General features: G+C 38.9%; 1 protein-coding gene across 3 annotated transcripts; it reads left to right on the top strand.

Moving 5' to 3' along the window:
* Positions 1-44,433: 44,433 nt before the first annotated feature.
* Positions 44,434-77,815, top strand: FTCDNL1 (formiminotransferase cyclodeaminase N-terminal like). 3 transcript variants are annotated; one of them, XR_010380674.1, is made up of 7 exons: positions 44,435-44,537; positions 46,576-46,702; positions 49,357-49,452; positions 50,595-50,747; positions 67,895-68,080; positions 76,155-76,269; positions 76,894-77,029. XR_010380674.1 is itself a non-coding variant. In XM_031452053.2 (6 exons), exons 2-6 carry the CDS (start codon positions 46,588-46,590, stop codon positions 77,328-77,330), a joined length of 987 nt encoding a protein of 328 aa, XP_031307913.1. In that variant the 5' UTR covers positions 44,436-44,537; positions 46,576-46,587; the 3' UTR covers positions 77,331-77,815. The 3 variants fall into 3 exon arrangements, 2 of the variants coding, with proteins under 2 accessions (XP_031307920.1, XP_031307913.1); XM_031452053.2 differs by lacking the exon at positions 76,155-76,269 and having other exon boundaries at positions 44,436-44,537; positions 76,894-77,815; XM_031452060.2 differs by lacking the exons at positions 67,895-68,080; positions 76,155-76,269; positions 76,894-77,029 and adding an exon at positions 56,063-56,278 and having other exon boundaries at positions 44,434-44,537.
* Positions 77,816-144,179: the final 66,364 nt, after the last annotated feature.

Consider the following 144,179-nt stretch of genomic DNA (forward strand, 5'->3'; position numbering starts at 1 on the left):
TACGATCAAGAGTTTTTAGTATACCATGCTGCCGCTTCGGTAGGCCCAACTTTCTGGTGAGGTTTTTCTAGTCCTTCGAGCCTTAAAAAGGGCACAGCCCCAGTGACAGGATAATTATGTCCCATTAGAGAATTCTGTGGAAAGGCTTCTACATGCCCTGGATGAATCTCCTTCTTCTCATACCCTCGACTTTTGTAAATACAGAAAGATTTCTAGGTTCATGGCAATTAATTTGGATAGGAAGTCTCAGCATATCAGATTGGTAGCTGGGCACACGGACTAGAACAAGAAAAATGCGGGCAAGGCGTTAATTGTTACACGTTTGCTGTTGTTGGTGCTTGCAGCCAATGGGATTTGCTATTTTAGAGTTTTCAAAAACCAGTTTGAACAGTAGGAAAGTCATAGGTCTCCAACAACCGTCTGTGGCCAGTTGTGTATGAATAAGCTTAGGCTAAACGTATGCTAAAGACGGGAAAGGGAGGGGGAGTCCAGTATTTTGAACTTATGTGCTTGTGAGGCAAGGCACTGTAAAGAAACTTGTGGGAGATAATGATGATGAAAATTTAAAATATTACAACCAACACTTACTGAGGCATACTCTAGGCCAGGAGTTGAACTAGGCACTTTATATATGTTCTGAGTCTATATATGTGTGTGCTTAAAGCACACATACTGTTTTCTTTACTACACATGTCAAATATTAATAAATAGCCTTGAAGTAAGAACACAAATGAGCAAATAAAATGTAATTTTCTTATACACACTTACTTATATGCACTTAGTAACTTCATAGAGGTGTAATATGCTAGCCTACTCTGGGCTAAATTATTGAGTTCCATCTGACATTGTAATAGTGTAACCAATCAAAATTATTTATTATTATTAAGTATGTTATTACTACTGCTTTCTAAAAATAACTGGTTAAAAATACAGAGGCTAATTATATAATAATAAATATGTAACCATGTTTTGGAAAACAGTCTTCATTCTATTTTGTGAATAACATACATGTTATTACTGTCTCTTGTTAGGTAGCGGATTACTGAAATGTAATCCCAAAGCCCAAACTGGTACATGTATTCCAAATGCAGCTTTTGATTTTTGTGACCTTTTAATTGAATCTGTCACTGAAGGGAATGGGGAGGTCTTGTGTTTTAAAAAGAAAATTAATGTAGTAATCATTAAATACTCCAAACTTGTTTCAGTAGCTGTAAGACAACTGACATTTTTGAGAAATACAAATAAATGTATAAAGGACAAATTAAAGAAACACACTGAAGTAAGCACAAGGTTTTTTTCCCCACAGTCAAGGATTTACATTACCCTCGAGGAGCCACTTCCAGAGGAAGTAATTGCTCTCAATTCATCAGTTGAGGTATATCTTTAATGGTAAGTCATTAACATTGTAATTCCTTCTCATAGGTCCCATTGATATTACTGTAATATCTGTTTTCTTTCTCCAACTCCTCTTTCTTTTTCCAGGAAGACCAATTTTGTAAATCACTACTGTTCACAGAAAGCCCAGCAGTTTCTCTTTTTATCTGTCTGAGTGCTGGGCTTTTCTTCCTCACAAGAGGTTTTAAATATACAAAATTACTGCAACCTATTGTTTGAGTTTACCTCCTCCTTTATAACAGAGATCTTCATAAGGATTTTATTATGCTTACAGTGCCCAAAAGGCTACAGCTTACCTCTAGACTCTTTTTGTTTAGTTGTTTAATTTGCATTCCTTTTTTATTGAAGTTTAGTCAGTTTACAATGCTGTGTCAATTTCTGGTGTACAGCATAATGTTTCAGTCACCCATATACATACATATATTCATTTTCATATTCCTTTTCATTATAGGTTACCACAAGATATTGAATATAGCTCCATGTGCTATACAATATAAATGTGTTGTTCATCTATTTTATATATAGTAGTTAGTATTTGCAAATTTCAGGCTCCCAATTTATCCCTTCCTACTCCCTTTATTCCTTAATAACCATAAGTTTGTTCTCTATGTGAGTATGTTTCTGTTTTGTAAATAAGATCATTGGTATCTTTTTTTTTTTTTTTTTTTAGATTCCACATATAAGTGATATCATATGGTATTTTTCTTTCTCTTTCTGGCTTACTCCACTTAGAATTATGATCTCCAGTTCCATCTATATTGCTGCAAATGGTATTATTCTTTTTATGGCTGAGTAGTATTCCATTATATAAACACACATACCACTTCTTATTTATCCATTCATCTGTGTATGGATATTTAGTGCTGCTGTGAACATTGGGGGTGCATGTGTCTTTTTGAATTATAGTTTTCTCCATACATATGTCCAGGAGTGAGATTACTAGATCATATGGTAATCTATTTTTAATTTTTTGAAGAACCCTTCATACTGTCCTCTGTAGTGGCTGCACCAATTTATATACCCACTAATGGTGTAGGAGGGTTCCTTTTTCTCCACACCCTCTCCAGCATTTATTATTTGTAGACTTTTTAATGATGCCATTCTGATTGTTGTGAGGTGATACCTCATTGTAGTTTTAATTTGCATTTCTCTAATAATTAGTGATGTTGAACATCTTTTCATATGCCTGTTGGCCATCTGGATGTCTTCATTGGAGAGATGTCTGTTTAGGTCTTCTGCCCATTTTTTGATTGGGTTGCTTGCTTTTTTGATACTAAGCTGTATGAGCTGTTTGTATATTTTGGAAATTAGTCCCTTGTCAGTTGCATCATTTGCAAATATTTTCTCCCAGTCTGTAGGTTATCTTTTCATTTTGCTGATGGCATCCTTAGCTGAGAAAAAGCTTTTAAGTTTAATTAGATCCCAGTTATTTATTTTTGCTTTTATTTCCACTACTATCAGAGCTGGTTTGAAAAAAGCATTGCTGCGATTTATCTCAAAGAGTGTTCTGCCTGTTTTCCTCTAGGAGTTTTACAGTATCCAGTCTTACATTTAGGTCTTTTGTCCATTTTGAGTTTATTTTTCTATGCGGTATTATGTTAGGGAATGTTCTAATTTCATTCTTTTACATGTAGCTAGACAGTTTTTCCAGCACCACTTATTGAAGAGACGGTCTTTTCTCCATTGTATATTCTTCCCTTATTTGTCATAGATTAATTGACCATAAGTATGTGGGTTTACTTCTGGCTTTTCTATCTTATTCCATTGATCTATGTGTCTGTTTTTGTGACAGTACAATACTGTTTTGATTACTGTAGCTTTGTAGTATAGACTGAAGTCAGGGAGCATGATTCTCCCAGCTGCATTCTTCTTTATCAAGATTGTTTTGGCTATTCAGGGTCTTTTGTGTTTCCATACAAATTTTGACATTTTTGTTCCAGTTCTGTGAAAAATGTCATTGGTAATTTGATAGGGATTACACTGAATCTATGTATTGCCTTGGGTAGTATGGCCATTTTAACAATATCGATTCTTTCAATCCAACAACACGGTATATCTTTCCATCTATTTGTGTAATCTTCAAGTTCTTTCATCAGTGTCCTATAGTTTTTGGAATACAAGTCCTTTGCCTACTTAGGCAGGTTTATTTCTAGGTATTTTATTCTTTTTGATATGATGGTAAATGGGATTATATTCTTAATTTCTTTTTCTGATATTTCATTGTTAGTATATAGAAATGCAACTGATTTCTATATATTAATTTTGTATTGTGCAACATTACCAAATTCATTGATGAGCTCTAATAGTTTTCTGGACTCTTCTTTAGGGTTTTCCATGTATAGTATCATGTCACCCACAGTGACAGTTTTACTTCTTCTTTTCAAATTTGGATTATTTTTATTTATTTTTCTTCTCTGATTGCTATGGCTAGGACTTCCAAAACTATGTTGAATAAAAGTGGTGAGAGTGAGCATCCTTGTCTTGTTCCTGATCTTAGAGGAAATGCTTTCAGCTTTTCACCATTAAGTATGATGTTAGCTGTGGGTTTGTCATACATGGCCTTTGTTATGTTGAGATCTGTTCCCTCTATGCCCACTTTCTGGAGGTTTTTTTTTTTTTATCATAAATGGATGTTGAATTTTATCAAAAGCTTTTTTGTATCTGTTGAGATGATTGTATGGTTTTTATTCTTTAATTTGTTAATATGGTATATGACATTCGATGATTTGGGGATATTGAAAAATTCTTGCACCCCTGGGATAAATCCCACTTGATCATGGTGTATGATCCTTCTAATGCATTGTTAGAGTTGATTTGCGAGTATTTTATTGAGGATTTTTGTATCTATCTATATTCATAAGTGATATGGGCCTTTAATTTTGTGTGTGCGTGTGTGATATCGTTGCCCAGTATCAGGGTGATGGTGGCCTCACAGAATGTGTTCAGAAGTGTTCTTTCCTCTGTGATTTTTTGGTATAGTTTCAGAAGGATAGATGTTAACTCTTCTCTAAATGTTTGGTAGAAATCATCTGTGAAGCTATCTGGTCCTGGACTTTTGTTTTTTGGGAGTACTTAAATTATTGGTTCAATTTCAGTACTGGTAATTGGTCTATTCATATTTCCTATTTCTTCTTGGTTCAGTATTGGCAAATTGTACCTTCCTAAGGAATTGTCCATTTGTTCTAAGTTGTCCTTTTTGTTAGGGCTTAGTTGCTCATAGTAGCCTTTTATTATCCCTTGTATTTCTATGGTGTTGGTTGTAACATCCCCTTTCTCATTTCTGATTTTATTAATTTGGGTTCAGTCCTTTTGTTTCTTAATGAATCTGACTAAAAGTTTATTGATTTTGTTTATCTTTTCAAAGAATCAGCTTTTAGTTTCATTGATTTTTCCTGTTTTTTTTTTTTTTTAGTCTCTATTACTATTAGTTTCTATTATTTATTTCTGCTCTAATCTTTATGATTCATTTCCTTCTACTAACTTAGGGTTTTGTTTGCTCTTCTTTCTCTAGTTGCTTTAGGTATAAGACTAGGTTGTTCATTTCAGATTCTTCTTGTTTCCTGAAGTAAGCTTATGTCACTATAAACTTCCCTCTTACAACTGCTTTTGCTGTGTCCCAGAGGTTTTGGATCACAGCATTTTCATTTTCATTTGTCTCTAAGTATTTTTTAATATCCTCTTTGATTTCTTCAGTGATCCATTGATTGTTTAGTAGCACATTTTTTAGCCTCCACGTGTTTGCAGTTTTTGTGGTTTTTTTCTTGTAGTTGATTTCTAATCTCATAGCATTGTGGTCAGAAAAGATGCCAGATATGATTTCAGTTTTCTTAAATTTACTGAGACTTGCTTTGTGGACTAGTGTGTGATCTATTCTGGAGAATGTTCCATGTGCACTTGAGAAGAATGTATATTCTGCTGCTTTCTGATGGAATGCTCTATAAATATCAATTAAGTCCATCTGGTCTGTTGCATCATTTAAGGCCTATATTTTCTCATTGATTTTCTGTTTGGATGATCTGTCCATTGATGTAAGTGGGGTGTTAAATTCCCACACTATTATTGTGTTATTGTCAATTTTTCCTTTTATGTCTGTTAACGGTTGCCTTATATATTGAGGTGCCCCTATATTGGGTGCATATATGTATTTACAATTGTTACGTCTTCTTCTTGGATTGACCCCTTGAGCATTATGTAGTGTCCTTCTTTGTCTCTTGTAACAATCTTTATTTTAAAGTCTATTTTGTCTGATGTATGTATTGCTACTCCAGCTTTCTTTTGGTTTCCATTTGCCCTGGAATATCTTTTTCCATCCCCTCACTTTCAGCCTGTATGTGTCTCTCTTGTAAACAGTATATATACAGGTCTTGTTTTTGTATCCATTCAGCCAGTTTATATTTTTTTGGTTGGAGTGTTTAATCCATTTACATTTAAGATAATTATCGATACATAAATTCTTACTGCCATTTTGTTAATTGTTTTGGATTTGTTTCTGTAGGTCTTTTTTTCTCCTTCTTTTTGTTCTCTTCTCTTGTGGTTTGATGACTATAGCATTACATTTGTATTCCTCTTTCTTTTTTGTGTGTATATCTATTAGAGATTTTTGATTTACAGTTACCATGACTTTTTGGTATAGAAGTCTGTATATATAAATATACACATGATTGTTTTAGTTGCTGATCTCTCAATTTCAAATGCATTTTAGATACCCTGCTTTCATACCCCCCTCCCCTCACAATTACTGTTTTTGATATATTTTACATCTAATTGTTTTGTGTATCCTTTAACTGCTTAGAGTGGATACAGATGATTTTACTACTTTTGTCTTTCAACTTCCCTATTAGTTTGTATGTGGATGATTTCCTACCTTTACTGTATGTTTGCCTTTACCAGTGAGCTTTTCCATTTTGTAATTTTCTTATTTCTAGTTGTAGCCTTTTCTTTTCTACCTAGAAAAGTTCTTTTAACATTTTGTTGTAAAGTTGTTTGGTGTTGCTGAATTCTTTTAGCTTTTGCTTATCTGTGAAGCTTTTTGTTTATCCATCAAATCTGAATGAGATCCTTACTGGGTAGAGTATTCTTGGTTGTGGGTTTTTCCCTTTCATCACTTTAAATATATCATGCCACTCCTTTCTGGCCTGTAGAGTTTCTGCTGAAAAATCAGCTGATAATCTTATGGGAGTTCCCTTGTATATTATTTACTGCTTTTCTCTTGCTGATTAAATATTTCCTCCTTATCTTTAATTTTGTCAGTTTGATTATTATTGACTTGGTGTGTTCCTCTTTGGGTTAATCCTGTATGGGACTCTGCACTTCCTGGACTTGGATGACTATTTCCTTTCCCATGTTAGGGAAATTTTCAGTTATTATCTCTTCAAATATTTTCTCAGGTTCTTTCTCTCTCCCTTCTCTTTCTGGGACCCCTATAATGTGAATATTAGTGCACTTCATGTTGTCCCAGAAGTCTCTTACACTATCTTCATTTCTTTTCATTCTTTTTTTTTTTTTGTCTGTTCTGCTGTAGTGATTTCCACTACTCTGTCTTCTAGTTCACTGATCAGTTCTTCTGCCTTATTTAGTCTATTCTTGATTCCTTCTAGTGTATTATACATTTCAGCAATTGTATTCTTCAACTCTGGGTGTTCTTTATATTTTCTAACTCTTTGCTAAAAACTTCGCCCTGTGCATATATTCTCCTCCCAGTTTCTCTGATCATCTTCACAATCATTAGTCTAAACTCTTTCTTCAGTAAATTATCTGTTTCCTCATCACTTATTTCTTCTTCCAGGATTTTATCTTGTGCCTTTGCCTGGAACATATTCCCCTGCTGCCTCATTTTGTCTAAATTTCTATTTGTATTTTTATATAGGTTAGTAACATTTCTCGACCTTGGAGAAGTGACCCTCTATATAAGACTTCCTATGCATCCCAGCAGTGCACTCCCTTCTTGTTACCCAAGGGCCAGGATCCAGCTGGTCCCAGGGTAGAGTCTGGCCTGTGTTTGCAGATTCCTTCCAAAGGCTTTGGGATTGTTGTTTTCTTATTTCTGGTGTCTGCCCCCTGGTGGGTGAGGCTGTACTAGGGGCTTGTGCAGGTTTCCTGGCAGGAGAGGTTGGTGCCTGGCCACTGCTGGGTGTAGCTGAGTCCTGGCTCTCTGGTGAGCAGGGCTGGGGCCAAGTGGTGTGTCTATAGGTGGTTGTGAGCTCAGGAAGTCTGCTGATGGATGGGGCTGTGTGTTCACCCAGTATGTTGTTTGGCCTAAGACTTCACAGCACTTAAGCCTACATGCTGTTGGGTGGGGCCAGGTCTTGGCACCAATGACCCAAGCAAGATGTCAGCTTCCAGGAAAGCTCATGTAGATGAACACTCCCTGATAGTCTGCCAGCAGCTTTTATGTCCCCTGGGTGAGCCACAGCTGCCCCGTACCTCCTCAGGAGACCTTCCAAAACCAACAGGCAGCACTGGCCAAGATTCCCACAAAATCACTACCTCTGCCCTTGGTCCCAGCACATGCAAGATTCCGTATGAGTGAAAACATGTATATTTTTTTACAAAGTGTTTGAAATTAAGTGAAGATCAGTTTGAAACAAATAAATATAATTCAACATATATGAACCCTATGATAACCACAAATCAAAACCTACGGTAGATACACAAAAGCTAGAGAGAAAGAAACACAAGCATACCGCTAGAGAAAGTCATCAAATCACAAAAGAAGAAACTAAGGGAAGAAAAAAACAGAGAAGAACTGCAAAAGCAATCAGAAAACAAGTAACAAAATGGCGATAAGTACATGCCTAGTAATAAACACTTTATAATACCATATGACATGCTATTCCACATTAGGAATAATATTCCACATTATGAAATGGAAAATAAATGTACTCTTAAATTGTATGAAATGCTAGAAGTTATTCAGTTTTCTTTGTCATTCAATGCTATCTAACAGAAGTTATTGTTTTTTGACACTTCTTCTACCTTGACCATGGTAAGAAGACATCAGTTGCAGGTTACCTCTTCCATAGTTGACCTTGGGGAAGCAAAGGGAGAAAGAGGTTTCTGCAGGGTGGAACAAGCAGAAAAGGATGGGAGATAAGTCCAGACAGATTTGAGGGATAATAATGAGACAGATTAAGGGAAGATGTATTAGAAATGATTAAAGTGCTATGAAAATACAAAAAATAAAATAAGAAAATAATAACTTTAAATGTCAATGGACTAAATGCTCCAATCAGAAGACAAAGGGTGTCTGCTTGCATTAAAAAAAAAAAAAAGAAAGAAAACAAGACCCATCTAGGTGCTGCTTACAAGAGACTCACTTCAGAGCTAGAGGCACACACAGACTGAAAGTGAAAGGTTGTCAAAGATATTTCATGCAAATGGAAACAACAAGTAGTAATATTTGTATCAGATGAAGTACACTTTAAAATAAAATCTATAACAAAAGACAAAGAAAGGCATTATATAATGATAAGAAATCAATACAAGAGGAGGATATAACATTTGTTGATATATATGCACCTAATATAGGAGCATCTAAATACATAAAGCAAATATTAACAGACGTAAAGGGAGAAATTGACAACAACATAATAATAGTGGGAGACTTTAACACCCAAAATAATATAGTCAAAATAATCTTTTAAAAAATGATCAAAGTTGGAGGACTCTCAATCCCCCCATTTCAAAACTCACTACAAGCTATAGTAATAAAGACAGTGTTGTACTGGCATAAGGATAGGTATATAGGCCAATGGAATAGAATTGAGAGTACAGATATAAATCTTAAATTTATTGTCAATTGATTTTCAACAAAGGTGCCAAGATAATTCAGTGGAGAAGTCTTTTCAACAATTGGTGCCTCGGCAACTGAATAGCCACATGCAAAAGGATTAAGTTGGACCTTTTCTTTACAGCATACATAAAAATTAACTCAAAATGGATCATACACCTAAATATGTGAGCTAAAAGTATAAAACAGTTAGAAGGAAAATAGGAGTAAATCTTTATGACCTTGCATTATCCAAAGCCTTATTGGATGTAACATCAAAAGCATGAGTCAAAAGACAAAATAGACAAATTGGAATTCACCTAAAAACAAAACAAAACAAACAAAAAACTTGGCTATTCAAAGGACACCAATAGTAAGTGAAAAAACAACCAGCAGAATGGGAGAAAATATTTGGAAATCACATATCTGATAAGAGACTTGTATCCATTTTACCCAAAATATGTAAAGGGTTCTTACCATTCAACAATAAAAAGATAAACAACCCAATTTTTTGAATGGGCAAAGGATCTGAGTAGATAATTTGCAGCAGATTACTAATAGATAATAAGGAGATGAAATATACTCAACATCATTAGCCACTAGGGAAATGCAGATCAAAATGATAGGAGATACCACTTCACACCAACTAGGATGACTATAATAAAAAATACAGAAAATAACTCGTATGGGGAGTGATATAGACAAATTATAATCCTCATTCATTGCTGGTAGAAATTATGCAGCTGCTTTAGAAAATAATTTAACAGTTTTTCAAAATGTTAAACATAGATTTGGCATATGAACCAGAAATTCCACTCCTAGGTATGTACTCAAGAGATATAAAAATATATATCCACATGGTAACTTGTTTGCAAATGTCAGTAGCATTATTCATAATAGCCCAAAAGTGGAAACATCCAAGTGTCCATTAACTGATGAATCAATAAATTAATGTGGTTGTATCTATACAATGAAATATTCAGTAATGAAAAGAAATTAAGTACTGATAAATGCTGCATCATGGATTAAACTTGGAAACATTATGTTACGTGGTAAATAAATGCTGAAGTCACAAAAGACCAAATATTGTATAAGTCCATTTATACGAGATGTCTGGAAATAGCACGCCTATAGAGACAAAAGTAGATTAGGGCTGGGGAAGAGGGGGACTAATTAAAAACTAGTCACTAAGTCCAGCCCACACTCAAGGGAAGGAGATTAGGCTCTACTTCTTGAAGAGGGTACTGCCAAAACTCTTGTGGACATCTTTTAAGACAACCACACCCAGGCCCCACTCCAGATTATTAGAATCCAGAGATCACTGAACTTAAGTATAGGGGAATAAAATAAGAGATTAAGTGTTTGTGACTAAGATAGTGTTTATAAAACAGATGTAAGATGAGTCTGAATGGTGGGAAAAAAAGAAATCAGACAGCTAGGGACCTTGACAGTCAAGGAATAACAAGGTGGTGAATACCCTAGGTTTTCTTTTTGCCTTATATATTGTGGAATTGATGCTAAAGAATTCGGATACAGACAACAAAAGTCTCAAGAAAAGCCTTCTCTCTGTCTAGATGAAGCACCAGGAAAGGGGAAGGCTTGCAAGATAGAAAACTTTTAGAAGATAAATGCTCTACCCCAGCCAAATATCACAGGAAAACTGTAGCTACATCCAACAAGCAAAAGCTGAGTGAGGAGCCTCAACTTCTTATAGCAAGGTCCCCCAGCACCCTGCCAGGCTAGTGTCAGAGAAGGCCAAGGAGAGAGCCTGGACTTTTATCTCCATCACCAGTAACAAGCATTCTCCTCCCCTCTACCCTGCCCAGTGTCAGTGGATACTATATGGAGAGTCAGGACTTTCACCGACAGTGTCATTATTGACCATGTAGGGAGCCAGAATATCTCCATCCACCAGTAAGAAGCAGCTCTTCCCTCAAATCCAGTGTCAAAACAGGCCAAGTAGGGAATCTGGACTTCTACCCCAACCCGGCAGTAACAAAGTAGTAACCCTTCTCCCCTACTAGTGTGGTATCAGAGAAAGCAAGTTAAAACTAAAGGTTTAAATAAGATACAGAATCATATAACATGAAAAATTCCAGGCTTCATTTGAAAACCACTTGTTATAACAAGAATAAGGTAACTCTCAAACTGATTGAAAAAAGACAACCAATATATACCAAACATGAGAAGTCAGAGAGATTAGAATAATCTGACAGATTTTTAAAGCAGCAGTAATAAACATGCTTCAACAAAAAATTACAGACACATTTGAAACAAACAAATCCTCGAGAAAGAAATTGAAAGTCTCAATAATGAAATAGAAGATATAAAGAAAAACCTAAATAAAAAAACATAATGGTTGGGCTCAAAAAGCAGAATGTAAGGAATAGAGGAAAGAATAATTGAACCTGAAGATAGAGTAATAGAAATTAGCCAATCTGAGCAACAAAGAGAAAAGGCTAGGAACAAACAAACAAATAGAATGTTAGGGGCTCGTAAGACCATCACAAAACATCTAACATTCATGTCATTAGCGTTTGGGATAAGAGGAGAAAGAGAGTAAGATTGAAAAAGTATGAAAGAAATAATGGCTGAAAAGTACCCAAATTTAGCAAGGGACATATCCTACAGATTTAAGATTCTGAGTGAACCCCTAGCAGGATTAAATCTAAAGAAATCTATGCCAATACCCATCATAGCTAAACTAAAGACCAAGAAAAAAAATCTTGAAAACATCCAGAGAAAACTGATACTGCCTACAGGGGGAAAACAATTCAAATGACAGCAAAGTTCTCATCAGAAACCATGGAAGTAAGGAGGAAGTAACATAATGTTTTTTTCAGTGCTGCTAAAAAAGGAACTGTCAACCCAGAATCCTATACCTAGAGAAAATAGCCTTCAGAAATAAGGGGAAATGAAGAAATTTTCAGATGAAAGAAAACTAAAGATATTTATAACCAGCAGACTTATCCTAAAAGAACAGCTAAAGGAAATTCTCTAAACAGAAAGGAAACAATAAAAGAAATACCAGGAAGGAAGAAAGAACATGGTAAGCAAAACTGTGGGTAAATATGACAGGCCTTCCCTTTCCCCATGAGTTTTCTAAATTATATTTAACAATTGAAGCAAAAAATCGTAACACTAATGCTGTAAGTTTTCCTTTACATACATGTATAAATGTATAGAGGAAATATTTAAGACAATTATAAGCGGGGAAGGGCAAAGGGAGGTATGGTTTCTATACTTCACTTGAACTGATCAAATGATGACACCTTTAAACTCTGATAAGTGATGGATATATATTGTAATACCTAGATCCAACCACTTAAAAAGCTATACAAACAGGTACACTTAAAAGCACTATAGGCAAATCAAAATGGAATTCTCAAAATGTTCAAATAACCCAAGAGAAGGCAAGGAGACAGCTTGGGGAGTGCTATGCTGAGGAACAGAACAAACAAAACAAAATTTAAAATGGCAGACTAAAGCCTTAAAATACTAGCAATTATATTAATGTAAACTCATTTCAAATATACTAATGTAGATAAAAAGTAAAAGGAAGAAAAAGATATATCATGGAAACATTAAATAGAATAAAGCAGTAAAGACAATAATAATATCAGATAAAAATAGACATCAGAGCCAAGAAAATTACTATCGTTCTGCAAGATGTTACCTTTAGGGCTACCTGAGCAAATAGTACATGGGACCTCTCTGTATTATTTCTACAACTGCACACGAATGTACAATTATTTGGATGTAAGTTCAATTTTTTAAAATTTCATTGGGCTCATTTTTCATCTTCTGACTGCAGGCAACAGTTTTGCCAGTTGTTTGCTAACACATAACATCAGTCACCATTTTTCAAGGCTTCAATATAATTCCCAGTTGACTTAGTATCTCAGTATTCCCCACACTGCCACCAACTTCAGATATCAATCTAGGCCTTTTTTTTTTTTTTTTTTTTTTTCAGGGGAGAGGGGAATGTCATTATTCCTGATATGTGAAGTAACCTGCCTACTTACCAGAGAATAAAAACAAAAGAAAACAAAAAGAATCAAATCCCTAGTTTTAGTCTCTGAGGCCCTTTGTTTCTGGGAATTACCTCAGTAGCCCCCACCCCCCCTTTTAAAGCACATTTTTTTCTTTTCTTATTAAAGTGCATGAATTGTATATATGCTTTTTAGTGAATTTTTAAATTTATAGTTTATTTTTAGAGTAGTTTTAGGTTTACAGAAAAATTGAGTGGAAAGTGCAGAGAATTATCATATTCCCTCTGTCCCTCTACCCTTGTTTCCTTATTATGAATGCCTTCCATTAGTGTGGTACATTTGTTACAACTGATGAGCCAATATTGTTACAGTATTAATAACTTAATTATATAGTTCATATTAGGGTTCAATTTTTATGTTTTACATTTTCTGAATTTTGTCAAATATATAATGCCATATATCCACCATTATTATCATACTGAATAGTTTCACTCCCCTAAATATCTCCTTGCTCCACCTATTTTATTCCTCCCTTCCTTCCTCCCCCTGAACCCTTAAAAATCTCTGATCTTTGTACTGTCTCCACAATTTTGCCCTTTCAGGACTGCCATATAGTTGAAATCAAATGGTACATAGACTTTTCAGACTGACTTCTTCCACTTAGCAATACACATTTAAATTTCCTCCATATCTTTTTGTGGCATAAGAGCTCATTTATTTTTGTTGCTGAATAATTCATTGTATTGCTATATGACAATTTGTTTATCCATTCACCCACTGAAGGACATTTTGGTTGCTTCCAAGTTTTGGCAATTATGAATAAAGGTACTATAAACACTCATGTGTATGTTTTTATACAGACATAAGTTTTCAGGTCATTTAGGTAAATACCAAAGAGTGTAATTGATGGATTATATGGTAAGAGTATGTTTAGTTTTGTAAGAAACTGCCAATTGTCTTCCAAAGTGGCTGTACCATTTTGCATTCCCACTACCAGTGAATGAGAGTTCCTATTGCTCCACGTTCTCATCAACATTTGATATTGTCAGTGTTTTGGCTTTTAGCCATTCTAACAGATGTGCAGTGGTATCTCACTGATTCATTTTGTAATTCTCTGATGACATGTGATGTTGAATGTCTTTCCATATGCTTATTTGCCATCTGTATATCTTTTTTGGTGAGGTGTCTACTTAGATATTTGGCCCACTTTAAAGTTGGGTTGCTTTTTTTTTTCCTTCTTATTGCTGAGTTTTATGAGTTTTATATACATTTTGGATACCAGTCCTTTGCCAGATATGTATTTTGCAAAGATTTTCTCCCAGCCTGTGGATTGTCTCTCATTCTCTTAACAGTGTCTTTCACAAAGCAGATATTTTTAATTTTAATGAAGTCCAACTTACAAATTTTTTCTTTCATGGATTGTGCTTTGAGTATTGTTATCTAAAAAGTGATTGCCAAACCCAAGGTCACCTAGACTTTCTGGCATGTTATCTTCAAGGAATCTTATTGTTTTGCATTTTGCATTTATGACTATGATACATTTTGAGTTAATTTTTGTGTAGGGTGTAAGATCTGTGTCTAAATTTATTTTTTTGCATATGGATGTACAGTTGTTCCAGCACCACTTATTTAAAACACTATTTTGCTCCATTGTATTGCTTTTGATCCTCTGTCAAAGATTACTTGGCTTTATTTATTTGGTTCTGTTTCTGGGCTCCGTATTCTGTTCCATTGACCTTGTTAATAGCCTTTTAATAATTTCCCATATTTGCTTATGCTGATTTGAGTTGAATTTTTATCAGTTGCTGCTGAACTATCACTGATTAATTCAAGCACTTGGTACATGCCAAGCACTGTGCTAATCTCTTTACATAAATTTAATCACAACAGTCTTTTGAAATAAATGAGGAAACCTGGGGTTTGCGAGTTTAAGTAACATATGCAAGATCATACCACTTATAAGTGACCCAAGTCTGTCTGCCTGTCTATACTGTATTACCTGTCAAAGATGACGTCTTTACTCCTTTCTCAGACTATTACAGTTACTCTAATAGTCTCTCTTCTGCTAATTACTGCCTTTAATTATAGTTTAGTTCCCTTCTGAATTAAATACTGAATCCTTAGCCAGCATTTAAAGCCTAACCTACTTCTCCAGCTTTTTTCTCAGTTTTCATATGTGCTCAGTGGGACTACTCTATGATTTTATATTATACCCTCTGCTTTACTATATCAGTATGTGACCTAATCTGTTCCTATACTTGCTGCATCTCCAAGTATTAAAATTCTTTTTGTCAAAGTTTAGCTCAGATGCCATCCTCTCACTTGACCCTCCTCAGTTTTGTACCCCTACTATTCCTTAAATCTGGAACTGAGAAGTTTCTCCTTAAAATAGCCAAAGCATTTCATTTAGACCTTATTTGTGTCACATCTTATGCCTTGTGTTTTAGCTATGTGAATTTGACTACTGGACTGTCACCTCCTTGACAGCTTGCATAGCATGCAGGACCTGACGTTCACTGAAGACATTTTATTGAGTATATAATATCTATACCACAAATTGCAGTAGATGCTGGGGTGGCAAAGGTAAAAGACATAGCCACTGTCTTAAGAAAAAATTATAGAATAGTAGGAGAAGCCAGACTAGAATGCAGTTATTTTTCTGTAGTTTAAGTTCTCATATGAACGTACCTCTGGTACTGTGGGCTAGAGTACAGTGTGTGGAGTACGTAATGCAGTTTGAATTTCGCAAGGAGAGAAGACTTATCAGAGGACAGCAAATAGGAGTCAAGCTCCTGAATTAACAACACATGCAATAGCAGGAAGGCCCAAGAGAGCACAACACTTTCAGAGTTCAGGTTAGCTCTACCATAGTGTCTGAGTTAAAGAGTGGCAAAGGATGAAGTCAAAGGGAAGGGTCATATCTTAAAGAAATTTCTGAGTCTTGCAAAGGGGTTTGCATTGTTCTTCTCAAGGTCATGAAAGTCATTGTAAGGTTTTAAATAAGGGAATTTCATGATCTCACTCATGCTTAGATGGATCACGCTGACAGTTATATAGATAATAGACTGGAATTGGCTGAGACTGATGACAGGAAGGAATTCCAGAAAACAGACTGTCACAGTAGCCTAGACTGTGTAGCATTTGGATCTGAATAGGCCAAGAAGAAGAGAGGACTTATTTGAGAAGTATTTAGAAGACTTTATAAGACTTGGCGATGGGGTAAAGTGATTCTTTAAGATCTCAAGTTCTCTGCACTTGGGGATTTATCTAAACAGTATCCTTGCCACTCCAATTTAAAAAGATGCTCCTTCCTAGTCTACTGTATAGATTGCTAGGGAGCATCTCCCTCCTTATCATCAACAGCCCCCTTGCCAAGAGAGCCTCTGCTGCCAAAGGAACTCTCCAAGGAGGTTCTGCCTTATTATCAGAGCCTCTGATGCTACTAGAAGGTAAAAGAGCCCCCACTCACACTGCCAAACTTGGGAGAGATGTACATCTAAAATGAAAATTAGAACTTATGTTTTCTTAGAAATAATGTTAAAAGATGGGTGCTTAGATACATCATGTGTTAAATGGCCCTTTTATGGTCAATTCTAGGAACATAAAACTGCTTATGGCACTTCAGTGACAAGTTCTAAACATCCTTTTCTTAAAAAAAAAAAAAAACAAACTTGAAAATTACGTTAAGGACTTCTTATACATACAAGTGTACCAAGGAGTGGGGAACAGTTCACCTCAGCAGGAGGGAATATATTATTACTGACATTCTTTAGAATTGCCGTCACATGATGATAATGGTAGTAAAAAAAAAAAAATAGATCTATTTTTAGTCTGTTTTATTGTCGTCTTTAGATTTTCTTGCAGCTAGCACACCCCTTATTCCCTGCTCCTCGAGCTGCTGCTTTCAGTCTCCTCTGCCCCACTCACTACTTGGTACACCCCTGCTTGTGTATGAATTAGAAGTTGGGAAATGCAAATTAGAGATATATTGTGAGACAAGGGAAAATTCTAAAAGAAAGAAGCCTGGATGTGAATCTATGTTCTCCACTTTACCAACAAAATGATCTACGCTAGTAACGACTTCTCTTAGCTTCAGTTTTCCCATCATTAAAATAGGGTTAAAGATCTATTTTGTTGTGGATTAAATAATTTAATGTATTTGAAGTAACTGGTACTTAGCATATATTCTCAACAAATGTTAATTCTCTCTTGTAGGAAACATTTTCATATTTTCTGGCTGCCCAGGACATCTTGAATATATTTGCTGTGTTTAGGGAATTTCTGATCTGGAGTGCCATTTCCATTAGGTGAGCTCTGAAAACAAAAACAGCGAGGGCACAGACATGTGACTTAGGCTTCACCACTCAGCACACCTGCTTAAGACTTAGATTTGGAAGTCAGTAGCTTGAGGAAGGAAAGATTCTGCTTGGAATCCAATATGTTGATAAAGGCATATGACATTTGGGGATGGCAGTGCTTGCAAGGTTAAACTCCAGGGCAGAAGTGGCTGTTGGAGGGTGGGAGTGGCAGTGGGTACTTTGAGTGTGTGTTCGGGCAGAAGTAGGTAATAGTCTGACTTCCTCATTGGGCCAGTTCTATTAGGTAGTTGTAAGTGTTATTCCTAGAAGCTTAATTCCATCCCCGTTCCTCCAGCCTCCCAACAATTTTCTGAGTTCTCCCATTTCCTTTTAAACTTCTTTTCTGTTCATTCAGTCAGAATCAGCTTAGGTTGCTTGCAACTGTGAGCCCTGACTGATATATGTTTCTTCGTTGGTATTGTTATCTGTGAGTAGCAGGCTAAGAAGAATGTCAAAGTAAAGGCAGTCATAATGTAATTTATAATCACCTTAAACAAAAGTACGTAATTCTGAAAAGCAAATCCTAGAAGTTTAGCGAGTTATAATTGAGTGAAGGTGGAGGAATATAGCTTTTGAGGAAATGATATATAATATTTCCTTTTATCAAATTTTAAAATACTTTTATCAAATTTCTTTTTCTCTATAACTCTTGGAAATAGTTAAGAGAATTTGGACTTTCATGTTCCCCCAAAGAAATTATTTCAGAATCAGTTTATTAATAAAATTAATTAATTAAAATTAATCCCTGGATATTGACTCTGCAGAGCAATCCCAAGTGAGTTTATCAATTCAAGTCGAAGCCAGAATCAAAATAAATCAGGCATTATATGGCATATTAAATTTCTGGAGCTCAGCTCAATTCCCTTAATCTCTTAGCAGCAGTAACAGAGTGGCAGCTCTCACTCATTGCAGTGGGAAAATAACAAAGCAAGAGTAAAATTGCTGTTGCAAAATGAAGCACATCACCACATTTCCATCTAATGCATTATAGTTCATGAATCTCCCAGGAGCCAGAAAAACACAGTGAAGTCTTTAAAAGTGAATCCAGATGTCAGCCATCACCATAGCAGTGCTTTAATTATCAAAAAAACAAAGAAATAACTCCTTAGGTACATTCTAAGCAGGTGTTCCTTCACAGAAAACAGAATAGCTGAAGAAACAGCTGTGGTATTATATCTGCTTCAAGAGGAAAGAAAACTACAACCTAAATAACAGAGACTACCCGGAGGGAGCATAGATAAATCACGATTATTAGAATTTTGCAAGAATCAACCTATAAAACATACTAGTTAATTAATATTAATTACTCCATTTTATAGATGGAAAAACTGAGTGCCTTATATGACAGCCATTTTTAATTCAAAGTCTGTCAGTCTGACAAATTCACTCCATAATGAATTTATTTTACAGGATATTTTAAGTATCATATAACATGTGGTGGTTTTCTAGAAAATATATATTTTACACAAATAATCCATTTTAATTTTAGGAAAATTATAAAGGTGAACGAAAAGGCAACCTTTAAATCATCTCAAATAACTGCTATTTTAACTGGGATTTTAAAACTGGGCCCACGTTTGGGCTTCAGGGGATCTGTGAGCCTCTGAGCAAAAAAATGACAATGTGCATTCTTCTGGGGTAAGGGTCTATATTCCTTTCATCAGGTTCTCAAATTGTCTATCATTCAAAAATTAAGAACTCTCTCTGTCCTCCTGGACTTTATGTGTGTGAATGGAGGAGCAGAGACACAGCCAACAAGTTACAGCCTGAGAAGGAAGGTGGCCTTTGACTAGAATGTTGAGTGGGCCAGAACAAGTAGTAGTTTCTAAAATCTGGCCGGGCCTGTGTGCAGTCTCCTCGCAAAACTATGGAATATCAGGAAAATATTTTTTTTCTGCGTTAAGGGTTTTATTTTTTACTTTATTTTTAACTTTAGAGAGGGAAGAGAGAATTAACTAGAGAAATATTTAGAAAGTAAGAGTCTCAGGATTTAGTATTTCTTGGGAAAACCACTGTGAACATTCACCCCAAAGCTGCATTATCAAACTAAGATATTGATACCTTACGTGAAGTTTGAATCAAAGTCCCACACTCCTTTAAGAGACAAGAAATAGTTCTATTATGTCTCACATCTCTGTTTATTTCTGTTTAACTCTATTGGGGCCAGGTTCCCTCAAAATGTCCATCTTCCTAATGCTCCAGTTACTACCTCCAGGGCCTTCATGTTGCAAAACTCAGGGAGTACTATTCACGTTGCATTCTATGTGAATAATACACAGGGTACAGGGTGAATGATGCCCTGATTATTCCTTCCTTAACTCCCAGATCCATTCACTGTGGTCTCCAAAATGGCCCCAGAATCCCTGTGATGAGCACACTGCCCGACAGCCTCATCTGAATGGTTCCTTGCATTAACTGAAAGCTGCCTCAGCTCTGATGGCCTTGCTACTCTTGCAGCCCTCCCTGGGGAAGCTGCTTTTTCTCTCACACCCAAAGGACCTCAGGGGTGGGAGGTAGAACAGATGGCTTTGCAGCCCCTAACTTCTTTCAAACCATTTCACTCTCCTCTTCTCTTTCTTCAAAACTCATTCTCTTCTACCCTTCTCATCACCAATATTTAATATTCTTCCCATCTTATTCTTTGAAGACTTTAGCTTTTGGTTCACAGTTTTTCTCTTCTCTTTATTCTCCTATGTCGTCTTCAGAAATTTATTCATGTGGATAACTCTACACGTAATTTTACATCCCTTTCTCAGTTCCTTGATCTTCTCAACTCTAACCCCTTTTCCTCCATTCCATTACAGCCACATTCCCATGCCCATTTCCTGAGTTTATCAGAACCAAAGTTGGCACTACCTCTGAGATTTTGGCTGCAAATATCTGACTTTTTAACCACTATCCTTTTATCCTTTCAGTTCTTTTTCTATAGAACATTCACAGGCACACACTGTTTATTTAAGTAAGCCTCTGAATACTCTGTGGCCCCACCCATTTTCATCATCAAGCAACTCCCTTTTCCCTGTACTTTCCTTGTCTATCTTGAATTCTATGGGTGATTATTATGACAACTCCTTTGGTAATACGTATTTTTACCTCTTTGTTCATTCTACCTAGAGAAGTAGAAAAACTTGTCTGATTGGAAAATTTGGGAAGAACACATTGGGCACGCTCAGCCCAGCTCCTCTCTTTTCCCCCTTTCTATTATTTTTCCTAATAAGCCTGCTTACTTAATGACTTGCTTGATTACTGAAATATGGTGAAAGTGACATTCTGGAACTTCTGAAGCTAAGTCATAAAAAGCCTACATGCTTCTGTCTGGGCTTCTTATAACAATCCTTTTTGGAGCCCTGAGCAGCCATGTAAGAAGCTTGATTACTCTGCAGGACAGTGTACCTGGAAAGGGGCCCAACCTAAGCCCAGCCTTCCAGACATCCACATTAAGACACAGATGAGTGGATTACACTGTCTTTGACCATCCAGCCCAGCACAATCAGCTGAATACCACCAAATGGCTGCCTAGTCAAAGCCATATGGAGCAGAAGAATCTCCTAGCCAACCCCTGCTTAAATTTATGACTTTTGAAACTCATCAGATATAATAAAATTTTAAGTTGTTTTAAGCTAAGTTTGAGGAGAATTTTTATGCAGCAGTTGATAACCTAAACATCAACAGAGCAAGCAGAAGTCCCAATAAGGATTCCATGAATTAACTTAAAACTTTGTTAGAATGATCCTGGAAGTGATATCTCATCTTGACTGTGGTCTCAAATGTAACAAAGGATACGTATGGCAGTTTGGAATCTCTGATTTAGCCTGCCTGTGATTATAAATCTACAGTCTATAGTCAATCAAACTCATAGTAAGTTAGGAATTAACTTTGTAATTATAGCTGTATAAGTATTTGAAAAGGTAAAGAGAATTCGATATACTAGCTTGTGATTTAAATCAGTAACGTTAATTTGATGTTAGATCTAAAGTTTTAATTTGAAATGTATAAAAGAACAAGAATAGTGCTTGAATGTTTGAGAGCCCTGATTTAACGCATGGATGAGTTTAATTCATTAGACTTTTAATAATTATAAACCTTAGATTTTGCTTTTTGAATTGTTAGGCTGCCTTGTCAGTTGTGTAAATTGGCTCAGATAATCAGATACCTTACATTTGTCAATATAGTTTAAAAGACTTATTCTTTTGTAAATGGGACTCTTTACAACTCTTTAAGGAATTTTAATCAGTTGAACTTATAGATTAATTGAACATTCATTGAAGAATAAATGAAAGTGATATTTAAAGGATTTTTGTTCCCCAGAGCACTGGTAATGATGAAAAAGTCTGGCCATACCACGTGTTAGGAAGGATTAAGACAACTTTGCTTGAGGAAATGCAAGGTGATGGACTCTTCTGGAACACAATTTGCTGTGCCTAACAACCCAGTGATTCTACTCCTCAGTATTTATCCTAGAAAGATTCTTACATGTATACAGTAAGAGATGTGTTTCAAGAATGTTAATAGAAACCTTGTTCATAATAGCAAAAAAAACAAAACCTTTAAACAACCCAATGCCCATTTACAGAAGGATGCATATACAAATTGTTGATTGTTTGAATTATGGAATATTATACAGCAGTGAAAATGAGTGAACGATATAACCAGAAGGAACAACTTAGGTAAGTCTGAGAAATACAGTGTTGAATAAAAAAGCAAATTATAGACAAACATAAAGTATGCTATCATATAAGTTCAAAGATATAAAAACTGACATATGATTTAGGAATGAGTGTGTATACACTCATTTGTAGATAAAACTATTATGGGAAGTAAGGGAATTATATGTACAAAAATAAAATACATAATTATTTCTAGAAGAGGTGGTAGGGAAAGAGGATTTGATGAGGGAGAGACTCAAAGGGCTTCAAAGGGAATATTCCTTTTCCTAAGCTGGGTTGTGGCTATGTGTATGTTTATTATTCTTTGAACCACATATGTTATTTTATGTGTATCATTTTATGTGTGTGTATACATATACATACATACTTTTATAGGTATAACATTTTATAATTTTAAAAATCCACAATGAAATAAAGTGGATTTATTAGATTTCTAAGTTGTGTTTCAAGGCCTAAAAAAACCTAATTTGATATTTACAACTTCAATACATTGAATGCTATTAAAAGGACAACCGTTGTTAAATACTGCAGTCCTTTTCAATGTAAAAGTCCCATAGAAATTCAAAACTCAACTGAAAGAGTTGATAATCTCTCTCTCTGCCTGCTCTTTCTCCCATCTCCGGTGAGGTTTCTAACATATCTTTGATGAATCTTGGCTTTTACAAAAGATGGAAAGAGCTTGAGTGTATGCAATTTTAAACTAAACCAGCTACAAAACTCCCCTGACAAACGGAATCTAAGGCATAGCTGTCTGCTTGAAATGGAGGAAAAGAAAAATATAGGGAAACAGAGGACAAGCACAAACTAATAACTTGAACTACCTTGCTACAGATGTTCCACTTATATAATTTTTCTTTCCATATTCCATTTTTTCAAGATTTCTACCATTTATGTGATCCCTTCCTATCAGTTTACTATAAATGATGTTCATTTAAAAATTCCACACCATACTTTAAGAGCATTAGTAGCAAGAAATTTTTCTTCCCTCACAAATATTTTTTAAAATCTGTTTTAAATAAGTCTATCCTGAAATTCAGTCTTTCGTCCTGGCATCTGAGTAAATGAAAAAGCTGTAAATCATCCCTAGTGACTTTATAATCAAATTTCCTTCAGTGAAATCCTTGTGTGGGTAGTTGCTGAATTAAAACAAAACAAAACAAAAAAACTCCCAACTACAAATTGCCCTTTGGGTTCTGGGTTCTGTGCTCTTCCCTTCAGAAATTCTGCCCAGTTCTTTTCCTTCAGCAGAAGTTTCTCATGTATCTTAAGGGAATAATTAGGTAAGATACAAATTCCAGAACTGTTTTGCGTTCCCTTTCTTGCATTTGACCTTCAATTTTCCTCTACTGTGTATTCATTCCTAGTCTCCTCGTACCTTTTACCATTTCTCCTTTTAACTCCTTCTGTTTTCTGAGTGGGTAACTATTCATTCCCCAATTCCCCAAATAAACATACAATACAGGTTTTGGTTGCTGATCAGCTGCATATTTCTGCTGCTTGTCTCCAGGCCCTTTCAGTTCGTTTGTTCATATCCTGCCTCATTCCAAATAATTTTATGCCTTTTACCAAACACATTTTCTCTTAGTTTTATTCCTTTTTAAGCTTTAACTCTCCTGTTCTTGGTTTATTACTTACAAAAGTTTTACCTGGGACAAAAGCAAAAGATTTGATCTCTAAATTCTCATTCAGGATTTTATGATAAAGAAGAAGTAGTTATTATCCACATTTTACAGATGGCTAAAGAGAGTATAGAAAGGAAAATATCTTGCTTTCAGCCATATGGTAAATCTGTTCGAACGGCAAACTGGATCAGAGAACAACTGTCCCCACATCTACTGCCACCTGGTGCCCTTGTCACCTGAACCATATTTTTTCTTCAAGAGGATCTAAGGACCACATGCATCCTTGGTGCTTTTATGCTCTGAACCGAGGACTCACAGAATCAGGAGATGGGGCCCTGAAATCTCCATTTGAACAATTCCCAAGGTCCTTCTTAGGCAAGGTAAAGTTAAAAACAAGTTTTTTAAAAAGCCACTACTCTAGCTCTGCCTTCTAAGATGGCGAGGGAGCTAATCCTTTTTGTGCACTTGTTGTGTGCCTGGCATTGTGCTCTAAGTTTACACACACATGCTATTAGTTGATTTACTCTTATAAAACCCCCTTGAGATAGGTTTTCTTATAACCGCTTTATATCAGAGAAACTGAGATTTGAGTTAGGAAACTGCCCAAGGCCACTTAGCTGGTAACTGGAAGAGGCAGTCTATAAGAATCCACATCTGACATCTTTACCCTGGATTTTAGAAACTACAATATGGTACCTGTTTTAAACTTAGCATAAACAGCTAATAGATATAATAAATTTTACCGTATACATGGGATTATATTAATCTCTTAATATACTGCAAACTAAAAAACAGATAAATTGATTAAACTCGTTTGAATATGTCTTTTATTGAGATATAATTGACATGTAACATTGTATTAGTTTCAGGTATACAACGATTCGATGTTTGTATATATTGTGAAATGATCACTACAATAAGTTTAGTTAACATCCATCCCACATGGTTATATATTTTTTCCTATGATTAAAACTTTTAAAACCTACTCTCATAGCTGCTTTCAAATATATATTACCATATTATTGACTATAGTCACCACGCTATATATTTCATCCCTAGGACTTACTTATTTTATAACTGGAAGTTTATACTTTTTGACCATTTTCACCCATTTCACCCACCCCCAACCCCTACCTCTGGCAACCACCAATCTGTTCCCTGTATCTATGAATTTGACTTTTTTTAAGATTCCACATATAAGTGAGATTTTGTCTTTCTCTGTCTGACTTATTTCACTTAGCATAATGCCCTCAAGATTCATCCATGTTGTTGCAGATGTCAGATTTTCTTTTTTATTGTTGAATAATATTCATATATAAATAGCATATTACATATATAAATCACATTTTTATGTATTCATCCATTGATGAACACTTAGGTTGCTTCTGTATATCTTGGCTATTGTAAATGATGCTACAGTGAATATGGGGGGTGCGTGTATCTTTTCCTTGTGGAAAGTGGAATTGCTGATCATATGGTAGTTCTTTTTTAGATACGGTTTTGCATAATGGCTGCACCAGTTTACATTCCCGCCAACAGTGCACAAGGATTCTTCCTTTCTCCACATCCTTCCCTACACTTGTTATTTCTTGTCTTTTTGATAATAGCCATTCTAACAAGTGTGAGGTGATATCTTATTATGGTTTTCATTTACATTTTCATGATGATTGTTGATGTTAAGCACCTTTCCATATACCTGTGGGCCATCTGTACGTCTTCTTTGGAAAAAATGTCTATTTAGATCCACTTTGTAGATGAGTTTGTTTATGTGCTATTGAGCTGTGTGAGTTCTTTATATACTTTGGATATTAACTCCTTATCAGACATAATTTGCAAGTATTTTCTCCCACTCAGTAGTTTGCCTTTTTATTTTGTCGATGGTTTTCTTTGCTATGCAGAAGCTTTTTAATTTGATGTAGTCCCATTTATTTATTTTCGCTTTTGTTGCCTTTGCTTTTGGTGTCAAATCCAAACTATTATCATCAAGACTAAAGTCAGGGAACTTATTGCCTATGTTTTCTTCTAGGAGTTTTATGGTTCAAGTCTTATGTTCAAGCCTTTAATCCATTTTTAGTTGATTTTTGTGTATGGTGTTAAGTAGTGGTCCAGTCTTATTCTTTTGCATGTGACTATCCAGTTTTCCCAACACTGTTTATTGAAGAGACCATTATTACTCCATTGTATATTCTTGGCTTCTTCTTCATAAATTAATGGACCGTATATGCATGGGTTTATTTCTGGGCTTTTGTTAATTGAAGTATAGTTGATTTACAATGTTGTGGTAGTTTCTGGTGTACAGCATAGTGATTCAGTTATACATTTATATACATTCTTTTTCATTTTCAATAATTTATAGATTATTATAGATAATTGCAAGATATTTAATATAGTTCTCTGTGCTACACAGTAGTACCTTGTTTATCTATTTAATATATAGTAGTTGTAGCTGCAAATCCCAAACTCCTAATTTATCCCTCCCCCACCTTTTTCCTTTGGTAACCATAAGTTTGTTTTTATGACTGTGAGTCTGTTTCTGTTTTGTAAATAAATTCATTTGTGTCATTTTTTTGATTCTACATGTAAATGATATCATATGGTATTTGTCTTTCTCTGACTTATTTCACTTAGTATGATAATCTCTAGATCCATCCATGTTGCTGAAAAAGGCATTATTTCATTCTTTTTATGGCTGAGTGGTATTCCACTGTGTATTATATATCACAGTTTCCTTAGCCAATCATTCGTCAATGGACATTTAGACATTTAGGTTACTTCCATGTCTTGACTATTGTAAATAGTGCTGCTGTATGTATGACTGAAGCATTGTGCTGTATACCAGAAATTGATACAACATTGTAAATGACCATACTTCAATAAAAAAAAAGTAAAAAAAAAAAAAAATAGTGCTGGTGTGAACATTGGGATGTATGTATTTTTTTGAATTAGAGTTTCAGATATATGCCCAGAAGTCAGATTGCTGGATCATATGATAACTCTATTTTTAGTTTTTTAAGGAATCTCCATGCTGTTTTCCACAGTGGCTGCACCATATGTGTCTGTTTTTATGCTGATAACATACTGTTTTGATTACTAGAGCTTTGTAATATAGTCTGAAATCAGGAAGTGTGATGCCCCCAGCTTTGTTTTTCTTTCTAAAGATTGCTTTGGCATGAGAGTTATTATTTTATCTTTTCCTGAAAATTATCTTTTAACATAGGGAATGTATAATCAAACATAATGATGAAAGAATTGAAAATTATGAATATGCTATGTTATAGAATCATGATCACATGCTAGTCACAAAAATTACAATGAAGTGTTCTGAGTGGAGCATGCCCCCTTTTTTCTTTCTGGTACCTGGACTAAGAATGCAATAGCTGGAGGCAGAGTAATCACTTTGAATTACTTAGAAACCGAATACTGAGGATGGTAAGAAGAGCCTGAATCTGAATGTGTATCCATAGTACCAGTCCTGAACTGCTGTCTGGATTTTATATGAGGCAGAAACTTCTTTCTTATTTAAACTCTGTAATTTGCGGTTTCTGTCTCTCACAGTAGAACCTAATCCTAAACAAGAATTACTTCTGTTATACAATTCCATCATGAAGAATATTAATGAGTTTATCATGATAATAATGATTGTGAAAGTTAATAAAGTTATATTTGGTATCATTTCAAAAGCCTAGATCAATAATGAGAATGTAGTATTTTAATGGCAATTAATACATATGTTGCTATTTTTTTAGGTTCTCAGTTACAATAATCAAAAGCCTGTTTGTAATAGGCAATCTGACATAAGAATTGTTTGTAGCACACTCCAATTTAAAGTAAACTCAAGATGAAAATGACATAAATCCATTGTTCAAACAATTATTTCTGATTCCATGGTAACCTTTTAGAGACAGCTTTGCTGTGTCAAAAATAAAATTTGAGTTTTATAGGATGAGTGATACATTGAGATAGCAGAGGGACCCTCTCTTTTTCCAAAGTTTCCAACCAGGTTCCTGGCTCTATTGCACAAGCCAAATGTCCCATATCCGTATAAAGTACTCTCACAGTATTAGGATTGAAATCCAAAAATTACGTTGTAATACTGGGTAAAACGGGCTATTGGGAGAAAATCTGAACTCTCAGAGAAAGTTCAAGTATCAGCTAAACTAGTCAAGGAATTACAGTTTATCATTATAATTGATATTTAGAAAAATGTCTTCTGAAGAATGAAGGTGAAAATCCTGTATTCTCTATACCAGAAATTGAGCAATTGTATCTAATTCTGTTACAGCAGAATTTTATCTCACGACTTAAATTTTGTTTTTTCCTCCTTGTCCTTCTCAGAGGGACAGCATGATATCTGTGGGAAATGTTGTTTTAAATCTACTTCCACTGTATGTTTCGGGGGTGGGGAGGTAAAGTGCAGTTGATTTGGGAACCCAGAGAACACAAAGACTCAGAGTTTGATTTAAAGAGGGAAAATTTAGTATTTATAACCAAGGTAACACATTTCAAGGCATTCCTCTCTTTCTTGCTCTTATTTTTGAATGCAAGATGCCTTAACAACCCAAGCAGAAAATTGAGAAGTGGACTTCATGGACTTAATGTAGGACTAACTTTCTGCATTTTGTATAGATACTACTAATAGTCTCTTACATGGTGAAGCTTTTTTAAAAAAATAAAACTTTCACTTCATGAACTTAAAAAGTTGGATTTCTCCCTTTTTTTATTTAACATAAATTCATTCGGAAATCTAGAGGCACTCCCTGAAGCTATTAGAGCTACTGCAAACCCCCACACAAGGATTCCATTCTGAGATCTCCCCTAGAGGACACATTTAAGGAAAGCTCAATTCTGATTTCCACCCCCTACATAAAACCAGAAGACCAAACCGACCCTGTCAGGATTTGATCCTTTAACTCCGTGATTTCTCACCTGAGATTTGGACCGTTTACTAGTGCTTTAAGTACTTTAGCAAGGCATTACTACACTGCATTTCTAATCAGAGAAACATAAAACAAGATCTGTCCTTAAGCTGTTTTACTTTGCCTTATAATGGTCTCCATTTCCTTTCATGAGGCATTATCTTGATAAATTGCTGTTTTTAAAGATCACTCTTTGCCTGCAAAGTGTGCAATAGATCAGGCACTGAAAGGTTTTGTTGGGGTTGAAATTTTGGCCCCATGTTGTGTAACCCCCCTGCCTGCTGTATTAATACCCCACAATGTTCCTGATTTGGCTCTTCGTTTCTAATTTGAATACTGGCTATTAGTAAATTAGACTGGGTGGATTCTCTCAATGATTAAGCATAATCTTTAGCTAAACTAAGGACTAAAAAGCATGCAAGAATATTATTATACTCAGAAAAATCCTTAGAGTACTCAAAACCACCCTGTTTAAAAAAAGAAAGAAATGGAATAGTGCTATATGTCAGGTCACATTCCTTGAATTCAAATGTTAATTATTCCCAGTGAAAATTACCATAGTAATTGATTCATGAGGTGTGTTAGAATTTGAATCACTTACCTACATTTATCCCAAGAAATCTAGCAGTAGTTTAAAAGAAACTTAATTTGTCTGTACTTATTACACTTGGAGGAACACTTAAAAAACATTGCACATGAACAAAATAAAAAGCAGGCTCATCGCTGTGGAGTACAAGTTCCTTAGAGTGACAATAACAATTAATATAAAAAGAGCAGTGTTGGCTCCACTGAGGACTACTATTTCCTCAAAAGCAAAGGAGCAATTTGGGGGAAATCTATCAAAATTAGTTACCATATCAGTAAGCTGATTGTTAAATAACACCCTGAACTAACTTTGAAATAGCTCACGGGTATAGCAACGCTACTGGCAAATGGTAAAGAGAAAAATTCTGAATTCATTTGTATTTACCTGACCTTTTTTTTTTGTCAAGTAATTTTTTTTTCCACAACCAGGAAGCCAAGAAAACACCTGTCTGTTAATTTTTCTGTAGTATTGGATTTATACCTCTAATAGGGGATTAAAAGACTACTTTGTAATTATCAAGCATGAATCTCAAATTCATATTTAAAAATAAAGTTAATGTCATGCCTGAAGTTATGGAGGAATTTAGAAGTGGTGTTTAAAATAGAAATTTAGACTACTGAGTTGAAATCCCATGCTCTGACCACCAGACCACACGCCTGCCCAAGGATACTTACATTTTTTACTGAGTTATTCTTCTTTGTAATTAGATGCAGTGATTAGAGTGTCTTTTGCATTACTCTGCATTTTTCTTTTAAGTCAGGGTTGTAAGCCACACAGGGCAATGTCCCTTATAAAACTAAACAAGGGATTTTCAGTCTTGCAATACAATCTCTTGATATTTGTTTATAGGTTTCACACATCAAAAAAACAATGAAATCTGTAATTTTTCAAATTACAATCCTCTCATTCTCTAAGTTATGTGCCTATGAGAATTTGCAAATCTTTTGAAGAGAATGTAATCTTTATGCTTACAAAATGTAGGCTTTCATATTTGGGTACAATTACAAATCAAGGCTTTTTTCCCCATAATAATCAGTTTCTCAAAGTTGTGGGTTTTCCTCATTTGAAAATAAATTAATGGGAATTTAAAAATATAATTCATCCAGTTATTAAATCTTTTCAATCTTTAAAATTAAAAGCCATTTCTAGTCTCAATCTCCAAAGAAGATGGCAGAAAATACCTTATACTATAGCATATTACAATTTAATTTTTTGATTGAAGAAATAAAAATAAATGGCTAAAACTAGTTTAATTTAAATTTTAAAAGGGAGAAAACTTTCATGTGACTGCTTATTTTACTTTTTTCCTCATGACAGACATACATTGTGTGCTTAAACATTGAGTTTTTTCTCTGTCCAAGTACCTGTCAAGAAAGAAAGTCAATTTTGGAACAGCAAAACTCAAAATACTACAGATTCAAATTAGACAGTATTTAATGTTGCAAAAATCAATTATAACTTTCATAGCTCTAAACACCAGTTTTAAATTAGAGATTGATGTATAAGGGAACTAATTTTGCATAATCAGTCATTTTAAAATAATACATCATACTTACTAAATTATACAGTAATTTTAATGTAGAAACTTATACATATTTTCTGAATGCTGTCATGTAATTATTTAGAAATTTTATTCTCAAAACCATGAATTTTGGACACAGGTTACTTTTTTTCTATTAATACTTTATTTTGAGATGGAAATGTGGCCATTCACATTTTCCCCAGAACTTCTATGAGCAATCTGCAGGGCAGGGAATGCGAGTTGGGGGAGTCGGGTGGCAATAGACACAGGTAAAACTTGTTAGCCCTTATGTAAGAAGCATGTGCTTTTGTGAGGATGTAAAGAGTTTCCCAGGGGGAAAATCAAGTGGAATCAGGAGCATCAATACCCATACAAAAAGGTAGTCTTCCAAGTAGTGGTTACCTCTTTGTCCAAACTCTAGAAAATAAGTTCAGAGAGCAGGTTCTTTGATTTACTCAACACTGTCCCTTCAGTGTCTAGAACAACAAATATTTGTTGAATGAACAGATGAGTGAGTGAATGGATGAGTGAGTAGTGATTCCTTGGGACATCTTTTTAATCAAGTTGCCAAATAAACGTTAATACTCATGGGTAAACTGAAGATAATCCCACTGAGCAATGAGTGGTGTAGGAAGTAGGCACACTGAGATATTTGAGAGAACAGAACCATGACTGGGATCAGCGATTCTTGAGGGAAAATGGCCACTTGGGTAACCTGAACTTTTCCAAAGTGGATGTAAATCATGGAAAGGCCAGTGATCTACTGACATCAAAAAAAACCCTTCTAAAATTATGGATGAAATAGGATAGCTGGCTTTCCTTTCAAAATCATACTTTGAGGGAAAGGGTGGAGGGAGCAGGAAAAATAGATGTGGTATAGATGAAGTAAAATTGGCTACATGTTGATAATTGTTGAAGCCAGGTACATGGGATCTGTTACATTTTTCTCCACTACAGTGTTTGAAACCTTCTATAAAAATCAACAAATACACATCCTTCCACTTAAGAGTTTGATATAATAAACATTTATACTGCCTGATATTTAGATATAGTCTGATCTCTTAGCCCTTCTTATAATATGTAAATTAAGAATGTTGTTAAAAAGATTTGTCTTCATGGCTAAAAATCACTTTTAGCTCTGGATGCAACAACTTATGATGGAAATTGTCATCATATCACTACTATCAGTCTATTTTAATAATTTTGGGGAAAAGCTAAGGAGCTATGCAGTAAAATGTAGAAATATTTTACCCAAAGTCCACGTCATCCTCGGCACATCTTCACACTCACTTGGATGAAGGCTGAGGTACTCAAGGAAATTATTGGAAAGGTAACCAAATAGCCATGGTAACCTTGATAACCCACTTGCTGTTGGCCATCTGCAGAAAAGACTTACATGTGTCCTATTATCAGGTGCTGGACTCTATCTTAGGCCATGCAAGTGGCTATAACAAAATACCATAGAGTGGGTAACTTATAAAGAACAGGAATTTATTTCTCATGGTTCTGGAGGCTGGAAGTCTAACATTAGAGTGTCTGCGTGGTTGGGTTCTAGAAGGGTCCTCTTACAAGTTGCAGACTGCACATTTCTCTCTATATTCTTTTATAAAGGCACTAATTCTATGTGTGCAGCCTCCACCTTCATGACCTAATCACCTCTGAAAGACCCCCACCTCCTAATATCATTAGCTTGGGCATTAGGTTTTCAACATATGAATTTGGGGGAGGACACAAACATTCAGACCATAGCAAATCCTTTAGTGATTTTCCATTTCTCTTAAAATCTAATTTCTTAACAAGGGACACATGTATTTTCCTGCCTCTTCAGAGAGTTTTTTCAGGTCTTTTTCAGCTCAGTGATTTGTGACTTCATAAATAAACAGTGTAATATATATTAAGTAATTAAGGTAAAATGAGTTTGAATTTTCAATTTATCTTTAGGCATAATCATAAGTGATGTGATGCATTCAAATAAGAGTTGATGAGAAGAAATGAGGTGATTTTTCTAGCCCACTCCTTATGCTTTCCTACTCACAGAATATTTTCACTAAGATTGATTTGAAAATGTTTGGCATGAAGCTTAAAAAAACCAGCTATATATTACAGAGTCCTGGGGCAAGAATTATCTCTCCACAAGTACCTTTTTCATTTTCTTATAGCACCTAATAAGTAATTCTGTTACATGGTAGACCCCAACTTTCTTTGCAACTATTACCAACACTATCAACAGATAGCCTGACATGAAAATGAATGATTGCAATCTTTAATAGTATTAATCTGAAATTTTAAAAGCCAGTCTTGTTATTGAATTAAGAAAATATACAACGACATCAGTACTAAAACTAAAAAATCATTACTGTAACAGAACAAGGTCAAAATTAAGTGAGCTGTTCACTTCAAATAGTACCTTAACTTTAGTATTCATACAATATATTGCAGTTTCCAGCTGATCCCTCAAATCTACTTACAAAAAGAGAGGTTTATAATTCAACTATTACAGGAAAAGGAAATCTAATTTTGACCTTGAGTCAAATTGATGCCAAAAGGAGTTTATGGTTTTCTTTACTTTATAAGCTGTAATTGCAAATACAGTTTCCTTCATCTAAAAAACTATTCCACCCTGAAATTTTCAAACAAAAATAGTTTGCAGAAACGTTGGCAAAAGACATCTTCAAAGGAAACTAACTAGTCTGAATTAGAAGGAGAAAAAGTAGAGGGATGGTGGATATTTTTAAAGGGATTATGTTTTCAATATTTTGGGCACTTGGTGTCTAATTCCTGAGGCTTTTTAAAAAAGCCTTTCTCATTTAAAATTATAAGTAGATCAGTAATTTAAATGTGCTTAATTTGTAAATAAGATAAAAATACCGTGGATGTGTATAAGATAACTAAGAGAAAAAATCATATTATGAAAATCTTTTCTTTAAATATTAAATAGAAACAAAGTTGTCATCAGTAAATGCCATAAAACACTAAAATACGTGGGTCCGTATTATGGCATTAATAAAGATACAGAAATGGTATAAAATTCATTTACTGAAAATATTTTGACTGATTATTTAATTGGAATATTTGATAATATAACATCATGCACAATGCCAATAAATAAATTATGCTGGTTGCCCTAGTGCTGCTTATTATCATGTGTCTATAGGTTAAATTTGAAACCATACCTAACACTAAGATTAACTGACTCATCACCTTTGCTACAAATGTTACCTAATGTTCAACATAAGACAGGTCAGGATTCTGGTTTTATGAAGTCAGTGTATTATTTCAGTAGGTGAGGGTTTAGTGTAGCATAAGAGATTAGCATTAAGTACAAATGTTAGCCCTTCTCATTGCAGCAGGTTCCAAAACCCTGCACTGATCTTCTCAGTTCTTGCAAATATATAACTCTTTGGGGTGTGTGTATTTTTTTTTAATTCTCACACTCAAGTTCTTTTTATTCCAGTGAATATTGAACATGGACTTTCATTACCAAAACTGTGTTTTGGAACCCACAAAGGAACCCACCAAGTTTGCCTCAAATGTTCTTAGTTTACCTTTGAATTAAATGTATCAAATACTGTAATGACAGTTGCAGTAATAAAAATGGAGATACCTGAATCTTTGAGAGTACCTAAATAAGGGACCAAGGTAGTTTATGTGTCTATTAAAAGCTCATCCTCATGTTAAAGAGAAAGTTCAGAGATTCTTTTTTGTTTCTAGGAGGCAATAATTAAATACAATAAAAACAAAGGAGCTGGAAAACCTATCCAGAAGCATCCCATCTTGCCAGGAATGGCTTCTGTGTTGGATCAGAGTGAAATGATAGGTTTAGAAAAATAAAGCCATTTCCTGAAATGATAGCTACTCCTACCCCCCCAAAAAGGTCCCACCAGGTTAATCAAACCAAGATAAACTAAACCAAAACAAAAACAATCAGAAAATAAGGATAAAAATGGATTTCATAATCATTAAGATTATAATGGCCATTGTGAATATCCAAGAAGACAATATACCACGTGGTGAGACCCAAACTTATTTTGTTTGTGAAGAACTTGGCACCTCAAGGAATATATATGCTGCAGGCCCTCTTCAGGAAAAGATTGTTTAAAATATATATAATATATAGAAAGGTTCAGAAAATTATAGCCTAGATTTTTGAATAGTTAGAAGTAGGCACTATCCTCTGAAATTTGAAGGGAATATTTACAAGTAAAATGAAATCCTTCTGCAGAGGTGTGGTATATATGGAAAGTAAATGGTATTAAGTTTAAAAACTTAACAGATAGTACTTCTACCTTTGATGACTAGAACAAGTTAGAGATGGTCTCGTTTGATCCCTAAACTGTGCAGAGCAACACTATTCAGATCATCCTTTGGTACCACTCAAAAAGAGAATACGGAGGTTGGGCTATGAATAAGACAATTCATAGAATCTTAACCTATTAAGCTGGAGATGACACTACAGAATACCTCATCCAGCTCCCTCGCTTTCCAGATATGGGAACTGAGGTGCAGATTGCTTAAGTCATTTGTCCAGTGTTATACACTTGGTGACAGGCTGGAATAAAAATATGGCTTCTTAATCTCTGGTCTGCAGTTATGTTGCACTATGCAATATTGACTAATCTCTGTATCCACTCAAAGCCAAAAATGTGTTATTCATAGTATTGATTGCCTTCTTGCAGAGATAATGTGGGTTAAAGAGAGCTAAATGCCATTGCAATTACTGTCGTTGTGGTTGTTAGATTTCACTGCCCTGATCCACCTGCTGGGCTCTATTTTAAGCCACACAGGCAGGCAAAGTAGTCCACTGTCCTGTAACATGAAATAATTACTCTGGGGTCAAAACAATTATGTGAAATTTCCTACAGGAAAAGTTCTTCTCTTTTTAACATCCTTGCTTTCCCCCATTTCCCAAAGTAATGATACCTTATCTTAGGGAAGAAAGGAGCTTAGATGCCCAATTGCCCTGGACTGAACCCCACTGGCAATTCTTCCATCTGAAGAGAGGAACAAAGGAGATGATCAAGGGACAAAATCTTTTAATGTATGGCTATGTTACATATATTTCATGGAGAAGAGGAGGTTGTGTATTGGGGTGGGAAAAAACAAATAAGAATTATGACCAATTAAACATTTTGTCTATAAAATTAGATTTTAATTATATCTGTTAGGAGAAATTCTTTTTCCCTATCAATAATCCCATGTATTTCCCAATATTGCCCTTAGCATTTGATGCTCCAAGTAGTTTGTGCTTGAATATTCTCTTTCAAGTCAGGAAAAATTCACATGTTTGAAAAAGAGAAACTTCAAATCTATTGTGTATCGCATCATCATCTTTCCATTTTACTCTCCTTTTAGATTTAGAATAGAGGCATATAAATACATATTTAGACCAAAGGCCAAATGTCTAAGTATTATATCAACAAATTTCAGAGGCTGAAGCTATATATAGAATAAACTTCTTGGATATAAGAAGAAATGTGAAATGTGATTGCAATTACCCTTTTACAATAAAAAAAAAAAACTCAGTAATAAAATTTTAAAAGTCTGATATCATGGTACAGGAACAAATATTCATATTATCAATCTATTTCCCCATTTCTCAATTTAACAACTTAAAATTTATTTTTTTTTCTTTATAAGATCATCAGTTTTCACAATCTTCCCTAGTTTTGTAACACTTTGCTCTTCCAATACTTCCAGAACACAAGGAAATTTTAATTCCAAGTTATAGCTGTATGTTCAAAGTGAATATTCAGATATTGAGGACTACATTAGAACGTCCTTCCTTGTTGGCATTATGGTATCTGTGATGATGATGATGACGCACATTTGTGGCTATTTGATTTTCCGAAAGCCAAAGGGCAGGCTGTAGTTGAAGCCAAACAAAAATTTTGGCCAAACACCAAAGTCAAATTAAAACTTATACTAAGTTCCTAATTCAGTGTTTGGTAGAACATTTCAATAAGCAAAGAATATCCTAATTCTTTCCTATAGTTTCTCTATTCTTTTTTCCTCCTTTTCTGGAGAAATAATGAGACATTTTAAACTGAAATCCATGAATTCCTCTAAAATCCACAAGATGGTGCTGTGAAGTGGCATTTAGAAAAATTTTAAAAACCATATGCCTTCTAGGAGCAGTTTTTAGGCAGGGCCAAATAAGTACCATTTAGTAACATCCACTATAGATAAATGGTATTTGTAAAAAAGCGACATAAATCAAATTCGTTGGTATAAGGAAGGCATACCTTTACTCCCAATGTTATTTTAAAATAATTTATCCCATAAATTATACTTCTGTTAACTCTGTTATTGATCTCAGGTTTTAAGAATATATTGTGAGAAGACTAAGAACTGAACTTGGATCTCAGCAGGGCTAAGTCCTAATAGGAGAAGTACTGGATTAAAACAGAGACCAGAGTTCTAATCTCTGCCCTTCACCTGAATTTCCATCATTCCATCTATTCCAGCTGGTCCCAACCGAGGGCAGTTTTACCCCTAGAGGACATTTAACAATGTCTGGGGACATTTTTGATTGTCACAACTTGGTTGGGGGCTGCTACTTGGCATCTAGTGGAGAGAGGTCAGGGATGCTGCTAAACATCCTATGACTCACAGAACTACCTCCACAACAGAGAAGTATCCTCCCCTAAGTAGCAGCAGGGACAAGGATGAAAAACTTGACCTGTACGTTCACTCCTTTGTTGGTTTGTCTGTTCATTCATTAATTCACACATTTATTCACTTATACATGTACTTATTTACCTGTCAGTCCATTAATTCATCTCTTTAACACATTTTTACAAAGTGTCTACCACGATTTAAGACTGGACTAAGCTTTAGGGATTAAAAAGACAAGAACTATCTTATTCCTGTTCAACCTAACAGGGAAGAGAGACATTTATGAACTACTAGAATAACAATAATACGTGATCAGTGTTTCAGTGGGAAGTGTAAGATGTTCTGAGAACACAGAAGAGTATGATAAATTCTGGAGAAGAGGACAGAATTCAGGAAGATGTTATAGAGGTGGAGGTTGTTTATTAGGTGGACGGAGGGTGGTCGCAGAATAAAATTTCAAGCAAAGTACAAGCAAAGCCAAAGACATATAGTAGTTCAGAGTGTCTGGTGAGCAGTATACCACTGTGGTATGAGGAGGAGGGTTGGAAAAAAGAAAGGAGAAAATCTTTAAAAAGTTGATGGGGATCCACTTAGAAGGGTTTCATCCTCCAGGCAAGATTTTTTAAAATAGAAGAGTCATATTAGACATGTGGCAATCACTTAACCTTTTTAGGTCTGGGATTCATACCCTTAAAGTGTTTGATGAGATACATTTCAGGTTTCCTTTTAGCTTTAAAACTGTGTTTTATAATTATAAAGCCAATCCATTAGGTATATTACATACTGTATTTTATTTGACTTACATTACAAACATCAATAAAAATCAGTATCTATAAAGAAAATATCTTTTTTCATACACAAAAATTGTGTCACCACAGATATTTACTTTCATTATAATGAACAAAAAATAATACATTCCTATTAATATATTTGGTGTTTATTTTAAGGCTGGACATACTTGAGAAGATCAGGTTATTTTGCAGAATATTCATTCTTCCAATTGGTTTATTCCTATGTCCTACTTTACGTTGCTGGATAAATTTTTCAAATTTCTTTTCTGCAATCTTCTCTACTATTTGTAATTTATCAATTAGTTTTAGACAATTAATTAGATCTGAGTAGTTTAGGAAATGTTTTATAATTTGAATAATTACTTCAAAAACACTAGTATTTTAGGGAAGTAAAACATTGGGGTCTTTTATGTCTTAAATTATTAAATGAAGAAAACCCAAAGATTAACAATTGTTTGAATTTTACTTGAGTAAATTAGTAGCCATCAAGTGGATATTTGATTTTGATTTACAAAATGTATTTTCATTATGTATTTTTCACTTAATATTTTAATGTTTTTAATTTAAATTCAGCTTTAAAATATGAGTAGCTGAAACCACTGCCACAGAGCAGTTCTGTTATCATTCAGGATTTAAGCCTGTGGATCAAACAGCACAACGTGAAATAAAAGACAAAAAAGCTGGATGGGAGAGTACAGAAAAGAAAAGTGGGCCCCACATCTACATACGATGCAGAAATCTCCCATGAGGAACACTGCCATCCTTTTGCTCCAAATAGAGAAATGAAAATACTGGTGTCAAAATTGACAGAGGCACTGAGAAGGGCAGGGCTGTGTGACAGTCGTCTGAATTGGTTAGTGATACAGTAACTAAGCCGCTTTCATCCTCGCCTGCAATTGTCTACTCCATTTGATTGCAATTTTTTGAATTCTTTTTTTCTCCTTCCCCCAAATCTTTATTCTTCTGGATGCTGTACCACATTTCTGTAAGTATTAGTTAAGAACCTTGATGGATCATTTCAGATTTAAGTATCCATTCGTATTTATTTTTCTCCACAGAAATTACTATTAAACCCCATCCAATAATTTAAAAAGGAATGTGGATTTTTCCACAGCTCTTGTGTTCTGAGACAGCATCATGGACTCGATTCAAAATAGAAGGTTAATCTTCCAAAGATGAGAACTTTGTATGATGTTCCAAAAAGGATTTCAAGCCCCAGAAAAGTAGTTGAACACTTCGGTGGTTTTCAAAGGCACCTTAGGGTTCAGAGAGGGGCCGTGGAAGAAGCAGTGGGGACAAAGTGGGGGACTGCAGGGACACCCCAACTACCCAGCCCCGACCCCACTTCATCACAAACTCTGCTTCCACTTCTATTGCCTATTTGTTCCTGATTTGACATTGTTTGAACAAACATTACAACATGATCTCTAAGGTCCCTTCTCACCTGAGGTTCTATGAATTTTTATTTTCAAATCTTTTCCAAAAACACAGAACTCCAAGGAAAAGAGTTCAACTGAGAGGCAAAAGGTAGGATAAAGAAAACATTAAAACATTAAACATTAAAAACAACAGCACCAAAAAATTTAACTTTTCCACTTCTTCCTATGACATTAGACATTTTCTATTTAAATGAAGTGAAAAGACACGATTTAAAAGTTAAATCCCTTCAAACACTGAAATATACAGTAAAAGACACACAATTCAGCAGGAAAACCTTCATTCGAACCTTCAATTTGAATGTTCCAGAGAGACAGACCTTGGAAATCTGCCGAAGAGCAGAACTGGTTCTCTCCGAGAGGGCTCCTTTTCAAAGCAAGGGACCGCTCTGAACACACATGTGAATTAGGACATGTAAGTATCACATGAATGCTTCTGTTCAGGGTCTCTGATTTCTGTGCATACAAGAGGTTACCCTCTTGTTGTCAAGAGAAGTTGACATTCTCTTGCATATACATAGGACATTAACAGCAATACAGAAGTGCCTGCACGTGCACAGAGCATAACTGGACACCTCTGGACTGTCACAGGGTGTGTCATTTTTCTTAATAAAAGTTGGCAGTCATCACCCACTAGTTGGAATTTTTAAGTAAATGTTTATTGATAAAACCTCATAACACGACAAAAATTCATGTTACATAGGGGAAAATGTTTCTAAATATTCTCAGCATTTTCCTGGATATAATAAGGTACATTTTGTGAATTATAATAGCTTTAGCAATAATGTAGTCCCATGAATTAAGACAAATTTTCAGCAAAAATTCAAAGCCTATTTTAGAAATTGCTATTCATCTGCAATATAACTAATAGGTATTTAAAAACAGCTTTGGAGAGAGGCTCTGGGAGCCACTTCATTCCATTCAACGCCTAGGCTCTATAATAAAGGAATGCACAATGGAATGACCACATGGAAGGCATAAAAGGCAAGGAATGAATTAAGGGGTGAAAGGATCATAGACTTTTACTTTTTGGCTAGTTACATGAAATATTCTGGCTGCAGATGAATAGAATGCATGACAAGTGATTCCAATCTAAGCTAATAACTGCTTACGTTGTAGTCTACTGGTCTTTCAGGATACACAGATCAGCCACTAAAGAGGAAGAATCCAATTCATGTTGTGTAAAGGAAAAGACATTTCCCAAATATTAAGATGAAAACTTGTTAATTCTGGGAATTTTGCTGTTTTTTTCCCCTCCTTCATTAAGACAAAAATGGCTAGAGATCATTTCCCATAAGTAAGGCAGAGATGTAAGGGCAATGGATCTATTTCTGTTAGTTGCTGTAACTTCCTCCTGGATATCTAGCTCCTTTTCTTCATTTAAAATAAACGAATAGCATAGCTTCCCCCAACTCCAAACTAAAAATGGCAGCAGTGAAACCCATTTGCTATTTTAGAAAAATGACTAATAGAACACATACTTCATAATATCATGATTCACATAATTTAATACTCACCAGCGATTAAAACCACTTCTGCACTCAACTTGTCCTAGAATGATAACTAAAGTCACTCTTTTTTAATCCTTCATTTATCAGACCACATTTATATGGAAGAATAAAATCTTCTCATGTTCCATGAGGAAGGAAGAAGGCAGAATGAAATCTGACATAGTGCAAAAATATAGTGAAAGTATAATCTTAAAAGAAAAACAACTGCACTAGGAATTAGATTTCTGTCTTTTTAAGGGAAGTTCTCTACTCATATTTCCCTGCTCACAGATAAATGCTAGAATATGAAGAGAAAACAGATTCATTATATTAATTAAAATGTCCTTTAAAACATTATTTCAAAATTCTACAGCATAATAGGAAGATTTTCTAATTACCAGATTCTGAAATGCATCAGGTAAGTAGGTAATGAAATGCATTAAGTTACTAGAGTTGATTCTTTTGCTTATTCTAATAAGAGTTTGCCTTCTTTAGAGATATGTTGGCCAAGTCTCCTGTCTATGGAAGTCTAGGAAACTCTTGAACAAACTATGAGTTAAATGTATTCACTGGCCTGGAACTTTCTACCCTTGATATTTCTGGTTTTGTTGCCCATTTTAGGGGCCAGGATAGAGGATGCAGGCAAGGCAGAGTGGCGCAGTTTCCTCTCAACCCTACAATCAGAAACGGGCTGGCACCAAGGGGAACACGGCAACAGGGCAGGGATCAGGGTGAGGTGAGTGTGACTGAGTTGGGCAAGTGCAGGTTAGGATCCTGTCTTTACTTAAAATTTTGATATTTTCTTCAGCACTGATTTCTTATTTTGTATTAATTTTGACTTTTAAAAGTACTGCATTATCGAATTTTTGGTACCACTTATATTTTGTGCCAGAGATGCATGCTTCCCTTACTTACCCTAGTCCTGGGCTTCCTCAAGCCAAACTAGGCTCTGGATTCAAGAAGATCTGTGGGGCCACGCTAGAGTGCAACCCCTTCCTTTCACCCGCCTCAGCTCTGAGGGGTCAGGGAAGGCTTCTACAAGAACTGCGTTCTCTCTGCTTGCAAAAGTGAAAATGAGGTGTCCAGAAATGTGTCCTCTTTGTCTCACAGGGAAGCAATGACAGTGTTAGGGAGCAGCTGTCATTGATGGAACTGACACTGGGACTTTTAGCTCTCCTCTCTAGCAGTGCATATTTGTTTCTGGGCAGGATCCATAATGAGCAAAAGAACTAATGCCCTGAACGTGGACTTATTAGCAGGAGAAACGAGGAGTCAGAATAACACATTCCCCCCAAAAGTATGAAAAAATCCCTCCGAAGCATGCTAAACTAAATAAAACTGAAAGGCTTGATGTACATACATTGTAAATATGACTTAAACTCTTTTAAAGCATGACACGGGCAGGATTACTAGTGATAGAGCTAAACTAATGCCAACGGCACTTTTTCATTCTTGAAGAGAACAAAATAATACTTTCAGTCTCACCGCTAATCTTCTCATCACACTTATCTGTCTCCTTGTCTTTCTCAAAGAGATATGCTTACAGTTCAGAGGCCGGGACAAATGCTGCGCCCCTTGAAAAAGAACCCCGGGCCCCACTTTCTCTCCATTTGTGTTGGGCAGGAGTGGAGTGGAGACAGGGACTAATTTTTACCGAGTAAATCCCTGGGGTTGACGCTTTTGGGAGCGTTATCTTACTCGATGCCCCAGCAGCCCTGGAAGAGAGAGAGAGCCTCGTGGAGAGGATTAGGAGGTGTGGAAGGAGATTTAGTCCCTGCAGGTGCTACAGTTTGAACCATGAAGCCCCTGGGTGTCAGTCTGTTTTCTGGAGGGATATGATAAGACTAGGTGTAATGTTACTACTCGTTTACTTTAGGAAGTTGTCCCATCGTAGGATTGTTTGGAAAGGTGAAATACAGGGGCTTCCGTTCCATTGTCCTCCAGGGAAGGAAACTGGATCCTGCAGTTGCTTTTTGGAAATTGGAAACTAACACTATAGGCAATAAAATTTCTTAAAAGGAAAGAAGAGAAAGGTGAGGATGTTGATCTGATTGAAAACTCTCAAAATTATCTGTTGACATTAGATGGGTATTGGTTTTTAGGCTTTAGCATGAGTATATATCTATTTTATGCATTTCTATGCAGATTCAATAAGAAAAAAAAAACCCTAAATATGTATTTAATTCCTTAGGGTCCCAAAGCACTTTGAGGATTTAAACTGATAAGCAAACCTCAAAGGGACTGATTCTCGCAACTAAAACACAGACACCTCTGGGGTGAAATGTGGCAACAGTTTGACAGGCATAGCAGTAGCTTAGGCCAGAAAGGATTTATCCAATTAAAATTATGGGATGAATTTTGGCTGGCAGAATGTAATTACCAGCCTTGGAATGGATCCAGGATCCTGAGGTTAACACCCCTCCTCTTGCCAACAACCCTCCTACCTGCCAACACTCCGAGATGGAGAAGGCTGGATCTGACACAATCGCACATAATACTGTTGTGACATCTAAGTACAATGATGATGATGTGAGAAGCATCATGAACCTGATTTTTTTTAACACTCATTATGTTACTTATTTTTATGCCACATTAGGCTAGAAACCAAATGTCCACATAAATGTTAATTTCCTCAAATCTGTGTTTAAAAAGTATAATTAGAAAATAAAAAATAGATTTAAAAATTAATTTATTCCGCCAAAGTAGTTATTTAGTGATTGTTTCACTTAAGGAATAAAACTGGATCAAAATGGTGACATTTAATCCTTACTACATTAAAAAAAAAAAAAAAAGCAGGTCCTGATTTTTTGGGAAGCGAAATGTATTCTCAAGGTTCACTGGCCTAGAAAAAAGGGAAATGCTTAATGCCTGGTTCCTACTCGTTGTAACTTTTACTAAATGGGTATATGCAAGTACTGCTCCTTCCGGGGTGGGTCCAGTTCATATTTACAAGCATCGCGGGCAGGTATTTCTCAGGAGGGAATGTATCAAAGGGATGCGTGTGCGTGTGTGTGTAAACCAGAGAAAAGAGCCCCCTGCTGGTGTATGAGCAATGAGCAATGAGCAATGACCTCATTATTAGACTCCAATGCCCTTTTAAAAAGGCATTCCTTCGTGATAGAATTCAGGAGAGTTCCAAGATAAAGCAGACGGGGCGGGAAGGCAGTTCTAGAAGGGACTTTAAGCTCTCCGGGACGGCGGCCCGCGGTCGGGTCGGGTGGGGCCAGGGAGGAAGATGCGGAACCGGCTCCGGCTGAAGCGCGCCCGGAGCGCGCCCGGAGCGCCCGGGGGGCGGGGCCGGCGGCGGAAGCTGCGCGCCAGGCTCGCGCGGCGACTCCGACTTGGCGCGGTTCTGGCCTGCTGCCCTCCGCGCGCGCAGGTGGGTCCTCCTCAAACCGCGGGGCGGCTGGCGTGGCCTCAGGCTCCAGGCGGGCCCCGCCGCCCGCAACGCAGGCTCTCCCTGCTGGTGCCCCTCCGGGCCCCTCAGCGAGTCCCTCGGGCTACCCTTCGGCCTACGAGGCTGGGCCACTCCACTCCGGAACCCGGGCGGGCGGGCGCAGGGGGCCCCGCGGCCGTCCCCGCCCCTGACCTCGCGCTGCCGCCGCCTCGGGGAGCCTCTGCGGCCCTAAAAGCGCGGACAGGGGTGCGTGCGCGGGAGGCAGGTAGTCTGGTGGGAATGTCGCGACCTGCGCCGCTCCGCACTGGCCCAGCCATTTCCTCTCGAGGGAGGCAGGTTTTATGTCTTGTCGCCGGAAGAAATCCCAAAGGTGATCAAAGTGAGGACTGACTGGGGTCACACTCTCTGAAACCACAAAGTGTTTGGGGTCTCACTCTGGGTCACATTCTTAGAGGAGGAGGGAGAGATATACTTCCCCTTTTTACTAACAAGCCTGACTGCTTGCCAAAAGCCTGATATTGCCGCTAATTTCAGCTTTTGCAGTGAAGGTAGATTTTTCTAACACCATCTTTGTGTGATTTAGCTGTCCACAGGGAATCAAAATGTGGAATGAGAGGATGAAACTAATCCTTTCTTTTGCACTGTTAGGGGTTGCCATAAACACCATTTGTTAAAAAGCATAATTATGTTGGGAAAGTGCCTGATGAGACAATTAAGCTACATAAACACACTGAAAACAAATGAAAGCCAGAAGACGCCCACACCCCTTGTGTAAAGCAATTTTTTGTTTACGTAAAAACGAGAGAGGTCTGAGCTGCTTTATTACAACAATGTTATTAATGTCTACAAAAACGTAATGACCGTATCTTTTATGAAGTTTCAGTCTGCGACGATGGTCACAATATGGAAACCTGAACTAAACAGAAAGCTTTGAGCCCCCTCTAGATTAAAGTGATTAGGCCAAGGAACAATCCTGGTGAACAGAAGCCGGTAGATTTATGCCTGGAGAACACTATTAATTGCACTACAGCATGTTAGCTTAAACTCAGGAGCTTAACGTTTGTCTTGGAGTTGGACACCCTTCCCTGCAGTATCTCCAACGTGGAGAACATCACCTGACACAAAATGACCCTCATCAAATATTTGCTGAATGAATTCATGAGGGCCGCATTCACTTTGAGCTGTATTTGAGTCCAAAATAGAATGGCCTGATCTTGAAAAGGGGGATTATTTTCGTTTTGTTTTAAGCTTCTTTTTAAATTTCTTTAGTTCATAATATCATTTTAGAAAAATACCATTCTAGAGTACTGAAGAGAATCAAAGCAACGTCCAAAGCTTGTGTAATCTATCTGTTTTCAACATTTTCCACTGATTATTGGGTAACACATCAGAGGACATATCAGTTTTCAGTTCAAGGTACAGAGTTCTGTGAAAAGATTTTAAACTGATTTAGGAACTTTGGAGATCAAAGTACAAGAGGAACTTAGTCAAATATTTGTCATTTAGAGCCTGTAAAGAGTGTCTTTTATTTATTGATATACTGCCTATGGCAGGGCTCATAGAGGTTACCTTGTTTTTTCTGCCGGAAGAATCGTTTTTGTTAAGAATCAGCATATTAAATAATCTCCCTCATTTCTCTTTTCTGCATTTCCCCATTAAATCCCATTTAACAAAAGGACCATGCTTCTTCAAAAACAGGATTAAACTTAAGACAATGCTTATGAAGAAGTTTCACTGACATGACGCAATTCAGACTGAGTAACTTGATGGTTGTTTTCTAGAGTTGTTGTTACCATCTTCATATGTTCCTATGTGCATGACCACATACACGTGGTTTCCTGGTTGAGTCAATCTGAGGATTTTATCTTTTAGGTGTGCCCTGGGAATGAAATAGTGAACTATACATATTATGACTGCCTGGTTTCCAGAAAGCTATGATTTTTTAAAAATGTTTAATGAACACTAAAATATGAATGAACCATAGAAACCAAAATGAAAACTTATTTTTCTCCTATTCTAGAAAAAAATCGCCATGTCTTCTTCCAGACCAGGCCTCCGTTTGGCTGCCTGTTTATTAAACATTTCAGAAGCCAGAAGAAAATACATTGTTGAGAACGTAGCGAAAGCAGCTCTTCTTGAAAAAAATGGTAGGAACAACAAGATAATTGAAGTGAATATGTAGTGTTTTGCTAATACAGTCATTTTTGTACTCTGCTGACAGTACTTATAGAACTCTCTTCTTTCTTCCTGGATGTCCCCCCTTGTTCTTGGGCTGTTACAGCTTGTGCAGGACTCTGGGATGCTGAGATAGATCAGTTCCTCAGATGTGCACATATGCTCTTTTCCAAACGCCTGCATACGCTCAGCAGCACTTCTCTCCACATTGGAGAGAGTGTCTGAAGTGCACATTGTTCAGGATATTGACAGGCTCCCAAGAAGGATATATTTACGTGAAGGTTTAATGTTTCCCTCGTGGGCCATTTATATGATCATTAATAGAATGAGCATAATTGTACATTATACTTTTATTCAGCAGGTTAAATAAAAAATAAACTTGCCAAATACCGAGTACTTTTCAAAACCCATGCCATCATTACAGCGTTAATATTTCTACTGCATTTTCTGCATATAAAGACTTAGGCAGCTGCATTTAAGTGATGTGTGTAAGACCACTTGGCGATTCAGAAGACCAGAACTCAAGCCTCCTTACTCCCTGCGCCAGTATTTACTATAAGAGATACTACTCTTTTTTTTTTTAAACCCCATTGAAGTATTCATGACATATAATTCTAGATAGCACTTGTTTTTACTTTCACACACACACAAAATGCAATGTATTTACAGACTTACAATCATTGAAATACAAAAGCTGTGTTATTAAAGCAACAACTTTTTGGCAACAGGTGAGCATTAGGGTCACAGCCCTAAAGCATTTGCGACAGTCTGTTTTAATTTCTGATTGTCATTTTTGATTTGGTTACTGCTTTTCAGGAGAAAGAAGTGTTTTTCCCCAGCCCATTTCTAACGATGAACACATTTAAGCTAACTGTCTCACAACTTTGCGGGAGCTGGAAATGTCTATGAAAATTCCTGATAATTGCTGTTAAGGAAACTCTGGAGTCAGTCTGCAGCTGTGCTTTTGCATTCTCTTTGCTGGAAGAGCCAGCTTGGGCCCCTCATTGTCAGATGGTACATCTAATGGGACTGGGTGAATATGCAGGGACACATTGTGTGATTAAGTGACTGGGCAGAGACATTTGTGGAAGCCACACACTGATGGATGCCTGGGTCTCAACTCACAGTTTTTATCAGCTTATTAGTGGCAGCAGCTCAAATGGAATTATAGCTATTATACTCCATTACAAATACCAAACAATTTACTTCTGCTGAGATTCATACTGACAGCTCCTGCCAGCGGTAATTTTTTTTTCTATATGCATGCTTAAGAAATTGCAGGAGAGAATGTTTCATTCTTTCAGCATTTGATTCAATTGAATCATTTGAAACTGAGAATAAAAGCTTTTCAGAAGAAGATTTAGGATGAAAAAATAAAATTATCTCTGTTCTTCTAGAAGCTTAAGTATGTTGGAAAAAAATACATTAAAAAAGAGGTTGGATGATCTTGTTCCTTCCCCATCTTTCGTGGTTTTAAAAATGCAGGGAGGATAGCACTAGTTAAGAAGATGACCTGTTGTTTTACAAATATTTTAAAGACATTTATTTTTAAGTGAGGAGAATCAAACTGTATCACCTATGTTTTTCCCCATTAAGCAATGTGAAAACATTTAAATGGCCTAAAAGTTATTATGTAAGGCAACCTGAGTTATAAATTTTAGACCTACACCGGGGCAAGGCTGAGTAGATGCTCATTTGGCTGTGAGTAAGTGACATAAGTTTATCTTTTCACATTGTTAAAATTAGTAGTGTAGTCGCTGCTGTAAGCTCTGTAGTGCCTGCATGTAACTTATTTTTCCTCTCCTCTGAAAAGATTAATTGTTAAGCTGCCAGGGGACAGGGCGACAAAGGTATAATGGCATAATGAAAGGTTTAATTACCGCCTGAAAACTTTTGTCCTTCACTTTGAATTTGCTTTTGTAGGCATACGAGGGATTTCTAAGGAGCCTGAACCAGGCTTGTAAACTTCAAAAATAACTGTGGGATTATATGTGGCTGCCGTACAAGGGTGTGGCAGCTTTCTCCTCCAGGTTACACATTCAAGTGAGTCACAGGCCGCTGAGGGCTGGAAGTCGTTAACATCTGAAGGCTGTTGGTGGCCTCTGAAAAGGAGATGGTGGAGTCAAAACAGTTTCTAATAGGCAGGTGCATGTAACCCAGAAATCTCTACTCCAGGCACTAATTGGCCTAACCTGGTTTTTCCAGATGTTAGATTTTGATCCAGACAGTTTGATTTCTGGGTTTTGGGAGGAAAAATTGACAAGGCCTAAAAGATGAGATTGATAAGGAGCAGAATTTAAAGTGATATGATATGGCGATTGAAAGAAAAGGCTACCATCTTAGACTGAGTTAAAGGAACTTTGGCAAATTCAGTAGCAAGTGCAAGGGAAGGTCTCTCATAGACACCGAAGCCTCGTGTCTGATCTGAGCCATCTGGTTGTATAGAGGACGCTATCAGAAGTGGACATTACTCCCTGCGAATTTCATGATCAGTCAATGTCACTTCAAAGTTCACCCCCCTGACTTTTTCTATTAAACTAAATGAAGTTGTTATCAGAAGAAATAAAGTATTAAGTTTTTATCACAGAAAAAAAAATCTTGCGTTTGTGTTTTGTTTTCTTTATAGGACAGAAACATCATGAAGTATCAGTGCTCAATATATTTTCTGATCAGGACTACAACAGATCAGTCATTACAATAGCAGCTTCTGTTGAAGAGTTAGGTAAGATTTCAGGTTCTTTTTTGACATATGTCTTCTGTTAATCTGAATACTCCTCTCCATTACGTAGGGAGTCTACCTCAAGTCTGCATTTCATCATTTTTTCTGAACATGAACATCTCAAATACTTTCCATTTCCTCTTCATTAAAATGAACCTTGGGGTCCCATATTTAATAGCATTATTTCCCTGAAGATGATCCCATATCCTTTGTGGTTAAGAAAAATATCTTCAAGTTTTAACCTGTAAAGTATTAGTGTTGAAGTCAGCCTTGATTTCACTGATAAGTTAACATGAAGTGAAACATGCTAAGCAGTTGTGTTTTGGGTCAGGAGCCTGAAATCTTGAGTTGGTCCATTGGGTGAAATGAAATAAGCTTCAGGCCTCCTGCTGTAAGATTTAGTGGGACAGCTTGAATTTGAAGGATCATAATTGTTAAACAAAAACCTGTATTATCTTGGTAAAGTATTGCTTGATAAAGTGTTTAAAATATTTTCAAATAAACTTGATTTCAACTTAGCAGATTGTCTTTTTTCAAAAGGTATGTTTGGAAAGCAAAGAGCTGATAGATAATTCCCAGCAAACACGGGACCGATTATCTTCTTTGTTGAGTATCTCTCTTGCTGAAACGGTCATACTGCACTGCTAATGAAAACTCACAGTAATAACATAACACTCTGAGATGTTCACAATACGTATTTAGATAAAATAATTTAATGCAAAAATCTAATTACTTAGACAAGAGCAAAACTAAAATACTTACACTTAAAATTTATGTTTGTGTATATATTTTAATGTAAATTCATAAAACATTCTGAAAATAACAGGGAATTTTATCAGATTAATTTGATAAAATTGAAATATGTAAATTACCCGATCATAAAAAAAATACAAAGTTTTTCAAGGCTGAAAACGTTGCATACTTCCTCCACTTTGGGAAGTAAAGAGCTAGAAGAAATGTGAAACTTTATGACATTTGGTGGGGAGGGGGGAAACATTTATTTTGGATGAAAAAACAATCTTCTATATGTATTACAAAAGAAAAACAACTGATGGGACAATAATAATTATAGCTGCTTCTTTGGATGCGATTGAAAGTTTAATTGATTTTATTGTTTGTTTGTTTTACAATTTTACATTGTGAAGGCAATTCCATTCTGGCTGCCTGCGTGGAGGCCTTCCGGTCTATCGATATGGAGGTTCAGGAGGGGATTCACCCTTGCCTGGGAGCAGTGGACCTGATTCCCATTTACCCTCTCTCTGGTGTCAGAGTGGAAGAGTGTGGAGCTGTGGCCAGAAGTAAGAGAAAGTTTGGGGTAGTGTGTTACTCCTTAATAGAAACCATTTTCACAAGTCATAACAGCTTGTGGCAATATAATCAGTCACTCCTCGGTTTCCTGGGAAAAGTTGATCTTGAAGAACTGCTTCAACAATGAGCGCAGTGGCGCTCTGTGTCTTTGTGACTCATCCTTCCACTTTCCACCCCAGGACACTGGGACACTGAATGCTGTGGGATGCGGCAAATCAGTCATTTTGCCCGTTAACAAATTCACGATAGATCATGGGGAAACAACAGTAGTTTCTAATGAGTTCCTTAGACTCTTTAGGGCAGAATGATGGTGTGTTTTGCCCATCTGTGTCCTATTTTCTTGAGCAAGGGTAATGATGAGGTTGAAAACCCACTTAAATGCTAACTCCTACCCCCTTTTCCCTTTTTCCTCTGATTTTTTTTTCCCCATGTGCACAACTCTCTTTAAGATTTTCTTTAGAACTGAACTGTCAGAGGCTTGATTTCAGCCCCAGGGGTAAATTTAATTTGGAAAATTTGAGCTATGTTACTTGAGGTGTTTTTGAATTAGGCAAATTGAGAGAAAAGAAAGACCTTTTGCCTGGACTGTCTAGCTGCACCACGGTTAATTAGGAGATGCAGAGGCTCATAACCTTTGGGGAAAAGTCCGCCTTAGGATGACTGAATACTTCTCTGTATGACCTCAGAAATCCCTCTATGGTGTTGCCTCATTTTTAGATAATAGTGAATTGTTTGGCTCTTGGAATGTAGATTTGGACTCCAGCTAAGCTACATCAAGCCCTAGAAATAGGAAATGAGACTTGTCTCCAAAGGTGTACCTCACTGCGTGTGCTGCATTTTAATATGACTTGACAATCTATGGATTCTTTCCGGGGAAATCGTGGCCCAAAATTTGCTTTACTTTTCATGTAAGAAGGAGTTAAAACTCAGCATGGAAGAGAATGCATTTTACACAAAAATGAGTTCAGAATTGTCCAGACCAGAATAATGATTTTAATTGTCTTCAAAACAATTATGTCCAATTACATTAAATCTCAAATTAGCTAGTACATGAAGTTCTTCATTACATCAGGACTAGTCCACCCCAGATGTTCGTCCTGCGTTAGGAGACAGTTGACAACAGGAGGGTCTGGACACAGTGTTTCTCCCTTCCCTTGCCCTTTTGCTTCATTGGCAGCTACTGTACCTCATGATTTAAACATGGACATTTCTAATTAAATGAGAGCTCAGCTGCATTCTTGAACTAATTTATAACATTCGATTTGAAATATAATAGCTTCAATCTTCATCTGATTAAAAACAGTCATATACTGTACATGGTTACTATTTTGATGCTCCAACATGCAGTTCTTATTTTTACATTCTCCTTTCTACACAGCTGTTCATCTAATATCATCCAAATTTTTTTAAGGTTTTTTTTTTTTTTTGGTAACAGCACACTCAGGCATTCTTTTTTTTTTTTTTTTTTAATTAGGCATTCTTATGAGGCAGAAGTACTCAAATCCGAGGATCTTGCTGTTCTCAGAACAGTGGCGGGATGCTTTTCACTAGAATGACCCCTCCTCAGGGAAACCACTTTAAAATAATAATTTAACAAGCCTGTTTTGGGAGGAAGGGCAATGGAGAACATTCCAGTGGCATAGAAGATAGTTAATATTGATATGTGTAATTCATGTATGTTCCATATGCAAAGATTCTGAATAACATATTTCAGAACTTTTTGATATCACCTGGAAGCTTGCTTACACCTTAAGGAAGAGGTTATTTTTTTTTAAGGTAGGAAAGCAAAGGCATTTTTATTCCATCTTTCCATTTTTCTGCCTCTAATCCTCCAAACGAACAAAAAGAATGTTAGAAGAGCCACTGTGTACAGCTGGGCAGGTTGTGAACTGAACAACTCTAGGGAAAAGAAGGGGTTCTTAAAATGGGGTCCAAAGTTAGTGTTCAGGGGACTTACAATGTCAAAATCCACTGCAAGTTTTTATGCATGCGCATTTGTGTATATACACACACACATACACATACACACACATAATTCTGCATATAATTTTAATTTAAGAACTTCTAGAATAAAGGGCAAGGCAATGCAAAGACCCAGAGGAGAGAGCAGCCTGGGCTTGAGGACATATAAAAGGATTGCAGTGTGACTGACCAGAACTTAAGAGATGGGGTGAGGTGGGAAAGGCAGTCCTGGGAATGTTAAGAAATGAAGCTCCAGAAGTAATCAGGGGTGAAATCTGGAAGTCTTATATGCCAGGTTAAGGAGCTCAAACCTTATCCTAAAGGCAGTGGGAACTATTAAAGAGTTTTAAGGAAGAAAGTCTATGATTGGCTTTGAATTTTATCAGGATTACTCTGCCTACATGACAGAGAATGGACAGGGAGCTGGCAGGCCAGTTTGCAAAGGTGGTGGCAGCCTAAGAGGGAATGGAGAGAGTGGAGAGGCTCCGTAAGATGCTGGGGTCGGGGGAGCAAAGCAGTGGTATGAAAGCGTCATCACTTACAGATGATGTGGAAAGAGCACGAGTGCATTTTTACGTGCTTCTATTTGGCAGCTGGGTATAAAACTGAGAGCTAGGAGACACAGAGATCTAGTCTATATTTATTTAAAAGCTTATAATTTAAAAAATGTTTTAGACTTTGGTTTTCATTTTCTATAAAAACCACAGTTGATCTGTTAGGCTCCATTTCATTTTTATCTCTATTATGTCTCCAAAATTTTTCTCCTCCTCCATTTTTCCCCTTCCCTGGCCCCCCTGCCTTCCCTCTTTCCCTTCTTTCTTCCATTCCTTCCTCTCTTTACTTCTTTTTGTTGTTATCAAAATGATACATGCACATGGCCAAAAGTCAAACCTTAGAGTTTGTTCCGCAAACTCTAAGACTTCCATAGCTTCCCTTTCCCTCTCACTGTGCACACACTTCAGCTTCCTCCCCTGGGCCAAGTACTTTCAGCTCTTTTATCTTATTGTTTAGGATTCAACTCCAGATATCTAAGTATCACACCTACATTGGTACTTCTTGGTTTTTCAGTTTTAGGCACTGTCTATTGTCTTCTCACTGCAGAACGTGAGAATTTAGCTTCCTTGCACCCCACCCCTTATCCCCAACACACACACACACACAAAATGAAGTATGAGGATGTTATTACTGTTTTACCCTTTCTGTACAACTTTTTCTTTTTGCTGGAATTGATCATTATCTTTTTGATTGTTTACTTAATTTTTTATATACTTACCACTGTTTAACCCCAAACTCTGTCAATAATGACATCTCTCCATACATTCAGATAGAACATGCTGTGCATTGAATGTTCTCTGAATTTCATCTTCCTAGAACTGCCTTCTAGAACGCTGACCTCGTCCCATTAGGACCAGTTACCCTCAATCTGCTGTCATCATGGCATCTCCCGTTACTCTTACCCTGCGTGTTCCCTTCATTCTCCATTTGGGATACCCTGGTTCCTGAACCCCACGTGTCCTTTTTTCCCCTTAGTGCATGTCCTTGTTGTGGTGGGGCAAAGCCTCTACTAGCTTTCTTTTTTTAAAAAAAAAGGTGGGGAAGTACATTTTTGAGAACTTGTGTGTCTGAAAATGCCATTTTCCTTCCTTCACACTTAAATTTTAGTTTGGCTAGGTGTAGAATTCTAGGTTAGACATAGTTTTCCTTTGTTTTGAGGATGTATCATTGAATTCTTATTTTCATGTTACTATTGACACTTCTGAAGCTATTATGATTCCTGATCTTTGTATGTGATCAGTCATTTCTTTCTGGAAGCTTGTAAGATCTTCACTTTGTTTCTAGTGTTCTGAAATTTCTGTCATGTGCCTTTGTATGGGTCTGTTTTCATTCATTATGCTGGGTCTGTGGTAGGCCCTTTGAGTCCCTGAAACTTGTCCCTCAGAGCTGCACAGTTATCTTGAGTTATTCCGTTGGTGATTTCTTCCATTTTCTCAGTTCTTTCTGGAAGCCTCATTATTTGGATATTGCAGCTCTTGTACTGGTTCTCTATATTTACTTTATCTCTCTCTCTTTTTAAAATCACTTTATATTTCTATATTACTTTCTTACAGATTTCTTCTACTTTATATCTCAAGTCTTCAGTAAGTTTTTCACTTCTTCTAATTAGTTTCCAAGTGCTTTTATTTACTCTCTGAACGTTCCTTTTATTTTACTATTTTAAATAACATCCTGGTCATGTCTCCTGAATGCAGCATCAGTGGATAATTTTTGATAATTTCTTCTTTCCTCATGGTATCTATTCTCCACCCCTCTCCCTTCCACACCCCCAGGTCACTTTCTCCTGTTTGTTTGAAAGGCTTTCCTCGGATTTCTGATGATCCTTGGTTGGCTGCTTACTCCAAGAGTGGACACTAAAAGACTGAATGGAGTCTTTTGGGTTTGGTTTGGGTTTGTCAGCTGCAGGTCTACCTGGCTGAGTTGTTTCTTTGGGGAACCCCTATTTCAGGATCTTTGGGATCTTTCCTCTTGGGCTGTTCAAGTTTCCTGGAGAAGGATCCTCCAGTCTTCAGTCTGGAAGGTACACACAGCTGTCCATGTTTTAGGGGTCTAGTTGCAGACAAGGGCTAGAGGAGTCTCAGCATTTAGTGCATAAATATTCCCTTAATTCATCTCTTTTCATTAATCCCCACTGCCCTCAACTGTGCCCAGTATCCCCCAGCCCAGACACCATGTGTTTTACCTCTTGCGTCTTCTGCCAGGGTTGGGGCAGGGCATCTACCTATCTGTGTGGAGGTGGTGGGATCTAACTGCTGCTTAAGGAGACATCCCACCAGTCTCCCTGTTTGGAACTATGCCTTTACCTTCTCTCCCAAAGTGAGGTTGCCAGTTCTGACTATTTTCTGGTGCCTATGCTGTAAGTTAGGCTGCTTCTCTGCTGTCCAGAGTCGGCTCGATCTTCCGCTCCTCTTGTATCTGCTCTCCAAGTTCCAGTGCTATCTCCTCCTCTTCCATTTCTGTTTGTTTGAGTCATTGCTTTAAAAATAGATCCCTTTACCATCTTTTTCCTGGGGTTTTAGAAGAAGTAAAAGCAAACATAGGGATCTGCGCTCCCATCTGTACTTGGATGTCCCTACTTCTCCAGTTCCTCTTGGTGATTTTGATTATCTTGGGTCCTTCAGGAACAATAAATTCACCTAATTTAGAATCAAAGGTAAATTGACTTCTAACTCAATATTCAAGGTGTTTAGTCTCACTTTTTGGACTTCTATCAATGTTTTATAGTTTCTCTGAAGGATTACTGTGGGCCATCATGCTGCCTGTATGTTTCCATTTCTTCCTTACTCAGGATTTCACGTGTGGGAGCCAGTGTCTCTGAAACATGGCCTTGTTTCTCATGCACACAGAAACCTTCCTGAGAAGGACTGAGTGAGGATGGAGGGGACGGGTCGAGGCAGAAGGTTCTCAGGCAGATGCCCCCAGTGACGTGCCAGTGAAAATGGGCTTGCCTGACATGTACGTTCATAATGCTCAGCTTTAAAAGTGAGGACTGTAGCTATAAATTTTGTAAATCATATGGAAACTTGCTTTTTGTTTTATGTCATTAATCAAATGAAATAATGTTTATATCGTGCTTTATAAATTGACATTATTTAGAAGATTGGAAAGATAGAATGCTAGCTAGGTAGGTTATATAAATATAGCTATAGCTATAGCTATAGCTCTTAACATGATTTTTTTTGATTTATCTTAAAATATATACATTAATGAATTTGATTAGAATTATCAGCCTTGTTAGATGTTTGTTCGAGTATTTTTATGACTCAGAGGACATGTGCCATGACAGATTCACACAACATCAACACTTGTGTGATAGTCTTAAGACCCTTTGATTACCTTATTATAGATTGTCAAAACATGGTCTGATCTGGCAAATCGGGAACAACTTTTCACTTTAAGAATTTTCTACTCTGATTCTCCAGTTGCTATGGAGATTGTCTCATAAAAAAAGCAGCCTTGGATTTTGTTGAGATTAGTCAGTTTAGATGTTGAGGTACTGATACAGGTCTGTCTACCATTAGCCCTGCCCCCATTGCCATGCTGTAAAAACAGTGGTTGATTTTACAAGCATATGTTAACATAGTTTTAGGACATAGCATTTACTTTAAGAATTATAGGATACTGCCCCCATATAAAAAGCTGGGGAAAAAAGGAATTGTGCATTGAGAAAGTACTTAAAATATCAAAATTAATTTCCAGTGACTTGAGTACATTTTAACTATGAAGGAGAGTTACCAGGTTGTTCATAAATGTATGTTGCTACAGACTTAATAAACGCAATAGAATTATATCTACCACTGTAAAACAGAGCTACTAATGAGGAAGGAAAAGGTCCAATGGGAGAACTGGGATGAACTAAGCTGTTCTTCCGAGACCAGCAATTACTGATGAACAAACCATACTTGAAAAAGCTGCTCTCTTCCTCTCACTTTGGCTCTGCAGCAACGTAAAGTCCAAGCAAGTGATACCCCATGGGGCACCCGTTGACCAGTGGGGGGACCTGAGCTGGTAGATGGACAATTCTAAGGCTCATTCCAGCAGGATCAAGGCCCAGTTGCTTACAGCCATGACTGGCTTGATAGCACACCCTCGTATCAGCTTTCCCTCCTCCCTGTTTCACTCTTGGTGTGTATTGCATACGCTTTATTGAAAAGCTGGACAAAAATAAATGTACCATAAGAATCTTCTAATTGGGGTGAATAGGTGCATGAAATCTTTGCTGCCAACAGTACACTTCTTGTAATTCCTCCCTAGTCTAACAGTCACTTGTAAGATTTATAGTTTAAAACTGGGAGACCCCCACTCCCCACCACCACTGCACCTAGGGGAAGGGTCTCCTAGAATACCCGGGATTAAGCCATGGGTCATTGTGGGAGATGTTAACCTTCACCCTTTACTAGCAGATGCAGCCCTGGGGGCCTCAAAGTTTAGGGGCTCTAAGTTTTCTGATGTTCAGTATATATATATATGGATATATATATATATCCATATATATATATACACACCCAGAGATTAAATTTATGTGATTGTTGATGGTGTTTTAGGGAATTTGCACCTAACGGGATTTATAGCAGATGGTTGATATCATGCTAACTTTTTGAGCCCAGACTCCTAACCTGGCAGCATTTTCCCTGAATTCCTTTTCCTTTTCATCTCTCCTTCATAGCATTTACATGACTTCCAGTGTCAAGGCCACTACGATCAGAAAATTCTTAAGAAATAATATAGTGATGCTAGCGGCATTGATGGGCCTGTAAGATTAAGTTCATCAGCCCATCTGTGCAGCCCCTCGTGCACCCCCCCTGTCCATCTACCTGGTCTCCACAGGGGAAGTAAGGGTGTGCCTCTCAGGAGACTCAGAGCATGTGATCATAGTAATGACAACAACATATGGTTATAATGATATGCATAATAATTACAACATTATTGTTAATTAAATTGTCATTTATTGTGTGCCCCAATTGTATATATTAAATAACTCATTCTCCAATTTTAATTAACCAAAAATATATGGTAAGATAATATCTCAAGATAATAATTGTACATTTCTTTTCTTTTTTCCCCCTATAGCTTATGTGTGACTATTTCCTGGACAGGGAGTTATCTGCTACCTTGACAGGTATAGAATTGTTATAGTGAGAAGTAACAGCCAGTGTTCATGTTTGAATTTTTGACAACCAAAAGGAGAGGGCCTGGGAAAGCAGGGTGCAAAGTTTACTCCACAGCAGTAGAGTACAGAAAGGAAGAAGGCCACCTCACCAAGAGGGCTGGGGGTGGGGTTTGAGAGAAGGGCACTATACAGGGCACACTTCTTCCTTTCACAAATTTTAAACCAATTCAATGGTTCAAAAAGAGAAAGGCAGATGAGAAGTGGAAATACTACCTCTTACTGATAAAACTAATATGACAGCTGGGCTTACCCACCCAGAGAAGTAGAATCATCCAGCCAGTCACAGGCCGCCCTAGGCAGCACCGCCTGCCCCTGGCAAGCTAATGGCAAGGAGGGAAATGTTTTCTGCCAACGGCCAGCTCCTGAGAAGGAGAAGGTGGAAGGGGGAAGGGGTAGGCCTCTCTCCCAAAATCCCCATCAGGGAATGGATGTTGGCAGGAAGCAAGGCCAGTGTTTTAATTTCCTAGGGCTTCAGTAACGGAAGTGCCACAACCTGGGTGGTTTAAACAACAGAAATTTATTATCTCACAGTTCTGGAGTCTAGAAGTCCGAGATCAGGGTGTCGGCGGGGCTGGTTCCTTCTGAGTGTCCTGTGAGGGAAGGAACTGTTCCATTTTGGCTGTAGGTGGCCTGCTTCACATTCACATAGCATTCTCCCTGTATATTGTCTGTGTCCAAATTTCCCCTTTTTATGAGGACACCAGTCATATTGGACTAGGGCCCCACTCTATTCCAGTATATGACCTCATGTTAACTAATTATATCCACAGTGACCCTATTCCCAAGTAAGGTCATGTCCTGGGGAGTATGACTTCAACAGATGAACTTTGCAGGGGACACGGTTTAACTCATAGGCAGTAAGACCAGCTGAACTCTCTCCATGCAGACAGAAACATCTGTAGTGGGCAAGAAGCATTTTCCTCCAAAAGGGGATTTAAAGTGGTAGGCATGGGTGTGTGGAAACAGGCATCCCCTGAGAGGTGGTAAAAAGGAGAGGGACTATGGGAAGGAAAGGAAAGGACTTGACCTGTTTTGGGAGCAAGTGGCAAGAGTTAGAGATGGGCTCAAGACTGCTGAGAGATTGAGTGTTGTCAGTGTCCAGTGGCTGGGAACCAGGAAGACAGAAGATGTCTGGGAGCCAGACACACACAAGGAGACCAGACTACCTCACGCAAACTATTTGTTTGGCATTGGGGGAGCTCTAGTTGGGTGGGAGAGCCACCTTAACTCTTCCTTGCTGTGGCAAGTGGGCTTTATACTGAAGACTGTTTATGATTGCTGCTACACTGACCAGCAGAGAGATTCCAGGCCATCCCCAAAGCTTTGTCATATCCCATCTGACCACTCTTTGGGGGATCCTCAGCTTCTTAAAATTCCCCCTGAAAGAGAGTGAGAAGTCCTTACAAAGGGAGTGCACTATATGGAAGCAACAAGCCAATTCCAATCCCACCCATGCAGTACGTATGTGTAGATAATGTGCCTGTGAGTTTTTGATCAGTGTAACCTAAATAGTTGCATCGCGTTGGACAGCTAGGCAGGGAAACCAAATGCTTAGTGGACAGAGTAAGAATTTTGGAGCTGAATAAACCTGAGTTCAAATCGCAGATCTTCTACATATTTGCCAGCTGACTTTAGGAGAACTGTTTAGTCACTTTTGTAGTTCTTTTTGGTTTTGTATCTGTACAAGGGAGAATAATACCATAATAATAATAATAATACCAGAAATAATGCCCATATGTAAAGCCCCTTGCCCCCTGCCTCCCACCAGTAAACAGCTGTCACTGTTTTTATTGATTCTCTGGGGCCTTACTGAGGGGGTTGCTGAGCCCAGGCTATCCCCCTCCACCATAAAGAGAGTGGCTCCCTCTTCTCTGCTTTATGTTATCAAGATTCCAAATAAGGTGCCTTTTGAGAAAAGGGATTGCACGACAAGATGTTTGAAAACCACTTGAGCAGGAGATCTCTGAAGTGCTTTCAGCTCTAAAATTCCAAGTTCTGTAGCAGACAGCTTCTCCCATCTCAGTTCTTCATTTGCAAAATGATATTGAGAATGTATTTCAGAGACCTATTGTGAAGGTAAATGAAGAGGTATTTGTGAACATCCAAACAGCGCTGGAGGGCCTGTCTTGTTGCCATTTACGTAGAGTTCCTCCCCCCAGGAAAGCTGGGGCCATGAACTCGGCACCTGAAACAATCAGAGCACCACAGGATAGAACAAAACAAATGCCTGAACATAGTGTAAGTTACCTATGTTAGGTCACTCAGGAAAGTGTAATTCTTTAAACAAGCAATATCATGTCTGCACAAAGTGGTAGCTGTATCCGCATATGCCCTACAAAGGAATAACAAGCTCTTTGTTCATAGTCTCCGTGAAAGTATATGTTATAAGCAGGGAAATAGTAAGCTTCTTAGATTCTTGGATGTAAAGACATAAGTGTAAAATGTATCCCAAACTGCTAATATACCATACCTATGTCTCCGTGAAGTTATATGGCTTATTAAGAGTTTGGGGGCACATAAGTCTCATGTTTATAATAAAGGTAGAGGACGGGTCCAAATCTTTCATTCTGTAGCTGGAAAAGAGACTCAGAAACATTAAGAAACTTACTCATAATTTTCCATCAAGACAGCAGCAGAACAAAGGGTTCTCACAACTGTTTTATTTACTAGACCTCATATGGAACTTTCCATTAATTCTCTTTTTCAAAATTTCAAATAGTACAGATAAGGTTAAAGTTCACCTCTGTCCACCACCTACAATCCTGGGTCCCTGAACCACCCCCTGCTGAGTTACGGTATGGTATGCTCACACTCAATCCAGAATTTTCCCCATGCTTTTATTTATATCTGTGTATATACTCATAAATCCAATATAGTAGTTCATGTATGTTTTTGTAATGTAAATATTGTTATACCATAACTTTTTTATTCAGCAAGGTAGCTTCGAAATATATCTATGGTGTTACATATAGCTCGTTCCTTTTAACTGTTGTATAGTTATCATAGTATGAATATATCACATTTTTTCTATTCTCCTATTTGAAGACATTCAGATTATTTCCCATTTTTTCTAATACAAATAATGTAGCAGTGACTATTCTTGAATAGTCTTTCCTATATACAAATATAAGGATTTCCCCAGAGCAAAAAGAAAGGAATGGAATCATTAGGTACAGATGTTTCAAAAATATGATTATAGGTTAATTTTTACATGAAAATCAGTCAAGTACTTATCCTGACCCCATTTCTGTTAGTATGTGATGAGCTCTTTCTTTGCATCTTGTTTTTTACTGCCATGCCAGTGGTAAATTGACAACTCGAGACACCAGTGAAATTGCTTTCTCTTAGCAAGTCCTGTTCGCTTTGAATCATAGACGCTGTTATCAGCATAGCACTATTAGTAAGCTTTTTTGTCCTTTAGAAATGAAACATGATAGAGTAAACAGTAGCATCCAGTGATACGCAGTAGAGTTTTGTTTTCCCCCCTAAATTGTTTTCTGCTCCCTCAAGAAAGAACAGGCAACAGAATGTGTCAGTAGAAATGCAATTTAGGAATTGCACTTGATCTTGTTTTTCAGCCTAATGTTTCTGTTCTTTCATCATAAAGATCAGCTGCATTTTATTTTTTTCCAGTCCCTTAGAATAACATCCAGTTCTAGTCAGCGTGTTTAATGTACTTTTCAATGATGTTCTAGCACAATAAATTTTCGTATCTCGTGCGTGTGTACATATGGTAAAAATTTCTTCAAGTTCTAGCCATGTGGGGGAGGAATATTGCGGTTGCTTTGTTAATGCAGTGTTTGTGTTGGAGCGGTTACGGCCCCGTGCTTTAACTCTCAGCGCTGGGCGTAATGAGATGGCTTTGATGGTGGCGTAAGAGTCTGGTGGGATGGTCACAGCTTCACACTTCAAAGCCGAGCATATGGGGCGAATACTGGGTAGCTTTGTGCTCTTTGGGGATGGTTGGGAGACAATTCTTAACAGCTCTGTTTAATGAAGACATTGGAAAAGAAACGCTCCATCTTTAAAATAATTTTGAATTGCAAAGAGAGAAATTTCCACCACCCCCTCTTCCATAGACTAAGAATAATTTTTCCTAGTCTGCACTTAATTAGAGGCAGTGCAGTATCACAACTACACTGTATTTTCAAATGTCTTCTTTTTCAAAGTACTGTAGCAAGATTAATCGGGCAGTTTTATTTTAGGTATGTGTATGAATTTAGGCGAAAACTTTTAGGGCTATCTGTTTTACCGTCTGAGAGATTTTTATGGCTTCTGGTAGAGGATCTTTTTTTTTTTCTTCCTTCTCATTAAAAAATACATAAATAAAAAAATCAACTAAACAAAAAAGTTGGCTATATTAAGAGAGCTATACTAAAACTAGAGGATGCTTGTAAGATTTCACGTCTAGCACCCAGTTTAATTTTTAGATTCTGTGCTTTTTTCCCCCTCTGCTGTTTATCGAGTGTGAGGTGATGGGGCTGAAAAATACTCTTTTTTGATTGGTATGCACTTGTGAGAATGTGTCAGTAGCCTTCTTTAGTATCATTAGAGTTCTGGTTTAAAAATAATAATAACAAGCCACACGTTCATACCGCAGGCTGGGGAAATAGAACTTCTCTATTCCTAGAGGAAAGAGAGTGACAGGCTTGAGGGTTTTCCTAGCTGTGCATTTCAACTGCTATCGAAAATGTAAGAAAACCAAGCATATCAGTTACGTTCCTCGAGCTGCTGAAAGGCAATTCTGTCTAACAGTTCAACCTCAACTCCATTTGTACCAGTAGTCCTAAAATGCTTCCGAAAGAAACAAAAACAGAAGGGGAAAGGATACTAAAGACCACTGTAGACATGAAGTGCGTGTTAGTGTTAAGGCAGGTGAATACATTTAATGAAGCAGATTGTTAAATACTGTCTTAAAAAGTGCATATTCTCGATAAAATATTACATTTAAGCCACAGTTACGTCTGTTACAGGCTTAGAAATAAACATTTGTGTTAAGAATATGAAGCTTAAACTTCTCGTCTCATTGAATTGATCCTCCTTTTGCAAAGAGGAATAAAATGTACCAAACTCATAGAAGTCTCTAAAGTTAGGGCTGAAAGTGATAACTAATGTGGGTATAGAAATTACTAAAAATCATTTTCAAGTACATAAGATCAACCATGAGGATTAAATTATATTTTTAAAAATATTGTCATTAAATCAGCTATTTTAGAATATGACTAGTGAAATTGGAAAGATCAGAAGTACTAATAATAGTGGTGGGAAAAACTTGTCAAGAACGGAGGAAAAACTAGAAAATATTGGTCTTTTAATAAAGAGCAATTTAGGAAGCTGCAGTTCTGCTTTGCCTGTTTCAGGACAGCATGATGGCATCGCACTCTGTCAGCACAAGGTGGTTCGGGTGTTTTCCCTGTCTGACACTACTGACTGGCTCAGGTAGCCCACAGCTGCAGGTGGCTCTGACAGCTGGGGGCGGGAGGACCACTCATGAAACATGATGCCGATGATGGAAAATTGATCGTGTGGTTTCTCACCAGGGATGCGTTGTACCCCTGCTGGTCTTAAACCCTGTCCTCATTTTGTTAGCACAGCCTTTACTCTCACATGTAGGTTTGGAGTGGATGTTGCTATTCCAGGTTTTCAGTGTCCAGCATCTGCGAAGTGCTTAGGAACCAAATTCAATGCATTCAAAGTAACAAAGTTGATCGTTCAGGGAATTTGAAACCTAGATGGAGAAAGAAAATCCATGAATAACTATATAGTACAAGTAGATTGGATTTGATGTTCCATCAGTAAAAGCTGTAAAATACTACATGAACACGAAAGGGAGAAATGAATTTCTCAGTGGAGGGTGAGCAGAAGGACAAAGCAGGGATAATCTCAGAACTTCTGGTTTCTTGGGACTTATTGAAAATGGGAAAATTTTCTCCTCTGGAAATGTTTGATTCCACTGTCTGGGGAACAATGGCTTTATAGGAAATGAGCACAGAACTGTTTGCTTTAATTGATAATGCCACTTACCTGAAAACTGTGAGACTTGAGCCTGAAGTCTTCAGAACTTTTATCTTCTTTAAGTGGCCCGTTTGCATGAGATGAGCATTTGAAATTACAGTACAGGGGATGATTTTTCCATAGATTAGTTGTGAAAATAAAATGATACAATTAAAACTACCTGTTTTGAATATGCAATTTATATCACAAATAAAATAGCTTGCAAGTATTCTAACAGAATTTGGGACACTTCTTTGAAATATTTTATTTTCTTCATTGGAGAACAAAAATTCAGTTTGATTCTTTCCACCATGAATTTGTGTCGAAGAGATAATGCAAGAGGAGTGTTGTTAAAATCTATGGGGATTTCTAGTAAGTAGGGACACACCAGTCCAGGAAGGTATTCAGAACTTTCAGAATTCAGAACAGCAGAGTGGGCTTGCAAAAAGGAAAGAATGTGCATAACCTGGGTACTGTGCACCAGGCATTGTGCTAGATGCATTTCTTAGTTTATCTAATCTTAATCTCTCTATCCATCCTTTACTTTCTTTCTTTGTTCTTTACTTCCTTTATTTTTTTCTCCTTTCCTTGCTTTTTATCTCCTGCTTTTTTCCTTTTGTTTCATTAAAAGTTTTTTAAAGCAAATTCTAAAGATCATATTATTTCACCCCTGCATATTTAATCTATATCTCTAAGCAATATGGACATTTTTCTTTTTTCTTCTATCACCACCATACCATTATCACACCCAACAAAATGATGATTTTTTTTTTTTGGTACCATCTAACACCCAGTGTATAATCTGAGCAAATGTCTTTCTGTGATGGGCTCATTTGAATCCAGATCTACACATGGTTCACACATCGAGGTGATTGTTATATCTCTTGTCTCTTTTGAATAAGACCAGTTCCCCACCCCCATTTTCCCCCCTCCTATTCACTGGCTGCAGAGACTACTGGGTTGCCCTATAGAATTCCCACATTCTGGCTGTTTGCTCCCTTGTGGTGTCATTTAATTTGTATCTTTATCCCTCTCATTTCCTACAAACTTTAGGTTAGCTCCAGGGGCTTGATAGGCTTGCAGTTCAATTGTCTTTGACAAAAATTCTTTAAAGGTGGCCTGTGAGCTTTTTCTTTGTCCTATCAGGAAACCACAACATCTGATTATCTCACATCTGGTGATGCAAAAGAGAACTGCCTCTGTTCCTAACTGACTTTTCATGAGGGTTTCATCCACTGATGATATCTGCCTGAAACAATTATTTTCTTAGGGCCTGCCTGCAAAGTGGTGATTTTCTAATTATGTCATCTTTCCCACATTTATTAGTTGTGTTTGTTTCTGGTAAAACAATCTTTGCCTCATCAGTTCAGGCTATCTGGCTACCCTGAAATACAGTTTATCTAGGAAAGGTAGGATAAATTCTTATTTTTATTCCCTCTAATTGCTAGATTTTTAGTTACAGGGTTGGTGCTTTAGAGAAAGCTTTTTTTCTTTTTCTTTTTCATTTTACAGATAGAGAACTTGAGGCTCAGAGATGTCAAATAAATTGTTCAAGATCTCCAAAAGCTATTAAGGAGCAGAAATGGTATTCAAACCAGTATCTTCTGGTCTCAAAAGCATGTGCTATTTCTACTAAACCAAAACTTACCCCTGCCCTTAACCCTTCAATTACTGACAGTGGGGAGTGGCTGCTGCAAGTATCTCCCCCTGCTTTGCCCTTTAGGAACCGGCCTCCAAGAATCCTCCTTTGCAGCATTCTAGGCTTTATAAACTTATGCAATACTCCAGAACGATGGCTCCGAGTAGAGGTGCCGGCCTGGCTGGGCCAAGAACTGGGCAGAGCCAGGAAACCGGTCACACTGTTTCTATTTAGAAGGAGAGGCTTTAGCATCACAGTTTGTGCTTTAGGCTCCTGCGACAGCCAAAGCGTGAGTCACTGCAAGTTATGGTTGGAGCATATATCAGTGATCCGAACAATTTGGGGAGTTGGCAGATGTTAAGACATTTTAACATTTAACTCTCCTAAACCTTTTTCCGTCTCTTCTGTCACCCCCATCCTCTCCTATTCCAGATTTGAGGGGAGTACTCAGGTAACTGCCTAAACATTGTTTTACAGTTCCTAAACTTCTGTTGGCTGTATGTGTTCCTGGCATCTGCCCCCTCCCCCGAAAGCCCATAGACCTTTAGTATCTTAAAATAGTTAAAGAAGCAGAGACCACTTAGTGAGTTAGGGAGATCTTCTCAGCTGTGTGGTGTCTACGACATCACGGGCTTCTAACGCTGGAGTCTGTGACTCAGAGAAAGCATATTTCCCCAGATTTCATACAACCCAGAGGTACAGAATCTTTTTTAGTGTCCTCCACATTGCACCCTCCCACCATCGTGGCAGTCTGCATTAGAAACATACAAATTGTGGTTGGAGAAGTTCCCTGTGCTTATTGTGGCTGCAGGCCCCGTCTCAGCCTCTGCTGTTCCATGACATGCCTCCAAATAAAGGAGGGCCACACTCCTGCTGTCCCAGGCCAGCACCAGAATTCTCTAAATACCTACATTTTACACATCAGGAAAAAAAATAAAGCAACTATCTGTATCCTTACAGGGGACTGTAATTAGTGCCACGAAAACGTGCTATCAGTTTCAAACAGCAGTCCCCTGAAGCAGTTCTCTAGAAAAACCAGGAAAGTAATTCTATAATCTGCCTTGCAAAGATAAATCAGAGACAGAATCTAGAAATAAAAATGGAAGAGGATGAAGAAATGTTGTCATTCAGAGCAGCCACCATAAAGTTATATTTAAATGCTGGGCTTCCTTACAGAATATCTGGCCCAGTGCTGTACAGTAGAACTTTCTGTGATGATGGAAATGCTCTGTATCAATAGGGAGACCACTAGCTGTGCGTGGTTGTTGAGCACTTGAAATGTAGCTATTGCAACTGAAAAAAATTTTATTGCATTTTATTTTAATTAATTAAAATTAAAATTTAATAGCACACGTAGCTGGGGTTACTGTATTGGACAGTGCAGGTCTGTCCCTTGTAGTCCTAACTTTTTCTTTCTCGTAACAGTATACACAATTTGAAGCTGTTATAAAATTGTTCGAAAGTTGAAAGTTACCAATTTCACCCATCTTATTGATTGATTTTCCTTATGGAATTAGATTTGTAATGACTTTGAAATTCTAGCCTCCCTGTACAAAGACAAACTTTTATTTTGAGTCTCACTTCAAGGGAAAATTAATTATGCTCAAACTTTTATTTTTAAAATTTGTATAAATTATATGCTTTAGTGGTGATGGTTCCAATAGTGATGAGAAGGCACTTAATGCCACTCAACATGTAGAAATGGTTAAAATTTTGTGTTAAATATATTTTACCACAGTAAAAACATTATATGCTTTATTTTCTTTCATTGGGCCTGATTTTAACTTAATTTTGTTAAAACTTCCCACTGCCCACAGGCCTTGCCGAGAATCTGGTCGAACGCGTTCCTGGCTGCAGCGTGTTTCTCTTTGGTGAGGCTGACCTGCCTGAGAAGCGCTCTCTTGTCCAGAGAAGGAAACAGCTGGGCTGGTTCACAAGGAGGGATTTCAGTGCTCTTGAACCTGACCTGGGAGTTGCACCTGCTCGGAGATGTGGTTTAACAGGTTTGCAGTGTGGCTTTATTCTATTTTTGTTTCTAAACTTGAGAAGGGAATCCTGAGGTCCCCTTCATTTAGTCCCTCCCACATAATGCAGGAGGGTTACTGCTGGGGCTCCTTGAACCGGTTGAGGGTCTCCTCTTGGCTCTTACTCTTACCCACGCCTTCAATAAGCTGACCAGAGAGGCTGGAAGCCCTTATCAGATATTCAGTGAGAGACCCCAAGAGTGATGTTCAAGATAAATAACCAGCCCTGCAGCGTGGCCAGTGATGATGAGAATGGTTGACACTGGGGCAGGTCCTGGAGGCCTGCCTTTGTACCAGGGGTGAGGTTGGATCCTGGGCTGTGATGGGGACGGTACTTTGGTAGAGCTTACTTTTAGCTGGTAAGAAAGCCTTTCAGTACTTGAACACCCAGTGTGGCCATGCTGATGCTTGGAATTAGCTTGAACTCAGTTCTAGAGGTACCCTGGAGAGAAGCTTTTCTAGACAACCGACTTCTAGAACAGAGAGAATAAACACCGGGAATAATATTCTCCCTTCCCCTGGATCTCCCCAACTCCAGCCTCTCTCTGCTACTCCAGCCCTCCCCCTTGCTTAGGGCTTCCCTTGGGAAAAAGCAGTAGTGCCCCACCCAAAACTCCATCCCCATTCTCTTCCCTTCACCATCCTAGTGCCTTTTGTTTGAGTCTTTTTAGTATCAGATATCTTCTGTGGAGATCATAGATTAAACCATGTTAGGTACCATTTTTGAAGTCAGTAAATATTTTAGCAATTGCTAGAATGCTAGGTCCCCAAGGAGCAAGAGGTGGGCAACCATAAGAAAGACATTTCCTCACGGCACAGCTTTGCCGCAGTTCCACTTAGGCTTTTGGTTGCTAATCCCTGGTGCAGAGTTCTGCTCTCAAGCCAAAGATACCTGGAATCAAGTAGAGCTGTGTAGTAAAAACAACACAGGCTTTGAGGCTGTGCTCAAATCCTGGCCTTGCTGTTCATTGGCCTTGTGACCTCTGAGTGTTCCTTAGTCTCACTAAGCTTCAGTTCCCGTATCTATAAAATGAACATAATTTTATCTCCTTCATGAGACTGTGAAGTTGAAATAATGTCTATTAAGTGCCAAACACAGTACTAACAGGCCATTTTTTCTTCCTTGTAGAGAAAAGACTTATAAAAAAGCAATTACAAATGTGTTTTAGTATTTAGTTATGGAAAAAAGGAAGAAACTGATTGCTCCGTGCCAATTTGAACCTCTCATATTTTCCCACGATTTGTCTCACAAACGTAGAAGGGTATGTTTGTAACTAAATTTTCAGAAAGCTATTTCCTGGTTTCCAATTTGAGCCCTGCCAAAGACCAAACCTGGTCAGTGCAGTGCCTGGTGACTGGGATTCCAGTCAGTGGGCAGGAATTGGAAGCAGGAATACTGGTATTAGAAGACAGAAGAACTGGCTGTAGTCTAGGTGAGGCAATCCTTTGAAAGCCTTAATTCACATTTCTGCAGTTCTGTGAGAATAAATGGGTTGGTATTTGGGAAAAACTTTAACCTGATATAAAAAGTATATCTGAGTTTAAAGACTAAATGTTCACTTTGTCACTAATCATCTTTAGTCTTCTAAGGACAAACTCGGTTTGCAACTGTTTAAACCAAAGTGAACAGTGCTCCCCCGTCTCACCTCATGATTGTCTAGGGTTGGGATGATCTCATCTATTTTACCTTATTTGATTGAAACGGACAACTCATCGGGATTTCTGATTTCTTCTCTGTTTTCACTCCACACGGAGATCTGTGATTAACATGGAGAATTTTATTAACATCTGAAAATCCTAAGTTTACTTTAATATGCCAAGATTGGCACAAAAATGTCTACAGATAACATTTGAAAGGTCATGTTTGATACTGGTAAGGATGCAGAGACACTCGTGCTACTAATGGTAGCATCAGGTGGGGTAAACTTCTGAGAAGTGAGGCAGTGATGTCTAACAAGAGCTCCAAAAATATATGTAACTGCTTTGCAGAGATTCTAGTTTTAGTGATAGATTTATTCTAAGGAAGTAGATTTATTCCTAAGGAAACAATAAAAGGTCTATGTACTTATGCACAAGTGTGTTTAATCACACATTATTTATAATAGTAAATACTGAAAACAACATAAATGTTCAATATTTGAAAGTGATTAAACTATGGCATACCTAGGTGAAGGGCTATTATGCAAGCAATTAAGTATGAAATTTTGGAAGAATTTTTAAACATAGAAAATACAATACAAGGTAGAGAGAATTTGTAGTTTATTAATTAATGCAACAAGTATTTATTAAGTAGCTATTATGTGCCAGGCACTATCATCAGTGGGAAATACAGAATTTATGTGCCTCAAAAAACTTATATTTCCAGTGGGGAAGGGGTGAAGAGAGATACAATAAATAACAAACTTAATAAATAATGAGTTATATAGTATGCTAGAAACAAGTACTACCGTCAAAAAAAAAAAGTTGAGCGAGACAGTGGACATCTAGTGAATTGTGATTTCTAAACGGGACAAACCAAAATAGGCCTCATTGTGAAGGCAGCGTTGGAGCAGAGACTGGGAGTGAGGCAGTCAGCCATGCATAGTGGTGGACAAAAGTCCTCAGGTGGAGGGAACAGCCAGGGTCAAGGCCAAAGAGTATAAAGTAGTATAAACAGTATGATCTCAATATTAAAAAATATATATGCATCTATTTGTTTTACTTATCTTATATATTTGCAAGAAAAATGTTTTAAAATTCTTAAATCTTCCAACTTATTTTCATGTTTCTCTAACCTGATCTTGTGATTATTTTCTATCATCTTTCATAAAGGGTGATTTGTAAGGTTTCTCAGTGGTCAATTTTATAAAAGCTGAGTTTCAATGCATTAATTCAGATTGCTGATGAAAGATTCAAGATAAGGAAAAAATAGCACAACTTTTTCCCCTTATGTCTTTTTTTTTGCTAATATCTCCTGCCAAGTGGTAGGAACCTTAGTTTGTGCAAAACACATGAAAATTAGAAGATGCCAAGGTTAGGTAGACCATTATTCATCGAGAGACCCTCTCACTTAATAGGCTCAAAGCAGATTCTAATAGAAAGATAAAATGTTTCAAGGAGGAACAATGAATAAGGGATATGGATAAACAATTAGCTTCTAATATTGCACAAACAAGAGTGTAATTCGAGTTTAAGACATACAATCAGCCAAAATCTTAGGTTACCTTACTTGCACAAACTCTCCCTTAAGAAACACTTAAGTAAAGGAGGAGTAAAAGGCTTTGATTTTTTAAAGAAATATCTACTGAAGTAGGATTGTAATAACCCTGTCGTTAGGGTAGAAATGTTATTCGTCTTATTTTTCAATGAATTTAGACTCCAACCATGGTGATTTCTCTTCTTATTTTTAAATTTAATGGCTTTGTATATTTTTCTAACATTTTTAATTTACATCAGTGTTTCTCAACATAGTTTTCCACTCCTCCCATCAAAACAGAAAAGCCTCAGCATATTGTTGCTGTATTTATTTCTCTCCCAAAAAAATTAAATAGAAATGATTGGCGCTATCAACTGAACACTTACAGTTAACTTTCCAGTGACAAATTAATCTACACAGTACCCAAGAGGAAGCAGAATCTATAAGGAAACAGGTTTCTGTTTTGAAGTTCCCTGAGAATATTATAAACAGAAGAGAAAAAAAGTGAACTCAGAAATGATTAACACCCATAGTCAGTGCCAAACACACAAAATCTTTTAAACCAAATTCCTTTTAAAAGTTTGTAGTTGGCCAGCTCATGGGGAACATAAATAAGGACAAAGCAGCAATAATTGATACTTTTAGATCTATAAATAAATACTTTATACATATATATTTTAAAACCCTAAACATTTATGGAGTAAGTTAAACACTGTTGGCTGATATATTGTGTGACTGGCCTGCGTATATGCATCATTGTTTAAAAATACAGGGACAACTCTTTGAACTATAGCCTCATGATGCCTTAGGAATCGTAGATGGAGGTAATTGGTACATCTTGGGATGAGGGACTTCTGTTTAGGTATTTAAATGGGTTACTGAGAGTTGCCTCTGCTTACTTCTCTCTCTGTAAATGAGAAGTAGAGTGTCAGGCACTTTTCCTGACTTTAAATAACTCAGTGTACTTCACACACAAAATTTTACCTCACCTTTGAAAAATAACTTCTAGTTTTAGAATGAGTCCTGTGTTGAGGAACCTGTTTTCATAATTTTTTACATTTGCTTGTGAATCTAGTTGGGATGATGGAAGATGAAAGTCTCAATCTGTAATAAAGTGTGTAACCTGTAATTGAAACATAGAGGACTTCGGCTTTGTCTCTGTGTGAGCTGCTGAAAGGCGCTGTTCTCCTGCAGAAAACTGGGAGCAAACAAGTCCCCTGAGATTCCTCTCACCTGGGCTGCTTCATTCCATGATGATGTTAACTTGGATCTTCTTTAATTTTCTCTCTGAATTACTGTTACTCTGTTTAATTCGGAGTTCAGAAATTGAGGCTCAGAATTCCTTGCAGAGCAGGAAGATGTCATAGTCATTTTACAGAAGGACAGCTGAGCAGAGGCAGTGCCCCTGAAGAGGTGGAACTTGAATTCAGACCCACGGAGAGCCATTCCCGGCCCTATGCTACACGGTATCACTTAGCTTTCTTTCCTGTGGATTTGGCCACATGCATAAGGGTTCTGCATTCTTCACGCCATGGGAACATCGGACTTAGCAATTATGTTTGAGTTTTATGGCTTTAGTCATCAAATGTCCTGTTTCAGCTGCGGTTTCTCTTTAGTACACACTCTAAAAAATTTAAATGTAATGATGACTAATTGCTTTTGGTGTAATAACAACTGTTTATATTTTTGAATCTGAGTTCCGAGTCTTTTTCTTGCTCTATTTGTTACTCTGAAGCTAGGTTTTTTCTTATTTTAACCTTCTTCATATTTTTGCACACAGAAACCTGCATGGTTCCTGGTACTCAGCAGGTTTTCAGTAAAAACATGTTTACTGAGGGAGTTGAACATTAGTTCATGAGAATCTCTTTATTCCTTCAAACTGTAATGTAATCCACAAATTTGAAGTTCTCTCTTCATCTATAAAAATGCCAAATATCCCAGAATACCACCTCAGCTCTCTCCTCATGCATCTTTTTAAGCTAGCCATCAAAAAGAGTTTAATATAATAAATAGAACTTATAAATACATCCTTTAGCAACTTCTGACCCCCTAAAATGAAACCCTTTCTGTGGACGAAAATATATAGAATCTTTTCACCTTTTATTGATTGAAGATGATGGTGCCTGGGACTATTTTTGAGATTAATTTTCATCTAAAGGAAAAAAAAATCCATGCATTTCGTCAGTGCTGCTTTTTCATTTTTCTAATGGGCTCTCCGCTATTGTTTTGTCTGAATGCAGTTTTTTATTTGTGTTATTCCAGACGTGGTCCTACCACAAGCATCTTTAAACCAGACATTAATAGCATAGTTCACAGTCATTACTGCCAGTGCTCAAACACAAATATTGCATTTGTGTTTGCAAAAGCTGCACATCAGATGTTAATTAAGTGCATTTTTTTTATGCTCAAACAATCTGGCATAAAGAGTTTACATCTATATCAGTTCACCATAAGGTCTCTACAATATCTGAATCACCAGCCGTACAGTATATGATAAATACAGTGTTTCCACACAAGAAAATAACAGAATTGTCAGGAAAACATCAGGCCTGTTATATTTCCCTGTGAAATAATAGCAACTGAATCTCAGTTTCTTTTTCTTTTTGATAAAAAAAAAGTATTTAACTGGGAGTAAACACCAATATTTAGAATGATAAATTTTTCATTAAAGAACACATGGAAAGCAAAATCATACCAAAGATTCTTTTGCCTTGTTTTTAGCTTGCTTCAGGGCGTTGTGACAGTTGCATTGGAATAAAATTGGAATTTCAGCTTTGCAGTGAGGAGATTCATGCTGCCGCCAGAGCAGCCGAGTGCCAATCTGCAGGAGGCAGAAGCCGAGCGAAACCGCAAACTGAGAAACAAACTTTCACATCAGGTTTCTAATTTTAGAGCAAAAAATGGAATTACTTTAATTATATGACATTTAACTAGAAATACGATATGCTGGGATTAATTAGCTCCCTTATTTAAAAAATTCTTACTAAGTTTAAATTAACATTAAAAAAATCAAATTCAGCATTTTAAATAAGGTCAGTGGGACTGCTGGATTTAAACGCAGAATTTGGTTCATTAGAATTGGATCACCATATTGGTGTTGGACTTGGGAAGGATTAAATGGAGGAATTAAAAAAGCATGCATTTGAGCAGAAAGCGGTTTTCCTTCCTTCCTTCATTCCTTCCTCCCTCCCTTCCTTCCTTCCTTCCTTCCCTCCTTCCCTTCTTCCTTTCCTCCTTCTTTTGCAGAAATGAGTCATGGCCTCCTAACCCCTCAGGGAGGAAACTCCTACCTGATTAGGTCAGAAACGTCTCAAATTCATTGACTGCCTCTGTTTTTTCACTGCTTGAATAAGATATGGTGATAAAAAATAAATAATTGTGTAACTAAGGTTTAATAGAAGAATTAAAATATAATAACAAGGGCATATAGAAAAAATGATCATTCTGTGTTGTTTAAATGATTACCTCTTGTTTACAAGAGAATATAAAAGTTACTTCTAATGTTTTATTTTTCTAAGAAATAATTAACTTTAAAGTATGCTTTTAAAGGAATCTTTTAAGTAGAGTTTTATTTTAATTAAGTACATCAGTGTTGGGATAAGTGTATTTTATGGAATTCGTGCTCTGGGCTTAACATCTCAACTTATTGTATCTTTAATAATTTATCTTAGTGATGAGTTTATTAGCAAGAATGATCAACTTTGGAAATTCTATGAAAAAGGGACAGTTATTGGGCACATGGTGGTAAAAGGTGCCTTAGAATTTGCTGGATGGAGAACTCAGAAAAAGTCCCATGTCTTTAGGGATGGAATGGCCTATGCCATACTGTGGGGAAGAAGAGCCCTGGGTCCATATGAACAAACTTGCCTTGAAAGAGACTTGCTCCCCCATGCTGATAAATTGCATGTGGTTATCTGAATGTTAACTGACATATCTAAGTTCTGGGACAGCAAAGCACGATAGGCTTGATAGGTATTTTGAACAGTACTTAGTGTAACCCCATATATGTATACTCTTCAGCAAAGTCTGAGTGTGGTCCAGATGTTTGTTTGAATAACGATAAAGATGAGGCCACATCTTGGGTCAGAATAGGGTGTGTATATCAGATACGAGGAAATGGGACTGTTTGTAACATTACCTGTTGAGGGGTGGAGGAGAGAGAAGCCATGCCTGGATGCTCTCCATTAATGAATGACATTAACATTGACAAAAAAAAAAAATTTCCAGTTGTACTCTGTGAAATGTTAAAACTGATATAATTCTCAAAGATATTTAGAGCAAGTGATTGGTATATGAGGTTGAGAGAGATATGTATTGACTGTTAGGAAATTTAATTTTTATGAAATCAGCATTAAGGAGAAATCCTGTAATCTGATTCATTCCTGCAGAATTCCCAGTAGGAAGAGGCCCAGCCTCGGGAGTTGAAATGTTTCATTATGTACATGTATGGGAAAAAGATGAAATGTGGTTTCCGTGTGCTGATTTTCTGTAAAACATCTATTAGTATGAGAGTACCCAGGCTGGGCAGCAAAGCCCCCAAACCACAGCTGTCTAGGGGGAAGTGAATTCAGCAGGATCTCTCGATGGATACTGACACCATGAGCAATAAGTTTGAAAGTAGCAAGAAAAAGTAATAACAGTAAAATAATGTTGAAATAGTAGCTATGGAATTGTCATGCTGAAGATGAGGTCAGCTTTTTATCCCCCAACAATCCCTAGTCAACTTTGCTTTTAGAAATGTAAAGTTCCCCCAAAATGAAGAAACTGCAAACCCAAGCTTTTTATATTGATGCTAATTTAACCGAGTTGTCCATCTTATAATGTAAACTATAATTAGAGCAGGGCTATGTATGTAACACGAGCTGCATCGTCCCCCAGGCAGGGGAAAGCTGGGCATTTGCCCCTGGGCTCTAGGGTAACAGCGCTCTGGAGCAGCAGTGGCAGTCCCTGGGGATGGAAGAAAGAGGTGCCTCCAACGGGTCATACTAAAAAGGTACGTGTAGTGGCTTGAACCCTGCCAAACCCACATCATCATGAGACACAAGAGTCCCTTTGTCCTTCCCAATTCCAAGGCTATTTGTCACTTTTTAGTGACCTCCTTTCCTAACCAAGACTGTTGCTGAGGTTCATTTGGATCAGATCTTAACCTAGCTCAGTGATGACAGGTCTGTGTTTGGGGAGGAAGGGATGGATACAGAGTGTGATTTACTCCTGTCTCCCAGACCCTGAGGTCTGGCACTGAATTCCAGCCCCTGTGGAGATGGCCTTGGAAATGAATGGAAAGCCAAGGCATTTTGCTGCTATTGATATTTAATTCTCAAGTGTGCCTTTTTCTGTTGAATATTTTGGAAAGTCTTGGTTCTTCTTAACCATCCTAGAAGAAACATACGGTACATTTAAAGTAGATAAAACTATCTGCTCGTAGCTCACATAGCTCTGTTATTTAAAAATATATGTGACCTTTAGAAAATTCTGGAGTTGATAATGAGGAATATTTGTATAATTTTAAAATGAAACCAAGTAAAGGAAACTCCTTGGGTTAAAATTGGCTACAGAATAGAATCTTCAAAATGAGGCTTTTGCTTTGCTTGGTTACAATGCTTTTCTAATGATTTAGGTATCGGCACCAGCCCATATGTGATGAACTGCAACGTTACCATCGACTCTCAAGACTTGGCTCTGGGACAAGAGATTGCTAGTGCCATTCGGGGCTCAAATGTGAATGGACTGAAGGGTGTCCAAACGATGGCTTTTCCTCATGAAGGGAAAATTGAGATAGCTTGCAACGTAGAGAGTTTTGAAGAACAAGAAGTTAAAGAAAGCTCAGAAGACTCTCGATACATGGCTTACAGTGTCCTTGGGGATCATTTTTATTATACATCTCCTCATTACATAGAAGCTCGGGTTAAAAAGTTGGCAAGTGACCAGGGAATTGGCACTATAGGGAGAGCACTGATTGGATTTACACCCCAAGAGTGCAAGGACTGTGCCGAACATGCTATAAAGGAACATATTGGGGAGTTCTGGAAGATACGGGGAGGTGTTTTCATGTGATCTGGTCTCAGGCTTCATTGAAATTTTAAGGAAAAATATCAACCCTGACAGAGTTTTCTTCTGGCCAGCAAAAATGAGGGGAAGATACAAGAGCCTTGGTTTGACCTGTGTATTGGAAAACTGAAGCACTCTCTGTTCAAAGACAATGGCAGGTGTTTATAGATTGTCTGTAATCACCTTGTGATATTTCTAGTCGTCATTAAAACCTCATGAGAGCTCCTCTCTATCAAGTTTATGCACTTGCAAGCACTGGAGCCCCCCTGGATCAGCTGGGTAAAATGGCCATGGTTGCTGAATCATCTTTAATTATCATGGACAAAACTAAAAACAGACCCTGGTTTTCCTGAACTTTTTATTCCCATGTCCTGTATTCAATTTTCATTTTTTGAGTAATCATTTTTAATATGTACTTTAAGAAAGGTCAAATACCGAGTGATTAAAAAGTGGGGAGAATTATAAAATAAAATTACTCTTTCAGAGCATGATTGTTCTTTCTTGCCTTCCTGTGTTTAGGATGATCTACTGTTCATCCTGGAGGTAACTCCAAAAGCCAGATTTGTCTAATTTTTTTATGTTTATGTGGGGAGGTAGAATGGTGGCGTGGGGCATGACTTCAAGGAATTATATTTATTCTTTTTGGAATTTAAATGGGAAGTCTGAAGATTTAGGGAATATATTGATCTTGAGCAAAGAGAAGGGTATTGGTGGAAGAATTTTATTTGAAAGAAATCAAAATATGTTGCCTCTTTGTGAACTAAAAGAGGCCCTTGTTGATTCTGGCAATTTTGTATAAATCCTTAATGCTTATATTGCTTTAGTACAAAGCACTTTATAGCCATAACGTACAAAGAAATGAGTTTTTACGTAGATTTTCTTTAGCAAGAAAGATTATGGTCTTGTCTAGTAACAGCACATGACATGAATTTATTTTAACTAAGAATAAAAAAGAAATTAAAGTCGGTCTTTTTATAGGATCCAGTGATCTACCCTAATTTTTTTTTACGTACATTTGACTCTTGAATGTGATCACATAAATTTTAATTCAGAATTATGCTTCTTTCGGTGTTTTATTTATGCTGTCAATATAAATACAACAAAGATGGAAAAATGATGGGCCAGGTATGGTTTTCAGGTGTAAGGAAGTTCAGTTGGCTGTGGTGAAGAGAACAGATGCTCTCTAGTTAGACCCAGTGGGTCTGGAAGAGCTGAGAAGCGGTCATGCCTTGTTTTTCTCTTCCTTTGGCAGAGGCCATGTGACCTCGTAGGACGAGTGCTGGACAGTGGATTCTGGCTTAGGTTCTGGTCTTTGCTGTTACCTTTCATGTAGCCATAGTTCCATTGCCTATAAAATAGGGAAAAGAGTTCCCACCCAGACTGTGTCCTGGGGTATTAAATGGAAGTACTTTGTGAGCTGTAATGTAAAAATGAAACGTATTATTGATGCTCTGTTCAGATCTCTTCTAGAGCTTTGCTTCAATTTGGTCATCAGTATTAAACAGATGAGAGAGAGTAAAAAGCACAGGATGTCACTGACTTATTTGGGGTTGTAGCAGGATGTTGTTACCTGGGTTAACTTCTCCAGATTCGTATCACTGCCTTCTAGACTGCCGGTTTTGAGCAAGGCCTGTTTAAAACCAAACATCTGTTTAATGAGTAGAGAGTTTCAGTTTTTGAAGATGAAAAAATAAATTCTGAAGATGGATGGTGGTGATGGTTGTACAATAATGTGAATAGTTAATGCCACTGAACTACACACTTAAAAATGGTTAAAATGGTAAATTTTACGATATGTATATTTTACTACAATTAATTATTAAAAATTATATATTAACTGTATAAAAGTTAAAAGAAAACAAAAAACTAAACATCTGATTAAGACAGTTTCACTAAGCCCACACTTTCTAAATATAACAGTCAAACTTCTAATATCCATTAAAGGGTACAATCATATAAAACCTGTTTTTCCCTTTTCAATCTATTATGATGGACTCTGCACTACATAAGAGATTTAGTTAATGGTTTCTAGAGTGGATGAAATTTGGCCTTTGAGTCAGCTGTCTTTTGAAAACAATAACTTACTATTTTTGTTATAAATAATTTTCAAAACCAGCACAATCATACTTCTTACCTCTTGTTTATATTGATTCCCCTGGTCTTTCTATTGCCTTTTCTCTCTTCCCCTTTTCTCTTGCTCAGCCATGGCTCTTTAGAAAACTGGAAACAGCTGTAAGTTGCTGAAGGTTTGTCCTGTGGACGGATATGGTATATCAGCCCTTTTTATGCACGAGCTGACACGTGTAGCACGGATGGATCTATAACAATAAGAAGGGTTATCAAATTGGGTTGAGAAAATCTGACCCAACGAACTGACAAATACCCTGACTGATATTAACCTTTTCTCATATTGCTCTCTTAGAAACAGACCAACACTTTGTGTAAATGTTTCAGCAGCGTTTTTTTCCATCGGACCTCAAAGTGGACATTGTATGGAGTGTGGGTTCGTGGCTCGTTTAACCTCCATCTCCTGCCAGATGACTTCGCCCATGACTTGTGCCAGTTATAAATGGGACAAAATCTATGCGGACAAATAGAGTTGACATTTTATTAACTCTTTAGTGATTTTTTTGCTCTATCTGCTTTAAACTTCAACCTTTAGTTTCTTAGAAGAGGGACAAGGAAAGCAAAGAGCTAGACTATGAGGGTGATAGGGTTTTTGTTGTTGCTAATATTGGGCAGGAGGAGGGGGGCTGTCATTTGTTTCCAACCTGACTGTGGGCTTCACTCGACAATAAATTAAAACGTCTTTAACATAAGGGGGAGGAGTGGGCTAAGTAAAATATAACTGTAAAATAAAACAAAATGGGGGATGATAGTTTCATTCCTCAACATAATGAAAAGCCTTGCTCTGTAATTGGTTTGTACTGTCTTGGAAGTGGCGTCCGTGGTCCACAAAGGACCACTCTATGAGAGATCTGCAAGGAATTTATCATTCCCTCTGGCTGAGCCAAAGCAGGCTTGATATACAGTTTTGTTTAGTATAAATATTCTCATGTTACTGTTTACTCTGTGGGGATACAAGGATCTCACTGACAGGGTACGTGCTCCACTGCCTTGCTTTTAAAAGGCGTTTATTTGACTCTGTTGTTTGTACTTGCCCAGAAACTTTAGAGAATGGCCCGGGAACTTGTTTGATAAGCATCCAGACCATGCTCCCGGAGTATGTCACGCTCGGGGGTTAGAAAAGCTTATTATTTTAAGCAGGCTGGCACATGGCTTCGAGGGAGCCCATTTTTCATAGGTAAGAACAATTAGGACACTGAGAGCAATCTCTTAGAATGCTCCTTCAAGGTGCAAGGAAGGGTCCTAGTGAACGCACCTCTGGTTGAACTCAGCCTGACGTTGGATTACTCTGCCACTTCTTTTGAGCTTTTTGCAGCATTTGAAGGTAAATTGGTTTGTTGTGAATTAAGGTGAGAGCCAGAGACCTTAAACATTGGATGAATTTCTCTTTCTAAATGTGTAGCATGCACACAGTCCAGCTATTGTCTGTCAGCTCCACACTGACCCTTCCCTATGCTTCTTTATGCCACTGGGACTCTGCAAACCACATTTCTTCCTTGCCAGCTGGTTCCCCACTAGGCCCTGCATATCTGGGGAGAGGGGTGGGGAAACTTCAGGGCCGAAGGAGAAGAGGGGCTTCCTCTTTCCTGTTCCTTCCTGTTTCTGGCAGCCCCATGATGGCAGTGGCTCTTGACCTGACAGTGGCTCTTGGTTTCAGGCTCCAGCTTTTTGTTGCTGATGCTTTCAGAACTAGCCTCACTGTGCCCCTCAGAAGCGCCAGCAGCGGCTGAGCCCGCGCTCTGCAAGGCCTCTCCACTGAGCTTGGAGGCTCCGAGAACCCCGCCTCCCCGCTTTGTTCCCCCAGCCCCGGGCAGGCGGTGTGCTCCTAGCAGTTATTTATAACCCTGCGTACCACGTTCTCTCCGTGCTCTTTTGGTTCTCCAGCAACTGTTGACCAAATTTTCGCATTATTTCTTTTGAAATGCTTAGTGTGGTTTCTGTCTTCCTGACTGGGTCCTGTCAGAAATAAACCTATCAACAGACCAAATGGAAGGGAGGGAGAATAAGGCAGAAAATAGCCAGTGTGATATGTAGTTCCTAATGAAAACAGCTTGTTGGCGATTACTCGCCTTTTCTGCTCGTTCACGTTGTGTTCTCTTGATCTCATCGTTTTCTCATTGTCACGTTCTGTGTTCCCTTTGACAGCCGTGCTTTTTTGGCTAATAGGGAGTCTGAGTGTTGAACTGGGGTAAGGATGGGAAACGTCACAGTGAAGTGTAAGACGGAGTTTTCCAGCTGAAGGTCTTTCATGTAGTAGTTTATTCCACCATTAAAAATGTAGACTAATGTAATTTCAAAGTTAAAGTCTTTTCAGTCTTTTAATAGTTGCATTTCTTTCCTTTTGTAGCCGTCTTCCCCTGCCAGGTAGATGATGCTTTTGCACTGGGGGGTAGGCTCCCAGCCAGATGTCTTTTCTAAACTTTCTATGTATCATGCTATTAACTTGTTCTTAGGAAACCCCATCTGCAGCCAGTCACTGTTTCCTAACTTCTAAGGTACCTTCATGAAGACCAGCTGCTTTGGGAAAAGCAATATTATTACTGATGTAGTCTAGCAATGACCAATTGTTATAAAACTAGGCTGTATCTAGCAAGTGTAAAGAATTTTTGGTATTTGGTAAGTATTATTTTCTGTTTACCCTAAAATTGTGTTTCATAGTTCATCTTCCATCATGATATCCACTCCACTACTTCACAAGGATAAGGGAAGATGAAATAGGAAGATACAGGAAAGAAGTCTTCAGCAAAGCCTTTTAGCATCATTAATTGTGATTATCTGTCATTGAATTCCAACTTAGTGTCAAGCACTATTATGTGATTTTCACAACAAACCTTTAGAGTAGGTGACTGTAAAGAAATAAAATTCCCCAAGTTCTTATTAGCCCACTAGGTCAACCAAGAGCCTCCTCCCACCATATCCCATATTCTGCAGGGTTATACCACTGCTCTAACCCTAAACAGTGTCCTAGGACCCACATCCTCAGGACTTCAGGACTCTTCTAGGCCTGGTTAGTTTTTGCCTCTAGTTTCTTGCAGTCTGGTTAGAAATTATATATCCAGTTGGTTGCACCTCTCCTTCCATGGCAGTTCCCTAGGATGGCCCACCTCAGAATCCTGAAACTTCTAGACCTTAGACCGCTCTCCACTCTCCGATACTTCTGTACTCTTTCCTCATTTAAAACTTCTTCCAGATCTGTCTTTTACACAAGTATAGTATACTGAATTCCTGCCCACTTCTTCCTTCCTGTGCCTGGAAGATCCATCGGCATCTAGTTTCATAGCTTCCTCCCCATGTCTGTCAGGGCCTCCTCTGCAGGACTGATTCTATGCTGCTAAGCACAACCCTGCCTCCCCAAGTGAGGAAGTGGAGGATGAATCCCCACGTTCCCAGGTTTCTCCCAGGTGAATTTCCCCAGATTGAGCCACAAAACTTGCTTCAATTAATTGGGAGATTTTTAGAATCACTTCCACTGTCCTGAAAGAGCCAAAATGGCCATACAGCTCAGAATGGTCCCCATCAGCGTTCAAGTCAGGGAGGAAAATTGCCACCAGGTGGTGCCAGAACTGCAGCTAGGACTGGGGTGAATTTGGATCGTGTAAGCAATACCTCAGAACTCCTCCTGGCTGTCTGACCGTAGAGAGGCACTTGGGTTATTTGTTCTGCTGTGAATTCACATCCCCACATGTCATGCAGTTATGTTGCTTGGGCTGGATACATTGAGGTGCGACAGGGTTTTATTGATCTCTTGTTTGTCTTGCTGGCTAGACTGTGAAGTCTCAGAGGACAAGGCTTCGTTCACAAGCATTTACTGAGCACCTAGTATATTTTAGCAGGGCAGATTCACTGTGATGCTCATGAAACTCAAGCTGCAGGTGCTGTCACTTGCATCAAGCCCTCGGGAGGCCTGGAATGGGCCCTGGTAACCCATTCATAGGGCTGTATGATTTTGTAAAACTTGCAAACATAAGATATTTTAGCCACAATTTGTTGAAACTGCTGTCTTTTCCCAATTATGCTTCTTCATTAAACTGCCCCTCATGACAGGTGGTATTGGCGTGGCCAGGGTCGGCCTTGTGGGCTGGCGGCCTGCGCATAGCACAAGGTCCTGTGCTCGTTCCGTTCTCTGCTGTGACTGCACTTCTGAATAATATTTTATTTGCACTGGGCCCCACAAATTATGTAGCTGGTCCTGGGAGTGGCCAAGGGCATTTCTGGACCCAGTTAAAGGGGAAGTTGAGTTGGGGATAATTAGGATTTAGTGCAATATATTTATGTGGTTCATAGTCACTTCCATGCTTAGTGAAGTTACTGCCAACTCTGCCAGTGGGGGAATGGTTTCCAGGAAGAGTCCTCTCCCCCTGTAATGGCTCACTCAGTGTTGTGACACACAGAGCAGGGCCAGAGGGTTGTCACAAATGAATGTGTCCTCTGGTGCCCAGCACCAGAAATGCGTAAGTTGTGGAGGAAAAAAACAAGAAGCTGAGGCTCAGAGAGGTTGGACAGCTGGTAAGTTGCAAGACCAGGTTTCCATTTAGGTCTGTCCTTTCTAAAGCTCATGCTTTTTACCTGTTGCTCTCTAGTTTCTGGAGCGATGAGTCATTTCCCAGGAAAGGTCTTCTAAGACCTCCAGGTTAGGTTATGGGCTCCATAATGCCTGTCCTTTCTTTCAAAGCTCACTTCACAGTGGTTTAATTGCTAAAGTAAATGTCATCATTATGCTCCACCCTCCATGGAGGAAGCTGTTTTATTCACAGCATAGGGGCTCGGCATGTAGAGTCAGTGAATTAGATCCTTTAGGTCTCATTTTCAGAGGTACCTTCAGAGGCTTCTTGCTTCAAACTCTCTCTCAATTTTCCTTCTGTCCCCACCCCGGGTGGAGGAGGGGTCTGGGAACCACAAAACGTTAGGCTCAGAGTTAACACTGGGGAGTATTAGGGTGGTGGAGCTGGTAATGGAGAGATGTTATCACTTATTCATTCTCACCTTCATATGGCTGCCTGGGACCCATTCTAGGTACCAGGCACCCATTTCCAAGGGGGTGGGGGTACTGGCCACATGCCATAAATGTATCTGTTTCATGGTTTTATATTTTCGTAAACTGAGGCATCTTAAAATGGGGGAACACCTGTATCCAATTTTCCCTGGAATGTACAACTGAGTTCTCTTGTACTCCTCATTTCAGATGAGGTTTTCTGGATGACACCATCTGGGAAATGTCACTTTGATTAAAGTAAATATGCGGCACAGTTAACACTGGGAGCCTATGTGAATTTCCCTAAGTAGCCACATCTTACAGAAGCAGAAGGCAGCCGGCCCTTTGGGTTGGGAGAACTTAAGAGTGTTGCATTCCACGCTTTGGTGTCAGCCGAATGGCAGTGTGTGGCCGACTGAGCTCTGAAGGGTTTTGTGTATTTTTCTTTTCTTACCATTGGGCTTTTTTTTTCCTTTTTCAGTTTATTTTGACACTAAGAAAAAAATATATAAAAATAAAAAACTGAGCTTTGTGATTGCCAAGTTTTTCTTCCAAACTAAGAAAAGAAACCAGTTGTTGAAAAATATGATGAATGGCATCCTTTGTTTTATTTTCAGTGCAGCACATGAGGGCACTGCTGTTGGAATGAGGCCAAATTCCCCAGGCAGAGGGGAACATTAGGCTCAAAGGAGACCTAGTGATTTTGTGCGGAGGGGGTCAGGTTGCTGTGATAGGATTTCCTCTCAGCTCTCGCTGAAAGCAAAGCAGTATCTTTGCTTTCTCACATGCTCAGCCCTCCTATCTTTCAGTCATTCTTTGTGTTTTCAGCACTTGCTACTGACGAGCATGTTGTCTGTTTTTAAGGAAACGCCATTGGTACAATGTGAGTCTTTCAGCCTTTAAGTTGTGGTTTTCACAACTTCCACAGCTACTGACTTATTTGACTGTGGGATCCTGTATGGTTGAGGGCAATAGTCAGTTGTTAATGTGTAAGCAAACCCTGTGATCATTAGCATTACTCCTCCTTCATTGTTGTCTTGTCACCAAGTGGTTTGGGAGAGCCAGGGGACAGAGTCTGAGTTCTTTGCAAGTCAGCCTCAGAGCAGTCCCCTTTGGTTCTCTCTCTGCCACCCTCCCACATGCTGGAATTAAGGGGGAGGGCTGGGTAGAGAGGATCACGCTTTATCCTCAAGGAAGCAAGGGATATGTCTCAGATGCCTTCAGAGCATCCACATGTTTCCTAAGAAATCAAATCTAAAATTACTCTGTGGGTTTGGGTAAACCCTAACTCAGCAGAACCTGTAGCATTTCCCCACTTGAGACGCCCCCTCTGAGAACTGCACGCCCCCAGGCTGGCATAAATTAACTCGTCTGTTACAAATTTCGTTTGCAAGGGTGTCTTCCTCGCTAGAATGTGAGCTCTTTGGGGACACAGACTGTTTTATCCACCTTGATAATACCAGTGCCTGGCGTGAGAAAATCTTTGTTGAATAAATTAATGTACAAATAACTGATTTCAGAGCACTGGTGGAGGATCAGAACCAGTCAACTCTTTAGGCATACGTGGTTTAATCACTCATCAGTAGACTTGAGGTTTTATTGCATGAAGTTGAGTTACATTAAGGAGGTACTTTTAAGGGAAGAGACCAGTTGGAAATTCTGGGGAATAGAAAGCTTGGCTCAGCTTATGTGTTCTGGGGAAACAGGGCAGAGACACCAAAATTCTTCATGAAGACAGGCAATAAAGTGACTCCAGCATGCAGACACCTGACTCTTAACTTCCCGCGGAAGCGTCAGCAGAGGGCAGAGCAGTAGTTTGAGTGCCTCACACCTCTTCCTGTTGCCATTGCTCTTAAATTCAGACTGTCTACCAAATGCCCCATGATCTACTTGTACACTCTTTAAGCAAAAATGATGCCAGGTTCTGTTCTGTGGCTACCAGATTGGAGCTTTTCCCCTCCCGGCTTCATTCAGTTAATTGAGCTGTGCTGGAAGGTTCAGTAATTTATTCTATGGAGTCTTTCTGTGCAAACACTGCAGGCTGAGGGAAAGAGACTCAGCTGAATCTCTCAAACACTTGAAATGCAGAATTCATGTTTTGGAAAACACCAGTGAGTCAGTGTCCTTAAATGTCATCAATAAAAGACAGTCTCCATCATCAGCTTTTCATTAACTGAGCTCAGAGTTGCCTCTTTTTATTGCTTTTTACATGTTTACAGTGTCTCATTCTTTCCTTGATTCTGGATTTTCACACCATATGGCCACATCTTTAAGTCATTTTTCAGCTGCTCTATTAAATAGTAAAATGAGATTCAGAACAGATTTCTTTGATTTTAAAATAGCATTTTGGGTGTGTGACTTTTTTTGTGTAAATAAAAAAAGAATTAAAGCGCTCAAAAGCATGAAATTTCAGGTATTCCTACCCAGACAGTGGAAGATGGAGCTTTTTACTGACTAAGAGTAAATATATGTTTATCTCGTGGAATTTCACCTGCAGTATAAATTGATTCATTCATCCCACATATTGAAATCATTTCTACTTCAATAAGACTTAGCTTCTACTATTGCTAATGAACATAGATTGAAAATGAAATTGAAAGTATTTCTTTTATAACTATTCAATACCACATTTCTCATTAGAAATGATTGCTATAGCTTATGAGCAAACATACTACTTATCAATAATGCTCTATTGCTACAATTGTGGTTGTGATTTTAATATTTAATAAAATAAAATGTAAGATTTGTTAATGTTTTACTTTTTTTCTGGAAAATATAATGTCAGTTTCTTGAGAAGATGCAAAGGAGAGAGTGTTACTGTTCACTTTTAGATCCCCAGTGTAGAGTTGATCCAAGAGAACTTAAGGCATTGAGCCCTACAATTTAATACAGTTTACTTTTGAAAGAATTAGACATGTAAAGGCTATTAAATATTTACAGCTTGTTTTCTGAGCCAGAAGGGGCATTTTGGAGTAGGCTGATTCGTTTTGTTTTGTTTTTTAAAGAATAGCACTTAAAAAAAAGAAAATTGCTGCATAAACAAATTTTATAATACGAGTAAATTTGCCATTGATCCGGACTTTAGCAGCAGGGACTGTGTCAATCACAATTAATCAGCTTGTGAGTATGTGAGCTGAAATCTTCAACCATCCATTAAAATCTGGATATTGACTTAAAAAATGACTGATCTAGAGTTGATTGTTTAAAGTTAAAACCAGGCACACTCAACATCCAGAAGGTCAATAGTGTCTTAATTGTAATCCAATGGAGTCAATTTTAAGTCATATACAATTTAAGTGGTATACAGAATACACATTTAAGTAGTATACAGTTCACATATTTGATGATGATACTGTTTGCTAGAGAATGATGCTTCAGTTGAGGATAAGTCTATTGATTACTTTTGATATTTTAAAATTTCATTATTTAATATGATACATAGGAAGGTAGCAATTTGGAGTAGCCATTCTAAATAATTCCCATAAAATTCTGCTTTTTTGAGTTACTTAGTATATTCATTGTTTTTATCGCCACCATGAGCAACTTAAACAAAATTTTTAAATGACGGTAATGAAAAAGTAAAAAATTGTTTTTAGACCTGTTTAAAATGTTACTGTCACTTCCATGAGTTCTGCTGTATCTTTTTCATAACATAAATCTCTGGAAGATATAGAAGATACCTCCCAACGTGTCATGTACCATTTGTAGAACATAAAGATTGTCTTTAATAACTAAAATTCAGAGGGCTGCATATTTTCCACAAAGCAAAAATCACCACGTCTCAGCATTTACTAAGCATCTAAAAGTTATTAGTGGTAGAAAATTATATAGACACAGTGCTAAAAGCTTGAAATGAAGAGATGGCACTTACTCAAACAAGTAAAAGAAGGATGAATGATGATGTGCTGTAGAGAGATCAGAGGGACAAGCATTCCCCACACTCCACATTGTCATTTTCAGCCTGAAGGTGAACACAAAGATCCCCTCCTTGAAGGGGATTTGGAAGAGGTGCCAGTGTTCTGGTATCTCCAGGTCATTTCCTGGCAGGAGACAGCTTATTTTTCTTAGAAAAGTGTTTATTCGATAACTATTTATAAAGGACCTACTGTATATCAGGCAGTGTTCTAGGAGATAGAGTTGTGAATGAGACAAGGTCCCTGCCCTCAGGGCAAATAATGCTTTCTAATGAGAGTCTGCAAATAAACACATAAATAGAAAAACTGTCAGCTGATGCTAAGTACCGCACAGAAATAAAAAGCAGAATAAGGAGGATGTGGGGATCTAGGGCATGTTTGCATTTTTGTAAGGGGGTCAGAGAAGGTCTCATTGATAAGATGCCCTCTGAGCAGAGACAGGCAGAAAGAACAGAGTGGACTGGTAAGGAAGAAAGGCAAGGCAGTAGGACAGCTGTACTAAACCAGGCAAAACCCTCCTCTCTAGTTACCTTGTATTCAGCCATCATGTGTGACATGGTATCACAGGTGGGGAGGAGATAACTTACAAGAGTAAAGAGGTCAAAGAGTCCCTAATTGTCTAGTAAATACCATCCTAGAAAAATAATTTTGTCATCTACTATTTATTGAATGCCTTGTACGGCAGGCATTGGGTTGGACATTTTGCAACGGTACAAGTCAAAATTTTTATGATATCCTTTTCTCTGGTAAGAAAACTGATGCTTAACTGAGGTTAAGTGGCTCGCTCAGTCTCACGTAGCTTTGAATGGTGGAACCAGCACGTGACCTTGGGTCAGTCAGACTCCCAAGTTGCTGCCTGTATGTAGTGCCGTTGCCTCCCCAAGAAGGTAAAATGCCTGGGAACATGGCCACATGAATGGATTATTGAAATAGCTCCAAAATGTGACAAATATTAAAGTTCTTAACTGAGCAAAAAAGGCTGAATTGTCTCCTGAGAAAAGTCAATAGCAAATGGCGACCAACTTCCGTTCAGCTTCATTAAAGGCCCGAGATTGTCCACCACAGAGAAATGGAAGTGTGGCTATTATCTTGTAAATTGGGACTCTTTGGGACTCTGATCCACATAATGCATGATTTCTTTCTCCTCTCAAGTGGGAAATACTTGCTTTGGCCATAAAGCTTTTTAATTTTTAAATTAGGTATTAGGTATGCTGGTCCTTCCATGCAGATATACCCAGCTCACTCTTACGAGTAAAAACCACCCGGTTCCTTTAAGCAGACTTGGAAATACATTAAAAATTTGCCAGCTCCCACCTTTTCTACCAGTCTGTCCTCAAATAGATGATATTATTAATAAGATCAATATCCACTACTATTCATCTGGATATATATATATATTTTTAGGGCATCTGTATTTTCAATGATGAAATTTAGGGATTCCTATCCATCTAAGACACATCAGCCAGGGTACTAATTCATCTGAACATCAGTGTATGGAAAGGTGATCTTAACGGTAATTAGAGATACACATACTGCTCTTTATGTCGCTCCTTTCTGTAAGGTTTTGGTCCTACACTTTAAAATAACCTTGCAGAGAAAAAAAAAATGATAGCAAAGTGTACATATAATGAGTATCTGTTAAAATAATAGCTCTGGAAAAAACTGAAGTTTAATGCAACACAGGAATTTTCTCTACTTCTTTTGCAGATTTACATTACAGCTGGTTTTAGGTCTTGGCCCAAGTGGCTGTGAGTTCTTGATGTCAATGCCATATGTTTGGGGGAAATATCACTCCAATAGCCATGTAGACCCTCTCTTCATTCATGTGTGCTATGCATTTATTCATTTTAATACTGGATTCTGTGTTTTTCAAGTGAAAAGGTATAGATCAAAAATTGTCTTAGAGTTTTAACTATCTTTGTAATCAAATCGTGGTTAGCTTTGTAGAATGGATAAGATTTTGTAGTAAAGATTCACCAGGGCAAAATGTCCCCATTTTGTATACATGTATAAATGCATTCCACCAAACTTCAAAATACTTTTATCCCCTCTGTGTTGTCTAGTTTGTTTTTGGTAATTTTATTATTTTTAAAATTAATGATTAAAATTCATATATGTTTTATGTTTCTGTCAATAGCTTCTCAAGTAAATATCCCCCTCTCCAATCTATTCCCAGGCAATTTGAAGAAACCCTCAGAGGGTTTCTATGCAAGACCAGTCAAGAATTATGCCTTGGGTTATTTGTCCTTTATTCCTGTCTCACCTAATTTATTATTATTTTTCAACCTCGTTATGTTTCTAAGGGAATTTTGGGCAGAGAGATACTTGCAGGCAGTTGGAGATGCTGATTTCATATGTACAAGTATGGCAGTTAGGAATAAGGGCTGTCTCTAGTAGGAGGAAGGAGCTCTAGTTGTCTTATAGGGAGATGAAGGAAAGCTCATTTCATCGCTTTCCCAGGGTCTACTCTGGCCATTGTGTGGCCAGAAGCATTTTGAAGTCATTGTGTTTGTGTGTGTGCTTCTGAATCCATCCATTAAATACAAATCAAAAATTTATAAATTTATAACATATTTGAGAATACAATGAGAATCTGGAGAGAGAAAAAAAGATGTGTTCCTTAATCTAATCAGAATTGATTAAATTTCATGTGCTTGGTACCAGGATATTTGAAAATTTAAAGAATAGTCCTCGTAGTTTCTGTCTAGGGTCTAGCTCTGGATACGAAGTATGCCCATATGGAGTGATTAGAGAGCAATTTGAAGCAGCGTAAGGACACAAGAGGGAGATAAATGTCTACACGGGGTCTGTAGAGATAAGAAATCATCAGACAGAGACACGGTCAGTTTTTCAGAAAACACAAATTACTGAAAAGGGTGAGACTATTAAAGAATGAGATAACATGATCAAGACCAAAATGGGAAATAAGCCATACCTAAATGACCAAATGTGTGCAGTCAACACTGAAGGTCTAGGAAGTCCCTGGCCTCAGTTTTTGCCCTCAAGGAGCTCATAGCCAAGTAGGGAGAAGAATATGTAAGCCACCTGTTAAAGCACCAGTAAGTGAATGTAGACAATAAGAGTAAAAAATCTTGAGCTGCTAGAGGGAGTCTGGGCAGGCTTCTCGAAGGAGGAGGTAAATAAAATTTGAAGAATAAGGCAGGGACTTTCAACAAAAGGAATACCAGATTTAGTTGGATAGAAGTCTGATCTCTGGTGAGAAACAATATTCCATGTACTTTAAAATCTAGTATCAATTACCTCAAAATTTAACAAAAGACCAACTACTTTGTGAGACCTTGTTGCACAGTTGCTTTGGGACTTCATATTTCTGAAAAATTCTTCAAGTATAATAGAGAAATTATAATTTTCCCCAAATTCCATCTTCCATTGTGTTTAGGTTTTTTCTTTATAACAAAATTTACAGTAAACTATTTTTTTTACACACAAAATTGTAAGGAGAAAAAAGACAAAATTTAGTAGAAAACACTCCACATTATTTATATATATTATTATCTTCTAAAGGGAATAATGTAGTTCATTCTTTTAGTACCACCAGGCAAATTAACTCACATAAGTGATGTGATTTTTAAAACCTGGTAGCTTATACAAATAATAGCATATTGTATATACAAATAAGTACCTATGCATACCTGTATGTATATATATGTTTGAAAAGGACACCTTATGTTTGCATGTAGCCACTCTCATCACCTTGTACTGCAGCATCAAAATTTTTTCTTTATACTATTAGTCCTTTGGAAAATACAGTCATCAAAGTAAACAAAAATAGATGGCCCTGACTGTATAATATTATATGGATTTAACATAAATTTCACATTATGTACAATGACACTATTAAATGTGTTAATACAACACATAAAATGACCAATTCTCTTTAAATTTTAATGTTTAGCATATTTGTTTTGATTGTACATGTGGGAGCTGTGAGAACAGCTCTGCAAAAATACTTTGCAAGTTACCATAGTGACTAAATTGTAGTGCTTTATGGTGTTGTCCTTCCCCTGGGTCTTAATTCGGTTGCATGTTTTTTCAATCACAATCTAATAGGTGACGTTTAGATTTTCCTATTCAAAAAAAATTTGTATACACACATATAGATTTATAACTTTACATAAATGTATAATTTGATCATGTTACACACTCTTAAAACCCCCCTTTTTCTCTTTCTCTTCTTGCTGGTCCCATATCCCACTTCTCTTCTTCCTTCCCCATCCCAGTAAGCTACATTAACAAATGGTAAGTATCCTTTCATTTTTCCCTCTGTCTTCATACAATTATACACAGACCTACATATGCACTTAGAAAAATAAAGCAGGTTTTCATGGAAATCCTTCCAAATTAATTGATATACAGTAATTCCTATTTATTCCTTTTAATGACTACTTACTTTATTACTTTAATGGCTACCTATTGTGAATGGGCCATAATTTATTTTTTATCCTATAAATACTCTTTTTTTAAAATTGAAGTATAGTTGATTTACAATGTTGTGTTAGTTTCTGGTGTACAGCATAGTGATTCAATTATACATACATATGTATGTTCTTTTTCATATCCTTTTTCATTATAGGTTATTACAAGTTATCAAATGTAGTTCCCTGAGCTATACAGTAGGACCTTTTTGTTTATCTACTCTCTTTATAGTAGTTTGTATCTGCTAATCCCAAACTCCTAATTTAGCTGTACCCTCCTTTCTCCTTTGGTAACAGTAAGTTTGTTTTCTATGTCTGTGAGAGTCTTTCTGTTTTAGAAATAAATTCATTTAGATCACTTTTTTAGATTCCCCATATAAGTGATATCATATGATATTAGTGCACTTAGTATGATAATTTCTAGGTCCATTCATGTTGCTGCAAATGACATTATTTTACTCTTTGTTATGGCCAAATAGTATTCCACTGTATGAATATACCACATCTTCTTTATCCAGTCATCTGTTGATGGACATTTAGGTTGCTTCCATGTCTTGGCTATTGTAAATAGTGCTGCTGTGAACATTGAGGTGCATGTATCTTGTTGAATTCAAGTTTTCTCCTGATACATGTCCAAGAGTGGGATTGCTGGATCATATGGTAAGTCTATTTTTAGTTTTTTAAGGACTCTCCATGCTGTTTTCCATAGTGGCTACACCAATTTACATGCCCACCAGCAGCGTAGGAGGGTACCCTTTTCACCACACCCTCTCCAACATTTATTGTGGACTTTTTGATGGTGGCCACTCTGACTGATGTGAGGTGATAACTCATTGTAGTTTTGATTTGCAGTTCTCTGATAATTAGTGATACTGAGCATCTTTTCATGTACATATTGGGCCATAATTTATCTAACCATTTCATTTCTACTTTTTCTACTATGAATAACAACAATAAACATCATTATACATTTGTCCTCACTTACTGGTGGTGTTTTTATTTATATGGGATAGATTCCAAGAAATTGGGGTTACAGGGTCAAGGAATATATTAAGGATTTTAAATTTTCTAAATTTATAGAAGTTACCATGTTACTTTCCAAAAGGACTGTAATACATTACATTTATACCTTGCACTATTTGTGAGTATCTTTTTCCTGTGTCCCTATCAGCAGCGTGCTATAATTCTCTTTAGTTTTTGCTGCTCTGATATGTGTAAAGTAAAATTTTATTGTTACTTTAATTTGCATTTTCCTATTAGTGAATTTATTGGTTGACAATTTGACAATAAGTGAAAAGAATATATTTATTGAAACATTGTATCTCTTTAAGAACTGCCTATTCATATCTGCACCCATTTATTAGATTCTACTTTTTTAAAAAAATCAGATTGTGAGATATCTTTGTATATTAGAAATATACCCCTTTGTATACCATCTCAATGCAAATATGTTTTTTCTATAGCTATTGTTTCTCTCTTGCCTTTCAGGTTTTTTATGTTATACATAAGTTTTAATTTTTTTTTTACATAGCCCCTCAAAAATATTTTAAGATAAGATTATCAAATTCCTTTCTCACCTCCCCAAAACAAAATCCTGTTGAAATTCTGATTGAAGTAACATTACATTTATATAATGGACATTTTTATTAAATTAAGTCTTCTCAACCAAGAATCTGGTATGTCCTTCCACCAGCCAGATTTTATTTGACATCTGCCAATAGTGTTATGGTCCTCTTCATACAGGTCCTGTATCTTTCTTAGAAAATTTATCCTACGTATTTTATTGCTGTTAGTGTAAATATATTTATCATTTCTAGAAAAGATGTTGATATTTAGATATCTTGCCAATTTTTTTCATTCTAAAGTTTTTTTTTTTAACTTTGCAATCTTCATAGGCTTCTTGGTCATGATTCATATTACTAACAAAAAATACATAATTTTATATATTCTTTTCTAACTTTTATGTCAGATGTTTTATTTTCTTCAAAAACCCCAAGACAGTATTAAATAATAATTAAAGTATTAAATAATAATGTATTAAATAATAATGAAGATGCTAAGTTCCTAAGTTTAATTAAGGTGCTTATAATGTTTGCCCGTTTAGGATTAATATATACTCGTGAGTTTTAATAGTTACTCTGTTGCAGGTTGTTTTCTTCTGTTGCTGTTATTCTTGGTGTTTCTATAATTGGAGATGACTGCTGAATCATATCAAATAACATTTTGGCATTTATTAATATTTTTAATTTTTCTTTTTAAATATGTGGATATAAGGAATTATGTGATAGATTTCTTGCCACTAAACCACTTTGCATTCCTTGAATAAACTGCCCTTAGTAGTATGAACTACTCCATTGGCACATTGATTCTATTTTTGCTAATACTATGTTTAGAATTTTACCTATATTCATAGTGAAATAGATCTATAGTTTCTTTTCTGTGTTATCATCTTTAATAATTTTTGATAATAAAGTTATGCTCTTTTGTGAAGTAAATTTGAGAGCTTTTTATCCTTTGCTTTAGCCTGGAGTAATTTAAATATTTTTGCAACTTTAATTGTTTAAAGATTGGATAAAAGTATATTGCCCTGTTGACTTTTTTCAAAATGATAGCTCTCTCTGTGGTAATTACCATATTTCAGTTTTTAGTTCTTTGGTCGATTTTGGTGATTTATATTCAGTTAGGAAATCATTTCCTCTAGATTTTCAAATTTATTTTTTATGAAGCTACATATAGTATTCTCATAATTTTTAATCTCTTTTCTATCTGTAGTTAAAGTGCATCCTGTTTCACTTTTCTTGTATCTCTCCTTTATGTGTAATCAGGCTTTTGAGTCTTTTTCTTTTAATAACTTTATAGGTCTTTTCAAAGAATGAATATTTTATGATATATTTATTCTCTCCATTTTTTTGTTCTGTTGTACTATTTTTATTTCTTGTCATTATTGATTCTTGCTTCCTAGTGTCCTTAGGTTTATTTTGTGGTTATTTTCCAGTTTTTTGAAAGGGAGCACTTAATTCTTTAATTTTTAACCTTTTTTTCTGTAAAAACAAATAACTTAAGGCTATAAATTTTCCTCTGCAAAGATCTTGCTGTAGCTCATAAGTTTTACTATCTAAACAGTTCTCAGTTTCTTTTTACTTCATCTTTGGGGTTTATTTAAATTTTATTTAAAAGAGTATGTTTAGATTTCCAAGTTGCTAAGAAGATTCTAGTCATCTTTTTATTATTTACTTTTAATTTTATTATATTGTGATCATAGAATATGCCGTTAAAATTTCTGCTTAAAACAATCCTTTTCTCTAGAATCCCTTCCTTTCCCTTCCTTTCAGCTCTCCTGTTCTCTTTACCTTTTTATAATGTTTTAGCTATTATTTTTTAATTCAGAAATCATATTCCTTGCATGGAATAAAAATATCTAATGCTTACAATTCCATTTTTGCATTTAGTGGTGATAACACTATCACCACGGGGATATAAAACTAAGTTATGTCCTTGGAAAACTTATGTATTCGTATATATTTGTATAATTTACATTTTATTTTTTTAAATGTGAAAATATTAAAATTGGCTATCTGTGACTATGTACTGTGTTTTATTCAATCTATGATCCATTGGCTCTAGGTTGTATCATTATTATTATTATTATTTTGCCATTAAGAAAGGAAAATTTCTGCCAGTTGGATAGCTGAAAGACTCAATGCTTCTCAGCATTTAGAATTTTAATCTTATACTTAAAGATTGCTTTTTGACTTCTTTAGACATAGATTTTTAATCACATATTACTCTTGCAGATAAAATTAAATGTATAAGTGAAATAAATTAGATGAAGTATTCCCTAAACTTCTTCACATTCACAGTCTGACTTTCCTGAGTCACTTTCAAATTATAGTCATTGATAGTTATACTTTTTTCCCACAAAATACCCTCTGTAATATTAAGATGCAAAATATTTTAAAAGAATGCTTCACTATTGTCTCTGAGATTTTCTCCCAAGCCTCTTGACCCCAGTTCTAGAAGTTTTGATAAACGTGTGCGGTAAATATTGAATCATGTTGTACACCTGAGGCTAATATGTTATGTCAACTGTATCTCAATTTAAAAAAAAAATAAGGTTGCAGATGGAATTGGGTTGCCAGTCCGCCAACCTTAGAAATACTGAGATTATCCTTGATTATTCATGCGTGTCCTGCCTAAGCACAAAGATCCTTAAATGCAGAAGAGGGAGGCAGAATAGAAAGTGCGAGTCGCGCCGTCAGAAGAACTTGACCAGCCGTTGCTGGCTTGGAAGGTGGAGGAAGAAGCCCCTGAGCCAAGGAAAGAAAGCAGCCTCTCAAGGCTGGGAAAAGAAAGGAAATCCCGCAGAGCATCCCTAAAGGAACTCAGCCCTCCCAGTACCTTGATTTTAGCCCAGGGAGACCCATTTCAGACTTCTGAACCCCCAGATTGTAAGATAAAACATTTGTATTTTAAGGCACTATGTTTATGGATTTGTTCAGCAGCAGTAGAAGACTAATACAATGTGCGAGTGATAATACTATTTCATGAATGACACCTGACAGCAATTTGAAGACATACCTTTATTTCAGAGACATTAAAGTGTGATGTACCTTGAAATTGATGAAATATGGTAAATTTATATTAAATAGGTGTCACAGGAAGGGTCCTCTTAGAAATTGTGACTGTGGACTTGGTCTTGTAATAGTCAGAATCCAGTTAGACACCATTTTAATGTCTAAAGTAATTGTGTCACTGCCATATAAGAAAAATATGGAAGGAAGTGGGAGTCCAGCAAGTTCAAAGGCCTTTGGGACTAGGTGGGGAAGATATGTAAATAACTTAAGAGGCAAAAAAAAGAAGGTAAGTGAATCAAGTGATATAGCAACTGGGACATGGGCTAAGGGTAACCCTCTTTTAAAGTTCTGGAGCCCCCATTATATACTATAGAGAAGTCTGGAGGCAGCCTATTGTCCCAGACAAGAGTTGGGACAATGTTCACACCTGTGGTCATTGTAATTTTGTAACACAAAATTGTTTCAGACACTATGATTCCGTTGGTTACTAAGAAGCATTAAATCCAGTCATGTGAATTGCTGCCAAAAATAACTAAAATTTTATAAAGATGTAATTTGAAATAATATCTACAGGTTATCAGTAAAAAGTACTACAACTTAATCTGTAAGATTTCTAATGATATATAGTAATTCAGATCACTCACATTTCAGATCTGTGAAAATACTCAAGAATATGACCTAACCAAACAGTGAATGAAGCAGGATGGATAACTCGTTAGGAAAGAGGAAAGAGCAAACAGTGGCGAGCAACAAATCTTGCCACTTCGTTTTATAGTTGGGAGATCCTAATTTTTAGCTTCAGATGAATAGTGTTAAGTACTCTTTATTATTATTATTTTCGTTCAAATGAATATCAAACTTCTCCAGCATTTCTAGTTAACCAGGCATGTGTTTTAACTATTTTCTGGCTACAATCCCCTCTTCAATGGTGGTGTGGACGCTGTTTTGAACAACTCAGATCCCCCTTTCCAGATACCCTCAGTTCCCAGTTTCTGGGATGGCTGGTTGCTGAGGGCTCGAGGATGAGTTTCGCCCAGGAATTGCCCCTAGACAAAGGGAGATGCCTAGTCCAAGGCACGCTTCCCCCCTGGAAAGAGCCTCCATCACAACTGTCTGATGTGACATACAGAGCCCCAGTCTCCTTGCCTCCATCTCAGCAACTCTGAGGAAGGTTCCCAGCTCCCACAGCCCCAGTTGGTTGGCTGAGGCCTCTGTTGCAATTACATTGCCTTTAAACCCCCTCTGCCTCGTCCTCTTCCTTTACCCCTGACAGGTATCCCCAGTAAACCTCTAGCATGCGAATCCCAGAGTCTCAGAGTTTGTTTTCCAAGCAACACAATCCACAGGGAGGCCTTTGGAGCTGAATCCCAGGCCACTGGTTGGCAGGGAGGACCTCCATCACTGGTGTTACATGGAGTACTGGTAGCCCCTGGCATACAGTTTTGGTGTAATTCATAAACTTTACCTGGTGGTGAGCAAGGAAATTATACGTGCTGACTAGAATGTACTGGTGGAGGAATATCTCAGGCATTTGAGAGTAGTAATTATAAGGATTTTGAAATCAGATTGCTGTTGCTGAGAACCATTGATACATCGGAGCAAAGCAAGTTTGAGGGTAGTTACTCACCAAGTGGGCCTACTTGGAAGCCTATGATGACACGCCCATCTCCTGTAATTGGAAGACAGAAAAGGCTAAGGGTCAGATCCTGAACTTAATTATAAGAGCAATGGAGCATCAACCCAGATTTAATTCTCAACCCTGAGTTTAGGGCCCCAACTGAGAAAGAGTGGGACCCTGAGACTTGGAATGGGGACTTTGTGGGATGATGCACTTGGAAATCATGAATCCCTAAATTCATCTGAACTCTTCAAGCCTGCAGAGGTGGCCCAGTCCTCCCTATCAGAGGCTGGCATTCCCTTCCTTTTTGGCAAAGTCTTCTTTTTTGCAGCACAATATGCACCTCACTCAGAATATACTCTGCCTAGTTACAGGCTAGCAGACCCATAACTCAGTGACTCACAGTGTAACTTGGCTAGAGAAGTGCTCGCCCTGCTAAGGGAAGAGAGGAATTGTACCAAGGAGGTGCCACAGGACCCAGTTAACATGTTTGGGCAGTTGTTCCGCTAACATGTAGCAGAGCCCGAGGGTTCCAGCATCTGTTTGGTCCAAGAGAGACACACAGATTGGAATTATGAGCACGGATGTGGGCAATGGATGGATTTTCTCTATGAAATGATTACACCAGGCCTAGATAATTGGCAAGAACACTTATATTTTCCAGTAAATTTGGGAAGTTTAGCTTCCTTGGCATACCAAATAACTCTTCTAGAATATGTTTCACTTCAACTTTATAGATCTAGTCTTGAAATTTTATTTGAGCAAGCATTAATAAAGTCTTTGGCTCAGATGATTTAGCTAACTTACAAAAAATATTTCACTCTCTGTAATTCACTATGATTTGAATATAGCAGAAGAGATTTCAATTGGCTCTCTCTTTACTCAAATTAAGGTGAGCAGTGCCTTGTTAAATCTTTGTTCTGCTGTCAATCTTTGTACTTACGCATTTGGAGAGGTGCCTTTTAAGACTGAGCAAAGGTTTCAATTGTTATCTGATGGAAAAGTGCATGAGCAAGTGCTCTTTCTTGGCAAAAAGGTCCTTGTGCTGATTACTTGATACTCATGTCCAGTGATAGAGGCTTCCCTGAGCCATTATAAATGCGCTTCATAGATCATTGCAGTCAGTAGAAATTGTTTGCCTGTCATAGGAATTTGCAATTACACTAGGATGTCATCATTTCAGGAAACTATAAAGCAATGAACATGTTTATTATCAGCCACAAAGGAAAAAAATATCCTGAGAACCAGATTTTCTTGGCAGTTTGAAGCATTTATTAGAAAATCTGTAATTTCTTTTTGTAATCCCACACTCAGTGGGCATCCCCTTTAATGGAGATATGTCAAGCTTGGAAAATTATATGGTACATTCTGAACTTGCCTTGCTGGGAAAATAAGACTCATGACTTAATTTATAGGCTTGTTGAGTTCACCATCCTCCTGGTTCCCTGGAAGGGGAATTAAAGTCTCACGATGGCTTAAAGGGATCTGTAGTGCTCTCAGGTGCCCTTAGACACTCAGAATGGAGGGCGCTGAATTTTGACACTGGTATTTCACTCTTAGTAACGTGCAGTGCAGAAAGGTGCTCTGCAAAGTTAGAGACTCTGTGGGAACTTTCTGGGTAACCCCAGTGGGTGGAGAGTGTCTCTGTTTTTCTATATTTCTACTGTGTTCTCAATTTTTTCTTCCTTTTCACCTAGAAACATACTGGCTCCTAGGTGGTCCTTTCTTCAAATGTGCTCCCAATATAGAGGGAGCAAGAATCATTCATGTGTTAGGGAGATAAGGACCATCGCCTCTCTAGACCTGGAAATGCACCCGCTGGCCACATTCCAGTTGCTGGCTGTGATGTCCTGGGTCACTCTCCACTGTGCGTGCTGGTGACTTCAAATAAACTTCCTGCTTAAGTGGCAGGTATCTGCAGTTTTCATCCAGTAGACTTTGTACCTACTTTGGCTAATATTTCTTCTTCTAGGTTCACTAGTTCCATCATTATATTTTCTTATCCATTAAACTGAGTAAAATCTGCATACCCTTTTATAACAGAGTCTGACTCCCGTTTTTTGACCTCTGGTTGCTGACATCTTTTAAGCCTCAACTCTCCTTCTCCATCTTGCACCCCACATCTAGACATCCATGATAAGGAAGTCTGGATGCTTTAGTGCTGGAGGGCAGTTCGAAACATGAAAACCTCCTTTGGTACTAGAAGGAAGTTTAAAACATACAGCGCCCCCCACCTGTGTGTGGGAACCTCACTTGGCCTCACCCACTCACCACCATAAAAACCCCAACCAGTCCCTTTTCCAAACTCTCTTGAGCCATTTTTGGGTCTGCTGTGGAGCTGCCCTGCTCTTCCCAGAAAGCCTTACATGTGACTATGATGGTCGATTTTTATTTTTTGCATCAACATGGCTAGGCTATAGTATCCATCTAGTTTGTCCAGCATTATTATTGATGTTTCTGTGAAGGTATTTTTAAAAATGAGATTAACAGTTGAATCAGTAGACTTTAGGTAAAGCAGATCACCTTCCATAATGTGGATGGGCATCATCCAATCAGATGACGGTCTTAATAGAAAAAAACTGACTTTTTTTGAAGAAGAAAAATTAGTGTCAGCTCTTCGCTGGGTTTTCAGCCTGTCAGTCCACCTTGCAGACTTTGGACTTGCCAGCCTCCACAATTGTATGATCCTTAAAATAAATAAATCTCTTTTAATATGTATAGATACACATGTATATATGTATATATACACACAAACACACATATATACGCACATACATCCTATTGGTTCTATTTCTTTGGAGAATCCTAACTAATACAGTGAATAATAATCTTTTTCATATACTTTTGGTGTGTGTGTGGTATTGTAAGTCTTAATACCTGAACCAAACAGTGGGTGGGGTTCACCCTGTACCTATAAGAGTATCCAAAATGTCTTCAGTGGTAGAATATTCTGTTTTTATTTCCCAACCTTCCCTTGTTCAGTTGACTCTTGGCTTGTGTGCAGTTTTGGTAATGGAACAAAGAGAGGCCTAAGTTGGCACTCATGAGGCCAAAATGTTTAGTTAAATTCCATACTTGCATAGGAAACTTTCAGTTCTCTGGACTGTATGTCACTGGATAACAGGTTGTGTCCCTGCCATTTGTCATGGGACATAGGTTGTTAGGATGATGGGGCTGGCAAAGTGAGTGCAGTAGAGGAGCCTGGTGAAAACTGAGAAGGATGTTGCGAGATGTTGCTTTGTGACGTATATAAGCTTTGGGTAATGGGGGCTCATTAGAGCTAAGTGACAGACATCTGCATCCTTGCTAGAGATAGCCTTAAAATCTAAGGTTCTTTGGGCAAGATCAGTTTCTGGCTTTCCTACATTATATCATGATTCCAAAGAGTTACGATCACTTAAAAAGGGACCCTGCTACTGTAATAATCTACTCTGAGCCTTGCTTTCTTTATAAACTGGAAGCTATCCTTATTTCATTGGATTGTCGTGAGGGGCAAAGCAGGAAACAAACTAAAGAGATTAATACTGAACCTGGGACATACTAGGTTCTCAAGGTGCATAAATTTCATTTGCTTCCTCTTCCTTCTTTCCTGCCCACCTTTCCTGTTTTCAGTTCCTTTCTTTATTTTCTAAAGTGGATTGTGGAAAGAGGGGGAGAAGCGGAGGATGGGGAGATTTTACCCACTGCTCTCACTATTGGCAGCAACCAGAAACGCAGCTATCTGGAACAGATGAGGAAGGCTGGTGTCCACCGTGGTAGATAGCTCCGGTTGTGTGGAGGCCACCTCTACCCTTCCCCGCAACCAGGAACTTTGATAATCTTTGGGAAGAAAGTAAGAAAAGCTGAAATTCCCTCCGAATTGGTAGGAGAATAACCAGAGACGTACTGTACTGTTTTGGAAGTTATGGTTTAGTGGAAGGACTGTAGGATTTAGACCTATGTACACCTGCATTCAAATATTTGGACTTAAAATGCCCAAGGGCTGTGTGTCCACGGAACATTAATTTTACTCCTTTTGTCTCAGTTTTCTGATCGTCAAAATGAAGGTATAAAGGAGGCTGTGGTTGGTTCAGAACCAAGGCACTCATTTCCCATGCTGCCAAGTGTTGGTTACTGAGAGCTTGCAACTAAGTCCTTGGCAGAATTGCTCTGGGCCTTAATGGAATTGCCTCATTCAAGGATTACATCCATTACCAAGGAACTGACTGGCCAGTGCAAGAAAACAGAGACCAATTCTGGATCATCTCTGAAGGGGCAGTCCGTCTCAAGAACTCCCTGGGGGATCGGCTCAGGTCTCTGTTACAGCACCATTGCATTTAACTCTTCCTTCTGCTTAACTTTACTTTCTTCATCCCCACCTGAGTGTCATTCCTGAGAATGTGCTCCAAAACCTTTCTCTTTCAACAGAAAACACAACCTCAGAATCTATTTCTTGGGGAACTGGACCTAAGACAGTGGTGCTGAGAGTGGTTTAAGAAAGCAGACAATGAAATGTGATTTGGGAGCTACATTACTCTCCGGCCAGCTGGAGGTCAGAAAGCTATTGTGAGAGCAAGGTGGAGCATTGCAGTTGTTCCAACTTTATCCAATCATGAACAGGGACAGCCTAATGGTAGGAGGGAAGGCACTCTTAAATATCTCAGGGTATGTGAGATTCTGAGAAAGACAGTGAGGACGATGAAATTGAATGGCTGTTGTTGAATGCTAACCCATGCACTGGATAAAGACAACGAAAGGGTTTGAATGATGTATCACCAGTTTAAGAGGTATTGTGAATGTCTGTGGAGTTTTTTGGGAACTTATAAAGAGACTCTTATCTCTTATGATCAAGGACAGAAGAACCAAGGGTCAAGACTAAGCCATAATTCTAAGGATAGCAGAACCCCAAAGAAAGTTGAATTTTCGACTTCAGAAAGTCTGTTATGTCAAGGTTAAGCCAGTTCATGATGGTTCTGCTGGGTCCATGGACTCACCACCTAGTAGTCAGTTGCTAGTTCTCAAATACATAATTGGAATATTCATATTTGGTGGTTAGCGAAACCCCTACAGTGGTTACTTAGATTGAGTGTTAAGAGCTATCAGCCTGAGAAAGTCAGATGGAAGTGTTTGAAGCTACCCCCCCACCATCACAATGAAGATGAAAAGCAACATTTTGTCTAAAGGAAATGGCACGAATTAGTGCCATCCTTAAGACCTAAAGGACTCGGGTAGTAATCCTCATCATATCTCCGTTAAATGAATCCGTTTCTGGCCCCTTCTAAAAACCAAGCAGATCTTAGAAGATGACAGTGGACTTCTCCCAACTCAGCCAAGTGGTAGCCCCAGTTGCAATTACTGTGCCAGATTAGTATTTTACCTAGCAGATTGACACACTGATTATTACCGCGTGGTGTGCAGCCGCAGATCTGGCACGAGGCTTCTGCCCAATATTTGTCAGGAAGGACAAGCAGAAGCAGTTTACTATCATGTAGAACAGACAACAGTATACATTGAAGGTCTTAACTCAGGGCTGCGTTAGTTCTCCCATCCTCTGCCACAGTATAATCTGAAGGGGCCTCGGGCATCTGGATGTCCTGAAGAAATTGGCCTAACATTTTGATGAAGACATGCTGATCAGTTTGGATGACCAGAAGTGGCAGCTTTGGAGGTCTTGGGAAGACGTGTGTGCTCCAGAGAATGGAAGATAAACCCGACTACGATTCAGTCCACGGGGCTGTGGGGCAGCCTGGGTCCCCTTATATAAATGCAGAGCACACTGCCTAGCATAGTCAGTCCAGTTGATATGTACTAAGCTTCTACTACAGGCGTTGCCTTGAGAATGTGACCCCTACTCTTCAGTGCTCTGCAGGGAAAACAAGAGTTAAGTGCTCTGAAAGAGGACATCCAAGGCATTACACCGTGATTTCATTATCCCAATCCTGCTGTTTTAATTGTTGGTGGTATTCTTTTAAGATCTAAATGACATAAAATACTAATTCTTTATAAAAAATCTGAAACATGGCTTCTGTCATTGGGTAATACAGAAATGTTCTGTAGCCCAGGGTTTACAAAGAATCTTTTCATTTAATGAGCTAAATGACCATGCATAACATATTTAAATTACGACGTATACTTTTCTCATTTACTGTTTGTTTTTGTTCTTTTATACCATAAGAAATTAATGAGGCTGAGAGACTTAAATCGTGTTTTATGTATTTAAAATAATTATGATTAAAGGCCTTTTACACATGTGTATTTATCATGAATTCTTGTTCAAAGAACTATTTTTCATGGTTCAAGAAGCAAAATTAATTTAAATCTTAAATCGGCAGCTAGTGCGCAGTTCTCGATTCCATGAGTCAACTGGAAGCTGCTGACATTTTTATGTGGAGCCTCCTTTAATGTAATAAAAGTGTGACACTAAATGATGTCCTAAATGATGGGAAGGGTTGGCACACCCACTGTCCGAGACCCATGCCGCGCTGTTCCGGGTCATGCCATGGGCCATAGTGCGTTGTCTTCATGTTCTCTGTCGTGCTGAAGTTGACTTCACAGAATGGTGTAATAAAGCACTAATCCGGACATTCGGGTCCAGTTAAACTTCAGGGGACGAATGCACTTGCCTCCCGCTCTCCATCAGAGCAGGGAATAAGTTCACCACCGCGCGTCCAGGATCCCCAACACAAGGCAGTCAGAGGATGCCACGTGCACGTGCCCTATGAGATTGCATTGGGTCTGAATATTCAAAACTCCAGTGTCCCGCCTTTGAATGGGCTGCATTCCACGGCAGAGTAAGAGCCCACGGCCCTGTGCGTTGCTCCCCGTGTGTGCGTCCGCCTGCAGCCAGATGCTCTTTGGAGGACAGAGTGGGTAATTATGAATATTTTAAATGTGGGTGGTTGATCTATTCAGCATGTAACTGTGAGTGAAGCTACAGACCCTGGCCAGAATCTTCTTTGTGTTAGCCTGAATTTATCTGAGAATATTGAAGTCAAGAGCCACGGGGCTCTGTTTTCCCCTTCCCAGATATGCAAGGAAGAGTAGAATCCAGCCCTTTGCGGGGGTGGTGGGTTTTTAAGGCGGTAGGTGCAGGGATAATGCATAGATAGGAAACAGCTCTGGGGGACTCGAAAGGGGTCTTTCACTGGGAGGAACAAATGAGTGCTGTATTGACAGGGCAGGACTGTACTGGGGATTCAGGTATGCAGAGGTGAATTTTTTAGTAATAAGACACAGAGACACTAAAACCAAATTGGCAAAGAAGATTTTTTAAATTCTTACTTTGCCCCCCTCCCCCGCCCCAGCTTGGCCACCTCCTGACTGAGATGTTGGACTGTTAGGCCATCTCTGCAAGTCTCAGTTGTCTCATCACCATAATAGGGAGACTGGGCTAAACTCTCTCCCTAGTTCCTTCTTACTCTATCTATGATCCTGTGACATGTTCTTAAGATTTTGGATGAGCGTGCACTCATATCTGCCTTCAAGGGAGGAAGTGACCTCTACAGCCCAAGAAAGGCTGTTATGGAGTGCCTAATAACCCAGCCAACACAGTCCTTAGTTGTAAGGCTATAAGCCAAGTATGTTATTATCTGTACTGGTGACACTGAGGGGATAAAAAAAAGAGACAGAAGCAGGGGACACATGTGGTGCAGATTCTAAGTCTGAAGAACATCAGATGGGAGATATCGACATAGAGTGCACAAGTAAGAGGTGAAATCTGAACTAAAATGGCAGCTGAGCTTCAGAGGACGGGTAGGATTTGGATAAAGGAGAACGGATTAATAGGTCATTCCTGGTCTGAGAGTGAATCAGGCTCCTGGCAGGAAATAGATGACTCAATCAAATTGGGTCACTGAGGCGAGTTTAATAAAGAAGACATTTACACTGGGGTGGCCGAAGCTTAGGTCAATGAGCAGAGATGACACACTGCCCTGGGCTAGCAAAAGTGGGGAGCCATGACCACCCTAGATCTGACGAAGCAAGAGGTTGGAGTGGTTATCATAACAGAACATGTGTGTCTGAGAGGGGCTGATGGAAGCCAACCCATTGCAACTCTGCAAGCAGGAGGTGGGGGCATAAATAGCCAAATTCCATTCTCCTTCTGCCTTCAGTTTCCTTCTGGAGCCTCTGCCTGGCTAAGTTCCACTTGAAGATAAATGAAGGTCAGCCTCCTGGGGCACAGGTGGGAAAGGGATCTAAAGATACAAATGGAAGTTATCCAGCAGAGCAGATACACAAGTGGAAAGCAAAAGGAATGGTGGAGAACTCTCCATTGAAAGTCTTGAAGGCGGGAAGGGGACTGCACACACATGGTCACTGAGCAGCGTCCCTTGACTGCAGGAGCACCTTGGACTGCTCAGAGAGTCTGGGGATGTGTGAAGGAGACAGGAGAACACTTCTGAGCATTTCCTGGTGGCGGTGAGAGTGCCCACCACACCCAAACACTCCCACCTTCTCTTTCTGGAGGGACAAACTCTAAACACCGCTCATCCCCTCTATTTCACATTGGGGTTTCTGATGATTAAAATTTTTCAGTATTTATGTCACAACTATTTTGATCTGGAATGTTAGTAGCAACCTGGAGTATTGCTTTGCCTTTTCTTCCCTCCCCCACTCCAATAACTACAAATATTAAATATTTTAAGGCCTTTTCTCATGTTGCTCCCCATACATTTCAGTGAATCATTATTGTCTAGACACCAAAAGAAAGTCAGAAACCATTGCTGGAAGTGAAAATTCTTTAGGGATTTTTATTCAATAATAGAGCAATTAAATAAGACATATTATTGAACAATAGAAAGTAGTTTCCTTACAGTCTGCACACTTAGCAGACACGTCATTTTCCATCAAGTCAATGCTTAAGTTCAGGGTCATGTATGCTGAAAAAGCACTGTTTTATACATGAATACGTTACCTTTCTTCGAAAATGCTTAACACTTTAAGTAGAACATGAAATATTGAATTCCATATTAAAGCTACGATTTAGTATGTTATGATTATCTGCATATTTACCTAAATTGGGTAACAGGAACAAAATTATTAAAGTATAATTACAATTCTTCTCATTTAACCAAAAGATACAACCTGAAGCCCTTCTGGGGTTCCCATCTGCCCAAGTTCAAAGCATGGTGGGTGTTTTTGTTCACAGGCTAATGTGGTGAGGTCATAGCAATGGCTAAATTCAGTTTACAATTTCTTCATCCTGTCAGCTTTAAGTTATGTAATCTGTACAAATGTTTATTTGTCAGGGATACACATTGTTTCAAACTTGGTGCATAAGGCTCTTAATATCATTAAAATTGTGCTGTTTCAAAAATCACACAATTTTGTACTGCACACAATCTTGAATTTTAAATTTGCACTTATAATGCTACCTTATTGCATAAGCAGCATTTCCAGCTGCTGAACAACATAAGGAGGGTTCTGTGGAGGCCCCGGCAGGCCGTCAGGACCTTGCGGAGCAATGGGAATAGGGTGAGAGGAGAAGGCAAAGAAGGAGCCTAAGTTGACGCACGGGAGAAAAGGTCTGCTGTGTGTGTGTGTGTGTGCGTGTGTGTGGTGTGCATGTGCTTATCTGTGTGGATCTGTAAGTAGAAAAAGAAACAAACGGAAGGGATAGAGAATGAGAAAGAGACCCATGGGCCAGGCAGGATAACCGCAGAGGCTAAAGTCTGGGAAGATGGAAGAGAGATGCCGTGTGGGTGTAGTTCCCGGGTGGGATTTGCTTTTTGTCTCCTTTTCAAGAGACTGAAGTAAAGACTCATGTTATTATAGATTGTACTTTTTAAAGAGAGGTTTTAGGTTCACAGCAAAATTGAGTGGAAAGCACAGGGTTCCCATACCCTGCCTACCCACAGCCTCCCCGACTCTCAACATCCTCCACCAGAGTGCTTGTTTGTGAGTCAGTTAATCCACTTGGACATGACCTTATCTCCCAGAGTCTGTACTTTACCTTGGTGCTGTATTGTCCACAGCACCAAGTAAATAGTGTTACATATTCACCCTTACAGTATTACACATAATCCTATTCAGAATCGTTACACTGCCCTAAACATCCTCGGTGCTCTACCTGTTCCTCACTTCTCATGTTATTATTTACTGCGTTTTGCTCTTGAATGTTGTGGGACTGGATCTTGCTGATCTGAGTGTTGAGATGCGAGAAAGAAGACCTATATGTATTCAGGTTCTAGGTGTGGGTGGTGTAACCACGACAGACACTGAGAGCTACTGTGGGGCCTCGGACCCCAACAGAGCATCACCAGGACTATGCATCCAGGTCAGAGAAACCTCAGAGCTGGACCTGGGCAGGTCTGCGTGCCAACAAGAGGGATGGGGAAGGCAGGTGCCGGAGAAGAGCAGGTGGGCACGACACAGGGTCCTTGAAGGCCCCACCTGCACACAGAGCTGTCACAACAGAAGGCACTCCTGGATTCCAGGTTTCACAATGCAAGGTCCGCTGAGGACATTTTCTTTAAGGCATCCATCAACTGTAAGTTCTCCTCCAGTAAAATAAATGGCAGGCCAACTTCTCTGGGCCTTAGAAAGAATAGTTTCTACTACCCCCAAATGCAACAGAATCCCTCTTCTGCTGACTACACTTCAATAAAAAAATAAATAAAAACAAAAACAAAAAACCATACCAAACCAAACCAAACCAAACAAACAAAAAAGAATCTCTCTTCTGTATCCCACACTTACCCAGAAAGTTGGCTTATAATATAGAAATTATGGCCAAATAATCAGTCTATCATGTGACTATTAGACGTGTTAGAACGTATTGGAACAAAGGCCCTGAGGGAACAGAATCACGAGTGTTAGCACAGTACGAGACTTCGGTGATAATTCAAGTGGCATCGTGGCATTGTGGCTGAGAGATGGCCCCTAAAGCCAGGCCGCCTGGGATCAGAACCCAGGTTTGCTGCTTTGTCCTGTGTGTGCCTTTGGGCAGTTTTCTTAACTTCTCTGTGCTTCAACTTTCTCATCAGTAGAAGAGGATAATAATAGTGCTTGCCTCAAAGGGTTTTTGTGAGGCTTAAACAAAGTAATGCTTTAGTAATTTACTGGTATTTTAGTACAGCCTGTCCTACTGGACAGTGCCTGGCACATGGTGTGTGCTCTGGCAGTAGATTTTTAAAAAATACTCCAACCTTGTCATTTCACAGGTGAGGAAATTCTCCTAAATTTACTTCAAATTTTCATAGGGATTTCTTCAGTCCAGCCATAAAACCTTGCATTCATGAAGTCACTGGTATTGGAAATTCTGAGATTTTTGTAATTACCACTCAGTATCGCATGACGTTGTTACCTACAGAATGGTCTCTATGTTTAAATCTTCAGGTTGCTCCGTCGCTTAGTAAGATCACCGAAAATAGGCAGCGAACAGAAGTGAGCTAGTGGAAGGTTGGGGAAAAGCCAGGAGGAAGCTGGAAGGAGGCTCAGGAAGGCACCATCATTTCTTCTATAAAGATCTCCAGTGAATCTTCAGTTGGTGGGCACTGTTTAAAGCAGGGAGCCTCCCATCCCCTCCCACCTCGTATTAGACTTATTTTCTGAAATAAGGATGCAACTCACCCACATTGCAAGAGGCTCCACAAAACTCAGTCCAAACTGCAAGTCATGCTGAGGGGAGAGGAAAGTGTGAACATTCCCAGCCCCAGCTGGAGCACTCAGCAATGCGCCTGGTTTTCCTGTAGGGTTGGTGGAATCCACCTAATTAGTGAGGGTGAAGCCCTGGAAATCACTGGAGTGTTGTCATCTCTGCATGAGGTCTCCATAATTGTGCTGACATAGAACTGGATAGGCCCTTCGCAGTGCCTTTTGGTTAGAAGATGCTCATGTGTTATTACCTAGGACTAGATGTGTTGAGGAATGCCTCTCACTCCTGAATTTTTCTAACACCCACTTTTTAAGTGGAATGAATTAAAGATGCATCAAACAGGCGTCTAGTGACTATAATGTGACCTCTGTAAATGATACTGTTATGAAGCAGAAAATATTAAGATTGACCCCAAATATGTACATTTATATTAAAACTGAACCTTGCATTTTGCAGGAATGATACTGTACTTTACAGTTTTCAGAATATTGTTATGTTATTCATTTTATTTTTATATATAACGTGTAAGATGAAATTTATAATTACACGCAAATACACAATTATACAATACATATAATATTGTGTAACATAATATATATCTGGCACAAGGCAGATTATTTTCTTACTCTTATTGTACAAGTGAGACGCCTGAAAGTCAGAGTATGTAATATCACACAATAAAGGGTAGCATTGTAAAAACTCATTCATTCATTTGGTGATTTCATTTATTCATCACATATCCATTTGTGCTACTTCACTGGACCAGGAACAATTCTACGTTCTGGGGAGATAGAGAGAAAATCCCCAAAGACCCCACTTCTCCTGGAGCTTACATCTTAGTGGGGCAAAGAAGCACTAACCAAACAACGGAGAGATAACCTGAGGTGGTGAAAAATGTTAAGAGGAAAATACAATGCGTGATGGGAGAGAATGAATGACTCTTGCTTGGGGTGGTGACAGAAGGGCTCTCTGAGGAGACGGCACAGAGAGATCCAAGGCTTGAAGACAGTCAGAATCGGCCAAGTGAAGACCCTGGGATGGAGCATTCCACATGAAGGGAAGAGAAAGTGCAGGATCCTGAAGACAGGTTCCAACTGTGTGCCTGAGGAAGGAAGAGCCAGGGTGGCTGGAGTCAGAGGATGAAGATGTCAGAGTCCGAGATTTTACCCTACTTACAAGCTCACAAATGAGCCTGTTCCTGTGGCAGGGATGAAGGAGACATGAGAGTCCTGGGTCAGACTCAGCACAGGCAGAAGCAGGAGCGTTGTGTTTGTGTCAGGTCCCTTTGTTCCCCGAGACCCATGGAGGCAAAACATTGATGGGCCGGGAGGTGCTTCATGCCAGGTGGGTTTGTGTCCAGCCAAGGAACACTGAGCTTGGGAACACAATGCTTTTTTTATAGCAGGTGATAAGCAAGGCTGCTCTTTGTCTTAGAGAGACACAGTGTCTCATCCGACTGACCTGAGTGGAGAGCAGCCAGGGCCTTGCATTCTCAGCACACCAGCAAGAACCCACACGTCGCTCAGGTCTACAGCAGGTGGCCTCTCCCAACGAGGCAGGCGGAGCGTGCAGACTTGAATTGTGCAGGACCTGATCTGGCCCTGGCTGGGATTTATTCAGAGATGGCTTGGGACTTCATTTACCAGTTGCTAGCTTTATACCAGTATTCACAGATACCTACAGGCTTTTTATTACTCTGCGTAGTAAGCAGTTTAGGTCCTGGCAGGAAACTGATGGTACATTTATGGGGTTAACCGAAAAGGGTTTTGTAAAGGGACTAGTTAGAGGTGTGGGGCAGGATCAGGGACACCAATAAGAGATGATGAGGGACTCAGGGACCACTGGGACCAGAGAGAGCTTGGAGCGTTGGAGAGGGATTGCCAGGTAGCCACTGCCAGCAAGACAGTGAGGAGGCAGTGCAGGAGAAGGGGCTGGGGTGCAGACGAATAATGCCCCAACCTCATTTCTCCTTCAAGTAGTAATCTCTCCTGCTTTATTTCCCACTGGACAAGCTCAACAGAAGGCTACAGGCAAGGAGCCCAATGTGGAGGTCAGCTCCAAGGGCCAGAGCAGGGCAGGGAAAGATAGAGAGTGGACTGAGACAGCACGTGGGGAAGGATCAGTGCACTGTTATCATTTTATTTTTTTTTAAAGATTAGTAGAAATGACTCCATTTCCAGAATGACTAAATTCTAATAAAAAACATACTGTATTTACATTTATAAAAATCCCCCCCCGCGAATCTTATTTAAATTCACTTTAAAGATATATTATGAAAACCATTTAACTCTATTTTCAAAAATAATTTGTTTATAACATTAGGCTGACTCATCCAAGTTACTGACAGTGTTTGTGTCTGTTCTGTTAGCACTCAGAAAGAAGCCCTGGCCTAAGAGACAGGAAAGCTGGATTCTAGTCTCAAATTTGTAATTAACTGGTTATAAAATAATGGGGTTGTTAATGGTCTCTAAAGCCCTTTCTGGTTCACTGCCGTGTTTGAATACTGCATTTGATCAGGAAAGCGGGACTTTCTCTTACGGGGCAGAGTTGATTGAACTTTGTAATTAGCTTTGCCTTATTCTTTGCTTTTTAGTATAAATTCTGTTTTCTTTTAAATTCTCACTTAATCAAGATTCTTATATCTGTCCCCACGGAAATTCTGGTTTATTCAGATTTCTCTTAGTCAAAAGCAGTCCAGATTCATACATGATATGAGCTACTTCTCTTTCTTAATTTTTTTAGATGATATATAAAACTGAAGAAATGGAAAACAAATCTCTAGTTTTCTGTTAGAATGGAAACATGATACTGATGCTCACTGCAGCTCTTTGATCTAACACCATCTATGTGTCCAATGTAATTAAATGCTCACCACATGCGTGATTATTGCCTGAGCCGATACATTCTGCTAGGACGGGGCAGTCATTATTTTCACACACTGATGCTGCTGGAACCAGGGTCCTGAAGATTCACTTAAATCCAGGCCTTTGGAAACATTCTGAGGAGCAATTTATTTTATCAGATCTCTAAACTTTTACTTTAAAAATGAGAAGCTTCTTGTAGCCACAATGCTATTTAAACACGGGAAATCTCATGTAAGTCATCTGTCTTAAGATGACATGTGGAAGCAATTATTAACCCCTCAAGGGACACAGATATGCATGCTTCTCTTTATTTCTTTAGTGAGATTTATTATACAACTGAACTTTCATACTCAGACAGTTCTGGCAAAAAACATAGCAAGAAAACGTGGGTAAAATGACTCTGGGCTTGACTGGTCCAGTTCCTGGTTTGGCAGGTTAGGAAGCTGATGTCTAGGGAAGCTGGCATGTGCTCAAGAGGACACAGCTGGATGGTGTGTCATCCAGCTTGGGTCTAGAACCCAGACCTACAGCTAAAAATATAGTTTTACAGATAATGCATGTATAACCTCTTGCAAAATATCAAATAACCAACAAAAAGCCATAGTCTTTCTTGACTGCTGTTCCAATTCCAAGTCCCAAAATAACACTGTTATCAATTGATGTGTATCCTCCAGACATTTCGCTGAATGTTTACACATGTGCGTACAATGTACACATATTGTAGAAATATGTGTGTGTAGAAATCTATAATATTGTTCCATAGCTTCACATTTGGTTCTATAATATTGTCTATATTGAATATTTTTCTAGATCAGCACATGTTCACCTCATTCTTTTAAACTGCTGGCTAATTTTCTAAAATATAAATAAGCCATGGCATATGATGGACACTTAGATTGTTTCCATTTTTCCTCCATTACAAACAATGTTATGACACAGAACTGCTCAAAGGCTGGTGAGCGTCAGAATCACCAGAGGGGGCTTGTTAAAATAGATTCCTGGCCCTACCCCCGCATACTCTGATTCAGTAGTTCTGGGATAGAACAACCATCCCATTTCTAACAAGCGTTAGAAATGCTAATGTAAACATTCTCAGGGAATGCTGATGCTGTGGTCCGAGGACATACTTTGAGCCGCACTGCTGTGATGAATATCAATGCATAGACTTCCTGTGTGCAGTAGTGAGAGTTCCTGCAAGAGGGTGGGAGGAAGAGGTGGGTGTGAAGGATTTGCTGGGTCATAGGGGTTTTGCATTTACAATTTATAGATACTGAGAAATTATCCTCCAAGGTGATCATACTGTTTTGTCTGTTTGGATGTCCCCCTCAGCAGTCTATGAAGTATAAGGGCACTTGTTTCCCCACAAGCTCACCACCTTCGATGTAAACAAACTCTAGTTTGTCCTCAATACATTGGGAGAGAATGGTGTCTTGCTTTTCCCTGACCACGAAACTAGTGGGGCCAATCAGCATTTCATAACGTATAAGCCATCGTGATCTCCTCTTCTGTGAGTTGCGTACGATACCCTAAGCACATTTTAAAAATAGGCTGTTGTTGGTTTGTTCTTCTCATTGATTTATAATGATCTTAAAATATCTATTTCAGGTATTAATTCCTTGCCTGTTTTATGGATCTGAAAATGTTTTGCCCAGTGCTCTTTCTTCTATACAACACGGTTATTACGTTACTCCTAATTTTATAATGTTACCTGAATGGTACTGGTCCCTCTGAGGAACATAACAATTCCAGAATCAAACATTATTTTCCTTTTGGACCCTCAGTTCAAATCCTGTGACCATACTGCTGAGTTCTGGCTAGTGATCAACAAACTGTGGAGAACCCGAGAAAGGGAATAGGCTGGAGACACCCCAGCTCCCTTTTAGCCAAAGGAGATTCCATTGTGGAGGAGCACCCTGACCCAGTTTAAGGGAGTAAGACTCACATATGTAGTTGAAATAAAGCAACCTCCATCTTGTCGAAAAGAAATTACTGTAAGCTCCTGAGTAAAAGTTCTTCAAAGCCACTTTGACATAGGATTATTCTCTTTTGACATATTATAAACATTAAAGAAAAGTTAATGCCCATCTGGACAGTGAGTTTTTGCCAATTGCTACCACCACCAGCTGCAAAACTACACTGACTACAAGCCATCCAGCTGCCACGCATACCCGGTGCCAAGAGGGAACGAGTTGCCAGCGCTGCTTCAAGTGGCTGGGCTGGTTTGCAGCCAGGATTTGAGGGAGGATGTGCTGTGAAACACAGTAGTCACGACTCGGATTTTCAATGAGTGTTATTTGTGTTTGCTTTTTTTTCTGGTCATCCACGGTGGGAGGCTGCTGGGGACACCATCCCTTTCCTGGAAATGGCAGCAAAACATGTTGATCCTTCTTCCTCTGCCTTTTATGTACTTGCTGGCACCCTCAGCATTCATATTCTGCTTGTGTGCAGTCATTAGCTGGAACCGCCTGGAGCTGTGGAAAATGGTGTCGTCTCTCCAAGACTGAGTTTCCCCAGTTCCTAATCTCTCTCCCCATCCCTGACAGCACCCCTTTCCTTTTTTTTCCCCCCTTATTTGTTTGGCATTTACTGTCTCACAAAATAGTGAAAAGAAACTGCTTCCTCTGCTAGTAGTCTTCCTAGAACTATTCTTATATTGTCCTTTTATTTATGCACGTGGGTCCCAAATACTCCTGTATGAGGGTTTCCCCTCAGCAAAGAGAGAGTTCTTCCTTTTAGGAGCAAATCATTTTCCAGTTCAGGAGATAAACTCTCCATTGACATCTGTACTGGTGTTCACCAAATACTCTCTTTTCTTTCCCCATTGTGTTTTTTTCCGTGGGTGGATTGATTATTCATCTCCTCTTTGCTGAAGTCAGGAGAGACCATGTGATTTGGGTCGGCCGATAAAATATGAGCAGAAGTGATACGTGTAATTTCCATGCAGTAGTTTTGAGAGCCAGCTTGATGTTCGAAATGTCTCTTTTTCCCTTTGCCGGAAGAACAGCAATGCCTAGATGAGTCTGCTCCGACAGCCTAGGTCCTGGGATGAAAATGTGAGCAGTGCGACAGCTGACCCTTGATGGACATATAGTGTTAGTAAAAGCAAAACTGAGCCATTGAAAGCCACCAAGATATTTGGGATTACTTGTTACTGCAACATAGCTTAACCTAATGTGACTGCTACAATACCCTTTCATTTATATGTCTCTACGAAAAAAAGTATTCTAACATGTTGAGATTACTTAGAAGAACATGGAATAAGAAATCTAAGAAAGTTATCCCTAAAAGTAGGCAGTGCTGCTTGCCTGCCAATGTCTATCTGACCAGGTTCACGTGGGATCTTAGACTGTGAGACATTGCAAGCATCTTAGAGCTCTTCTAAGTAAGTCTCTCATTTTGCATATAAGGAAACTGAGGCTCAGAGATGTTAAGTGAAACACTTTAGGTCTGATAGCTGGTTACCGGAAGGACGTGGCCCAGGCCAGCCTCCCACTCCTGTGCTCTGTCAACAGTGCCTTTTCCTGAGGCTTTCAGATCAGCTAGCACTGGGAAAAAGATAAGAGAAGATTCTTAAATACAAATTTTCTATCATTTTATTTAAAATATTTCTGTAAAACTTAAACATATTTCATATTAAACTTCCATCTGCCCGCTTTAAACCCCAGATTGTCTCCCATTCCCTGTACTACTTATATTAGGTGTTCATGTTGAGAACACTTAATGTTACCAAAATGAAAAGCAAGGTGAGAGAAGCGAATTTACTATAAAGGACAATTATAAGAGGTTTTTCTTTTAGGCACTCTTGCAAGATACCCACATTCATGATCTTCTTTCTACCGTACAGTCAAGAGGTTTACTCCTTAATAATTACAGAAGCTGATACTCATGTAACGCTTACCATGATTAAAGCTCCGTTCAAAGGGCTTTCGATCCTTTTACACACTTAGTCCACACAGCAAACTTGTGAGGTGTTACTATCATTCCTCATTTACAGATGGGGAAACAGAGGCACAGAAAAATTCAGAACCTTACCCGAGGTCACACAGTCGGTGAGTGGCAAAGCCGGGACAGTTCCCAGAATGACCACAAGACTGATGATGGTAAAAGTGACAACAGCAGCAACAACCACCATGTAAGCATCGGGTAATTGCTCCAGAAGGGAGTTGTGTATCACTTTACGTTCTTCATTTGTGGTCCCTAAAACAGGTATTACAATAACTTAGAAAGTTGAAGCTTAAAGACATTAAGCAGCATGCCCCAGGTCACAGAAATGGTGAACCTAAGTTCAAGGCCAGACTCGTCTTACTTCAAAGTCCGTCCTCCCTTCACTGCCATGGTGCTTTTCCCTTCTCATGTCATCTCTAGAAAAAAGTAGTGAGACAGAGAAAAGGTGGTGTTTTTAGCAAATGCTTACTGCTTAGTGTATCAAATAGACTAAGATGAATAACAGTGAGGTCTTTATTACCTGGAAACATAGACTCTGAGCAGAATAGTTGGAAGTGAGGAAGGGAAAACAGTCATGGGCGAGTGTTTGGACCAGGTGTCCAGTGATGTCTTCTTTCACCCTGAGTCTCTGTGATGCTAATCCTCATGATATTTCTTAGGAAAGTTGCTCTTTCCAAATTGTGAAATAGAGGTACAGAGCATTAAAGTGCTCGGGCGGTGTAACTGTGATGTCACTTGTGGGGCTGGTAGTAAAACTAGAGTCTTTTTACCCAGGTATCATGTTCTATATGATGGCTTTCACAGTTTCGACTACGTGGGAATGTCTTTTGCAGAGATTTCCAAAGCCTGACTGGAACTTTCTGCCACTCTAAGTGTTGAAACCATTTTTTTTTTTAAAGAAATACTGGGAAAAAAAATTAAGTTGTGTGTATGTTTAAATTTTTAGTTAACGGCAGCTCAGGAAGTAGTTACAGAAGGACACGGATTCAGTTTGTGAGTCACTGCTTATTAAAGTTCAGGGCACAGTCATGAGCTTCCTGAGTCCCTCAATTTGTGAACAGGGTGGTGGGAAGATTCTACCCTTGTTTTTTTGTTTGTTTGTTTTTTACCCCCACATCTCTAGGATGGGAGAGAGAGGAAAAGTTTAGAGAGCACTGGAGGCTCTAGAGGAAACAGGTTGCATTAGTCAGTACGGTTTAAAATAATGACTTAGATAAGATAGAAGTTATGTCTTCCTGCCTCCGAGTCTAGGCGTTAGCCGTCCTGGCCTGGGGGGTGTGGGGACTCTGTGGTGTCAGAGACCCAGGCCTTCCCTCTTTAGCTCCACCACGCCTGGGATGCTGCCTTACCCTGTCACCCAAGACGGCTTAGCACATACCCACAGCTCAGCCCATGGAAATGGGGGAAGGGGGCTGGGAGACGGGATGCCACTTTCTTTTTGGGGGAACGTTCTGGAAATTGCATTCACTCCTTCTATTCATGCCATTTGCTATAATTTGGCTACAAAGTCACTCACGTTCAACTCCAAACGGGAGGGGAATTAGAGTCTGTATTCTGCGTGCCCGGATGCTGAGATAAGATGTTTTCACTCTGGAAGAAGGGGAGAAGGAGAGATGTTTGGGGACAATATCAGCTGTGTTCCCTCTTCTAAGCCATGTCTCCACCACCTCAAGGAGTCCCCGAGGCCCTGCTCCATCATAGCTAAGTTCATTACTCTCGTCTTTTGGGTGCTTAAGCATCCCTTTTGTAAAGTGACACCTTTTTAGAAAGGCTTACAGAGTCTAGTCGTGGAGGAGTGGGAGGTCCAAGGAAGCACAGTCCAACAACCAATCGTGATTAATAAATGTCTCCTATCCTTAACTGACCTTTCTTGATAGACGTAGAAAGATCCTATCATAATCCAGAGGGATAGTTTAAATTTCCCTTTCCCTTCCTACTGGCTTTCTATCCTTGAAAGTTTCTCCCAAAAAAAGAAAGAAGCCTCAAATTAGCTTCTTACTTCCTACAACTCCTTCCCTCCACCCCCATCCCTCACCCCCATCAAACAAGACAAAACGAACAAAAAAACTCTGGCTATTTAACCTCTCTCTCTCTCTAGTGTCTCCATTTTTAAATTATGTATTTCAACTATATTTCAATAAATCTGTTCTCCCTGTACGCAAGAATTTCTCCACTTGAAAGGCAGCAAGTCAAGGCGGGGATGGGAAATACAGGTTTTCCTGTATCCAGTTGGAGATGAAAGTAAAAAGAGAGTGCCCACCATGCTGATCTTGCCATGTGTACTCCCCAGTCCATTTTCCACCCAGAGGTAGCCAAAATAACTTTTAACAAATATAAATTAGGAGCATGTCCCTCCTCTGCTTAAAATACCTCACTAGCTTCACACTGTACTTGGAGAAAACCGCTTTCTTTGCTGCGTGTGCGGCTCTGCTCGCCCCGCCCCACTCCAGGGCCCCCACACCCCAGCCCACCTCCCCTTGGCTTTTCACCGAGATCTTTCCTGCCTGAAAGTTCCACATCTGCTGCCACCTCGCCTGAAATGTTCTCCCTCAACTTGGGCCGTTCTTTGTTTTTCAATTCTCTAAACGGTTGTCTCTCCAGAGATGACTTTCCTAGCCTTTCAGTCTGTAACAAAGCAGCTTTACTTCCTGTCATGGGATGACACACATTTACAAGTGATGTTATCTGTTTAGAGCCTGAATTCCTCACTAGATCATAAGCTCCAGGGAAGCGAGGCGCTACTTCACCACCGCCGCCCTTGCCGTGCGGCCGGGTTCCTGCGGTGCTGGAGGATGAAGTTCTCCCTGCAGCTTCTTGTGAAGCTGTGCCACCCGTCCATCAGTGAGATAGTTTCATTACTTTTTCCGCGGAGGATGCAGAGCCTGCACTCAAATCTTGACTGGTTAGAAAACACGTCCCCTCTCCCTGCTGCTTTTCCAGCAGCTTTCTGCTCCATTCTGAAGCCTAGGACATGTTACCCAACAGCCTAGCTACTGGTCGAGAGACGTCATGTGTGAAATAGGAATGCCAAAGCTTACTCTTCCCTTCTCAGGGCTGGTGAGGCCCCAGTCACTAGCATGTACCCTAACCCTCTGGGGTGGTGTGGTGTGTATTGTCTGCACTTTCACTGTCATACATATTGGTCAGGGTTCTCCAGAGGAACAGAGCCAGTAGGATATATCTATATATAAACATCTATATCCACTATCTCTTGTATCTATGTCCATATCTATGTCTTTATCTATAGAGAGATTTTAAGGAGTTGACTTATGTGATTATATAGGCTGCAGTCCTGAATCTGTAGGTTGGGTCAGCAGGCTGGAGACCCAGGGAAGAGCAATTCATGTTGCAGTTCAAGTCCAGAGTCATCTGCTGCAGAATTCCATCTTGCTCAGGGAAGGCTGGTCTTTTGTCCTATTCAGACCTTCTACTGATTGGATATGGCCCACCGACATTACAGACAATCTGCTTGACTCAAAATCCACCAATTTGAATTTTAATCTCATCCCAAAACATCCTCACAGAAACATCCAGAATAATGTTTGCAGTGGGGCCCAGTCAAGATGATACATAAAATGTAACTGTCATAGTGTATATACTTTTTCCTTGGGGGGAAGAAAAACTTCCAGTGTTCTTTTGAGAGCAAGGAGGTCCCCAAACCAAGAGCCAGAGGAGTATGGCTGTGGAGGAAGGAGCAGGGAGGGAGTGTGCCCAGAGCCCGAGGGTGTCTTTGACCAAGGCAGAGATGAGACAGGTGAGACGAGTCTCAGGGGAAGAAGATGGGGAGAAGAGGGAATACGGGGGAGAGACAGAGGCCCTGAGCGTGGGGAGCAGTGGGCTCCACCACCTTTCAGGCTCAGAGGTTGCTCCCTCTGCTCTCTGCCTGTCTGTAGGCAGACTCCCCCCACCCCCACTCCATATTTAGTGATCAGCCCATGGCTCCCTGCCACTAGGCTTATTTGGAAGCAATAGATAAATGTCAGCACTTAGAAGCTATGAAACGTCCTAACTGGCCCCCCTAGACTAATAAACATAAAAAAAAATCCTGATTCAGGCAGCCTGATGGGCTCATTGGTGAGAGGGAGATAAAGTTTCCCTTCAGGACATTTATAATTTACATAATAAAAAGCTTTTCACCTTCCAGTCAAGGAGCAAAATTAATTACCATGGCCCTGTTACCTCTTGGAACATGTTTTGCTTAAACTGGCAGGAACAGTTTGTGAACTCTTACATGAGGGGTGGGGGCCCGGGTGGGGTGCTAGTGCAGACTGGGCAGAGAGGAGGGGAGAAAGGCACCCCACAGCTCACTTTACGGGGGGCCTGGAGTGGGCGTGCGGAGGGTGGGGGTGGCTCTGCATTTAACAAAGACATTTGTGGCCTGACCTGTCCTTTCAACGCATTCAGCACCAAATAATGTGCTAATGATAATGGACTCAGCAATCTGAGGCTGTAATCACCTCCCCTCGGACAGATGTTGAATGGACAGTCACCAGAAGGGTTGTCTCGGTCATATCCTTCAGTCATGTCTTGTCCTCTTCTCTTTTGGGCACCATTTCAAATAACAAATAGAAAAGCTGGTGTTCCAGTGCCCCTGGTTCCGAAGATATATGGACAGCCTGAAGTCCTTTGATTAGGGAACCATATCTGATATCCATACAGGGTCTCTCATTCCAAATTCCCCAAGCCCTTCTGAAAGCTGACAGCGTTAACCTAATATCATTAATTCTCACCACTCTCCTGTGAGGGAAGCAGGTGGCCTGCATTATTTTAGATCTTTTGCAGATGGAGAGATAGAAGTGATGGGAGGTTAAATGGTCCGCTTTCCACTGAGGAGCTGGGCACAGAATTCAGTGTCAGGTCCACAAGGTTATAGGGTCTCCTGGTAGACCAGAAACCTCAACCGAGGGTCTCTGGGAAGCGGGGAGGGGCTGTGGTGGTGAGGATGGGAAGTCAGAGCCTCCTGCTTACCTTTTATGAAGGAGGAACCATTACGGACTTAATTTTTACTGTTATTTTATAGTAATTATAACATAACACAGGATTACGAAGGGAAATAGCAGAAGTCACAGCTACAGGTATGTTTTCCACCTGCTTTAGTTAAGCCTGGTTTCCTGTCTTGGGTAAACAGAGTATCCACAGGCAAGTAAAGTGGCTGCTTTTATTCAAAAGTTGAGAATCTTGAGGGGAGAGCAGGACGTGTGAGCAGTCAGCCATGTGGACCAGCATCCACTACAGAGACCCTCGGCCCCTCCCTGCCTCTCACAGTCACTTCGGCTTCTGTGTCCCCTCCTTGGGTTTACATGTCTTTAGCCCTTTCTGGAATCTAGAAGCTGCAAGATAACCTGTATTTTTTGCTCTCCAGGGAATGGTTAAGTTAAAGTCGCCTCAGAACCAGTTTTATGGGGAAGGGGGCAAAAATCAGTTCAGTCAAGTTGGGAGCAGCTTTTCCCCCCTCCGACTTTCAGCGTGTTAGGTATTATGAATGAACTGACCAACGGAAGTGACAGGGTCTGACTGCTGGGACTGGGCTGCCTTTTTGATCGGAATATAAAATGGAGGCTGCAGAGAGTTTAATTATGGTTTTACTTTGGAAAATATTGCTTGCTGTTTCTAGTAGAAAACACACAAGGTCCAGCTATGTCCTGAGAGACAGGACAGCCTACTGGGTGAGACCACGGGCTCTGCGTGTTCTGCTGGCACCTGCTGTGTGCCTGTGGGGGTCTTTCTCATCTGTGCAGTGGGCACCATAAAGGCATGGGCCTTCTAGAGCTTCTGTGAGGACTAAGTGAGTCAATGCACATAAAACACGCAAGACGCTGCTGGGTGCCTAGTAAGCACTCAATAAATAAATGTTAGCATTTTAAAATTCACAATAGTTGCAACATACTCTTTTTTTAGGGGGAGATTTTTCTTCATATCTGATTCGATCCACAAATGGTTAAGTCTCATTTGCAGGTTAAGATGACCAAAATAACTAGTTCAGTTGTACTAGGATCTGTTATTGCTGGTAGTTTAGTGGCCAGGTTGGATTAATTGTGCAATAATAAGATATTACTACAAACTGTTTGCAAAACATGTATGAGTCAACTCATATAGATCTGACTACTGTGATTTCTTTCACCCATTTATTTATTTACACATGAGTGCATCTAGTCATTCAAAAACCATTAGGCATCTAAAAGGGGGAACAAAGACTCATAAAATCTGATTTCACCCCTCAGGAAGCCCTGGGATGGGAAAGATACAGACAGGTAACACCTGCCAGGTCTTTGTGAGAAGGGCCCAGCGTGCCCCAGGTAATGAAGGAGCCCCTTCCGGTAGGAGGAAATGCTGAAGCTGAGGCTTGGTGGAGAAGTGGAGTTAGGAAGGAAAGAAGGAGCATTTCAGATGGAGGAAAAAGCAGGCACTACCAATATGGAAAGGGGGAGAGTCTGAGTGGGCAGGCAGCTGGGGGATGACTGCAGTGGGACATACGCAGGGCAGAGGGGCAGAGGGGCAGGGAAGGGCTATGGGTCCCCGCTCCTGCAAGGCCTCTGTGCCCTGGGGAGTGTAGACTTCATCTCCAAGGCCAGAAGGCTCTGGGGGGAGGGAGAAGGAGAGGTGTGCAGGAAGGGGAAGAAAGATGACCTCATTATGAACCAGATTGCTTTCCAGCTCCCCTTCAAGCCCTCGCACCAGGCCCCGATCAAGAGGGAAGAAGGGCAATCACTGTAGAGATGGTGAAGAGTACGAAAGTTCCCTGGGGAGATTCGAGCCTGTTCTCTTCCCTCCACCCCTTGACCCTTGAGAACCACCTTCCCCAGCGATGGGAGACAGGGAAGGATTTCAGCACGGCAGGGTCACACTTGGTGGGGCATATGAGAACATCACTGGGATTGCAGTGTGGTTGATGGACTAACACACGGATCAGGGGCAGATGAGCATGCGGTCATACAAATTCAGGCAGAGGGGCTCGGGGGGAACGAAATAAGAAGCATTTAGAAAATAATCGCTCTTTATGGCCTCTTGGACATGGGGTGTGGGAAGAGATCGCGTCATCCATTATCCTTAACAAAGGTAAGGCTACAGGACAGGAAGCAGTTTACTTTTTATTTTGAGATGCTGGCAAGACTTCCCAAGGATACAGTTCAGTATCAGTTCCAAAAAATGGATATGTAGTTTAGGAGAGAGTTCTCTCTTAAAATTAGTAGTTTTGTTTTGTAGTCCTAGCTGACCTATCTGAATATAGGAGATGACTTCATTAAAACATACTTTCCTGTAACTCTTTCATTAGTGTTTACTAGAATGATAGTGTACAGGACAGGGTGAATGGCTAGTCCTTTCCTCTGTAGAGTGTGCGTATTTTAATACGTTTTAAATTGAATTTTCCCCTCCAAATATTAGACTCTTTTCATGAGCCTACTCCTTCCTCTTTCAAGTTCATATTGTTTGTATTCCAAAAGCTGACTTGGTTCAGTTTTGCAAGTTAAAGATTCATGGATCAAAAGAGCTTAAGAAAATAAAATAAAGACCTTGTGAAAGTGAATGACAAGCTTAAATAAGCGTTGGGGGTAAGAGAAAAAGAGAATAATTAGCAATCCAAAATTAAATTAAACATAAAATAGAGGTTCCCAGGCCAAGAAGGTTCTTGGGAAAGGGGAAGAGAAGAGAGACTGAGTGTACTGGTGTTGATGTTCTTTGCTTGTATAAATTTTAGATCAAATTTGGCTTTGGGTTTCTGGCAGTGCAGACTCTGCAGAACGAGCTGGAGAATGGAGGCTCCTTGCTTGCTACTTTTAGCCCTCACCATTCTGCTGGTTCAGATAACTTCTTGCTGGGTTCAGTGTATGGCAATGAAATGCAAATCATAAACGAGGAGAGCTGGCCTCCAGGGATAGGGGGCCCTGGATGCGGTCCAAGGTCTGTAACACAGAGAAGAGACATATTTCTTTGTCACACACAGTAGATTCTCCCTGAGGGTTTCAGCGATGGGAATAAAATGATGGGGAGGAGGGATGGGTGAGTGGTAGTGGAAATCATTACAATGTTCTGCTCTCATCTGAAAAACCCAACAAAAACAAACCCTGGGCAAGTGGGAACGCAGACGGCCGAGGCCTCGCAGCCTCTCTTCACAGCACACTCCATATACCACGGTTATTACTGGGGGGACAGAGCCCGGAGCGCCCTGTGAGCCTGAACCTGCACACACGCATCCATCACTCGGGTTGACTTGGGGTGGGGAAACTGTCAAGTAAGTTTAAGCTTATTTTTCAAACATTTTGAGTTCAGAATACGTTTTCCCAAGCACTCTGAACATTTAAACCCCTGCGTATTCTGAGGGAAACTTGATCCACATGTTTCTGATTCATTTACACTTAATTTATCAAACTGTTGTTTTGTAAGAGTCATTTGATGTCCAAGGAGCTTTATGAGGTTTTTTTTTTTTAATAAACCTTCTTATTTGAAACAGAATGTTGCTCATGCCAATACTGATGGAACAACATGCAAGAGAATGTCGATCTGACTTTGACCTTGTGGCCCAACAGGTTCCAGGATAGTGCTGAGGGATGGAAGAGGAATTAAGAAGGACTCGGTTTGGCAGAACACAAGGAACACTCTCTCTTGACCTTCTGCTTGTGATTCTTGGTGGAGGTGGTTTTCCGTTGTCACGAGGGCTCAGGGCTTCTCCTGGTCCTGAGAGGACCTGAGCCCCAAGCAGAAGGATTATAACTGATTTTTGTAAACCAGCTTGGTGTATGGTGGCCAAATACCAGCGGTTTTAAACAAGGCTTATTGTTTTTAATGCCTCTCAGGCTGGGTTCACCTGTACATTAGATGTTGACCTCCTCATAGTGGGCAAAGGGCGAGGAGTTGGATATCTTCAGTGCTCTGGCGTCTGTGGTGTGGTTATTAAACTTTGCCTTGATGATCAGATTGCCTTGACTCTGTACAACCATTTCAAGAGCTGATTCTCCCTTGTCCCCCTGTGGCAGAAGGTGAAGTCTGGGCAACCTCTTCTAAGACAAGTTTCTTGGAATTAAACCCCTTTCTTTTGACCCAAACACATACTCCCCAACACCCCACTTGCCACTAGCACTGTTGCCACTGTCTTAATTTTGGAGAGAGTGAGCTTCCAGTGTGACGAAATTGTCAGAGGAATTAAGGAAAAACACAAGATACAAAGGATGGTTAACCACAGCCTAAAGAAATTTTCCTGCTTTAAAATAAAACCTTGGGACATTGATAGTTGTTTATGGATTTTGGTAAAGGGAAAAAAAAGATTGAATCTTCAAACACATTTATAAATATGATCAAGGTAGTTTCTGGGTTAGCTGGCTTTAAAGAAGAGATTTTTACACTATGTGAAATTTGATCCATGTTGCTGAATCGTTTATATTTAATATGTACATTTTACACATAAATATAAGTTGGCTTTTAGATGTTTTCAGAAAACAGTGCTTTGAACCCAGGATAGCCACTTGATTGAGACTTGCTATAGTCGAAAATAAAATAATTACAGTGTAAATTCTGTGTTCTGGCTTTGAGTTCATGCTCGTAACTCCCATCCAAATTCTCAGATCAGCGTGCAATATGCATGCACTGTCATGACCTTGGCTGATTTTGTCTGAACCAGTGCAACGGAGTTACAAGAAATCAGCCAAGAAGGGTCCCCACGGAGAAGTTATGGGGAATTTTGTTTGTGTTTTTACTGCCAGTACGGGGCCTTAATGGAAACTAAGACTATGAAGCACTTGTGCTTTGCTTTCTGACGGTTGATCTGTACCCCAGACTTCAGAAATCCCTGTTTCCAACCTTTGCACTGATATGAGGTTTGTGGATGCTTTGGGGAAAAGGAGATTCAATTACCATTTGCCCTTCAATGTTCGTATTGGTAGAATGGACTTAAGGTGATGTTATTCACTTTCTTTTGGATATGGGAAAGCAGATCAAGAAAATAGTTAAAGATGGAAACCTACAGTGTAAGAAAAGGTAACTTGTGAAGAACAAAGAACAGTGTTAAAATAGTCCAGAGATAAATAAATGAGAATTCTTGCTCCATTAGAAGCTGTTTCATTAGAACATGAGCTCCATGAAAATGGGGATTTTTACTTACCTTTTTCAGTGCAGTATCTCAAGTCCCTGAAACCATGCCTGGCATATAGTAGTCATTCAACAAATATTTGTTGAATGACAGAATGGCTGGAAGAATATTAGTAAAACTAGACACAGCAGAAGAGTGCTGGCCTGCCTTCTTTTTTTGCTCTCAAGCACAGCAGTAGACTGACAGGTGAGGAGCATGGCAGGTGGCAGACACCCACAGTGGCACACAGCTCTGGTGCCTGCTGCTCTGGGTGGCCCTGCTTCCATGCTGCTAGCCGAGAGGCAGGCATGAAGTCACCAGTTCTCTGAGGACAAAATGGAGAGGCCCTTGTGTGGCATTTTCCTGTCTCTTGGCCTACGGCCTTTGGCCAAGTCTCAGAGGCTGTGATTTAGTCACTAAATAAAAATGTAAGTTATTTTAGGGGCTATCACAATGCTGGCTTTAGGGGCTGTATTACTTTGCTAGGGCTGCCATTATAAAATCATAAAGTGCCACAGACTGGGTGGCTTAAATAGCAGAAATTCAGTTCCTTACAGTTCGGGAGGCTGGAGGGCCAAGACCAAGGCGCTGTAATGTGAGGTTTCTCTTGAGGCCTCTCTTCCTGGCTGCCAGGTGGTCGTCTTCGCACTGTGTCCTCAAGTAGCCTCTTCTCAGGGTTGGTGGGGAGACAGCCAGAGAGAGAGCTCTCTGGGGTCTCTTCCTCTTCTCATAAGGACATCAGTTCTATTGAATTAGGGCCTCACCCTTATGACTTCTCTTAACCTTAATTACCTCCCTAAAGGCCCTGTCTCGGGAAGTTAGGATTTCAATGTATGAATTTGGGGGAGGGGGGGACACAAAGTCAGCCCACAACAGAGAGTTTAATGGTCCATTCTCGGGTTAAAGTGGAGATGCCAGCAACCAGGGGCATCTCTGAAGTCCTCCCAACAATTTTCCTAAAACAGTCATAGTCATAGCTCCTATTTAAAGCACCGTTACTACTACTGAATTGTGGCATCGGTCATACCATAAAAAATATATAAAGCCTACGGCCTGCTTTATGGTTGGAAAGCCTAGGCAACAGGCATGTTAATTAGGAAGAGAGCCCATCTATTTCCTTGTTCATTTAGTTTTAAAGGCAAAGCTATATACTGGAAACATACTACTTTGGCTTTCAAATTCGTAAGCAAACCACTGCAAATGCAAATTATTTACCAGTAATGTCAGCATTCTTGGGGGAATTTCTATCCCCTTCAATGCTGAAAATCTCACTCTGGAAATTTAGAGCTAGAAGGACCCTCAGAGAAATCTACATCCTCATTTTTATTAATGAGGCCACTGCAGACCCAGAGAAGTTGAGAGACTTAATGAATGTCTTGCAGCCAATCAGAAGCAGAGCACCTGGGTTCCACACGTGGTGCTGTGAAAACATCTGGAGCCTTCTGATGGGCTGACTTTGCAGCAGCATGAAAGTCATGGAAGACTTCCACCCACTTGACCCACACATTTGGTCTTGAGCCTCATTTCATTAATCAGCGAACAAGTGTTCAGTGAATGTAATCTACACTCCACAACAAAAGACAAAAGCATAACAGTCTGTCTCAAGAGATAGGCAGTCTGGTTTTGAATGACCAGGCTAAAACTCAAGAAAAAAATAAAAAGAGCAAATACAATTTCACAGAAGCAGCTAAAATGCTAATGGGATTTTAAAGACAGCTTCGTTTCCTGGGAGTCTTTTGAGCGCCTCTGGGCTGAGATCTGGCATTTAGCTCAACTTTGATACTGTGTGGGTAAGTTGGAGCAGTCACTGGTCTTACAGAGCCTCAGTTTCCCCGTCTGTAAAGGGGGAACTGCAGGGCGAGGGATAGATCTATTTTAGCTGTGGGGTGGTTGTTGTGGTTGTTGTTGTCACATGACCACAGTCCCTCCACAGCCACCACTGGTGTCCCATTGCCCCCAGTGACAGGAAGGTTTCCTCAGAGACTAGCCTCCAGCCAGCCCTCGAGGTAACCTCTGAAGGCTGCTTCATCACTGCGGAATAAGTAACATTCCCGGCCTTCTTTATAATGCTCTTATTTTCCCCAAGAACCGACAGGTAGATTTTTGCAAGACCTGTTTGTAGTTCTTCTGTGGTCCTCCTACACTGCATCATAAGTATCTAATTCTTCCCCTGCTTTGTGGACTTGGAAGAAAGCTTATACCTTGTTTTTCTATTTCTATTTCTTTTGTAATCTACTTTTTTCATGTTTGAATATTATAATATAGCTCCCATATTATAATGTTATAGAAGACGATATAGAGAATCTTTGGGTGTGATCCTAGCTCTGCAACCCCAGTTGTGTGAACTTGAGCAAACTGCTTAGTCTCCATGTGCCTTTATTTCCTTATGTGTAAAATGGAAACAATCATGTGTTCATGTCATTTGGTTGTGATAACTGAACAAGCTAGTCCATGAAAAATACTTAGTGTGAAGCCTGGAACATAATTAGCACTCAAATGTTAGCTATGAATCATCATTCATTATTTTATCAAGACTTTTAAAAGGAGATGAATTTACTTTGTATAGGACTACTTTGAATAAATAAGGAAGTTAAGTAAAGAAGGAAATCTCAGAACAAATTCCCCAGTCATTGATCTAGAAATGTGCCTGGGGCACTGACAAGTCCTGGGAGATAGGGATACTTTGGGTTTCTGGAAGAACTAATGGGGAAAGAGAAGGGAAAAAATACACAATGATGCTGTAAGTGGAAAGAGGTACCCAGAAGGGCCCAGATATGCAGGGAGCAGTGTCTAAACCTTTCTGGGAGAAGTTAGAGGGGGAGGCATCTTCACAGAGAAAGAGCTGACTTTAGTCTTGAAAGAATGGTTAGGTGGCCAGGTGGCTAAGAAGGTCCAAGGATGCTACTGGCAGAAAGACTAGTATATCTAAAGACATGCAGGCATGAGACAACAGATAAATTCAGGAAATATCAAGTACTTGGCTGCACAGAGGAGAATGGTAAGAAATGAAACTGGATAGTAGACAAGAATTGGTTCATGAAAGGTTTATGTACCAAGCTAAAGAGTATAGATTTTTATCCTGTAAGCAAATATCTCCTAAACTGTGTTCCCAGATTCCTTCATATGTTAATAGATGTTCCATTTAATAAAATTCTGTGGCCCAATAACTTTGAGAAATGTTTGGTACAACAAAATTAAATAGTTTTTCTTACTGTAGGATTTTTCAGAGCTATTAGTACATCCAGAGAGGGATATAAAATGAAATTGTCTCTAAATTGATTTAACACAGAATACTTTTTAAATTGAAGTATAGTCAGTTTACAATGTTGTGTCAATTTCTGGTGTATGGCATGATAGTTCAGTCATATACATACATATATTCATTTTCATATTCTTTTTCATTACAGGCTACTACAAGATACTGAACAGAGTTCCCTGTGCTATATAGTATAGACTTGTTGTTTATCTGGTTTATATACAGCAGTTAGTATCTGCAAATCTCAAACTCCTAATTCCTCCCTTCCCACCCCCCTTCCCCACTGGTAACCATAAGTTTGTTTTCTATGTCTGTGAGTCTGTTTCTGTTTAGTAAATAAGTTCATTTGTGTCTTTTTTTTTTTTTTTGATTCCATATGTGAGGGATATCATATGGTACTTCTCATTCTCTTTCTGGCTTACTTCACTTAAAATGACAGTCTCCAGGTCTGTCCATATTGCTGCAAATGACATTATTTTATTCTTTTTTATGGCTGAGTAGTATTCCATTGTATAAATATACACAACTTCTTTATCCATTCATTTGTTGATGGACATTTAGGTTGTTTCCATGTCTCAGCTATTGTAAATAGTGCTGCTATAAACATTGAGGTGCATGTATCTTTTTGAATTAAAGTTCCCCCTGGATATATGCCCGGGAGTGGGATTGCTGGATCATATGATAAGTCTGTTTTTAGTTTTTTGAGACATCTCCATGCTATTTTCCATAGTGGCTGCACCAAACTGCATTCCCACCAACAGTGCAGGTTTCCCTTTTCTCCACACCCTCTCTGTCATTTGCTGACTTTTTAATGATGACCATTCTCACTGTAGTTTTGGTTTGCATTTCTCTGATAATTAGCGACAAGATACTTTTCATATTGAGCATCTATTAACATCCAGTTCCACAATGAAGAATTTTGAGGAGGGAAGTGATACATGATCATATTTTATTTAGAGTTAGTGTTTATGAGGGAGAAGGTGTTTTTGAGGGAATATATCATTTGTTCTACAATATAATTATTCTGAAATTAGGCAAAAAGTGTCACCTAATCCAGAGATTGCTAATTAAAAAACAAAATAATGAATTAATTATTTACAAAGCATGGTGGTGCTTTGAAGGCCTGAACTACTTCCTACAGGGAATTTATCAATGTACTGGGTGAAAATTTAATAGATTTCTTTGATTACCCCATGTAGCACATTGCTGTATATATTTACACAAGTTGATAGAGCAATGTTGGAAAGAAGAGCTGTAGGTCAGCTCTAAAGTTGTATACGGTGGGATGAGCACAGGGTCTGTTCCACCTACTAACTGCATGGCTATGAGCAAGCTGTTTCATCTTTTTAATTCTAATTTTCTAACTAGTTAGGAGTGAAGGGGTAATTCCTTCCTCAGGGAGTTATTGTGTTGCTAGGACAGCGTTAAAAGGATTATTTACATGATTGTTAAACACTGCAGGAAGCTGGTGCACAGTGGGAACTCAGGAACCGAATCTGACCTGTGCTTCCAGGGTTCCCCCAGCAACCTACTCATAATTTTTTCTCACCAAAAGAGCCCTTGCTCTTAGAGGTCACCTTAATTGCAGTTCACCCCAGGAAGCAGGAAGGGAATTGGGGTGAGGGCACACCTTGGAGTGTCCTTGGAGTGTTCTAACCCCTTCTTAGGGCCGGGTCCCCAGCCCTGGGCTCCACACCCTCTTCCAGGCAGCTCTGCTGTGGTGCTCAGTTCAGGGGTAAAAAGGGTGTGGACCAAAAATAAGGCGATTTAGATGCCTTTGCGAGCTCTCTGAGCATTGTAATTCGGCTTGTGTTCTCTGTCTAGCTTTTGATGTTGTAACTGGCTACAGTCGAATTATAAACTATCAAAACCCTTTGCAGAGTTTTCTCTTTTCCATGTCCTGTTCCATCTCAAAAGCCCCCCCCAGTCACCACATGGCTGCCTTTGTTTCTCTTGTCTTTTTGTTTAGATGGATTTCTGCCAGGGATGGTAGTTCATAAAAATGGGCTGAGAATAATAAAGTAAACCAAGTTGTCTTGAAATGCCATAGTGATGGTTGGCAGTTATAATTCTTCTGAACTGAGCTGTCAAGCTAAAAACTGAAAAAAGGTGAGAGAATCAAAATGAATTTCCCCCAATGTAGCGGTGGTTTTTCCACCCTCACACGTAGTTCTTCCGGAGGTAACCTGGCCTATCCCCAGCAGGGGGCAGTGTTCATCTTTAAATGATATGTGTCTGGACGGCTTGGCTCTCAGAGCCGGCAAACACCCATGTCCAAGAATCCCAGGCCCTCCAGAGCAAACATTCGAGGTTCTTCCTAAACACAAATTTCCTGAATACAAATCTCCTGGTTTGGTAAGTCTAGATTTGCTGAGTTCTGACAATAAAACAAAAGCACTTCCATAAAATGGAATGTTAGAGCCTTTATGGCAGCATGCAGCCTTCTCTCATTGTGAATAATGTTTTCAGCATTTGGGGTTGTTGAGATGGTCCCAGGGTAACTGAAAATACTATTATCATAGTAGCTAAGCTGAGTTTTTTGTTTTGGCTTGATTTTGTTTATTGTAGTCACCCGGAGACTGTTCAGATAGGCAAAAGACAAATGAAACAACTTGCTGCCATTCAGCCAGTCCAACCCCTCAGTTGAGACCTCTTTATTCTTGCAAAGAAGCATATTCTAGTTTCCCAGAACAGAGGCCAATTGTTCACCTGTGGTGACTTGGATTTTGAATGAAAGGACTAGAATCAGGATATGTTGCAAGTCAACTTTTAACCAATTATATGATATACGGTGAACCCGAACCCAGTACACTCTGAGAGTTGCCCATAAAACCTTTTCTGAAAGTGAAAAATGGTAGCGTGCATTTGATGCCTCTGCCGCAGGTTTAGCCCCGGATAACACCCTGAATCCAAAGTGGCAGCAGGTAGGTAAAGAGGGAAGTGGCCTCGAAGGATTGAAGTTGCCACAGTGCTTCAAACCCTGAAAACTTACTTAAAACACACAGTCTTTAATTTTATTAAAATGAGAAACACACATTTTAAGGAAACATTTAGGATTATTTTTCCCAAGTTCTTGAAGAATTTTGCATTTTTCTTCCTTCTAAGACATGGTTTCTAGCAATTTTCCCATACAATTTGTGCTTCCTGTGACTGATAGTTTATTGCAATGCCTGACACATTTTATGGTGCTATTACAAAATTTAACTGAAATATATGAAGAATGGTGTGTTTACAAAGATTGTGCAATCCTCTAAGTTAATAGAAACAAAGTTCCTTTGGAAGAATTAAGTGGGTTTTAAGCTACAGTACGCAGAGAGAGAGAGACAGACAGACAGACAGACAGAGAATTTAGCCCTTAAATTATTCACTTTTGCTTTTCTCAGTGACCTTCATTTAGAGTTGAATTCAGTGTTCACACTAAGGTTAAGGCAGCCATGTATTGAAACCGACTTCCATAAGAGTTAAGGGATTTCAAGCTCTGAGATTTTGGACTTTGAGAAATACAAAATGAATCATTTGACCTTGAATTATGTATCACAATCCCCTGTTTCAGCATAAAGGCTGCATATGTACATGCTTAATGAATAAGACCCTTAAGGTTTGTAAAAAAAAGCAACACCCTAGATTTATATATTCCATTAAACATGATCTTCACAGGCTAATTAGTTAGTAATTTCACCCTTGCTTGTAATATAAACCATTTTATGCTCAATAATAATAAAATCTATGTAAACCAGGCTCTTTATTAATAAACATTATGTGCTTCTGGCTTTCAAACAAAATAATGCTTTAACGTGCTTTTCTCTCTATCATGCCTAGACTAATCACACAGTAAAAATCAAACAACTAAAACAGTGGTTTTTATCTCCTGCTGTAGAAAAACAATAAAGACCATGTCGAGGGCTTAAGAATGAGATGTGAACTAAAGAAGACAGGGATGGGGAACAGAAGACTCCAAATCCTTATTTCAGTGTTTGGTATCAGGATGCTTTTAGGTACTTAAGATTATTTAAAATATGTTTCTGTGGAATGAGCTGACATCTGTGGAATCACAGAAGAGGGAGATGTTCTAAATGGCTCCCACTTGTTCATCAAATCTCCCTGACCCGTGAGACCCAGTGAGGTGCCCAAAGGAGCTGGTCTGTGGCTTCATCTAGTGAATCTGAATTGTGAAGCAGTTACTGCTTTCTGAGGCAGCTCCTTCATGGACAATAACCACCAGAAAACTTCTATTTCAGTTCAAGTATCATACTAGCTGAGCTAATCAGTATTTTATAATCATCTTCTAACAGAAAGGCTCTGGCCTGTGGAACGTGCATCACCCCAGGATCTGGTAATAGATCACACCCAGACTTGACTTTACAGGGCCCATGGACAAATGAAAATTTGAGACCCTTTGTTCAAAAGTTATTAGGAATTTCAAGATAACAACAGAGCATGAAACCGCTTGCTGGGACTTGTAAGTGTGGGGCCTGTGCAACCGTCCAGGTTGTACCTTCATGAAGCTGCCTCAGTACCTGGCAGCCCCAGCAGCCCCATGTCCTCTGCAGATAATTTATTTCTCCTGCATTGTTCCTCTCCCTAAGAGGTAATATGCTTTAGTCAGCACAAGAAGAGGTCTGGTCATTTTGCAGCCAATATGGAAGTTTTCAATAGGATAATTCCAGATAACCTTCCTGCTGATGTTATGTCTAGTATGAACTATGAGTATTTGGAGGGCTGTGGAAAAATAAAATATCTATTGGCAAATGAAAACACCTTTGCTGGGAGATACATTATTTCACATTTAAAAGCATCCGAGGCACTGGGAAATTATGGTCATACCATGAAATCTCCCATCTGAAGTATATTTCTGTTAAATCATAATAACAAAAAAAAGATGGCAAACATTTTTTGAATGTTTACTAAGTGCTTTATATGTTTTCACCCATTGTTTCACCAAACAACCCAACCCTTTAAGATAGCTAATATTATGTCCAAATCCTAGATGGGAGGCAGAGAGCAGTTAAGTATCTCACTCCAGGTCACAAAGACGTAAGTGACAGAGCTGAGATTTCACCCCAGGTTTCCAAAGTTCATACCCTTAACCACTACATCACAGCTCTCAGAACACGGAGTGAAGTTGCTGTTCTGGAAGCTTATCCCACGACCGTCCGGGCACCGTGCTTCAGCAATCCTGCAGCCAGATACCTTCTGCCAGACAGTCCTGTTTCTCTTGTCCACTGTGGTCAGCATTGCTTCCACTGTGGGACTATGCAGGCAACACGGGGCCCCCCGGATGACTACTTTGAACTGATTAATCAATCAAATCAAACAATTATTCAGTGCAGTCAAATAACTGGTTTCACTGACTGTTTATTTGACTTGGTTGATGGGTTGTCTGAACTGAATGAATGGGTGGCTGAGTCTTTTGGGGCAGGAAGGACACAGCCTTTGATGGACGTGACGCCACTGCTGTGATGCTGAGTGACACCAGTCAAGTTCTTCCTGCAAAAATTGACATCACCATTTCACTGTGGAAAGAGCATTTGCTTCCTTTCTAATCAAATCTAAGTGAGTAAAAATGTTGTTATCCCTCTGTGAAGGCAGCTAAATGAATTAAATAAATGCATCGAATCTGCAATACAGAGGTAAAGGCAAAACAAGGAACAAAAGGCACAGTGCTATTTATTACCTTTAAAGGAGAATGCCGCTGATAATACTGGAGATTTTCTTCTGTTTAGAAAGTCAAGGTTAGTATCCTCCAAATTTGCAAATTCTAAAGCCAGTGAGCAAGTCAGTTATCCCCCCCAGTTCTGGAAGAACAAGTTGGAGGCCAGAGGGCAAACTGGTATTTGTCTAAGGTTGACTGAGGCAGGTCAATGATCCCAGGAGGCCCAAGGAAGCCTGGCAGAACACTGAAAGCCTGAGGAATGTGTTTAAGAGTCAGGTGGAGAGTCTCTTTGCTCTGTAAAGATCTGCAGGATGATTCCACTTACCTGCAAGTATCTCTTTATCACTGTTAAATATTTACGGATCAGTGTTTAAGTGCCTGCAGGCTTGGGGAGCTTTACTTATCAGTAAGCACTCTTTTAAAAGGCAGTTAACGCTGGAGCTGGTGGATGGATGAAAATGCCATCTGTCCCACTTGCTTCCCAGTCGCCTCGAGGCTCTTCCGGGGTTGGGGCTGGCTATTCCAATGACTTTGCTGGGCAAGAAATCTTGGACCATTCTGAATGAATTCAGAATTGTGAAAGGAAAGACTCTGAAAAGGTTGTCTGCATAGTCCAATGATAAGATTTGTCCACTGTCATAGGTGAGACTCTGTGTGAGAGAAAAATAGTCGCCAGTCCTTCTGGGGCTGCCTTGTTCATTCATAAATACTTAGCGGCTATTTAGCCAGTGCCCTTTTCTGTCTAGAGCTAGGGACTGCAGGGGAGCTGTACATGGGACAGACAAGAACAGTGCCTTCACAAGGCTGCAATTTTAGTGAGAGAGGAACACACAAATATAGTATCTGAGCATGTACACTTGCACTAACAAACAGGAAAAGACAAACAAGAACTCTTCCACTTGTGAATTTTCAGTGTTCTTTGTCCATTTCTATAAACGAAACTTTTACCTGAGGGGCAGATGCCAATACCTCTTGCCCATCACTAAGGAAATGTCTAGGGAAAAACCAAGGAAGCATGGAATAGGATCCTGTAATAATTTAAGCTGTAAACTTTAATTTGTTGTACACACGTTAAAAAAAAAATAAAAGCAGAGTAACACTCACTATTGGATAAATCAAACGTTTACTCTGTAAAATACTGTTATCGGCAACGGATCTCATAAACCTGAACACTTAATCTGTTCTGTGAATGTTGGTAGCCTTGCACCGAAGCAAAGTGTCAGTGATGCAGCATGCGGTTTTCCGTCATACCTTTCCCGGTGTTTGATCAATGGAAAGGTCAAAACTGAGATTATGTTATTCATCCCTAGAGTCAATTGCCCTTTAAAAATCAAGCTTTTCTTAGAGTTTCTGTCTTGCTAACCACTAGGATAATCTCGTATTTAGGACTGATTTCCCTGAGAAACAGTCAGTTTTTCAAAAGTTAGCAATTCTGTGTACTTGACTTTTTTTTTAACTTATTATTTTTTATTACTGAAGTACAGTCAGTTTACAATGTCATGTCAGTTTCTGGTGTACAGCATAATGTTTCAGTCATATATATACATACATTGTTTTCTTTTCATTATGGGTTACTATAAGAAGGGTACTTGACTATTAAAATAAGTTTAAGAACATTCCAGTTGCCTGTTAGCCTTGATGGAAGTCTCACCTTTGTGGTTACCTGGAGGGAAGGAATGTCCAGGCAGATTTTCTGTATTGGCCTCATTTCTCCAACTGTCTATCAAACATTTGGGTTTGGCAAGTCCTTTTAGCACATTTTGCCAAGCACTTTCCCCCGTAATTTTTTAAAACCCATGTGTGTTTCAAAAGAAATTTAATCTACATGTCTCTGGTTCGTTTACACTTCACTCATCAGATTGTTATTTTACTGGAATTCTTTCATTATCTAGGAAGTTGGTGAATCCTCCAGAAAACTGTTTTTCTTTTTTCTGTCACAATTTCTGAGAATAAGTAAAATTTGAACTTTACGATTCTGTTATCTCAGGAACCAATCATTCTGGGTGCTGTTTGAAATATCAATCTGTTCAGAGCCTTTGATGATGGTGTGTCATCCAAATTTGTTGGTCCTAGAGTAAAATAAGAAAAATATGTTGATTTTAAGATAAGGTAATTTTAAAGATAAGTATCAACTCTGAAAGGAGAATTTCTGAAAATGGGATATTTGGGGAAGTTCGATCATCTCCAACTTTCCTACCTACTATAAAATCATTAGTAATTGATTAAAAATATTGGTTGATGTCAGTCTAGCTGGAATCATTTGAGATTCATTTGAATCCTAGAGCTAAATACATTAAAAAGTTCGAAGATTTTGCCTCAAAGGGTACCTTGCATTTGCTTCTAAGAACCACTGCAGTAAGTGTTGCATGTTTTATAAAGCAAAATTGCTGATCTGTCTCCTCCAAAACAATTTCAACATGCACCAGTATGAGTTGCTGGAGATTCTTTGGCTTTGAGTCAGAAGCCTGGCTTTCCAGACCTGAGTCTCCACCTGCCACTCCCTAAATTTTTGTGTGATTTGAGGGTGATTTATCAAACCCTCTCTAGAAGGGTAACTATGTAGGATGATGACTGTTAACTAGACTAATTCTGGTGATTATTTCACAATAAATACAAATATCAAATCCCTAAATTTTACATCTGAAACTAATATAATGTTATATATCAGATATGCCTCAATTAAAAAAATTTGAATATATAAAACTCCTCTAGAATTGGGTCTTCTTGTGTAAAACTGCGCTTGTACACAAGCCTGGAAACCAAGCTTGTACTATTTAATTGAAGATATCTTTCAGTATAAAATAAAATAATAAACAAAAATTACTTTCAAATCATTAAGTACAAAGCATGGTCTCCAATGGTTCTTCTCAAACTACACTTGGTGAAAGACAGTTTTTTCCCTTCAAAACATTGTGAGTTGAAACTTTTATAAAATACAATAAAAATAAATTGCTGGAAAAGTGAAATAAAAAAGACATACAAAAATGTAAGTGCAATTGTAAGAACTACTAGATCCAATAAACATGATTACTCTACTAAATTGATACAAAAGTAAATGAAATAAAAAAGACATATAGAAATATAAGCACAGTTGTAAGAATTATTAGAACCAATAAACACAAAATTACTCTGTTAAATTGGTATAAAACTAAAAAAACAAACAAACAAAAAACCAAAAAAAATTGGTATAAAACTTTCTAAATGCTTTCTCTTAATCTCAATTCCTACTCGGTCACATGGGGTACAAATAGCTTATAGCCTGACACAGGTCCACGGACCACACTTTGAGTAGCTGTGCTTTGGCCAGCAGAGCAAGGAGAACCTGCCTGTTGTTATTGTCCTAGGGATGTTCTTTTAGCGCCTGACAGTGGTTCCTAACTACATGTCATACTGTGGTTTTGAATCACAACCTCTCTCTCTGCTTTCCTAGGATCAGTTGCTCCATTTACCAGACATATTTCTGAGTAGTACTTCACTTTTAAATTTTCAGTGATGATCTTTCGGGCCTTGTGCTTTGGCAGCTTTTTGATTTTGCCATTTCGCTTGCATAGTTCCCACAACTTTTACTTCTCAGGCATCTCTCCTCTCTTTTCTCTTCCTGTGGCTACCCTTCTGGGCAGGTCTCCTTGTCAGACATGACCAGCCTCTGTCCAGTCTAAGGTACCCTTCACACTCGTCCCTCAGCTGCATCCGTAATAAGATCAATCCGTTACTCACAAGCCTTCTAGAGCTCCTTTCTGTCTGTCAGACGAAGCACTGCCTGCCTTACTCTTTCCGGCCTTTTAGCCTCTTTTCATGTTGCCCTCTTGGCTTCAAATGTCCCCAGTTTTCAAAATCCTGACATTTCCATCCTCCTCGTCTTTCCAAGCTTACCCCAAACACCATTATCCCTTGGAAGCCACTGCTGGTGGATGTGCCCTGTCCTTCCCGGGGGGAAACCTGTACCCCTCACCTGACACAGATTCTGTTCTGCCCAGCACAGCTCTGTGGATCAGATTGAATAACTTCTCTCTGCTCTTCCCCACCCTAGCCCTAACTTAATAATGGACAATTTGAAGTGAGGGGCCAAGCCTTCTTAATCTTTAATTAAAAAGTTATTAATTACTGAGTAACACATAAATTCTTTTTGCCATAAAACAAAGAAAACACTAACCATCACGGAGAGGGTTAATTTTCCTGTAACCCCCACTTTTCCTCAGTTTCTTGGGTAACCATGATCATTGTTTGTTGGTTTGGGGTACATTTTTGGAGATCTTTCCCTTTTTTTAGGTATTTAGATATGATATGACTGTTGAAGTAGCCTTATTTAGTGTGTACATGCCAAGACCTATGTAAGTGTTCGCTGTTGTTACTCTTGCTCTGTGGCTTTTCCCTTTTAATCAGCAATCTGCCTTGGAGACACGGTCATGTCAGTGCCAGAAGATCTCCCTCACTTGGTAACTGCCCAACCGCATTGCAGGAATAAACGTGTACATTTTTGTTGTTACACATATCTGAGTCTCTCTTTTCTAGAACCTAGCACAGTGCCTTGCGCCTGTATTTGATAAATATTTGTGGAATTGACCAAACCAAGGAGTTCCCAAATTCCTTTGATCTGTTAACATTTTGTTTAAGAGATTAGGAACGATAACCACTCAAGGCAGCATAAAGGAATTTCCTTGAGGACAACTCCTATTTGCACTTCACAATTAGGGTGAACTGTGAAAAACATAAAGGAGGGTTTCAAGGAGGCTAATGAAGATCAGAGAAGCAGGAGATAATGGCAAGGAAGAAGGGCTAAAATGAGGCTAAGAGTGAACTTGATAATAGCGAAGATCTCTGTCCTCTCTTGGAGACAGAAGCAGAGGGAGGGGACTGTGAACGTGTTAAGACGATTTAGCACGAGAATTCTTAGATCAGGATTACTATGGATCCTCGCCTGGAGACTAATGAGAGCAATTTGTTTCTCCTCTGTAGGAAGAGTGTAACAGTGGTCTTATCTAATAGCAAGGAGCTGGAATAGATGGCTTCTCAGGATCTTCCCCGATGAACTCTTTTAGCTTGTAATTCTCTCTAAGCCCTTAGCCTGTGCTGTTATAGTTGGTTTAGCATATTTAAAGTTCCTAGAAGGCACTATTAATGAATGGGTGAAATGTGAGTGTAAAAGTCATCTTTCTGCATTGTTCCTAACTTTCTTCCCTTCACCTTTTAACTATCTTTCTCTGGAAATAAATTCTTTCATTTAGGTTGCTGGTTGAAGTCTGCCATTTAAGTCCTTCATCTTCATTTGCACTACAGTGGATCATGGTCTGAGTCATGGATGGACTTTGAACGAAGACCCAGTTCTAGAAATACATACTCACGTGTCAGACCTGTGTCCTTTAACAGGACCATTTATGTTTCCTATATATTCAAATTTTTATTTTCCAAACACCATTTGTTTCATCATTTCATCCCAGAGTACTTGACTCTGCAGGAGCGAAGCTCGCTTCCTTGGTGGTCTTGACCGTTTGCCTGAGGCCTCAGTATTGTATAATCTCCCCACGTTTTTGACAACGGCTGCTTCTTGACATCTTTCTCTTCTTAGTCCTTCCCTGATCATCTAAAGGAACAAAGTGAATGCTGGGGTTTGCACTTCTAGGACTGTTGGAAACCTGGAAATCAGCACATATTAGTCAGCTGTGTCCTTCTGTTCATTTATGGGCACCCTGAGTATTAAAGCTGAAAAGCTTTGACTGAGGCTTAAATTTTCTTTTAAGGTAGAAAGTGACCGTGGCTCCATATTGTTAAATGGAGGAATTAGTACACCCTCAACGTGACCCAGTTACAGATCAGATTCAACTGTGATGGTGGCAACAACTCCCCATGTCGCTAATACCTACTCTGCCTTTTGGGCTTCCCCCTCCCCTTTTTTATTGTCTAAATAGCAGCCCTAGAACACAGTTTATAAATAAATATAGTCAAGTTCTTTATGACTTTTCCTTAGACGCAATGTTACCAACAAAGGTTTTGATTCTTGGCTGTTATACAACTTAAAAAACAAATGATCTTGAAGATCTGTTCTAACAGGTGGTAAGTGGTTTGCAGTAGGCAGGGAAGAGAGGGTTAGAGTCTTGACAGCTGACACCAGAATTCTTCCCAGGTTGAGACTATCCCCTGGAAGGAAACTAGTTTAATAAGATTCCAGAGTAAAAAGTGAGCCCCCAAGGGCAGGACTTGCTGAGGGAGGAAAGAAGGTAGATAACAAAACAACCATCCTACTAAGAAAAAATAGGAATGAGAAGGTATGAACGGGAAAGGAGAGATATGATGGCCGAGCCACAAGGGACTGCAGCTGAAGAATTTAAGAAAAGGAATTTCTTATATTCAGCTTAAAGGAATTTGCCTTCAGATGTTCAACCCCCCACTATCCAATAAAATCTGTTGCTCATATTAGAGGCCTTGTAAGAGTGAGTTGGTTTTGACTAAAGAACTAGACCAAACTTTGTTCCTGGATCAACAAGGTGTAAGGGAAAGAACAGGCGGGGAGAGTCCATGAACCGAATTCATCCAGTGGAGCTTACTGGCCATATCTCTCACCTCATTCTGAGGACTTGCAGAAGCCCTGGGGAGAGATTAGATTTCCCCAAGGCATGGAATAGGGATTCTAGGAAATTATATCATTATCTTAAAGAACGGGAAGACTTCAACTAACACCCAGGTTACAGTTGTTTCTACTGTTAGTACAACGCTTGCTTTCTGAAATGGCTAAGATCCAATTAAAGGGATAACATAGTGTAGTAGGTTGAGTGGTGACCCCACCACCACCAAAAGATACATCTACTTGAAACTGTAAATATAGCCTTGGTTGGAAAAAGGATCTTTGCAGATGTAATTAAGTTAGGGATCTCAAGAAGAGATCAACCTGGATTAGGTTGGATCCTGAATCTAACAGCAAGGAGAGAAGGGGAAAGGATACAGAGGAGAAGCCATGAGAGGACAGAAGCAGAGATTGGAGTGATGCTGTCACAAGCCTGGGGCCGCCTGGGGCCACCTGGGGCCACCAGAAAGTAGAAGAGGCAATAAAGGATTCTCCCCTAGAGTCTTTGGAGGGATTGCGGCTCTGCCAACACCTTGATTTTGGACTTCTGGCCTCCAGAACAATGAGAGAATGAATTTCTGCTGTTTTAAGCCACATGGTTTGCAATGACTTGTTTTGGCAGCTCCAGGAAACTAATAAACATAGTCACCCCCTAGCTAAATTCAATTTCCTATTGTCCTATAAAGTTCTCCTCATCAATCTTGCCTGATTTTCCTGCAAGGAATCAAGGACTCAAGAATCAAGGACAGCTTCAGTGGCATCACAGAACTCAACAATTCCTTGGAAACATTTGCTAGGCCGTCTTTGCAGGAGAATTAAAAGACCATTTCGAGCAACAAATCCAGGGACGATGGCGTGGCTGCAGCCTTTGTTGCATCCTTATTTCTCATGGCAGGGCTGGCAGAGAAGCATGTTAGAGACAGTTGTGGACCTTTTGGCTGCAACTGTAATTGGGATCTTGTTCTTTGAAAATGATTGGGCAAGGGTGTTTATGCAAGGCTGATGACAAGGGCTGGAAGCAATGCAGTGGGTGTCATTCATCAGGCCCTGGCAGAGGGGACTCCTCTTTGAATAGCTCTGAATCAAGTCCTGCCCTCCTTGCCCCCGTTATCACACAGAACTGCGCTCTGCTTATCCGTTGTGCCTACATCCCCTCTGAAATTTAAGTTTTCTCTTGGTAGGAAGGTGCTTTTGTGAAGACTTGGAAGTAGCCTTTGTTTGTTGTAATCTTTTTTTATGAAATGAAAACAGCAAAGGCTTTGACAAGCCTGAGGAAGCAAAAAAAATCTCTCCTTGTCGTGT

Source organism: Camelus dromedarius, chromosome 4 (assembly GCF_036321535.1).
Source record: "Camelus dromedarius isolate mCamDro1 chromosome 4, mCamDro1.pat, whole genome shotgun sequence".
Lineage (NCBI taxonomy): Eukaryota > Metazoa > Chordata > Mammalia > Artiodactyla > Camelidae > Camelus > Camelus dromedarius.

Bases quoted from the DNA above. Each gene is read 5' to 3' on its own strand.
- FTCDNL1 (XM_031452053.2), top strand. From the start codon at position 46,588: ATGTCTTCTTCCAGACCAGGCCTCCGTTTGGCTGCCTGTTTATTAAAC. The intron at 49,453-50,594 runs GTAAGATTTCAG...TACATTGTGAAG, and splicing joins AGCTTCTGTTGAAGAGTTAG to GCAATTCCATTCTGGCTGCC. The intron at 50,748-67,894 runs GTAAGAGAAAGT...CACTGCCCACAG, and splicing joins GTGTGGAGCTGTGGCCAGAA to GCCTTGCCGAGAATCTGGTC.